Source organism: Coptis chinensis, chromosome 6 (genome assembly GCF_015680905.1).
Source record: "Coptis chinensis isolate HL-2020 chromosome 6, ASM1568090v1, whole genome shotgun sequence".
NCBI lineage: Eukaryota > Viridiplantae > Streptophyta > Magnoliopsida > Ranunculales > Ranunculaceae > Coptis > Coptis chinensis.
This window is the reverse complement of record NC_141461.1, coordinates 91,064,149-91,178,698: the sequence shown is the minus strand read 5'-3', so window position 1 is coordinate 91,178,698 and position 114,550 is coordinate 91,064,149. Positions and strand designations below refer to the sequence as shown.

Below are 114,550 nucleotides of genomic sequence, written 5' to 3'. Positions count from 1 at the left end.
CTAATGAGAATCATTCACCTTCCTCACCAATATTCCCCACCCTCCACCTTTTCAAAGGAACCTCGAGTTTGCTTTTCGATCCTTTAGTTTCTCCCCGTGCTTCATGATTTTTTAAATCCACCTATTAAACAAATACTTCCCAAGGATAAACCACTAGACACCTTCATTTTTAAACTTGAGACGGTCCCCTAACTACACCATGAATGAGTTTTGTGCTAAACCCACATCCTCATTTTTTCATGCTTTCCCTTTTAAAACTTATCCCAATCCACCATATCTTCCACAACCATTCACTTTTCCACACTTATTCACTGGGACACCCTCACCGTTCAAAGATGAAACATAAGGTGCATGCTCGGTTATGTTATAGGTCTATTCGACTTCTTTCATTCCACTAGGTCGCTGCGTCGAGGGAAATCTTGGTGCTTGATTGTGTTTGGATATGTTTTTCGTGGATATTTATTTATGGAACGATCCACAACTATTTTAGGTTGTTGATATATGATAAACTGCATATTCATACATATATTTAGATAAAGTCTCGAGTATCTGACTATAAACGACTCAATTTTTGTGTTTGGTGCATTTCCTTTCATTTCCATATATTGGTGAGTGCACCATTCAGGTAACCGGGCCCTCCCTATGGAGTGTGTGGCTGTAAGTACCGGATCCTAAGTCCACGGTTCACATAATTCACGTTTTCCACTCTTGCATGTTTTCTCGGTTTTTGAGTCATGTTTCTCTATGGTGTGAATTATGTCTTTACTGCTTATTGTTTTCCTTTATATTAAACCTAATTCATAAAAAGTAAAAAAGTTTAAAGCTATAAAAATAGTAATCTAGCAAGTCTCGGGAATCTGACTTTAAAAGACCCCCGTTTTAAAACAAATTTTTACAAACCTGTTTTCAAAAATTTGTTTGGGGGTGGGGTGTTTGGTTTTTCCATTCTTGATCACTTAAATTCCTATTCTTACCCCACCTCGCTCCCTTGAAGAGTAGCTAGATTTCTCCTTCTTTGTTGTTTTGATGTTGTTTTTATATATTTAGTAGATAGGATGTTACGTTGTTAACATTCCGTAGTTAATTTTGACTTTTGTAGTGAAATGTTGTTTGAATGACAATATTAATATAATGTCGTTATTTTTCATTGTGCGTGATTAGTTAATGTTGATCCCACCTTCCCAAACTGTTTTGGGGGTGGTGTTATCTATTCCAAAGATGATTTTATATAAACTTCATTCATTCTACACTCACAACCCACACTACACCTAACTTCCATCACTCACCTTTCACTCCCACGTTTGCCTCATTTTTCAATTTTCAAGAACTCCGAAGCATTCACACAAGGCTTCTACAAGAGCGACTTTCGGCCTCAGATATTTTGTTCTGAATTTTGCTCAAAGCGCCCAGCATACGGGGAGCGACTCGGCTCCAACACTGGAATTCAAAATACAAAGAGCGACTTCGGCTAGTTAGCGCTGGCCTACCGACTCCGTGGACCGTAAAAATTCCGGTTTTCAGCGAGTTGTGCCCGGTTGTTTTTTTGGTAATGTTCCAGGCGTAGTTTTGAGATGACATCTCCTACATTGATACGGAACAATCTTTCGAAGATTTGTTTCAAAGCACTACTTATGGTGCTTGGTTTCATGAGGTGATCACACACGTAGTTTGGGACCGCTTATGGTTCTTGCAAGCATTTGTTCTTGGACTTGCCATGCCCGCTAAAATACAACACCCATAATGCTATTGGGTAGATAATATGCATGTCCGGGGAGTGGAGGAAAGTTTTAGTTTCGTTAGTGTCCGCTTATGTCCCAAGCAATTTAATTTGTTAACCCCATAATGGGTGGAACTCTTATAGAGTTGCGTCAATTTTTATTTCCTATATTAGACGTTCTAACCTTGTTTTACAGATGTTTCGAATTTCACGCTGGCTTCAATGGTATTTTTCCTACCCTCTCTATTTAAATGCTTTGAGGACAAAGCATGCTTTTGTTGGGGGGCATAGAAACACGTGTAATTAAGACATCCGCTAGGATATAAATATATAATATGCATTTGTTTTCTAGTGAAAATTTTCAAAAATTTAAAAATATAAATAAATAAGTTATGCTATACACTTAGGAATATTGGTATTGTTTATTTCTCCATGCTTTTAACAATCTAGAAGTCTCACATAGCTGTTGCATCGTAATAATTGTTAGAAACGAGGTTAATACGTGAGGTAATAATCTTTGCATCTATCTATAAATATATTACATGAGTATCTATGATTGTTAGCAGAAGTTTTCAAATCTAGGCTAGAGTACTTATTCTACAAATCCTGTGAGAATATAGCCTAAAGCCTTATATGAGCGAAACATTTGAGAAATGACACAAGGGAGAAGTAAAATCCGGATAGAGAAATCACACGTCCACTTGCTTGATCACTAAACCATATCCTAAGTGAGAATTTAGGCTTCTTTTCTTTCGATCGATATGAGAAATTCAAACCTATGAATTATTTTCCGCTTAGTCGCCACTCGAGCCTTTTCTTTAGCCTTCCATACACCACAATTCCTTTTACCCTTGCAAAAACAAAACAAAACAAAAAAAAAAAAAAAAAGAGAATAAATCAACCTACCCAATTTAGAATAAGTCCGAGAATAGAATGAGTGAAGAAAGAAGAAGAGAAAAACCTGTGTAAACAAAAATTAGCAGGTTAGCCTTCAAAAAAAAAGAAGTTTCCATCCAAAGAAAAGAAAAAAAAAAAATAAAAATAAAAAAAAAAAAAATAATAAAAACTCCAAAAAATAGAATAAAAGGGAGTCAAAAGCCAAAGAAAAGAAAAAAAAAAAAATATGGCTAAGGATGGAAACAAATTGTAGAAGAAAAAGTAAATAACAAGGTTTTCTCTAGTTACATAATATGAAGACTCTATTATCTCGGACTTGTCATTTAGAATATCCATTTCCTTCCTTCTTAAACCATCTCCTAATCCCCGTAACACCTAATAAAAAGACCTCTAGCTCAATTAGGAATAAGGTTAGTGTGATAGTAAGTGGCGGATGTGTTTGATCGACCCGGCTTCCTTGTTGTCATTGAGATTGTAAGGTAAAGTGTGCCCACTGTATTAATCGGAGTAGCTTAAACTTGAGTGGAAAAATCGAGTGTTGTTTCTTGACTATTATTGTGAGAACCTACTAGGACGCTTATTCCGAAGTTCTCGAGAAACAAACCCGCTAAACATTTGATAGTACTACTCATTGTATATATATTTATTGTAGATGATTGATTATTATGCATATATTAACTTAGGGTTTTGATCGGGTTATTCTTGTGTAATTGCTAGAGAGATGTATAGATAGTTGAGCATGAATAAGGAAACAATAGTTTTATTTTCTTAGTCGTTGAAGTATAGATGAAGTTTGAAGTTTGTGAGTACCTTCATCGAAAACTCTCACGAGGCTATAACTCGTCCACTAGGGAATTCCTAGTGGTTTAAAGGCCTTGTTGCATATGGTCAATGCAATCGCACTCAATAAACGCGAGAGTAGTTAGAACTCCATTTTTGGTCACTTATTCTAATTTCTCATCTTTGCTTGAGGACAAGCAAAATCTTTGTTTGGGGTGGTTTGATAAGAGCCCAAAACTGTAGTTTTAACCCCTTAATAATCATCTTTATTAGACCAATTATGTGAATAATAAGTAAGAGTTAATCTTGATTAAGTGTTTTATGCATTTCGGGCTTCAAAGTCCATTATGTGCGTAAATGTGCCGTTAGCGAGATAAAGGAGCAAAAGTCAGTGAGAACTTCCGAATGCCATATCTTTGGACTCGGACCCCGGATTGAGGCCTACCTTATGTCAAAACGACCGGCTCGAAAGAGCTTCGCAATGGTCCAAGCCTTGACCCAATCAGAGGAGCAGAAGTGGACGAAAAAGTCTGTGGAAGCCAACTGCAGGTGAAGAGGCTTTTTGGATCGAAGAATTGGGTTTTGGGCACGATTCTTCGGCAAAACATGGCTCCAAGCCCATGCACGATTTTGGATCTGAATGTATAAAACAAAAGCTTAATTCTTTGTTAATGGTAGATAGTTAGGTTAGAAAATAAATTAGATTAGTTAGCCTCCATTAAACCTTAGTTCTAGATCTAGTTTTCATTAGATTAATTAAGTTTAATATCATTTCAATTCTTGTTTTAGATTAAACTCTCAAATTATTGTTCTTGATTGATTAGATAATAAAAATAATATTTTGTCAATTTCGATTTATAGATCTAAATTCCATTATTGTTTGTTATCATTTCATAGTTATTAATTAGATTTCGATTATTGTTTAGTGAAATCGCATAAAGTTAGAATCTTTTATAATATGTTGTATTCAATTTCAATGGGAAATGATGGTTTGATGAATCAAGGCTAAAACCTCCATTAGAGGGGTTGATGAAGCCTTGATGAAAACTTAGTTGTTAGTATAGAATTGGTTGTAGAATCTATTCCACTCTAGAAGGTCGTGTTTCGCCATGAGAATGGGTGGACGACCTCACACGCTTAGAATTAAGTCTTTAGTAGAAATGCCATGAACACTAGGGATTAGAACTCGAATTTCTTGCCGTAAGAACGTGAGAATCGAGATACAAGAATCTATACTATGATATTAAGTTGGATTCGAGGTGGATTCAATTCCCCTCTAATCCTTTATCTAGATTCAAAAACAATTATATTCCCATAGCATTCGTAGTTTAAATTCAACACATTGTTTTCATATCGCGTCTTGTTAGTATAATTCCCTCATAAAGCTCTCATCGACTTAAGAGAGTTGACTAGTTAGACTAGAAAACAATCCATGCTAGGGAACTAGGGTGGAGCGAACTTCAGACTCCATTTAGTGCAATTCGCATTGAGAGTAGAAGCTTTGATAAAAAGACACGTAAAAGTTTAGTTTAGTTTACTTACGTTGTGAATTCATCGTTCATTTCGTAGGTAAACTACTCATTTTCATTTTATCATAACGCCCGTATTTTTAAAATACGTTTTTATTTATTTATTTATTAATTAAATAATTTATTTTTAAAAAATTGGTTGGATTGGACTCGGGACATGTGGGTCTGGTTTTTGGGACCGAGTCTGTGTTGAGCTTGGGTTTCGGACCCAAGTATATAAACACATTTTTCTAGAGAATAGGGTTTTAAAAAGATAATAAAATATTAAAAATTGAGGCAGAGAGAGAGAAGCTAGTTTGTTGGAGAGGTGGAGCGTGACAATTCGGACTAGGAAGATTCGTGGAGCTTCGGATTAAGGTGAGTAGAATATTCTTTATTGAAAATTTGGTATCGTGTTTTTGTTTCTGGTTAGCTTATCATGTTATGGTAGGCGTTAAAAACATGTGATCACATTTTAGTATCCGTAGAAGGATCTCACGCGTCCTACAATTATCACAAGTATGAAATAAGGATAGGGAAAAACCCATTGCCTTCCTGAGCCAAACAATAAGGGAAATGTGGATCTATGGAGCTTTGAAAGTACCAATTAATTAAGCCTACTACAAAGATTATTAAGCTGATAGTTGAAGCAGTGAATGAGCCTTATAATCTGATATACCTATGAATTGTCAGAAAATTCTTGGGTAACTGTTAAAGTGCTGTCTAGATCAGATGTTTATGATCAAACATAGAAGTCGTTTAGACTGCCATTTAGTTGGGGAGATTCACTAGTGGGAATCGTTGATGGTACTGTGTGGCAAATGGAAAGGCAGTTGACATCTTCAATTCTTTGTTAAGAGAGAGATTTGTCATTTTGTAATAGAAAGTTACGGTATGAATCACTTGGTTTGTTAATCCAATCCTTGAATAGTTAAACTCTACATATAAGCACATAGTATGTTTTGGGATCTCTACATATAATTTACAGGTTGATGTTGTATTATTGTTGTTTGGGTGAGGTTGTTAACACTTGAAGGTGCGTTAATGGGGCGCGAGGTTGATACTGTGATACTGAGGGTTTGGTTGTTAATTTGTAATTTTTGGTTGTTTGAACTTTTGTGGGTTGGGGTTTGATGAATGGTGGTAGTGGGGTGATGGTGGACTGGAGATTTGGTGTGGGGCGGAGCTTTGAAGGTCGGTCATGGCTGTTAATGGCGGTTGAGATCGGTTAGGGAGTGTTTTCGAAAGTTAACCAACTCGATTGTTGTAGGTATTAAAGAGGTGGGGTTGTTCTTTAGGAGTCCAACCGCTTGGCTGAAATGGGTGGCGATTGGGAATTGTGTGGTGGCCGGTTTTGGTGGCTGGAGGAAGAAGAAATTTGGAGAAGACGACCTGGTGTAGCCGAATTGGGCTTGGGCCTTAGCTGTTTAGGTTGGGCCCGAGTGTGGGTTAAGTTATTTGGGCCAAAAAAAAAAACTAATTAGTTTCTTTGGGCCGGTTTTGATATTAGTTTTTGGGCCGAACCCATTTATGTTTTGGACCAGTTTAATTAAGTTTTGTTTGGGCCTTCTCCCATTTGTTTTTGGGCCGGTTTCAGTTTAATTTTCGGGCCGAATCCAATTATGTTTTGGGCCAGGTCAGTATAAGTTTTTGGGCCCGTTTATAATATTGCTTGGGGCCAGTCCATAGGACTTAAAATAGATCTAATTGGGTCTTTAAATGTTCGACTTTCGGGTTTTTAAGGTTTGGGCATGGAATCCATTAGAAACCATTACAGTCCACGAAGCCACGCATTATCGACCTTAGCTTTACTTAACGTGTTACATGATGACTCTGAACCCGTCGAGCATGGAAACGATGGTTTGACTTTCGACCACGACGGTCGACTTTGACCATTGACCATTGACCGATTGACTTTGATATTGACTTTGACTTTGACCATGATGGGTTGAATTTGACTTTGACCGATTGATGTGGAATGTTGACTTTTACAGTTTTTTCTCATATTTAAGAATATGGACAAATATAATAATAAAATATTGTCGAAGATTATATAACATTGTTTATGTCTTTATCTAATTAAGATTTCGATTAGTAGTGTGTAAAAACATATATATATTGGGCTTTGATTGTGATCGTTGACCGTTTAATTGTCTTTGATTTTATGTTGTAAATTGTATAAATTTGGTGGTCATTATCTAATTAAGATTTGACGTGGATATTGTAATATTATATAATATGTTGGGATATATATATAATGCAATATGTTTGGGAGAAATAAAAATGTAAAACACTCTATTAGTATATATGTGAGATATTTACTATGAGGTAGTAGTATTGGTGAATATTTGCCACCGGGAGTGTGGCAGTAGTGCAATAATATATTGATGGCGTGAAAGAACGAAAGTGGTTATGAGATATAATTGAGATATTTTTAAATATTGTGGCTTAGTCTAATAATGTATTTGACATATTAGCGTGATATAATGAAATATTTATGAGTCATAAATGAATGACATCCGAATAAATTACGTAACGAAAATCCTAAGAACACTACCACAACTTCGTGTGATTGGCCCTTCCGGCGTTTCGGTTAATCTGAATGGCGCCGAGCGATGTGATATGATTGACCCCTTCCGGGCGCTTTGATTGAAAATTTGAATGGCCTTCTGGTAAAAGTAATGTGATTGGCCCTCCCCTGGCGATTAGGTGAATCTGAATGGCCCTTCCACAGAAAGTGAATAGTGGCTTGATTATTCGTTTAAAAATAGAACGATAACGTAGCGATATTTTTTATGCCGAATAGTGGCATTACTTACATAATGGCTTCCGTGTGAGGATTTAAGCGGTGTCGCGGCATCCCGCTTTCAGTAGTTACGCACTGAGTGGTACATTATGTAAGGGGAGGCATGTGGATGTACATGTTAAGTTTGGGTGGCGATTGTGGTAGCAGGGAAACTAGGTAAAGACATAGATATCTGACGTGATTTTAGGGACACAAAAGAAAGTCTAAAACTAATATAATTATGGTAATATGTTAATAAATGATATATCTCAGATAGATGATTGTATATGTTTCATCGGGGTTAGTAGTTTAGTTAGAACCTCTACTACTCGTGGAGGAACTAAATGCCTTTTATTATGCTTAAGGACATTGTATTAGTCGTTGAAAGTTAAAAGCCGGTGGAGGAACTAACTGCCGTATGGATTTTGTATATAGATGTATAATTATATGTTATATTTTTAGACTACTTCACACCAAAGATTGTTTATAATGCCGACTCGATTGCATGTTTGTTTATCGGGTGTGTTCATTAAATGAACATAGTTGATAAGTCTTGGACAGTTTAGTGTTGAAGAAGGTTAAGTTCTTTGCTTTTGGGTTGTCGTTAGCATTCAGATCTCCCGGATGTGTTTTGTTTTTCCTTGAGGTGATATAGATTTCATCCCCTAGACGTTGTATTTGTATTTTCATTTGTAATTTTAAATAAAGAGTTATTGAAAAGAGATTTGTAACCTAATCTTATTTGATGAATTTTTGTAATGAAGAGGACATTTGTTTAAATAAAATTTTTATTGGTTTTAATTATCCACATATTTAATTTGTTTATGGGTTTTGGAAGTTGAGAGGCCACACCCGGAGATCGAAGAGTCGGGGAACAAATAATGTTTTTTCCGACTCATCGAAATCGGGTGTGGTGATGTATATTATCCGTTTTTGCTCTCAATCTCGTGGCTTGTTTATCAGATATATTTCTGCCGTTAGAATCCTCTTCTAGGCTCTTACCATATTATCATGTGTTGTGTCTTTGTTATTATTGGAAAAAAATGGTGTGCTGTGAAATGGTTAATATTTGAGACTTAGATGCTTATATCTATTCTAGGACTGAACTGTCACAGATGCTTTTTTTCTTCACTGCTTTGATGCATCATTCACATAAGAAATAGTTGATTTAATGGCATTAGCCATAACACTGCAAATTTGCAGCTCCTATAGTCCTATCCCTGGCCAGATACTGCTCAATTGGAGTTTAGTTTTGCATATCTTGATGTCCAGCAGAAAAGGGGTATCTGAGAATGCAATGGAGGCAGCTTCGAAGGCTATATGCAATAGAGATAATATGGAATTGTGGAGTCCTACTACCAGAGGTTAGTGCTTGACCAAGATGAGCGGTGGAAGGAAGGAGAAACGGGGATTGACTTGGTGTCTGGGGCCCTTTGTCCGCAAGTATATGATAATGATGAGTGATAGAAGTTTATAGTGTACGAATAATCGGTATGTCCGCAAACACGCTTTGTTATAAAGCTTATTGTAAGTTATCGAACTTGCCTAGTTTTTCGGAATGAATGACGAGGGCTTTGTAGAACTTCACATGGTACAGTTTAGAATCGCTTGAGGACATTTTGTCGAAATCGATGCTTTCTTGTTTAATTGCCTACAACTACAGGGGATCAAGTCCATTTTGGATACGTGGCCATGTTTGAAATGATTGAACAGCCGGTTTCACATCGGGCAATGTTTTGGGGGGTTGTCATGGGCCTAGGAAATATCTCCCTTTTCTTAGTTCAACAACTTATGTTATAATTGGAATTTGGTCACAGAGAGTCAGAGAGGTTATAAGAATTTAGGGTCGGGTCGGTTATAGTGTCAGTAAACCGACCAATGATCGGTTTTGAATTGCATCGGATAAAATAGAATCTGGTCGGGTCGGATGTGGGTCGGTTGAGTCTATAGAGTCGGGTCGGGTCGGGTCGGTTATAATATTGCATAAACCGATAGGGTCGGTTCGGTGGTCGGTTTTAGCCCAAACCCGACCCGAACCGACCCGTGCACACCCCTATAGTGGATACTAGGGGTGGGAATTTGGCCCTAACGACCGACTAACCCTACCGACCGACCAAATTCTAAGCCCTATAAAGCCCTCACAACTAAAGCCCCCCACAGAGTTTAGGGGTCGGGCCTACCCTAACTTACTATGTGGGCTGGGGCTAAGATTCTAAAAACATAGGCGACCCTAATTCAATTCATCATTAGTCTTAACCCTAACCCTAATCTTCTAACCAAGCCCTAACCAAGCCCTAACCAAGCCCTAACCGCCCCCTGTTTCACACTTTCACTATAAATACACATACCATAATTGTCCAACTCTTTGTTAAATATTTTCAATTAAAATAACATCTTCCTTTAATTTATCACTTACACCCAAGGGTACTTCCAATAACTTGTCTTATATAACAAAAACTTGTCAACTTAGCGTACCATGAAGAACAACGAGCACTAGCCTAATAAAAATAAGACTTTATTCCTTTGATCATCAAGTCAAAGTCCATAACTTATTATTCTCAATTTCTTTTCTCACTTATTTCTTATAAATTATATTTTTATTCACATCCAAGTCAAGTCTAAAACTAAAAGTTTTCCTTTCACACCATTAAAGCAAAATACGAGCTTTTACATTTGTAACATAGAAACCAAAACAACCTTTGTCGGAAAAATGACATTTGTAATCTCAAACCTTTCTCCATCACTGTTCAAAAGCCAATATTTTCATTTCCATATACAAAGCTTGAATCACTTTTAAATTAGAAGAAGGTAATATTATATTTGTTTGAATCTATTATAGAAATAATTTATGATATTACAAATAGTTTAACAACTTCAATGACCCTTTAACCAAAACTATTATGTTTCTTCTTTATATCTATTACTTCTTCCTTTAAAATGATAATATAATTATTTGTCTATGTATTTCAATGTTAAATGTAATTTTAGTGAGGTTTGAGTACAAGGAAGAACAAATTTCAACTCTCGATGTATTCTTGAGTTCATTAGATTGTGGATGTGCATTTTAAATTTTGACTTATGCGATTATTACTAGATTGGTTGGACTTTTGAGTTTGTAGATTATTGTACATTTTGTAATATAAATGAGTTTTAAACCGATGTAGTAAAAAAAGAAAATATATAGGTCTGCCCTAAAAGCCCTACTAAAGCCCGAATTCTAAAGCCCTTTAAAGAGGGCTAGTGGTCGTGGTCGGGCTCGAGATTTAGACTTGTGACCGCCCCGAATTCGCCCTATATCGATTTTAGGGTAGGGCCTAACCCCGACCCTAATATTTGAAGGGCTTTAAATGTTTAGGGCGGGCTAGTCTCGACCCGGCCCATTGCCCACCCCTAGTGGATACAGGCTAGTCTAGAACAAATATTTGTGATGGTTTTGGGAAAAAAATAAATGGCCCCCACTCCGTTACAATTTTGGAAAAAAAAACAGTGACAAAAGACTTTTTGTCACTGTTTTTAACAGTGATATAAAGCCTTTTTTCTTGTAGTGACAAAACAATACGCCCACCCAAAACACCCACACTACACCAAAAAATAAGCCTTCTCCAAAAAACACCAACCTAAAACACCCACACCACACCAAGAAAGAAGCCTTCCCCAAAAACACCAACCCAAAACACCCACACCACACCAAGAAAGAAGTCTTCTTCAAAAACAACCACCCAAAACACCCACACCACACCAAGAAAGAAGGCTTCTCCAAAAACACCAAAAATAACCACACCAAGAAATAAGGCTTCTCCAAAAACAACCACACCACGAAATGTGAAAGATTGGGTAGACTTTGGAAAGACGAGTGGTCCTAAGTATTACTGGTAATTCCTGAAGAAATGCACAAATACATTGCTAGAGTCAATGACCTCATTGGCGGCAATCATAGGGTTATAGAGCTTTGTGCATTGCATTAGGAAGAAGTCGAAGATTGGCCGCCAGATGAAAGGACTTGTACCAAGAGCTTATTGACCACCTCCCCTTTATTGTACTTTGTACACTCAAAATGAGGTTGTTTATGTGAAGAAAACAATCCCACATGAAGAAGGTTACGCACCCTTAAATAAATGGATGAGCATGCCCTTTGTTGGATACCTATTTGCTTCAAGATTTAATGTTGTCCTCCTGCATTTAGGAAGTCGTCGGTGCTTCCTTATCATGTCGCTGAGAAACCAAGCAAATCCTGAGATAGTGAAAAAGTGTTGGGTAGCATTACATGTTGGTGGAAATCATTTTGTCAATGTTGAACTTGTTGAAGATTGTCCGGTTCCTCCAGTAATGCGCCAATGGGTTATAGCTTGATATGATATTGCTGAAAGTTGGAATTTGGCATTCACAGCGCAATTTATGGCATTGAACATTCCCAATCTAATATGGGAAGACGAGCCTGTTGAAGACCTAACAATACATGATATCGACTAAGTTGTTTGTATGTTGTCGATATGATATTTTGATGTAATTTGTAAATTCATTTTGACATGTTATTTTGATGTAATTTGGAACAAGTGTAATTTTATATTATTTTTATGTTATTTAGAAATAATGTTTGGGATTTTATTTGATTTGATTTGGAAATCGAGTGATCGATTAAGTTGATTCAGACGGCAATCGAGTGATTTGGAAATAATGTTCATATGTTGTCAATATGATATTTCGATATAATTTGGAATAAGTGTAATTTGATTTGATTTGATTTTACTTGATTTTACCCCAAACGACATGGTGAAGTCGTTTGACCTTTGAACCAAACGATCTGAACTGGTTGTTTGACATTTGAACCAAACGGTCTGAGTTGGTCGTTTGAGACAGAGTTCCCTATTTTTTCATGAAACGATTTGAGCTAGTTGTTTGGCATTGAGTTTATGACTATTTAGTACCACGTACTTTCATTTTTTTTCCTAAATGGTACTTGTACTTTTTTTCTCGTCTATTAGCACCACGAACTCTCAATTTATTTCAATTTAGTACCTCGGTCTCTTTTCCGTCCAATTTCACTAACGGCATTAGCGAGCTCACGTGAATAGTGTGTGTGTGTTTTTTTTTTGTAATAATCTTTAATCAATTTAAAATTTTACGTGAACAGTGTGTGTGTGTGTGTGTTTGTAATAATCTTTAATCAATCTTAAAAATTTATGTGAATAGTTTTTTTTTGTAATAATCTTTAATCAATCTTAAAATTTTACGTGAATAGTGTTTTTATCTTTTGTAATAATCTTTAATCAATCTTAAGATCGATGCTAGGTTTGTTGGTTGGTTTTGATGGAGTTGGGTTTGCTTCGATGCTATGTTTGTTGGTTGGGTTTGATTTATGGTAGTGCTCTTGTTTGTTGTGGTTTAGAATTGGTGTCGTCTGTTTTTGGTTGTTCGAGTATAGGGTGTCGTCATCATGCTCTCTCAGAAGAAGCATGTGCAGTGCCCTTTTCGTGAGTTTGACAAGTGCAAAGATGGGGCCAAATGGCCAATGGTGGTGGCGGCTTTGCGGTTTCGTATATCAAAACTCATATTAAGAAGCAGCACTTGAGTGGTCAGGGAGATATAGATAGCCTGCGGGATAAGATTAAGGAGGACATAAGTTTATATTTATCCCTTCTTAACTTTTTGAAAACGGTGAACAAATGGATATGTGGCCACTGTCTCAGCATACATGCATTAGCCATACCATGTCGTCATTCAGGAGGCATCACAAAACCATCGGAAATGACTGATAATGGAGAGTTGGGATGCCTTATTGTCGGTATACCAGAACCACCGCCTATCCCTATGACTATGCAATCTGCACTCTCATCACAAGGAGACGCTTAGTGCTATCCCCGGGCTTCGGGTGTTGTTCCCCCTCTTGATGAGACGTTACTTGATAGGGCATTCCCAGATACCCTTTCAAGACTGCGGAAAAGTATACCACGTGCATGTCGTTTGGCCTTTTCTGGTGCATTGAAATCTGCTCTCTAGGATATTACGGCTGATCCTAGTTCAGTTTTGTCATGGGTTCGTCTTCTCCTTCTCCCGTGCTGCACTCTACAGGTTTTTCAACCATAGAATCGTCAGGAATGTCGATATGGTACTAGGAAAAACCTTCAATAGAAATAGATTCTCCATGCTTTGATGATAGGGAACGAGCCTGGTGGACTGTTTCGCCTCTTAGAGTCTGCAGTAGAGCCTCCTTAAATACAGCCACCCCAGCAATCTGTTTCTACTCAGAATGTGCGTCGATGCTTACAGAAGGTTGCTGATGGGCATTTTACAGCAGCGGTAAAAGTGTTGTCATCATCGGGGGTTGCCCCTAACTCAGCGGAGACTATTCAAGTATTAGAGGAGAAACACCCAATGCGACAACCACCTGTGAGACCAACTGTTCCCTTTGCTGAGCCCCCTTTATTGGTAGAGAGAGACACCCATTTGTCATGCATTAGGTCGTTTCCGAAAGGCACTTCTTGTGGCCGTGATGGTCTCCGAGCTCAACACTTGTTGGATGCTATGAGTGGTGCTACAGCAACTATATCGTCTGATTTGCTAGATGCATTGACCCCTGTGGTGAATCTTTGGTTCGCGTGGACGACGTCCCACGCAGTATTAAAGCTGAATTCATAGCGAGTGCTCCGCTTACTCCATTTCTTAAGCCGGATAATAGTATTCATCCTATAGCTGTGGGCATGGTTTGGCGTCATCTGGTCTCCAAGATTGCACTGAGAGGAGTTTCCCGAGATGTGGTTGGGTACTTACAGGATTTACAGTATGGGGTGGGTGTTTCTCGTGGAGCAGAGGCGATTTTTGCACTCTGTCAACCGTGATGGTGTATGCTAACAAATGACAATAGCTCTCTTTTCTATCTTTGTTGGTAGATTTTCATAATGCTTTTAACATGGTTGATCGGACCATCATGTTGAAAGAGGTTCGTATCCAATGCCCAGCTATTGCCCCTTGGGTCGAGTACTTGTATTGTCAACCTGTGAGGTTATACGTGGGGGATGGCTACATATGCTCTACTACTGGGGTCCAATACAGCGACCCTTTGGGTCCCCTTCTATTTTCACTGGTGTTGCATCCTCTGATTCTACGGATCCAATCTACTTGTCAGTTATTGCTACAGGCGTGGTACGTAGATGATGGGACTTTGATCGGGGATATAGAACAGGTGGCGACAGCTTTGGGTATGATTCAGGAAGAAGGACCTTCTTATGGGTTGGTTCTTAATGTGGCTAAAACGGAGATATTTTGGCTATCACTGGATCCACGTCGCTCTACTCCCGGTCTCTTTCCTTCAAATTTGTCCCATCCTCAGCAGGGGGTCAGGTTGCTTGGAGGTGCAGTTAGCACTGATGCATCTTTTGTCATGGGTCTTGCGCGCAAGCGTATTAACAAGGCTATGACTCTGATGGACCGTTTCGCTGTATTGGAAGATCCACAGTGTGAGTTAGCGCTCTTACGAGCTTGTGTTGGGCTCTCTAAGTTGGTCTTTGCGATTCGTACTTGTCCACCATCCTTTTTCAAAGAGGCAGCTGAAACTTTTGATCGGCATCTCCGCAGTGTTCTCTAGGGTATTGTGGTTTCTGATGGTTCTGCCTTCGGTGATTTACAGTGGCGTTTATCGACACTCCCATTACGTCTGGGTGGTTTAGGTATTTATTGTGCCACTGATGTCTTTACATTTGCTTTTGTGGCATCCCGTTTTCAGACTTCTGAGCTTCAGGACCACATTCTTAGGAGTTGTGGTACAGTGTCTTTAGATGAGATTCTTAATGTTGCTAGTAGTGCATTGAGTCTCCGCCTACCCAATTTTGACTTTAATTCTCTAGCTGCGAATGCTACCGTCCCCTCAAAACCACAAAAAGTTTTGGCGGAAGGGTTCTACGGTAAGATTGTTGCTGGTCTCGAGAGGGAGTTTGATTTATCTGTTCGCCAAAAGGCAGTCATGGGATGCTTGCAGTCGGAACACGCAAAAAGATTTTCTACTTGCTATTCCGATGGAGGGACTTGGACAGCGTATGTCGCCGGTGGAGTATCGTTCTATTCTTCGATAACGTCTCATTATTCCTTTGTACTCTGACGGTGGTTTATGCCCTGTTTGCAAAATGAGTAGATTGGATGCTTCGGGGACCATGCAGCACATTGTCGACATTTTCCAGGTTTAAAATACCGACATGATCATGTCAGAGACATTTTATGTGATGCATTTTGGAGGGCTGGGGTACAAGTGAAGAAAGAAGCTCCTGTTAACTTTCTCACTGATCCAAATGAGGGAAGATCGACTCTTCGACCGCGTAATGTCTTGATTCTGATTGGTCTCGTGGAAAACATGCATGTGTTGATGTAACTGGAGTCTCTCCGTTGGTAGGGTTGGGGAATGGTGACTTTGAGGTGGGAGAAGCAGCTAAGAGAGCAGCGACATGAAAGATGGAGAAGCATGAGGAAGCTTGCATGGCTAACCAGCATTGTTTCATTCCGTTTAGTTTTGACACTTTCATTTTTTGGAACAACAAATCATTGAGCTTCTCAAGAGACTTGAGAAAGTTATGAACAATAAAGTTATGACAAACCGGTTCTAACGAAGTTTGTTTTAGAAGGATAGGATTTGTTGTCAGAAAGGATTTGCGCAGCCTTGTTGCACGCTTTGTCCTAATTTTTTGTAAAATTCGTTATCGAAGATCAATAAAATTTCCAAAAAAAAAAAAAAAAAAAAAAAAAAAAACTATTCACGTGAGCTCGTTAACGCCGTTAGCGAAATTGGACGGAAAAGAGACTGAGGTACTAAATTGAAACAAATTGAGAGTTCGTGGCACTAATAGGCGAGAAAAAAGGTACAGGTACCATTTAGGAAAAAAAATGAAAGTACGTGGTACTAAATAGTCATAAACTCTTTGACCTTTGAACCAAACGATCTGAACTGGTCATTTGACCTTTGAACCAAACGGTCTGAGCTGGTCATTTGAGATAGAGTTCTCTGTTTTTTCATGAAACAATCTGAGCTGTTTGTTTGGGAATTCAAATGAACGATATAGCTGGGTCGTTTGAGCATTCAAGGGGACGACATGGCTGGGTCGTTTGGACAAAAAAAAAAATTAGAACTTCATTTTGTTTTTACAACACTTTCATATCCAAAAAACAAACAAATTCCACTTTCAAAACATCAAATTCATATACACTTTCAAATTCATTTCAAAACATCAAATTCCACTTCAAACCATCAAATTCATATACATCGAATACATCAAATTCGTTTCCATATCAAATTCAAATCGAATACATCAAATTCCACTTCAAAATACATCAAATTCAAAAATACATAAATTACATCAAAATCGAAAGCCACATTCAAAAATCAATTATGATAATTGTACCGCCCACCACTGTACTTGCACCTAGTCAAGTTGTACGCCTCCTCGATCGAACGAGGACCTTGCTTCTTCGGGAATATTATTCCCAGCCAATTGCAGACCTCTTTCTAGCATGCGACTAGTTTCATCGATGATGTCGTTCTGTCGAAAAAAGGAAAATCAAGATAAGTTACCAATCGAATGCAAAAAATCACAATTAGATAAACTCAATTAAAAATCACAATACTCACAATCGGTGTACAGTTCGGAAGTGTCTCTAGGGAGAAATGAATAGGACGACGCTCAGGGTTTACCAATCGAATGTGAGAATTCCTCGCATGCCAAATCATGTAGTTTGGATGACACTCCAATGGATAAGACGAGATAGGGCTTATTATGTTAGAATTCCTGCAAACTCGAGGCCTTCTCCACCACCTTCCCAGCAACGTTATATATAGGCTTATCATGAACCTTGTTAGCAAAATGCTTCAAGAGGAATTCTAGCCTTACTTTTGAAATGAACTTGCTAGCTTCCATCTCTGCCTTAATCAAAGAAATGGGGAGACCCAGAGCACGGTGTAGGAGATTTACCGATTGTTGTAAGTTCAACACACTTCAACGCTCCGCGATCCTCTTGAAACAACCAAGCACGCATTAGACTCAATGAACAGAAACAAAATATTTTGTAAAAGAAAATCAAAGTACTAAAAAAAATCAAAATATTACCCTCTTCTCCCAAACATCGCGAGCGACATGCACCGCATAGTGATACAACAGATGTGACTCATACGGGCCACCTCCATACTCACCTCTTTTGAACTCCAAATCATCATTGGATTTTCTCACAAAATCCAATACTATAGGTGCTTCTTCCACTGGTGGTACGACTTCTACCACATTTTCTTCCACATCATCATCTTGCTTCTCCTCCTCCTCCTCCTCCTCCTCCTCATCCCCATTGTCATCCTCTTCATCACCCTCCTCATCACTCTCCTCTTCCCCCTCCTCACCCTCCTCTTTCACTATACTCTTCCCACAATCCATATTTACATCTAAACATACATTTTTATCGCTATCTACACTATCTTCACTCAGAACTTCAGGAATTTTGAGGAACATCTTTTTCTTTGTGGTCCCCTCTATGCACTGATGTCATGGTGCCCTCTCCCCTTCTTCTCTTTCTTTCAGGCGCGTCACCACTAGAGGAACCGTCGCCAAACAACTTCTGCACACCCTTGAATGTAGTTTTCGCTACATTCTTTGATCGAGGACCCATTGCTACAAAAAAAATAAAACAAGTATTATTAACTATAATAAGTTTAATCAAATCTAAATCATATTTTGATTTTTAACACTACTACTGCATTTCCAAAACTTCCAAACTTCCAAAAATTCCAACAAGAATTACTTCGCAAAGAAACAAATGGCATAATTGGTATACCACTAAGATTATTAAAAGAAAAATCAAACGCCATTAAATTCAAACAATTTCCAATAGATAATGCAATCGAACCAGATAAATTGCTATGTTCAATACAAATGAACCTAATCTTAAAACAATACTTCAACAATGCACCAGGTATAATTCCATAAAACTCATTTCTCGACAAATCAAGTAACCGAAGATTCTAAAACTAACCAACAAACTCTGGTATTAAACCAGACATTGCATTACTACTCAAATTAAGTTTCCATATATTCACCATTTCAGCGTATTCGACAAGGTACATTGCCCGTAAATCGGCGAAAGTATACAGGATACAATTCTTTCTACATTTCCAGTTAAATTACAATGCTTTCTACATTTTGAGCTAAATTACAATTCTTTCGACATTACAAGTGCCACAAAATACAAACACTCTAAAACGGATAATTGAAACACACAAACACTCAACTCTATTTCTAACTCTAAATATTGTATTAACTCATACAACTCATACAAAGAATATTCAAGAATATTATTAAAAAAAAAAACATTCAAACGACCTCACTGGGCCGTTTGGGCCATTTCCAAAACGACCTCCCTGAGTCGTTTGGGGCATCTTCAAAACAACTTTACTGGGTCGTTTCAATATTTTTCAAACAATACTTCGTTTTGGAGTTCAAACAACTTGCATTGTATAATAATCAACAATAGAAACCACAAATTATTCAACAATAACAACCATACTTATTATTCAACAATAGAAACCTCAAATTGAGAAACTAGAGTTGAATTAAAAAAAAAATTAAACAAAATGCACTCACAAAAATTGATATTCAAAACTGAAGAAATCCTTATTTGCACCAACGAAACTATCATAACCTTGTCTGCACTCCACAATAACCCAATTGAATCAACAAAGTCAAAATCTCCAAACTCCAACTCTAACTCCAACTCTCAAACTCAACTCCACAATGTCACCCAAACTCAATGTCTACAATGAGTGTTAACAATGGCGATTAGAATGCACAAAATCAAGTTTTGGTTTTGGTTTGTTTTTTTGGCTTTGGGTTTTCTGCAGTTAGACTCGCGAGAGAGATGACCGGTTAGGAAAGGTTGAGTAACCGGTATGCGTTGAGGGTGTAATGGGCTTGCTTGGGACTTTGCTGTTTGGGCTTGGACTGGAGGCTACCCAATCCAATTCATGTGGCACCCAAAACAGGACTCTTCCATAATCCTGATAAAAAATAAAGGGTCTTGTTAAATACACGCTCCGGTTCCTAAGAGAACACTCTCCGACCCGGGAACCGGTTTTAGTTAAGAGTAACCTAGCCGGTTCACTAAAAAATTAGAGGGGCACGCTCCTGAAACCGGGTGACTTTGTGTACATGTTTTTAGTACTATTTTGAGACTTTATCTTCTCTCCTCCTCCAGCCACCCCCGCCGCCTCCTCTCCTTTCTTTACAATGACTATACAAAATTCAGTTCCGACTGCATTGATGAGTTCGACAGCGGATAATAGTCATAAGAAGAAGGAAGATAAAGAAGGGTTGAATCGAAAAACAAGACGGTGTTGGTCACCATAACTGCACAAGAGATTTTTACAAGCTTTGCAACAACTTGGTGGATCTCATGGTATGTAAAAACAGATGTGTAATTATTATTATTTTAAGAAAATATTAACATTGATTTTTTTTTTACAGCTGCTACACCAAAGCAAATCAAAGAATTAATGAAGGTGGATGGTCTTACTAATGATGAAGTGAAAAGCCATTTACAGGTATGAAGTTGCACTTGTATGTTGTATCTAACCATCAATTTTAATTTTCTGAATAATTGCCTATTATACAGTGCCTAATTTTGTATTGTTGTACGCCTCGTCTCGGGCTTACATTAAATCCAAATTAATTAATAAAATGCTAAAATTACTAGATTTAATTATGGCTAGAAATAATATTCCTCTATATTCTAAGTTCCAAAAAGACATACAATGTCTTTGGATTTAAAATGGGTAGCTCGGTGCTATTTTTTCGGACAGGACATAATCTGTACAATTTTTTTTTTCATGGATGAAATCGCATAGACGCGTAATCGATGACGATTATCGTGAATGAAGTGTTTGTGGTTTTTGAGTGTTTTGATGAGGATTGTGAGTTTGAAGAGATCGAGTTGGAAATTGAATGAGAAAGTGCTGGACTTGCATGAAGATCAATACTTGAATTTGACATAGTAGGAACTCTGGCAATAGGGTTTCTGACAGGTGGAGGAGTAGAAGTTGATTTGAACAGTGGTGTAATGAGAGGTAATGAATCAGAATTTGGCGCTATTGCTATACCTACTACTGTTGTAACTTGGATTACTGTTTTAGTACTACTTGCTTTTGTTGGTAAGCCTAGAATAGCACTTGTTCTTGAAGGAAGGAAAATTACTAAAGATTATTTGTGGTGGTAGTGCTTATCCTAGACATTGGGATTATGCTAAGTTTAGATCTGTTGCTGATAAATGTGGTGCTCTTTTGCTTTGTGATATGGCTCATATTAGTGGCTTTGTTGCTGCCCAGGTATCAATTGTTTTTTTTATCTCTTTTTCAGTTTACGCTTTTCGATTCGATTTGGTTGGATAGAATAGTTTATATGATATATTAAGTTGTTTGGCTTAAAATGACGGATTGAGGGTGAAGAGGTATGGGATTTTGTGATCTCAGAATGGAAGAGTATGCAAGTCTATTTGCAACTATTGGTTCATTTATCCTGCGGATCGATTTAGTTATATGATTTATTTTAAATATTATATTAGAGAATGTTTATTCTAGTCAATTTAAAGCCATGCCTCATTTCTATATCCCATTAGCCAAAGGAACTTTTTGCATTTTCACTTGTGTTTTAGACTGACAATGACGCAGCAAACTACCTGGTGCTGTTTTTTTGTATGGCAATTTACTTGTACCTATATTTGTTTTTTTTTTCCGTAATCACCGTGAGAATCTCTTTTATAGCAACTCAAGGTGAAGCTTTTACCATTTGATCCATTTCTCGTTATGTTTTTAATAGTTTTAATGGTTAGAACTCAAATATGAGAATATATGTGTGCAGAGAGAAGATTTTCAGAAGTTGTTAGCAGATCTTGTGGAGAAGGAAAAAGATAGACTTTTTTGAAGCAGTGTGGATCGTGCTCGAAGTCTAGAAGTCATTTTACATCCCAAAATAGCTGTTCCATTAAAACATCTGTTGCTAGTTTTGTTTTAAATCTGCTTTGGCAGAACTGCAGAAGTCTGTTTTGTTTATATACTCTTTGTTTGCTTAATGTGTAGAGTGTAGACACAGTATGTTTTATGATCAGACCATTCTTTTGACTTTTATTTAGTCTATGTGAGATGAGTATTTCGTCTAAAGCTAGTGGCGTACGTGGTCTGTGCTCTTAGAACAGTTGTAACATCATTGAACTTAGATGATCCCACAAATCAAACTAGTTTGTTGATGTTGATTAAAACTCATCTTTGCTCCTGAAATTACCAATCAATGTCTATCAGTAATTCAGTAGTGGTCAATAAGCCTTCTAGAAACTTTGACATGAAAAATGAAAAATGTTGATATTTAGTTGATGAAAAATGTTGGTATCTAGTTGCTGAAAATTGTAATAGTAAAGCGGTAACCAGTTATCGAAATTAAAACTCAATTTCGGTATCCAGTTGCTAATTTGATAAATTGTATCTAGTTGTTGAAAATTGCTCCACATTTTGGTGTTCAGTTGTTGAAAATTATATTTGTAAAGCGGTAACTAGTTACCGAAATTAAAACTCAATTTCGGTATCCAGTTGCTAATTTGATAAATAGTATCTAGTTGCAGAAAATTGCTCAAAATTTTGGTGTTCAGTTGCTGAACATTGTATTTAGAAAGCGGTAACCAATTACTAAAACTCAATTTTGGTATCCCTAATTTGAGAAAATTGCTCAAAATTTTGGTGTTTAATTGCTGAAAATTGTAATAGTAAAACGGTAACCAGTTACCGAAATTAAAACTCAATTTCGGTATCCAGTTGCTAATTTGATAAATAGTATATAGTTGTTGAAAATTGCTTAAAATTTTGGAGTTCAGTTACTGAAAATTATATTTTCCAATTGCTAATTTGATAAATAGTATCTAGTTGCTCAAAATTACTCAAAATTTTGGTGTTCAGTTGCTGAAAATTGTATTTAGAAAGCGGTAACCAGTTACTAAAACCCCATTTCCGTATCCTAATTTGATAAATGGTATCTAGTTGCTAAAAATGGCTCAAAATTTTGGTGTTCAGTTGCTAAAAATTGTATTTGTAAAGCAGTAACCAGTTACCAAAATTAAAACTCAATTTCGGTATCCAGTTATGAATTTGATAAATGGTATTTAGTTGCTGAAAATTGCTCAAACTTTTGGTGTTAAGTTACTGAAAATTATATTTGTAAAGTAGTAACCAATTACTGAAATTAACATAAGATTGAAAAGATTACAACATTCTATAATTCATCTTTTTTCCCCTTCTCTTTCACAATAACTTTTGTCCCAAACCCATGACATATGTTGTCAACTTCCACTTTCAATTCCAATGTAAGCTTTCAATGTGCTTAAATTAGACTTAAATGGCTAAAATTTGGGTATGAATTTTAGTTTGAATTTAAGAGGGAAGCCAAAAAGTTGAAAATGAGTTTTAAGTTTGATTTTGAGAAGGAAATTCAAATCAACCTAAAAAGAGAATAAATTGATTTCAAAATTTCATAAAAACAATTGTGCAAAATATTGAAATAGTATTGAATTATTGAATAATTGGTCGAAATATCAAAATTGTTTTGAAATATTGAAATAATTGGTCGAAATGAAAACTCAATTTCGGATGTCAAGATATTGAAATAATTGAAATATTGAAATATCGAGATGTCTAACCCTAAACCCTAAACCCTAAATTGGGAATATCGAGGAATCTCAAATTTTGATATCAATACAAATTAAAAAAATAATAATAAAATAAGTGTTAGATTAGATAATGAATATTAACTTCCAAATGTACTAGATGTTAGATACTAGATTCAAAATATAGTTAGAACTGTATTGATTTTTTTTATTATTATTATTATTATTTTTTTCGAAATATAGTTCTATTATTGTTAGAACTGTATTGGCTAAACCATAAACATATGTACAATTGCTACGTACCAATTATGAAATCATAAATAATAACCAAAATGTTTTATTATGGAATGGAAAATGTGTTTAAATTATATCATTTAATCAAACTTTTATTTGTTGGTAAAAATTTAGATGTTAAATCGATTCAAATAAAGTCTAGTTAGAACTAGGGGTGGCAGTTTTGTACACGACCCGCTAACCCGACACGAAATTAACGGGTTTGGGTTGGAAAAAAAAGGCTTTTAGGTTATTTAAGGGTTGATCTGCTGAACTCGTCAAATAAATGGGTTGGGTTAGGGTCACATATATTAACCCGAGTAACCCGTTGGTAGACCCGATTAGTTCTCGGGTCTAATGGGTCGGGTCATCGGGTCATCAACCCGTGATATGTATAACTTGTTTTAAGATAAGTGAATTATTTTTTACCACTATAAAAACTATTATAAATATAAATATATATATATATATATATATATATATATATATATATATATATATTTGTCATTTATTATTATTATTTTGTTATTATAGTTTTATATTATTAGTTTATGATTTTATATAATATTTTATACAATAATAAATAAATAAATATAATAAATATTAATTTTTTAAATCGGATCGGATATTTTCGGATGTGGATATGGCAGTATCTGAATCCGTATCCGTATCTGAACCCAGTTCGGACATAAAAATTATCTGAATCCGAATCCGAATCCGAATCCGAATCCGAATCCGAATCCGAATCCGAATCCGAATCTGATATCCAAAATTTTCGGATAATATCTGATTTTTCGAATACGAATTCGAATATTTGGATATCCACTTGCACCTCATTTCAAAGTGTAGTTAGAACTAGAAGTGCAAACGGATAGGGACATATCCGAATCCGAAAATTTATACCGATATCCGAATCCAAATCCAAATCCGATAGATATTAAAAAATTTATCCGAATCCGATTTTGGATATCCAAATCAGATATCGGATAATATCCGATCCGAAAATTAATATTAATTAAAATTTTATTTGCTTTGAATAATTCATTTTACCACTATAAAAACTATTATAAATATATATATTTGCCATTTATTATTATTATTTTGTTATTATAGTTTTATATTATTAGTTTATGATTTTATATAATATTCTATACAATAATAAATAAATAAATTATATATATATAATAACTATTAATTTTTTAAATCGGATTGGATATTTTCGGATGCGGATATGGCAGTATCCGAATCCGTATCCGAAACCAGTTCGGACATAAAAAATTATCCGAATCCGAATCCGATATCCGAAATTTTCAGATAATATCCAATTTTTCGAATACGAATTCAAATCGGATTCGAATATTTGGATATCCACTTGCACCGCTTAGAACTGTACTAATTCAAACCCTAAACCCTAGACATAAGTATAGTTGCTACCAATTCCGAAATAAAAAATTATGACCTAAACGTTTTATTATAAATTGGAGAATGAGTTTAAATTATATTATATAATCCAATTTTAATTTGTTTGTAAAAATTTAGATGTTAGATTCAAAGTCTAGTTAGAACTAAAAAATTCGAAAATATGTACAATTGCTAGAGACATGTACAATTGCTAACAATTCGAAAATAAAAAATTATAACCTAAATGTTTTCTACTTGTTTGAACTAAGTTATCACCTAAAACAACTACAAATAAGTTAAAATATGCTAATTATTAATCAAATTATTATCAAATAGATGATGAAACATTTAAATATTGGAACTTGACAACACAACAACAAGTTACCGAATGGTTTAAAAAGTTTCGGTGTCTATTTGTTGTATCTTTACTTGGTAAATGGTAACCCGATACTGTAATTTATGGTTATATTTCAGCAACCCATTACCGTGGTTTATGATATTTTACGGCAATGTGTTACCGTTCCTCAAAATAGCACATACATTAAGATTACACAAAATTTATTTTGAAATCTAAGATTCAAACTATCGTAATTCATTTAGTTTCAATTCCATTAGGCAATTTCAATTACATTAATCTCCAATTTTTATTTTTATTTTATTTTATTTTTTATTTTTTAAATTTTTTATGTTCAATTGATTCTTCTAACATCATATAATTATTGGCGATAAAACGTTTATTTGAGAGTTGGGTAATGATACATACTCCATTTGAGAGTTAAAATATAGAGGTATTGAGAGTTGAGAAGTAGAGGAAAATTGAGTTGAGTTGAGTTGAGTCAAGGAAAATTGAGTTGGATGTAGATAATTGGAGAAGGAGAGTGTATTTTGATAGTCGAGTGAGCGGATCGAACGATTTTGGCAGAAGGGGGGGCTATGCGAGACAAAAACCAACTTGGTTGGTTTCTGTCTGTCTGTCCTCATCTTCTCTCTCATTTTTTTTTTCGCCCAAATACCTTTCTCCTTCACCCATCTCTCTCTCTCTCTCCCCCCGCATCACCCAACTCTCTCTCTCCGCCGCAGCTCCACTTACTTCCCACAGCCACGCAGTATACTAGTGTATAGAGTTGTATAGTGCAAATTAGTTAGTTAAGAGCAATAGGAGATTACCACTATTTTTCATGGAGAGTGCCCTCTTAGAAAACATGGGTTTTGAGTTGGGACACAAATGTAATAACAAATTCTGGGTTGGAGAGTGCCTCTCTTAGAAATAGAGAGTGTATTTAAGATTATCCCTGAGTTATTGGGCCGCCTGTTAGGGTCCGTTCGATCCTAGTCACTAGTCAACCAAATCGATTACAGGCTACAATCGAATTTATCCTCAATCTTTCAGCCATGTTCACTCAAACAAGTTAAATACTACTACCATTTATGGGGTCCAATCGGTCCATAGCTAGTAAAATCGAATTCGATCTTTCTACCATGTTCAATTAAACAAATATACATGTGAAATACTGTAACCATTTGGGGTGATAATGCGATATTTGTATTTTGCATAATTGTAGTACAAACCACAAGACATTATTTCAGTTAACTGCCTACTTGCCTTGTGTGCTGCTGTTGCTCGTCATTGCATGGCTCAATGTGCTGTGCTTGCAGTATCTCTCTCCATTCATATACTTACTGTTACTGGTTAGAGCATCTTTAATAGCAACGCTAAAAAAAAACCAAAGTTTTGAACCAAACCAAATACCAAACCAAAAAAACACCAGCCATCTTTAGGATCAACATCAAATTCTCGACATCAAACTGGACGGTTTTGGCAAAACCGCGCCATGTAGCCCACGCGGTTTTCTCAAAACCGCGCCACTGAAGCCCATCTTAAAAGCCCAAGCCCACACGGTTTTCCCAAAATCGCGATTAATGTGTCCGCAGATATCAACTTTCTTCTTTATTTTCTTTCCCAATCTCTCACGCGGTTTCCGCGCCCCATTTACCAACCCAAGCCCATGCGGTGTTGGCAAAACCGCGCGGCTTTTTCTAAACCGCGTGAGAGATTTGATACAGCACCAAAACTAACACCAAATATTGGCCGATTTAGTACTAACTTTAGTTTTTTTTTTGGTGTTTTCATCAACATGTCACTTTCCTGAAGTTGAAAAAACACCAAATTCTTGGAAATTTGGTGTTTGATGCTAGGTTGTCCTAAAGGTGTTCTCAGGAGAGTGACATGTTGATGAAAACACAAAAAAAAAAAACCAAAGCTAGCACCAAATTGGGCAATATTTGGTGCTAGCTTTGATGTTGTATCAAATCTCTCACGCGGTTTTGTCAACACCGCGTGGGCTTGGGCTGGTAAATGGACTTCTATGGCGCGGTTTTGCCAAAACCGCGTGAGAGATTGGGAAAGAAAATAAATAAGAAAGTTGATGTGCGATTGCGCGGTTTTGGGAAAACCGCGTGGGCTTGGGTTTTTAAGATGGGCTTCAGTGGCGCGGTTTTGAGAAAACCGCGTGGGCTATATGGCGCGGTTTTGCCAAAACCGCCTAGTTTGATGTCGAGAATTTGATATGCTCCTAAGGTGGTTGGTGTTTGGTTTGGTTCAAAACTTTGGTTTTTTTTTTTTTTTGGTGTTGCTCGTAAAGATGCTCTTAGTGCACCTAATTGTCAAACAGTGACATATTTTACTTGAACATCTACACCAATATAGAGGACTTGAGTAGTTGAGTCCACCACATGTCGATACCTGTTATATTAACAGTCTCCTTCTCTACATTACGAGTTTTTATATGCACAACAAACTTATCATAGGACTTAAATGTTGATAAGTTTAATGTAAAACAGACAAAATTAACATTCACCAAGTTTTCTTTGCAAAGCATCAATCTTCTTTACAGTGCAATAGATAGATAATTTGCCTTTTAAGCTATATATATTACACCATATTCTCTTCCTATACACCTCGATAATTAGAAAACCATAAAAAACTCTCTGCGAAATTCCTCGGATATATTTTCAGAATACAATCCAAAGTTCACTAAATTGATCGTTCATCAAAGAATGGCCTAATTTAGTAATCTGGACTTCAGCACTTCGTTCAATATACATGCTTACTGTTTGCTATCAGGAAGGTCTGAAAGGCACCCATGGAATGGTAGTGACACATCCACGATTCCTTGGACCTCCTCTTGCCAGGCCAATTACGGACAAATAGCACCTTACTTCGTCATGTGGGGAAGCTCGCCGTCCACCGCCACCACCACCTATTGTTGCATTCTGACTGTTATCCATCCATTCTGTATGAGGAAAAGAAATAAAACATATGACAGAAAATCGAGTACTAAAAAATAATTAAAACAATCTATAGCTGGTCTGAAACGGATTAGCTTTTACTTTGCAATCTCTAACATGCGATCTAGATACTAGTTTTGTTTGGTCTACTCCATATTTTCTTCTGGAAACCATCTCTTAGCGCAGTAGGCTCTCAAACAAAGAGCTTTGAGGGCTCCTCCTAGCAGTAATTTGGACCACTGTACTAATTTTAATATCTCTTAATGAAATGTCTATTATTGAAATAAATGAAAGCAAAGAAAAAAAAAATGGCCACAAAAATTATGAAATAATAAAGTTAAGAAATAACCTGATTTTGATTGGTTCTGTGGTATCTCCCAATCTTTCTTCTGCAACCTATTTTAGAGATATATTATGTAGGTCAGAAAATGGAGAAATACTATATCTAATATTTTTGTGTGTGTCTGGGTGCGTTCTAAAATCCCAAGCAGCAAAATAGGAATTAATAGAAGGAGAACAAACCTGTAAATATTCTGCAAGACGAGCGCTATCTGGGTCCAACTGCAGAGCTGCACAAATGAGATAGCTAGTCAGCAACCGTTTGCCTTAATCATTATGTCTAAGAAGAGAATGTAGTAGAATTGCATACATTAAATAAGAAATAGTCTACAAATGCAAGTACGCAAAACTCAACACAATGCAGTGACCACAACATTAGTTCAATCCCTTGACTTCGTCGAACTTAATCGAATGTATGATTTTTTTTTCTGGGTGAAAGAAGTAAACCCAACCAGTAGCCCAAGTTACTAAACAAATGTAAGTAGTCTTAAACTGACTTTGAGCTAGTAGTACCATGAAATTTGTGTGAATAGCATGTCATGCCATTACAAACCTTTCGTAAGTCCTTTGTCAATAGCATCACGATATTTCCCTTGTGCAAAATAGCCGAAACCAAGATATGAGTATGGCCTGCTACAATTTGGATCAATTTCAATGGATTTCTTAGTCTCTAATAGCTTCCACATATTTTTAGATCTTGTAAAACGTGATTGCTCTGATAAAAATGCATTGTAGTAAATCACATTACTGTTACAGTTCATAAAAGTATAAGAGATGCACTATACAAGGTAATCAAAGAGAAAGCATGTGATATTCCAAGCGCAAAGCCCAACAACTTGAGTAGGATATCCAACCAACCAAGTTGGAAATTAAAGACTGCCACTTTTAGAGGCTAGTAATGCTTAAGTTGGACGGGTAAGTTCGACAGGGCATGTGCTACTCGACTCGGATGAGCTAGTGAGATAAGCGAGCTTTTGTAATTTGGGAAGAAGTAGTTTGAGTGAGGTCTAGTAGTCCTTATTGCTTTCACCGTAGAACATTGTAATCTCTTTATCATTTTATATTAATAAAAGAAAGTGAATTTTACTGACAATAGTAAGTAACTTTTCTTTTCCAAAAAAGGTTAGAAATGGTTATATTAACAGAGGATACAAAAGAAAAACAATTGTATCAGCAGAACTTAAGAGTTAAAACTGTAGAATTGCAAACAATCACTTTCTATTCTTTTTTATCAATAACTGTAAACAAGAGCCAGAAGCCTAGAAACTCCAAAAGAAGTCGTACAAAAGTTTCCTAGATAATAGTTCAGCGAAAATTGATTAAGGCTCAATATGGCTATTGCTATGGAAGTTATGTTCCTTGCAACATTGGCTCCAAACATGCAACGCCAAGCTCTGGTCTTGCATCATAGCATATCAGCAATCTAAACTAACACTAACCTGTTACAGTAGCAGACGGAATTACTGTCACAAAGTTTAATAGCATAGATATACAGTTTGATTGCATCAGAAAACAACTTTGATTGCATGGCGGTGTTACCTACGGAAAGAAAGAGAACAAATTTTTAGGATATATAACCAAAAGATGGATACAACCACTAAGCAAGCAAATTGTAAATAATTCAATTACCATAAGAAGATCCAAAGAGCACTAAAAAAAGAGGAATTAAGAAAATCCATAAACAGTGAATCTGTTACTCTTTTTTGTGTTCTGTTTTTGCTGCTATATAAATACATTAGGAATTATTGATCAACCATATAAGTTTCAGAAAATCTAATAAAAAGTTGTTTTCCGATAAGACATGCAGAACCTAAAGAAAGTTTATAAAGCATTGTAATTCAGATTTCAGAGCACGGCGTACATAGATTTATTTTTCTATTCGGTATTTCGGTAAAAGTAGAACTTTATCAAAAAGCAATCAATCAAGAGAACATAGGGTGAGCTATCCTCTAATGCAAGAAACAACAAAATAAATAAATAACTCTACATATCCCAACCGCACAGTTAGAACATTATGGCATCCCATCTACAAACAAGATATTCAAAGGGCTTGTAGTAGCAGTCCTTATATATCGTATTAACAATCTAAATATGGTGGAAAGAAAGAAAAGAAAAAAAATCTCTATTAGATGGGAATTCTTCCTACACGTATGAATTCCATTGGACCCAAAAATGATACATTGGAAGAATCTTTTGGGTCTTCCAATATCAATAGGTTGATTATTTAAGCTCACACGCCCTTTATCTTCTCATTCACCTTCGACAGAAAGAACAAAGGGCCTTTAATCCTCAAAAACAACCTCCTCCAAATACCCTTATACTCCTGCATAACGTCTACTATTACTTTCCAACCACAAACCCCTCAAGATTTTGAAAGGAAATTTTCTCCATAGACGTAACCCTTCCAAGAATGAACATTCATATTCCAAGAGACTAAGAATGTCTTCACCGAGCTTAGGTAAATCCACTGAACACCAGACAGAAATAAAGTATACCAGACTCACCACAAGAAACGACATGATAGTGAGGGTATGATCCAGTGACTTGCCACCATAAACACAATGAACAGACATTAACCGACTGATAGTAAAGCATTGACGCACCAAAAAAAAACATGGTGTCTGAGTCATTGAGCTTCATATCCACAATTTATTTTACTTGTTATGAAACTTCAACTCCAAATAATTCAAAACTTTTAGATGACTAATGGAAAAGTGTTGAAAAAGACCAAGTTGAAAATAAAGATGGAAAGACAAGAAATATACTTTTCAAGATTTGGAGCAACAAGTTTCTTGTCGTCCCAATACAAAAGCCAAGGGAAAGTAGATTTATTCTAAAATGGGAAAAATGATGTAGGACATAGGGAGATGTAATTCAGAAAAGAAAATTTATAGTTATAATCAGAATGACTTTTGTATTTATTGTTGCTACATTATAATTAGGATTTGCTATGAAGTCCAATCAAGTTTTTGTTATGCTCCTTAGGATACAGGTAGCTTTAAATTTGGAGTTTCATGAGAGTTTAGAGAATCGTTTCTATGTCAGCATGCCTTCATGTGCAATGAAATACCCACTGATAATAAAATATAATGTACAAGGAATGACAACAGTATCAAGAATTTAAGGCATTAAAATTTAGAATGTCATGAATCGGAGATGAATTGTGTTGTTTTTTAATCCACAACTTGAACCTTGGCCTTGGGGGTTATGAAGGTTTTCTTAAATTGCTTCTGCTATGTTAAGTATATCACACAGGGTAAATACAAGGTCCAAACAGACACATTACAAAAAAGCATACAACAAACAAGTTGATGTAAAATACCTTGTAATCTAAATTTCTCAGCCAGGTTCGGTGACTTGATTGGTTGACATCCTGATCTTTCAAATTCTTGATAAGGTCAAATCTATGTCAACCAAGGCATCTCAAAGAAATGGACAAAATTGAGAACGAACATATACAAATAACTCTCTCTCTCTCTCCGCAGTTCCGCTCACTCCCCACTGCCCATTGCAGTATTCTAGTAGTAAGTCAGGTGACAGCATATGACAACAAAATAAGTCCCAATTCCCAACAGTATTACTGGATCAAAATCAATCAATTTTTTTGTTTTTCCTCCTTGGACTTGCAATGTACTTTCATGAGTAGCATACACAATACAGATATGAGTAGTGTACCTTAATAAGAGCAGCATATCTAGAGTTGAATGAGGTAGGTGGTTTTTTAGGCTGGTCATCACCAAGCTGAGAATTTTATCGAGTACAATCCCTGCTGCAATACTCATAAGAGAACAAACCCCTAGTGCAACCGTAGGATTGAGTAGAATATTCGATGATGAAGGTGGTGGCTTATTTTGAGTCTCCTACACTCCACAAAGGTGACCGAAAAACGTGCTTCTTCAAAAAACCTCTCAATCATATGTTTTATTGCTCTTTCCAACATATTATCCAACCATCTACCAATCATTGCGAGAATGTAATGACGTTGACAGAAACAAGCAAGGGTGTTTTGGGTTTTGTGGAGTGAAACTGTGAAAGCTAAAAAGGAAAAATTCTGTTCCGGCTGACGTCAGGAGTTGCAAAGAAAGAATATTGACTTTTTTTTAAGGTTGACCATATAGGGACGTTGACCAATTAGCCTATAAAACAAAACGAAGAGAAGACGAGCGCCGTCGAAAGTATGGCGAGGTATAAACACCAATGGTTGGTGAATGAAATTGCATATGCATTTAATTATATATTTGAAGATGCACGTTTTGATATAACCGTTAGTGGAAATCAACCTTCTCCAGCACCAGCAGAAGCAATAAGTCAGAAACAATGTTCGTCACAGAATAATAATAATATTATAATAAATTCGGCAGTTGGAGGTGGGATTGTAGCTCTGTTATTTATTGTATCTAAATTCTTACGTAGAGGTGGTGGTGGGTCTGGTTCTCGAGACCGACAGGACATATCTAAGCCAATAATTAAGTCTAGGCCTGCTGATGTTATAAAGGTTAGAAAGTTGTTGTTTTTTTCTTCTAGATTTCATTGTTTCTATTATATCCTCTCCTTTGAGCTTGCTTGCCTGAACAATAACAGGATTTGGAAAGATCTGGATGTCAAACAATCAGTTCCTTGAACCTGGCTGAGACCTTTAATTCTCAAGGTATCTTCATCAAAAAATTTATTGTGTAATTTGTTTGGGACTTTGTAGTTTAAACTTTAAACTGCATGATATTGTCCACACAGAAGCAATCTGTATAAAAGCCCTGGTAAGCTTTTCGTCCTGAATTAGAAAATATAAATTATAATAAAATAATCTTTTCACCCTATGATATGATGCACGGATACTCCTAAAATACCATTGCACCCGTATACCGATACGGGTACTGGAATCCCTGAAATAAACCTAATCCGATAGTTCTACTCCATTGAAATGTAAATTGTTCTTGAGGCTTCAAGCTGTATTGACTTTGTCATGTGTTATAATAGTTTTTCACATGTTCCTTACTAACTTTACTCAAATAACTACTAACATAATTTTCAGAATACACATATTTTAAAATTTTCATATTAATTAGCCGTACCCATAGGCCGTACCCATATCCTAATATTTCACAAAAAACGTATCATACCCCGTATCGGTACCTGTACCCCGTATCCATACATCATAGTTTTCACCAATTCGGCCTGCTTTGATTTGTAATGCTTTAGAACCTCTTTGTAAGTGCTAAGTCTATGTGCATATCTTTTTATGTATGGGTGTAATTATTACCCATATAGTATACCAAAACAGAAATTATTTTATAAGCTCTAGTTATACACCAAATTAAAGATCAATTGCTTCCTAAGAGATTGATCGTGAAGGAAGATGGGAGAACTTGGAAATGGGACAAAAGGTGTTTTCAGTGGAATCTATATATGGGGTGCTTGACGGAAAAAATAAAAATAAATAAATAAAAATGCAGCACAAGAGGAACTAGTGTGTGGAGCATGAAATCGTAATATGGGCGACTTCTATCCCGTTCCGAGTGGCATTCTTTACTTGGATGGCATATCTAAGGCACATCCAAACGATAGATGAGTAGAAGACTAGAAGCACTAAATGAAAGAAGCAGGGCTACTCATAGTGTTTGCTCACTTTGTAAAGAGGTGGAGGAGGATCTTAATTACCTTCTAGTTCTTTGTCCAGTGGCTAAGCAAGTATTATATTTGCTTTTCCCATTTTCAAAAAAACCTTGGATTTCTCCGGATGAGATTATGGAGGCTCTTGGTGGAAATATCTTCATGGAAGCTCTTCCTCCAAGAGCCAAGTGGTTAGCAGATCATTTTTCAAAGGCTATGGTGGGGGCTTTGGTTAGAACGTAATTGAAGAGTGTTTGAGAACAAGGAGAATGAAAAGCATAAGATTGGTGGATGTCGAAGTGATATTGTATGATTGATCAATGAATGTTTCCATTTTGGGAGTTAAGATTTCAGGGGTTTATTTGTATTTGGGATGCTTTTATTTATTTGTATCTAGCCATGATGTTGGATGGTATTTAGCTGTTCTTAGAACCTTCATAAGATTGGCTATCTTGTTTGCAACAGTTCTGCTGGAAATGGAATATAAATTTTAACGTTAAAAAATAGGAAATAATAGAAAATTATTTGGATTTAATTAGTTTTTAAAAGACTACTAGTCTTTCTAATTTATTTGTATAGCAAAAACTGAATTAGTTGTTTTTATTGTATATAGTAAACGTCCATCTCTCTACTTTTCATAGGAGAATATCTCCTTATGTACTATGTCATTCTCCTTTGTAGAATAACTCATCCTCGAGTTTTGCTGGTGAATGACAAGATATTTGATAAACATATTTTCATTGTCTTTCCATATTTATATTCAAACTTCCTCTTCCAATGCTTCTCATTTCCCTTAAAAAATGTTTGAACTTTGAACAAAACTAAAGACGAAATTTCGTTACAAGAAAAGGCAATCGTGGGAGCCAAACCGTGAGAGACAACTTCCTTTTGGGTGAACACACAAAAGAGTTGTGGAAAAGTGAAGTGGTTTATGGAACTTAACATCCTTGGATTCCATTCCGATGGTAATAGGTGAGTTACTGGACAACAGCCAACTTGAGAGAGAAGATATTTTGGCCAACTTGGTCATCACCGGCTATTAGCTCTTTTTTAATGGTGCAAGTGTGGGAAGCTGGTAGAGTCGAAATAATTTGTGATGGGATTAGGGGAGACTAAGTGGAGGGAGGGGTGGAGATGGGATCTTCCATAGGAAGTGTACGTTGATACTTAATGTGGATGTGAGTGTTCGAAGAAGATTGGGTGGTTTGGAGATTGTTGATTACTACTTGAGCACCTGAGTGGCATGTTTGGTGTTGGTGGATGCAATTTGTGTTGGAGGCCAAGCATAAGCATTGGCGATGTTTGCTGTGAGTCAAAAGACTGCATCTCCGCTTTTCACCTTTTTCTCCTCATCTCCAAGATGTTGGGAGATGATGTCGGGGATGAATTCCAATCTATTTCCATTGAAACTAGGGTCAATACGCTGCTCTGACACCATATTGACCGAATGGAAGCAAACAACACCCATTAAGTCATGCAACAGGCATGCAACAGGAGTAAGTCCAGTGCTTTCACGTTGATATGGTGCACTTAAGGTGCAAAGGCTGCTATCGCCCTGCGATGCATGCAATAAAAATGGTGTGCCCCTAGTTTGTATGGTGCAAATCTTTTACATAAAAGTTATTAATTTTCAAAAAAAAGTATCATAATTCCTAAATGAAGAATCTAAAATTCATACATATTTTTTATTGTGTGGAAGAAACTAAATAGTTAGTTAATTTAGTTGGCATAAAACTGTATTAACTACTTAACTCAGATATCAAAAACTGTACCAAAACAAAATATAACCAAGAAAATCACTAAGTTAACAGTTTAAGCAACAACATAATTTATTAAGTTACTAGTAAAGATACTGTACTGAATAGCCATGCATAAGCATTAAAGTTGTCGCTGTATCCATTTGTTTGTTTGTTTATGTTAAAAGCTTGTTCTCATTCTTTTTCTAGGTAACACCGCCATGCAATCAAAGTTGTACTCGGATGCAATCGAGCTGTATACCTACGCTATTGCACTTTGTGAAAGTAATTCGGTGTACTACTGTAGCAGGTACGTATTAATTTGGAGTATTAAATATTTAAATGTTATACGCTTGGGATACTTCTTGTAGGTCATGTAGCTTCTTGTTACATGCTAGGTTACATGGACACGCCATATTTTGAAAAATATCCGTGTCGGATACGTATCCACGTGTCCGTGTCGGACACATATTGCATGTAATTTACCTCGAATTTTGATATTTTGCCGTGTCCGACAATTCGTATCCGTGTCCGATACGGCGTGTCAATGTAACCTAGGTTACATGGCATATTTCTTGTATTAGTATTACTTTGATCTACTAATGAATTTATATAAACCGATAAAAAAGATGATGATTTATATGCTATGAACTTATTATGCAAATCCAAAGCTTAGGATTGCATGTATGCAGCTGATGGTGAAACATGCTTAATATGTAGAGTAAGTGAGGAACAGCATATTGAGAATTTCGCATTACTAAGCTCTTAAAGTTCAGTCTTTAATATGCAACTTGTTTGTAAGGATAACCCTTCTACTTAAGATGTTTTGCTTTGCAGCTTGTGATAGCACACTGTTTTCTCTTGTTTAGCTTTTCTCTTCTTTTCTCTTTAATCATAAAGCTATTGTGACTTATTGTGATACATGTTTGTCAGGGGAGTCGCTTATACAGAGATCTACAGATATGCTCGGGCTATTAGAGACTATAAAAAATCCATTGAAATTGATCCAAACTATAGCAAGGCATACCGCTGTCTTGGTTTTGCATATTATTCAGAAGGGAATTATCGCAATGCTATTGATGAAGGATATGTGAAAGGTTTGTATGACTGTGTGCTATTTACGAAAAAATTATGGTAACACTAGCTCAGACTCACACATTAGAAAGTTTAATTCGGAAAACGTTCAAAAAGGTCGTACTTTTCAATGATACGGAATCATTCGTTAATTCGGCAAGGAATCATTAATTCTCGAATAATTAATCCCCGCATTGATTCCATAGTTAGCAATTCGGTGAATAATTTGCGAATTATTCGCGAATTTATCGTATTTTCACTATAAGTCTGCTGTCAAATTTTCTCGTATTTTTTTATTTTTAGCTTCGTATTATACTCGAATTACTTACGAACTGAACTTTTTTCGTTTCCGTTTTTTTAATCCGAATTGAAAAAATGAATTCTTATCGAAGCTCGAATTTTATTCGAATATTTTCCATATCGAACTTTTGCCGCATTACGAATTGCTAACTATGGCTTACTTTGTTTCAGTGAGTTGGGCAAATATTTGGGTTTACCATTTTCATTGAACATATGAGCAGAATCACACATTAGATTAAGTCCAACAAAATTAACGGTTGAACTAAAGGTGTGGTCATTGTATTGCATTGAGTATTGCCTACTTGCGTTTGTGGAAAATTCTTGTCATTTGTGTATGCTGATGCATTATATTATTTTGTTGCAGATAATTATGATTAGAAATGCACTTGGTTGTTGACTAAAATCCCATTTTTGCAGCTCTGCAGTTGGAACCAGATAACGCGTCTCTTAAAGAAAAAATTCGGGTTTGTTCTTCGAATCCATCTATTCGTCTAGCTTAACGGTTGAGATTTTGTAATGTTTTGCTTATACATATATTGAACCTAACCTATAAGTTTTCCATATTGGTGACCTGTATATATTTTTGAAATAGGTTACAGAGCAAAAACTGAGAGACGCTCAACTATGCCAGGTTGTTTCTTAACTTGTTATGTTTCATATTTTATGGATTTGGGATTACATTTTTAAAGAAATATATTTGATCTTAAAATTGGTGATTGCACATTAAGACAAAATAAAGCACTTGACAACAATTATATATTGTGGATATGATCTTTATAGTGGTAAGATCATAGCCACAAAGTATTAGACTGTAGTTCAACTTATAAAAGGGTGTTGTATAAATTGTTGTATAAAAAGTGTTGTATATGGTCCCTCCCCTATATATACATATATATATTAGACGGAGACCTTCAAACATTTCCATAAGTTTTGTAAAATGTGAAGTCCTATTGAACATCCCAGATATACTGATGTGTATCTTAATGTGCACTCCCATGGGCGTGTTAAATTTGTTCTAATACAAACTTATCATCTCTTTTCTCCTTAGGGATCTAGATGTAACAAAACTTTGCTACCCTGCTCTCTCTCTTAAGATTTAGTTTGGCTAGTATACGTCACTTCAACTGGCGATGGTGAAGTGGAAGTGGAAGTACTAAATTCTGTTCACCGAGGAAATTTCCTCATTCCCTTCTGGTTGTTGGCGAATGAGTTAATTTTTTTGTTGTTCAAGTCAAAGTTAGTTGGTGGAAAATCTTCGGTCAGTCTGACAGTTGCCTGTCTTAGAGGAGAAAAGAGATACAGTGTATGGTATCAAATAGCAAATTGACAATGAAAAGTTCCTGGCCGTTGCTCAGGACGTTAGTAGGCTCGGTCAATTGAAGATATTTGTACTTTGAGCTTTGTTTAAAGTGGTTCAAACACATTCCTTTAACCACGGGTACTTCTACTAACCAACAATCAGATCTTCGCCACTAAATCTTGATTGCTTAGCAGGTGCCAACTAGCAAAGTCGGTAAGACTTTTGGGTGATGATACCAGAGGTCTGGGGCTCGACCCCGCCAGCATCAAAGAGTTACTGATCTCATTTAAAACAGTCTTGCCAATAAAAAAAAAAAATCTTGATTGCTTAGCATTTTAAACCGTGGCTCTCATATCAAATGCCACTGGTTATGAAGCATAGGCGTATCACAGGCAAGGCTTCTAGTGTTCCTAATAGGACTCTGCCCAGCCATGGCAGCTTAGTGAATCACTGATTGACCAATGCAAGAGTTACTTGGGTGTTCTTAGCCGTCGTGTTATTTTGTCATGATGAAAGGTTGATATAAAGGCACTAATTCAATCAGAAGTCAAATAAAGCATTTTTTTATTTTTTATTTTTTTTGGAAGCAGTTAGGGGTTAGGCAGACCCCAACCTGTATTAGAAAACCAGCTAACTGTAAAGCTAACTGTAGTGGATGTTCATGTTATTTTCCAATACGTGTAGCTATGGATATCCTTCGGCTGGCCTCGTTGTTCATGGTAGATGCTTTTTGGGCATTTCTAGAGTATTTTGGAGAATATAATCTGTTATCTTTTTTTTTTGGTAACTATATAATTTGTTTTCTTCCTTAAGTTCAAACTATACAGGAGCAGCTATATGCCTGTGTGTTGTTTTATTATTCTTCTGTATGTTATTTGATTCTTCTTATATTTACGACCTTCGATTGTTCTCGCTCATGCAGAATAGGAGGATAACATTGAACGGTAATGATATAGCAAACATCCTCAATAACATGTTTGGCCAGCATCATCAACATTGAAGCAAAATTCAGCACCGTCCGTAAGAACTGTTTGGTGAACATCAGATGTTATCCACAGTACCGGAAACTTTGGAAGTATTTTCTGTTTTGTAGCCGTATGGCAACCATTATTATAAGTAAACTCAATTATGTTTTCAAAATTAGTTTTAATATAATTACTTGTACAGCTCGCCTACTACGAATCTGAATCATCTGTGTGGCTGCTAAAGCAAGCTGCTTCGTAACGTTGACACGGAATGAGTTCTGCGTCAAACAAAAGCACACGTTTACGCAATTTATACATCTCCTTTCGTTGGCTTGTTTCTTCACTTTTACTACAAACCTATGTTTCCATTATTTTTTCAAACTCAATTTTATTCACTAATACTAATTTTTCAATGTTGAAATAAATATAATGTGAAATGCAAGACGGAGGGGAGTTTGTTACATGGTTTGTGTCCTTTTTCATATTCTAAGATTTCCAACTTCAGAAATCAGCAAAAACATAGTAATGTATGTTCGTAAGGTCATTAGATACGAAATCTACAATTTAAATATGCATGGTATCTCTTATCTCTTTCCGGTAAAAACTAAGAAAACGTTCAAACTCCACAATCAGAAATAGCAAATCCCAGCTTTTCCTATATATGCACAAGGAAACCAACCTAGCATTTTTTTTTCCCTGACAAGAAAGATGCATTGCATATTAGTGTTGGGTCATTTAAATGATAAATCACATAATCAGTGACTTAACCATGACCAACAAAAAAAAAAAAAAAAAGGTGACTTAACCATGACATGTTGTTGAATCGAAGGCATCATGCAAGACTTTAGTAGTCGCCCCTTTCAAATGATATACATTGGTCAAAGCATACATTGTCTTAACCCTTTTAACTTCATAGTAAAAATAGAATTCTTTCGCAGTTTTTCTATTTTTTTCCCCTTTTTACTGCTATATACCACTGTTACTTTGTATACCAAACTGGTTAAAATTTCTTGGCCAGCACCAGACATGCCTCCACTACTCTATTCAACAGATCTGCAAAAGAAATTAAGGAAACCGTAAAAAAGTGAATAAGTAATCATATTATGCATTTTAACATTAAAAAAGGCAAGATACTAAAGTTGTATAATAATCTGAATACTCGCATTCTTGATTCAAATTCCAGTCACAGCACAAATTTGCAAGCTCCCGTGTGTGTTGTCATTTTTTATAAAGTGAAATACATTTGACTTTACATTACCACTAAGTCCAAAATATCAAATGGGAGTCTACAAGACATGTGCTAAGAATTATGCATTTAAGAAGTTATTGAATGACTAAAATAGTTATTCACAATTTTAGCATACTAATCCAGAAATATAACAGGTACTGCATCAGAGTAAGTTGGAAATACAAACGAGAGGAGAAACATCTCCAAACAATTCATAAGCACCTGCCAACTGCACACTGATGCAGTACCAAGTTGAAGAGTTGCTAAGGGTAGTGACATACCATCATTGGGGATTTAACATCAACTTTTTCGAGTCCCATTAATTGCTCTGCAACCTGAGCGGAACAGTTGGTAAATGACGCGTTGACGTCCACGGGCAGTTGTTCCTCACAAATGCTTTCTAAGCTTTGGCCTTGTCTAGATAACTGTTCCGAAAAATATCTCTTCTGCAAGCTACTATGGATAAAAAATAATTCATCAGAGAAGAATATGTTAAAGCAGGATCCTCATAGCACAACTTCTTGACTCGGGAACAATTATACATCTCAAGCAGTAATGATTTTGTTGTTTTTTTATTTATAATTATTAACTTAAATCTGTTAAGTAGATAAATCAATGCAGTTCATTAGGAATTTTTCAACACTTTCTCACCTGTTGAGCAATTCCTTCAAAAAAATTTCAGACTCACAACCATTTGTTGATACGTCTTCTTCCTTCTCCAAGAAATCCTTCAAGCTAGCCTGAAAAACAAAGATTAAAAATAAAGCTATAATGCACATTAATGCCTTCAAGCTGACGCCACCATAATATTATCACAATATCAGGGGTATGACAAACAATTTGCAACCACTTTATTGAAGATATCCCACTTACAACGGAAAGAAGAAAACAACAGGCATTCGTGTTATGAATGCATAGACGCCAATGCAGAACTAAAACAAGCATTTATAATCATAACATACTCATCCATATATTATATATATCATTCATACCGCATTAATACAAGTTTAAAAAATGAAACAGGAGAGAACACTAGAACAGTAGTTACCATGATTTTGGACTGCAGATCACCTTTTTTTGGTCTCATCAATTCCTCTGCCACAACTGCATTTGCACAAAATAGAGTAGCTTCAGTTAAAACAAAATAGAGTAGGACATTTGAACATTTCTAACCTGTGCAGTCTTTCTACCTTGTTCAACCTCTGCTAAACAGTTGGTTAGCAGTGCCCTGAAGTTTATAGGCAGCTCTGTCTCAGACTTTCTTTCAAAGTTTTGACCTAGTCCAACTGATGATTCCTGGGAGGGTCCATTCAGCATGCCACTGAAATGCAAAATTGATATCTTATAGTAGATTAAGTGGAAACAGGATCCACAAGGCTCATCTTGTTGGCTCTGGAATAATAATATATCTAAGGCAGTGAAGCAGTAATGGTCTACTAGTTTGCTCTTTCCGGATACTAACCTAAATCTGTAAGATAAAGATACGACGGCAGTTCCTTAAGAATTTTTTAGCACTCTCTCACCTGTGACGCAGTTCATTCAATGAGACACACTCTTGTTCTGATAAGATTTCAGCTCCACAACCATTTGTTGCCGCCGCTTTCCCTGTGGTGCCGTTCAAGCTATCCTGAGAAAATTAAAGACAGAGAAATCAAATTAAAGTAGAAAACAAGGGAGGAAGTTTCTAACGAGAACTGAGGACCTGATTTTCATAAGTAAAATTTAACATTTCCATTTGCAATTATTAGAAGACTCAAAAGGTGCACCTTCAAAGCACCAAGAAAAGTCACCACATCAGAAGATGCTGCGAATTGCTGGGCAAGTCTCTGTATCTGTAAACCGTCAGAAACGCCACTAGTCAAAACATCACACTTACAGAAGATACAATGGTTGATTCCAAAAAAAGAGAGCAAACAGGGTTAGTATTGCAATGAGAAGTCATGATCAATCTAACCTCGGCAGCTCTAACAGTCGATGATTGTCCAGAGCTTGAATCAGATCCATCACCACTCCCTAGAAACAATTACCACAATTTTTCAGCAAAAATTAAATAAACAAATAAAGAAACCCTAAAAAATTAAAAATACCTGTATTAAAATTGAATGAGCGAAAATTAACAGTCAAATCACGGTAATTCAGAGATAGATCTGGAGGATTATTAGAACCAGATCCAGAATTAGGTTTTTCATCTTTATCCTCGATATGAGATTTAGATTTAGCTTTGGCTTGTTGCTCTTTAACCCAATTGAAAGCCAGACACAAAAGACCTAACCCAATAGCAAAACCAAAACCATTTCCACATGAATTGATAAAATTTCTCTTAGAAAATTTCTGTGATTTGGTTTGTTGTTGTTGTTGCTGTGGTGGTGGGTTGTTTCCGACAATTTTTGGACTCATTGAAACGGAAATTTGATTTTTAGTTAACAACTCAGCTGCGAAGCTTAATCCATCGTCTCTATTGAGGAACGGGAATAGGTGTTGAAGGAAACCAAAGAACCACATTTTTTTGCGCCACACGAGAAAAGAGGGAAAACAAAATGAAAAAATGTGCGGGAGTGTGAGTTTTGTGAGTTTTCAATTTTTTTTTATACTAGCTAGAAGCACGTGGTTCCACCTGATCTCTCTCTCTTCTTATACGCTCTCTCGGTCTCTCCTACCTTTTTTTCACTCTCTTTAGGGCCCACATATGATTAGAAATTAATCTAAAAAAACTATAATATTATGGTTTTATCCCTATAAAATGACAAAAAAATACCCCTACGTCCACACACGGTTACTGTTCACTCAACCCCATATTTTTCTATACCCAAATTCTATAGTATGCAATTGTCTGTACCTGCCCCATTAAATCTGGGCCCTCCATCAGGCAAGAGGTGAGGGTGTATTGCATGGCAGATTCTCTAATCAAGGGTGTCTAGAACCAGCGCACCCATAAAAGGGTGTACTCTAGAACTGTTATTTTTCTATATATATTAAAGATTTAGGCATGGCTCATTAGAAATTAGAATTTGCACCCTTGACTCTGACTCGTTGATTGTGAGTTGACTTTAGGTTCATTCCTTAGGCTGTTTACTTAAAATTCAACATTCCAACTTTTGTATGGTAATATTGCCTCAGAAATTGAAATTGTCGCATTAAGCCAAATTAGAACCATTTGATCTCTACTATAAGTTGTTGAATTCGCTTCATATTTCGCAAGATGAGAAATAGAACCATCAATAAAACCCGATAAATCATAATTATATCCAGACCATGTGACTTTCTTGGTTTAGTTTGACATGAGCATAGTTTGAGATATTTGTTATGTGAATGAAAAAGATTTGAGGGTGTGGAATTCATTGAAGAAGATGGAAAATTCAATGCTTTGTTTGTGTTTGATTCAAAGTTTGTGAGGTATTCATTTTGTGAAATTAAAATCAATGATTAGATCAAAAAGTTTAGTTGAGATAGTTTTCAATGAAATAAAATGAAGAAATTTTAGATTTCAACACTACAATGAATTTCAACAATTGAATTAATAAATGTGAATCGATAACAACGAAATGATGAACTGTGAAATAAGTACAGTAAACTAATGATGTATAGATGAATGAAGATTTGATGAAAAATGAGGAATTAACTTAACTTATAATTAATGTGACAGGTAGTTCCTCCACTCAGGCGCTTTAGCTTTCAATTCAATAATAGTAAGACATTTAGTTTCCTTTCCTTTCGGAAAGGAATAATAAACATCAATGAGTTGTGGTAGTTCTAATCTAATCAGACTAAGTATACACTTTTCATCTGTATACATTTTGACCTTATCCACTTAACAAAGGTTCAAGTCACTAGCAATACTACGATATTTCAAGCAAATCTCAACATATAATAATCAAGCTTAAGAGCATGCATTCTAAACAAATCTCATTATTCATGAATATGAGTTTAAGCCACAATTTAAAATAATAATCCAAAGGGCAATACTCATCAATCGGTTAAACGTACATATATGTAATCAAAGAATAAATCACGATTAACCACACTGTACTGAAACAGTCCTAACTTTCTTTATATAAGTTGGATTGACACAAATCCAAATGGGTTAGAAACAACACTTCAAGCTCTACAACGTTTGTTCACACCCAAAAATCTGAATCCAGCTCAGAAATTCACTAAAATAGATTGTAACCCGTGGGTTGTTAGGAAAAATCCTGATTGACCTTCCTGCACTAAAACTCCTGTAACTTCCTTTTGTATAACTTGGATTAGTACAAAGTAAATTGGGTTTGAAACATCATTAAATTATCTACAACTAACGTTCAGACCATGAAAGCAGGTTCTTAATAGAAAATTCACAGAACGCCACCAAACACAGAACTTGGTCAAAAAATTCCCGACGGACCTCTCTGTACTAAAACAGACATAACTTACTCTGCAGATATCAAAACGAGGTGAATCCAACTGTATTGGAAACCAGACTCGCAGATCTAAAAGTTTTATTCATACCCCAAAACCCAATTCTCAAGCATGATGTTACAACAATATTCCCCACACCTTCCCTTCACTTCTTCACTTCTCCCCTCTCTTTATGTAATACTTCTACTGTTTGTATTTCATTTTTTGAGTTAAACATCATTTTCAAATAAGAAAATAATATATTTTTCTCTAATTTTTCTGTTTGGAATTGGATCTACACTGTGGTAAATTTGGTGTTTTATTTTCCAATTATGTATAACGATTACATAGTTGATTTTAATATATTATTTGGTAATTTGAATTTTCGTACAATGAAACATGGTACTTTTCTAACGGTTTATTTCTCCATTTAAGACCACAAATTTTGTTTTCGCCTAAGGCCTCGCTTTGCCTATAGCCGGCCCTGATCATTAGATTACACTTTGTAGAAGAATGCTTTGTTCTTCATGCTTGAGATTAAGCTTTCCTTTTGATTGAGTCTAACATTTTCTTACCCTACCAAAAACATAATAAGATCTACCTAAAAGAGTCCTCGTTTGATTATATCCCAATATAATAAAAACAGGCCTCCACGTACCTCGTTTACCATTAAGGCAGGACATCCGCCCTGCATATATGAGTTGATCTATTTCCCCATGACAAACACACAAGTTTATTTCAAGAGCGAGCATACCATCTTGATATACTCATATACTACATAATGGTCAAAATCATGTATATGTTAGTTTTTGGCACGAATATATGAATAGGGTATTGGCATGAATAATTACTATTTGGTAATCGAAAGGTTTCATCAAGGATTAGACTTCTTTTGATGGAGAAGGTGAATTCTATCATATATTCATATTGTGCAATGGAAAGGTACTTATAGAGTTTTACATCTCAAGAGATAAACACTACTGGAGTAAATCGCTCAAAATACATATACAGATAACTAAGTAGTTACGTGACTTAAGCAAAGAGTCTCTTGATATGGTCTTAGATTCAGGGAAACAGAAACACAGTTAGCCATTGCATATCGTATTAGTAGATTTATTTTGATAAAAAAAACAGGATTCAAGTACTGCCAAATGCCAATACACCGAATGCCCTCATCTGGCAAAATACTTCTTATCACAACACTTTATCATATACTATACGCAATGTATATGAGTATACTAGTTTTTGAGCCCGTTCAACGAATGGGGATCGTTTTCATGAAATATCTTGTACTAAAAAGTTTTAACTATAGAATATTGTAGTGAGTTAAATTTTGATGAAAACACTAAAAGTGTTGGTCTCTATCATTTAGGGGGGAACTAATGTATTGAAGTAGCATATCTATACTTGTAGAAGCAATTCACACGGCATACATTATGAATTACAAACTTAATAACAGTCTCATCTTAGGAATCTCTTAAGGGCGTTCAGGCTTGTTGGTTAGGTGATCCCAGCCTTTTTTAATGAACACGGACCATTTTCATAAACTATTATGTGCCAAAAAGTTTTAACTATAGAATATTGTAGTGTTTCAAATTTTGATGTCAACACTAATACTACAACATAGTATTAATAAAAGAAAAATGGCTCAGATAAACAAACATAATTAATTTGATTTATGACCAAACCAGTAATAAATGCAAATTATGGAAAAATAGAGAGTGGTTAGAGAGTGATGATGTGTACTCGTGTATGTCAAAATGAGTAACCTTGCCTTATGAATTCTTGTGTCAATGACAATTAGCATAATACTTATCATAGAACATTCTCAATTATGTATTTATGAGTCCCTCATGTTTGTGCTTTATACAAAATTAGAAATCATGTGCGTCCAGTAATAGGACTCCTCCAAGTTTATTTGGTTACATGTAAAAATATCACATGAAAAGTCAATAAATTTGGTTGAACAACCGGTTGTATTGTGGATGAGATATAAAGTTTTCATGTTTATATCCTAAATATCAACATCGACTGTTGTCATGCAATTGAATTAAATATAAAGTTTTAACTTTAGAATATTATAATGATTTTTTTGTTTTTTGTTTTATAAAAACACAAATTCTACAACCCTGCATGGGCTATAATATTAATTAAAGGAAAAATAGCTCAACAAACATAATTTATTTGATGTATGACTGAACCACAAATCCTATAATTTAGAAGTAGAATCCATTTTACCTGTTCAACATGTTTCTGGCTTGATAACTGAAGGTCACGTTGGGAAGAACGAAGGTGACATCTCAATATTTTAATGATTTCATTTTTTATCAAAACAATTTTTTTTTCTTTTTAAATATTCAATAATGTGTCCCAGATTTTATTTCCTTGTAGAACAACCGATTTGTAGAAAGGGTGTTGACGCATAATAATATATAATTATAAAAGAAAAATATAGTTCAACAAACATAATTAATTTGATTTATGACCAAAGCATTGACAAATCCTAAAATTTAAAAGTATAATCTATTTTAATTGTATGCACAAATTGAAATTGGAAAAGTCATTGAACTCCAAATTTAACTGTTGACTCTTTTTAATTGATTATATTTTGACAAACAACCATTTTTGTTTTCCTATTTTTCTTTTAATTGTGAGAGGCAAAACATCCTATGATTTGGGCTGTTATATTTCTGGGCTTGTTGTTAAGCCAAAAGCCCATGTTTTGTTATAATAAACACGTGGCAAGGTTTTTACCATTTGTTTGATTCATTCGACATAAACTTGACAGGTGTGAAGATATTTCTCGTGGTAAGATTATAATCAATTTTATTTTCTCCAACATTGACTTGAGCTTGTGCTGTGTTATTTTGTTTTTACAGATTAATTTGAGGTAATTTTTTATTTATTTATTTACTTTTTTTTTAAAATTACTAATTCCCAACTATCCAATTTTTATAATGGTACTTAGTTGATGTTAATTAATTAATTTAGTTAGCAACTATTTGATGTAATTTTTGTTTAGACTTTCATTTGGCTCCTCTATTTGATTTTATTGTACATTGATAAAATATTTGAAACTTTGTCTCTTTGGATTCATGTGTTTAACTTAACGTTTTTGTTGGAACTGAACAATTTCTTAATTAACTCATTTTGATAGTCGGCAATCATACTAACAATTGTGATCATTTTGTAATACATTACTGATACTAACTTGGTATCTGTGTGATCAGTTAGCTAGCACTCTAAGATTCCACGAACAATGAGAACGCTAGGCATTATATTCTTTTAGATCTCTTATCCCTTTCAAATTTTTGTTTTGATTCTCGACTGTTTTTTATTAATTAGGTATGTATGCATGACTGTATGTCTGTATGTATAACTGTATTTGGGTGACGGGTTTTGTTAATACACATGAACTAACCATAGTTAGACAGTTGTCTGGGATTTCTAGCCTCCACAAAATGGAAAAATTATTTTTGTTTTTTTACCGGTGGAGAAGAACTACCCTTGTTGAGTTCATTGTTGAGTTATCTTTGTTTAGTTTTTGTGTAGTGGTGAGTTTATGTTGGGATAAAGAAGACATAAGGAGAAAGCATGCGTGCGTCTTCTATTGCTTCCTATTTGAGTACTACATTTTCATAAAGTACCTTTTGCAATTTCTTATATATTATACCAAAAAGTATATTGGGGTGATGTGTTATCTGAATACACATGAACTATCCATAGTTAGACAGTTTGCTTGGATCTCTGGTAGTAATTTCTTTTTTGAGTGTATCCTCACCAACTCTCATTACTAATTATTATTATGGCAAGACCTTGCTAGGATGAGTTTTCAAATTTAAGTATATGATCCGTCAAATAAGGAAGTCATTGTTTAATGCACTATTTTATTTTTTTTAAGGTTATCTTGAAATTTTATCAAAATGGAAGTGTAAGTTGAGTTATTTTTGTATTAGTATCCATTTATTTATATGTTTAAATGATCATTTTTTTTATGATTACTAATTTCTTTGTCTATTTTTTTTTTTATGTTTTGTAGAGATTGTTCATGTAAATTTCGTAATTATTTTGGTTATCCAAAAGACAAATGGTTAGCAGAAACATTTGTTCAATATAATTATGACTGCATTACTGTTTTCAGTTTTTTTGAATATCTGATTAAAAAAATCAAACAGAAGAGGTGTTGTATACACCGTGGTGTATGTAATGTTTATGCAAATAGTGAAACTTAAAAGTCGGTTCTCAGGATGAGAAACCTATTAATAAAGACCTCTAACTTATTTAGGAATAAGTTAGGGGCCATTTGTTTTTGCCTCTTATAAGACCTTGAGGTCTTATAACCTCTTATAAGATGTGGCCCAGTGATTTTTGACATTTTTTTGATTTGTTTTTTGCCTCTTATAAGAGGCATTCTACTAGAAATGTCTTATAAGAGGCTCCAATTCTATAAGTACCAAAATTGGATCTACTTCAATTCTATAAGTCTTATAACTTGAAAAATGACTCAAACACCCCCGTCCATACCCCTAACCTCATTTATCTCTTATTTCCTTTTCATTATCTTCTTCTCCAAATAACTCTATTGCCCTAGCCACCACCGGCTACCACCACCACCACCACTACCACCACCACCATCACCGCCACCACTACCACCACCATCATCACCACCACCACTAAACTATTAAAACCACCACTACCACTGCCGCCACTACCACCACCATCATCACCACCACCACTACCACCACCATTATCACCTCCACCACTACTATCACCGTACTATTAAGACTATCACCACCACCACCACCGTGCTATTAAAACCACCACTACCACCATCATTACCACCGTGCTATTAAGACCAATATCATCACCTCCACTACCACTATCATCACCACCACTATCACCGTACTATTAAGACTACCACCACCACCACCACCGTGCTATTAAGATATCCACCACTTCTACTACTACTACTACTACTACCACTACCACCACCGTGTTATTAAGACCAATATCATCACTTCCACTACCACCACCACCGTGCTATTAAGACCACTACCACCACTGCCAATTAAAGTAGTTTTCTAAAATCGATATTCTAATTATCAAAATTGATTTGAAATCAAAAATCAAACTATATCTTTGTTTCAAATTAATCTATTCATGTTAAATGTGATGTAAAGTAGGGTTATATTTGTCAAATAACCATCTATAAGATGTTATGTATTTGTTTTTTCTATTTTTACAAGTGCTTATAAGAGGAACTTAAAATGAAAAACAAACCACTTTATAAGACCATCTTATAAGACCCTCTTATAACACATGGTCTTATAAGACCCTCTTATAACTTAACTCAAAAAAACAAATAGCCCCTTAGTGTGATAGTAAGTGGTAGATATGTTTGATCGACCTCGACTTTCTTGGATTGTCATTGAGATTGTGAGAAAATGTGTTCCCACTATACACTGGAGTTAGCAAAATTGAGTGAAAAAATCAGAGTGTTATATGTCTTAACACATTCCTTGTGAGAACCTACTTAGGCACGCTACCCAAAAGTTTCAAAAACGGACCTGCCATTGCATTTCATAGCAGAGTTCATTGTATAGTTGTTTATATTAAGATGATTTGATTATTATGCATGTATTAATTTAGGAGTTAGATTGATGATCCTTGTTTAATTGCTAGTGAGATGTATAGATTTTGAGATAAAATTAGAAGACAATTACTTTTTTGTCTTAGTCATTGTAGTATAAATGAAGTTTGTGAGTATCTTCTCTTGAAAACTCTCACAAAGCTATAACTCATCCAGTAGGGAATTCATAGTGGTTTAAGGCCTTATTGCATATGGTAAATACAATCGCACTCTGCAAAACGAGATTAGTTAGGACCATATTTTTGGCCACTTATCTGTTTTTATTTCTCATTTTTGCTTGAGGACAAGCAAAATTCTGTTTGGGGGGTGGTGTGATATGATAAACACCCACAAGTGTAGTTTAAACTCCTTAATAGTATTACATTTAGGCCAATTATGTTTATAATAAATAAGAGTTAGTATTGTTTACGTGTTTTTGTATATTTCAGGTTTTGAAGCTGATTATGTGTTTAAAGATGTCATTTTAGAGTGGAAAATGAGTCAAGATGATAGCTAGAAAAGTTCTATGTTTAAAGCCCAAGAATAAAAAAGAAGCAGCCTTTTCAAGCCCAGTCAAATTTAATTCGGGTAGAAAAAGAACAGAAAAGTCAACAGAATTTCAAATGGGCGTATCTTTGGACTCGGGTCTCGGAATTGGGCCTACTGTATGTAAATACGACTGGCTCGGAATAAGCTTTCCAATAGATCTGGCCTTGCCCCAATCAGAGCTGTAAAAAATAATTAAAATAGCATTTAAGTAATTTTCAGCAGTTGTGGCCTCTTTAGACTTGACCTAATGGACTTTGGGCTCACATTAGAGGCCCAAAGTCCCCCTTTTTGGCCCATGCACGAAAAAATGTAACCCTAACATTCTCCTATATAAATAGGGTTAAGGCTAAACAAAACTTGGCTACTCCCCTCTTTAGTTTAGTTGTAATTTAGGTCTCTCTCCCCCATTTATTTAGTTTGGTTAAATAAATTAGGGTTAACATTGTAGCCTCCATTAAAACCTTATCAAATAAATCTTTAGTTCATCATATTCAATTCTTGTTTTATTATTTATGTCTTTAATTCACTATTTTAGATTAATAATTCCAATGAAACAAGGCTAAACCTCCATTAGAGGGGGTGTATGAAGCAATGTGAGGATGATTGTTAGTAGTTTAGTTATTGTTTTTGCATTAGAGTTTCAAGTCTTTTGTTGTGAGTTTCTAGAGATAGAACTCATAACAAAGGGCTAGAGTTTAGAGCCACTAGCAAAGAGATTTGTGGTGGAGCTAAACTCTCATACTAGTGAAGCCTTCATCTGAGATGACTTGGTGTTCACTAGGGATCAAACAAGCGATTCGATAACTAACTAATAGTCAATCGAATCGCATGACGGATTGAATATTCTCTATACCCTTTCTCATCATTTAATCTACTGTTTTAGCATCTTATTTTTACTGTTTTTATAGCATAAGAATTACTCTCTCATTAGTGCAATAGTTAGTTTAGTCTAGATTCATGTTAAATACGTACAAGCAAGAGTGGAGAACACTACTCCCTTTATTCTATAATATTGAGAGTATTATTAGATTATTGATATGCATGATTTAGTAATGTTTAAAACACTGTTTTACATTATCAAAATTTACTTATCAACAAGCAAAATACTATTTGGGGGTAATTGATCAGTCCCCAAATGTGCGTTTTATTACCTTTACAATACTTCAATTATGCCCTTCTTATCCTTAATGAACAGACAACTTATAGCTTTTGCTACCTTTTGCAGGATGCAGGCCATTTAGGACGTATATTCCTAATACATGAATTTTAGCGCAAAAAGGATTGATATTGGCGCTGCTTGGGAAGATTCCAGCTTAGGAGCAAAAGTGCTGAAAAGTCAAAGTCAACTTTCAAGGACTCAGGACTAAAAGCTAAAGACTCAATGACTCAAAGCTAAAAGCTATAGACTAAAGGACTTAAAGCCAAAATCAAGAATTCAAGTGTATGGGCTAAAGTCAAAAGCCCACAAAGCTTAAAGGTTGTTTCTAAAAGAAAGGGCAAATATGTAATTTGTGTCTTATATAAACCAAAGTAGTAGAGAAAGAACCTTACCCTAGAGCTGATCTTTAGTCATTAGGAGTAGATAATATGTTTTAAATTAATAGTATAATTTGTTATTTACTTGTTTTCCATTTTTATGTTCTTCAAGCTTTAGTGATTAAATCAAGTTCTTATTATCTTCAATACTAGTTTTCAATCTTCTCTTTAATACAAGTTTTCATTACTTCTCTAATCTTTGATTCAATTCCAAAAACACTAGTCATACTCATTTGATAAGTTCAAATGAGTATAACTTTGTAAGCAAGATATCCATAAAAACCATTTCCATACATGTTTTGCAATCAAATCAATAGTTTATTCAAGATTTAAATCCATTCTAGATAAAGAACTAGTGTTTCCACCATACTTCAAGAACAAGAGTAAAGAAAGTTTAGAGCTAGAGTTTAGAAAGAGATTTTTCAAACCATCAAGCCATTCCTCCAAAACGAATAAAGGATTTAAGATGAACAACAAAACCCAACACACCACTATTCTACCATCTTCAAATAAGAAATTGAAAGAAATCACTATGGGTAATCCTATGACTAATTATATGAGCAGTAAATTGCCGCAACCAGTTTTTGGCAGAAAATAAAATGTATTGACTGGTAAACGTTTATAATATATTTGTTCTTTCGATGTTGGGAATAATGAATTTACAAAGAAAAGACTTCCAACCGGCAATGTTTTTATCGTCAGAGATTAACGGATTGCCTTCATGGCACGGCAGTCTTTCCTGGTCAGTTAGACATGGATTTTAGCGGACAAAGCCAACAGTCAATGTACAAAGAAAATTATATTAGCCTTAGTCTTCAATCATATCCTTGTCAAATAATATATCAAATTTCTGGGAGGACCTGTGCATTGTTAGCATAAACAAAGACTTTGATAGCTGTGAGATCTGAAACATTAAGTTGAAGTTGTTCATACATCAAGGAGATAAATTGTGGTATCATGACTTGATGAGTCAGGAGTTGAGGCTGGCCAATTGCAAACATAAGCAAAGAGCTCCAAGCCTCCAACTATGTAGACCATATCAGTTTCATGTGGATAATCTAGTCAGTTGGAAAACCTTAACCAAAAAATAAGTCAGTTGGAAAACTGCCAAAGCCAACCGAAAATGTAAAAGTGGATAGGTGCAAAAGACAATGCGACTACAACCAGGGATTCCAGCCGACAGATAGCCAAAGATTATATAAAGCTTCGTAATAACAAAAAGAAAATTCCCCGAACATGACATTGATTATTGTTCTATAACTTTCTAAATTGTAGATTGTCAATGAAACGAACAATTTAAGTGTACTGTCCAAGTTATTTAGTTATTAAAATAAGTAATTAGTAATTTAGCAATGTCTAGCTAGAAAGTGTTTAGGTCGATTATGGATTATAGAGAATCCATATAGTGTCGGTCTTTTTTATTCGACAAGTAATTTACATTTGTATATATCTTCGTCCTTCAACAGTACATGTTTTAATTCCTTCACAATTATTCCAATGCTTATTCTCTGTTAAATCCCTCATTGTCTTTCCGAGCTCCAACAGATTTGGTATCAAGAGCTATTTTTTTTTCGATCCTAGGCCAAACCAATACCATATATGAATACCGCTTCCGCACAAATTTCAATTACGCGCAAACTTTGATTCCGATTTTTGATGGCGAAAGCTATGATTTTTAGAGTCTACAGATGAGAACTCTTTTCATATCACAAGATTTGTGAGAGTTAGTTGAAGACAACAATGAAGAAGTGGCTAATGTGACGACGCTTGAAACACTAACACCCGAAAAGAATAAGGTTTACAAAAACAACAAGAAGAAAGACGCCACAACACTTCTGTTCATTCACCAAGGGGTAAGCAAATCTATTTTTCCAAGAATATTGGCTGCAAAGAAGTCAAAAGATGCATGGGATTGGAAATTCCCAAAGTAGAATTCCAGGGTTCGCAAAAGGTAATCTCTATTAAACTTCAATTGCTATGGCGAGATTTCGACAATTTATTCATGAAAGAGATCGAGTGAACAAGTTCAAGCTTTCTTTTCTAGAGTTTCTGGTATTATAAATCAAATTAGGAGTTATGGAGATACTATTGCCGATCAAAATATTGTTGAAAAAACTCTAAGAAGCTTACTGTCAAAGTTTGAACACGTAGTAGAAACTATTGAAGAATCTAAAGATTTGTCTAAGTTGTATTTCTCTGAATTAATGGGTTCTTTTGAAGCACATGAAAAAAGAATGAGCGGGTTTGTTGAACAAGCCTTGTAGTCTAAGTTGAATTTCACAGACAAGAAAGAGCACAAAAAGGCCGGAAAAGACAAGCAAAAGGGAAATTTTCAAAAAATAATAATAATAAATAATCGTGGAGGAAACCACAACTAGGGATACATAAAAGGTAATGGGTACAATTCCCAAAGGTATGATAAACCTTTTTCTTCATCTCCATATTGCAATGTTTGAAAAAAAGGTTGGGCATGCAAGTGAAGATTGCAGATATAAGTGTAAAAGGTGCAAGAAATTGAATCATATGCAGAAATATTTTTATTATCAAAATAGGAACCAAGCCAACTATTCTCAAAATAATAATTTTCAGGATCTATTAGTTATTTTATTCTTGTATGAACAACCAACATGAGTCTCATGATGTCTGGTATTTGGATAGTGGTTGTAGTAATCATATGATAGGTGATAAAAATTGCTTTGTCAGCTTGGATGAAAAAGTAACCTCCCAGGTAAGCTTCTAAATAGTGATTATCCAGAGAGAGTATGGTCAGACAGAGATGTTCATTATAGATAGTTGAAGGTATTTGGGTGCAAGGCATTTGTTCATATTCCCATGGATGAGAGGTCCAAGCATGATGACAAAACCAAATAGTGTATTTTTCTTGGTTATGGGGATGAGAAGTTTGTTTATAAACTTTATGATCCGATTAAGAAGAAGATAATCCGAAGTCGAGAAGTTTGTGTTTTTGGAAAAAGATGCAAAAGATGATGAACCATGGGAAGTCGAGATGTTGTGTTCTTGGAAAAACAAACAATTGAGGAATTTGAGAATGGTGAGAAACTATAAACTTTTGTTAATGACCTTGTTGATTTAGAACCGGAAGTTCCAGTAGTGGAACAAGCGGCAGAATGCATTGAGAATGCAGAGAACCATGGTTTGAGGCTCATGATGATGATCCTATTGTTCATGATGGGATTGAACCTATTGAGATATAAGATGCAAAAGATGTGCATGAACCACCACCTGAGCAAGAAGAAATGCATCCTCCTGAGCAACCAGATGATGAGCTGAGGAGATCTGAGAGAGAAAGACAAGCTTCAACCAGGTACCTACCACATACGTATGTATTGCTATCCGATGGCGGAGAACCTTTGTACTATTAAGAGGCTCTTGAATGAATAGAAGAAGAAAAATGGTTGAAGGCCATGCAAGATGAGATGAGCTCTTTGCATAAGAATCACACATATGACTTAGTTGAGAAATTGAAATGAAAAAAAATTCTCAAGAACATGCATGTGGGTTTTCAAAGTCAAGCATGAAGAGAGTAATCCACATCTAAGGCACAAAGCTCGCCTTGTTGTAAAGGGATTCAGTTATAGAAAATGTATTGACTTTGATAAAATTTTCTCTTCGGTGGTTAAGATGACTTCTATCAAGGTGGTATTGGGTTTGGCCGCAAGTATGAACCTAGAGGTTGAGCAACTAGATGTCAAGATAACTTTTCTTCATGGTGATCTTGAGGAAGATGTCAATATGGACCAGCCAAAGAGTTTTGAGGTCAAAGGCAAGGAGCATTTGGTATGCAAGATGAGAAAGAGTTTGTATGGTTTGAAGCAGGCACCAAGACAGTGGTACATGAAGTTTGAGTCTTTTATGGTGAAGTATGGCTACCAAAAGTCTACTTCTGATCACTATGTGTTTGTTCAAAAAATTTCAGATGAGGGTTTCATAGTGCTCTTATTGTATGTGGATGATATGTTGATAGTTGGCCAAAACATTAACAAAATATCCAAGTTGAAGAAAGACTTGAGTAAAATCCTTTGAGATGAAGGATTTAGATCAAGTAAAGCAGATACTTAGTATGCGGATCACTCGGGACAGTAAAAGTGGAAAGTTGTGGCTTTCTCAAGAAAGCTATATTGATAAGGTGTCGAAGAGATTCAACATGGATTAAATGTCGTCGGTCAGTTGTCTGCTTGGTGGCCAATTCCGCATGACCAATGCTAAGTGTCCGAAGAAAGAAATGCAAAAGATTCCTTATACATCTGCAGTAGGCAACATGATGTATATGCAACGGTGCGTACAAGACCGGATATTGCTTGTGTCGTGGGTGCTGTAAGCCATTTTCTGTCGAATCCGGGTAAAGACTATTGAGAAGGTGTTAAGTAGATATGGAGATATCTAAAGGGCACTTCCAAAGCGCGTATGTGTTTAGTTTGGAGTAAAACCTTACTTAAAGGCTACACAAATGCAAACATGGTAGGTGATGTCGACTCAATGAAGTCCACTTCCGGTTATATGTTTATATTTGCAAGGGTGACAGTTTCTTGGCAATCAAAGTTGCAAAAATGTGTTGCCCTTTCTACTACAAAAACTGAGTATATTGCAGCCACTGAGTGTTGCAAAGAGATGCTATGGATGAAGAGGTTCTTCAATAAACTAGAGCTAAAACAGAAACAGCTTGTGGTACTGTGCGATAGTCAAAGCACCATCCATTTGTGCAAGAATCCGAGTTTTCATTCTAAATCCAAACACATACATGTATGTTATCATTGGATTAAAGAAGTTCTCGAAGATAAGCGATTATGCATTATATTGAGAAGATCCATACCGAAAAAAATGGATTAGATATGATGACCAAAGTTTTGTCGAAGGGCAAGTTTGATGTTTGTTGTGCTACCACCGGATTGGTAGCACACTCCTCATATTGATTTGGTAATGTGTGGAGGTATCCCCCCTCATGATTCGGGAGGGGGAGATTGTTGGGTGGTCCCTCACCATGTGAAAATTGGGTAAAAACTGTTCGGGAGCACCATAAGGGCGCACGCCCTTGGATATGCCTTGTGTGAAGGGCGCACACCCTAATGAGGTGAGTACGCCAAGACATGAGTACTGATAGGAGGATCACTATAGGGGCGAACGCCCTCGAACATGCCTTGCGAGAGGGGCACATGCCCCCATGGCTTTGCACAGCCTGGCAAAGTTATAGTTTTTTGCAGATGAACCGAAATTTTGTTTAATTTTACACCGAAATTTCATAATACTATATAAAAGAAGTTAAGGTTTTGACCCATAACATATGATAGAGATAAACCAATTTTGAGAGCAACCAAAATTGAAAAAAAAACCCTTGGAAAGAGATAAAGCTTGTAACATGTGGAAGTAGGTATCATTGGCATATCCTATGTCTCATTTTCGATTGGAGTTTAGAGTGTCCACATACAAGCTATCTTAGCAAGGATCCATTGGTATCCTTTTCCCCAACATGAACAACTTCAACTTAATGTTTGAGATGTCTGTAACAACCCGCCTCATCCTACCACGTCGATACTGTCCCCAATTAACCACTGCGAACATCCGACAGTGTGGGGTTTTTGGACTTCGAGCAATAGCTTCTCAGGAGGTCACCCATCTTTGAACTACTCCTGCCGAAGCACGCTTAACTGCGGAGTTCCTATGAAATCCACAGCCAAACATTCTGGAAAAAGTCTCAACGTTAGGATTTGGATGATCAATTACTCATAGTCATGATCTTTAGACAGCTGTCTAAGCGAAGTGAAATCACACCATAGCGCAACCGTCACCCAAACCCGGACTAGACGACTTTCCATCATACCCCTCCTTGGGCCATACCCAGAAGTATCACAATGTCACTGCTGTTAAAGTCTTTGTTTATGCAAACAACGCACATGTCCTTCCAGAAACTAGGTATATTATTTGACAAGGATTGAAGACTAACGCTAATTTTCTTTATCCATAGAATGTTGGCTTTGTCTGCTAAAACCCATATGTCTAATTGATCAGGAAAGACTGTCGTGAAGCATGGCAATCCATTAACCTCTGACGATAAAAAACATGTCGTACATTTTGGCATGGTAGGTTGGAAGCCCTTTCTTTGTAAATTCATTATTTTCAACATCCAGCGAGCAAATGTCGTCTTTTAGATTATATAGGTGTAACTGCGGAGCCAAGGGGGCAGTGGTACACTGCTCACCCTCAACTTCTTAAAATAAAAGTTTTTTTTTTTTTTTTTTTTTGATAATACTCAAAAAAGTAACTACCATATATATGAATACGGTTTTGTTACTAAAACCTCACGTGTGACCAAAATAAAAATCTATTTCCCCTAACTAACGTGAGAAAGCTCATGATCTCTAATTTTATGTATTTTGAGAAACAACACTTTCGGCAAGTGTTTTTCTTTGTTTGAAAAAACAAAAGAGATGAAAGAGAAAAAAAGAGTAATAACACTCTCAACTCTCAAGTCTCCGTCCCAATAACTCATATGTATATTTATTGGTATGTTTTCTAAACCTTAATTCCCCAAACTCTTATTTTTTTAGTTTTTTTGTTAATGAATTTTATTAATTATAATTCAATTTTGTATGAAATGAATTCGATCTATCGAGCGGTTACTCGAGTCCATTACAATTTTAATTTGTTGCATAGATTTTTTTGATTGTCAATTGTAATGAATTTATTACTTTTGAATCTACTTAAGGCAGTGATTGGAATTTCGGGATTGAATGAAAATGAAAACAATTAAAATAAACGCTAAAGTGACGACAAAAAAAATGTACTAGCAGTGTCTAAACATGTACAGTTTAAAAAAATGGTGGGATCATAAACCATATTGGCACAACAAGCTAGCTTGAAAATCCAAATTTTGCTTACCCACTATAGATTTTTGACAAAGCGGAAACATGAGAATTATATTCCCAATCTAGAATTTGTAAACGCTTTATAAGTCTGTAACACCATTTTTTGCTATTAATATTAATTACTTTTTAGCCAAAAAAAATGTCTAAACATTGTACAATATTCTTTATTGTGCCCTAAGTGCTTATGTTTTTTCCTAATGCCTTTTGGACTATTTTCCTTACAATTCCAAAGAATTCATTGCTTTTTTTCATTTGTGGAATTTTAAAGTGGTTTCCATAAGCATATATATTTGTAAGAAACATATATTTGTAGGCACTTTTTTCCCAAGTTCTTAATTTTCCAAAGCTAAATGTCCGTGTATTTATTTATTTTCTCCTAAATCATTTCATTAAGCAATCTAGTCTTTTGTAATTCCAAAATTTACATGTCTTTTGTGATGGGATTCGAATTGTGTGTGTGTTTTTTTTTTTACTTTTAAAAAATATGCAAGGGAAAACAAAAATTCTACAAATTGGGTGTTATCTTATTTTAGTTTTTTTTTATAGTGATTAGTTGTGGCTCACCCTCACCCAATTTTCTGGCTCCACCACTGTGTACCAGCCAATACAATTTTTTTTCTGCAAAAACTGGTTGCGTCAATTCACTGACGATAAAATTATAAATAGGATATTCCATAGTAATTTCTTTTCATTTCTTATTCCCGATAAGCATAATCCATGGTTCAAGATTTTGGATCTCCGGAATTCCGACAAATCCAAAAACCGGAATTCCGACAGTTACTCCATTTTATTTCAAGTACATTCTGAAATTTCTATTTTTTCGATTCTTAATCTGAAATTTCGAATTTCTCAAAAACCGTACTATTGGGCGGAATTCTGAAAATTCCGTCGAAATCATGGCATAATCACATGCTCGTACTGAATACGTACACTTTATACTTTCTATTGTTGTCATAAACAAGGCCGAAAATATCGGTCGATTTTTCAAAAAATCACCGATATATATCGTTTTTTCAGCAATCCGACTTCGAAAAATCCGAAATATCGGTTCCAAAAATTTAATATTTTTTAAACCGATATAAAGATATATATTGGCGATATATTCTGACATATTTCGATATATTCGATATATATATCGTTTGACTTGGTTGGATAGTTTGACTTTTGACCGATTTTGTTGACTGTTGACCGATATATCCCGATATATATTGGCGATATTTCTGATATATTCTGATTTTTCGTTTTTTTTAATATTATCACCAAAATGGACAAAAACGATTTATCTCTCCGACATATTGATATATCCGATATATATCTTTTTTTGGCCCCTCCGATATATCCTAATATCCCGAAAAATTGGGCCTTGGTCATAAATAAGAGCCCAATTGCAACGAAGCGCAAACCGAGTAGTTGAAATTCTACAAGTCATAGTTGGTCTAGGAAGTCTTGTACATACATTGACGGTACGTAACATGGTTACAAACATAAAGAAAATTCGAGCCCCATTGAAGGAGAAATAGACCATTACAACCAGCTACCAATGATACAGTCATATCAATCCGAACATCAGTAACCAAATCGAACTTCTCTATATTCACAGTTTCGCCTCCTAATATGATGGAGACGTGCTCCTTTTCCGTGTGGCCAAAGTTTGAGGCTTCAAATTTAATTTCTCCTTTAGAATAGAAAGCGAACGGTGAAAATGTACATTCACAAAATTATTGTTAGATATTAATGAGAGCCAAAGCTTGCATACAGTCTTTAATCTGACGAGATCTTTTGCGGGAATTTTTGTTAATATGTCTACGATTATAATGCGATAAAGGCGTAGTTTTAACCTCAGTATGATCATACTTTTTAGGCCGATTATGTGAGTAATAAGTAAGAGTTAACACCGACACGTGTTTTTATGCATTTCGGGTTTCAAAGTCCATTGTAATGCGAGAAATGTGCCACTTTAGCGAGATAAGGAGCAAGGGTCGGTTGCTAAGGAGTTACGTGATTAAAGGCCAAGATTGAAGAAGACAAAGCCTTTCTAAAGCCCGGTCAAAATTTGAAAAGTCGGGGCGTAAACAAAGACATAAAAGTCGGCCCGAACTTAGAGGCCGTATCTTTGGACTCGGACCACCGGAATTGGGCCTACCTTATGTCAAAACGACCCGCTCGAAAGAGCTTTTCAATGGTCCAAGTCTTGACCCAATCAGAGGAGCAGAAGTGGACGAAAAGTCTGTTGAAACCAACTGCAGCTGAAGAGGCCTTTTTGGACTGAAAGAATTGGGTCTCTGGCCCAAAACATGGCTCCAAGCCCATGCACGATTTTTGGATCTGAACATATAAAAACCAAAGCTTAACTCTTTGTTAATGGTAGATAGTTAGACCTAGATTAGAAATTATATTAGTAGCCTCCATTAATTAGTTTTAGATCTTAGTTTTAGAATTTCATTCCCTGTTTTAGATTAAAACTTTAAATCATTGTTCTTTATTAATTAGATAAATAAAATAGTTATTCTTGTCAATTTCGATTTTTGTCATTTACAATTTCTTAAATCTAATTTCAATTCTTGTTATCATTCAATTCTTAGTTATTAATTAAATTTCGATTATTGTTTAGTTAAATTTCATAAAGTTAGAATCTTTGTAATATGTTGTATTCAATTTCAATGGGAAATGATGGTTTGATGAATCAAGGCTAAAACCTCCATTAAGAGGGTTGATGAAGCCTTGATGAAAACTTAGTTAGTTGTATAGTGTAGAAGCGTTGTAGAGTCTATTCCATTCTAGAAGGTCGGTGTTCGCCATGAGAATGGGTGGGCGATTTCTCACATCTTAGTTATAATTGGTAGAAATGTCGTGTTAATTAGGGATTAGAGCGAGCAATTCTTACCGTAAGAACATAAGAATTGGATTACAACGATCTATTCTAGGTGATTAAGTTGGATTCGAGGTGGATTCAATTCTCCTCTAATTCTTTATCTAGATTCAAGAACATTAGTATTTCCATATATTTAAGTAGTGACATTCAACATATTGCTTTTTCATATTGCATCGTAGTATAATTAAAGCCCGTTAAAAAAGCTCTCATGAAATTTTAAGACCGACTAATTAGATTAGAAAACAATTCCATGCTAGAGCACTAGGAGTGGAACGAATTTGTTACTCCACTCTATTTCGATAGAATTGAAAATAGAAAAATCTTTGATAAACATATAGCATCATAATTAGTTTTAGTTTTCTTACGTTTTGAGTTCATCGTTCATTTCGTAGGGAAACTATTCATTTTATCGTTTATCAATGTCCTCATCTATATATTTGTCCGTTGTGAATTTGCACGGACCAACAACAAGAACGTACCTTTGCCCTTTGGAAGAATGAATCGGTCGTAGTACCTTCTTAGCATATCCTTCTTCTGCCTTAAAAAGTGGAGTAAATAATAACTCTTTTGTAATTAGTCTTCTAACGTGGCTACTACTATTTGTGTGAAGCATGTACAGCACAAAATTGGTACATTTTTTGTCTACTCATGTACTCTACCACGCAGCAGTTTCCAATGAATGAACCCGACGGGCCCGGCTTTGGCTAAACGTATTTGATGAAGCGTTGACTACGTTTTTTCGTGACGATCAAATAAGCTAATGCTAACCTTTTAAGTAATGCAATGGTAAATTTTTGACAACACCAATTATCTCTCAGCAGCCTTCCAGACAATCCGTTAGTGATTCAAACTGTTTGTGTACACTGGTGAGGTTTAGCATTAACTTTGTCACATAACTACTCATTAGTTAACCTAAATTGAAACACAATCCAATTTAAATAAGTTATCAGAAATTTTATTTTCATAACACATCTCAATTACTAATTTAAGTCAGTATTCATTGATCAGAAGATACATAGAAAGTCAACTGTTCAATAGCGAGTGTATGTAGTTCCTATAGTTCACCCTTTTTATCAACGATAATGCAAGAAACTTGTCTATAAATACTAGCCATTTGAAGCATATAAGAGCATCTCTAGGTGGTAGTATAACCTGTCTTTTTCTTTATATTTGAAGAAAAAGTTCGGAATATCTCGGAATTCCATCTCTAGGTGGTAGCATTGGACATTGGTAATGTCGCGCTTCATTACAAATGTCACCCAAGCTTTTTTTTTACTTTGACCAGCACCACGCGCGCCACTCCTAATGTCGAGTGCTCCAACGAGAAAAAAAACGGGCAAAAAGCGGCTAGATTTCTACATCCATATATCTACACTCATCTCCTTCTTCATTTTACATACACTCAACTCAAACATTTTTATCAAACAACTCAACCATTTCACATCAATCCTTAACAAACAACACACACACATTGCCAAAAAATAGATCATGAAGTATGAGATTTTTCCCCTTCAATCTTCATCTTCATCGTCTTCTTCTTCTTCATCTCCTCCAGCGGAAGACTCGGTAGATAGTCTTGATGAAGAATTTGTTAACGTCATGCCCTTTATGAAGCACAATTTGGTTGTACTTGCACAAGCACAAGTACATGCTCCGAAGGCACCACATGGTGGTTCAAAGAAGGGTCGAAAAGTTAAACATAGAAAATATGCTCTAACTTTGGAAATCTTGAAGGACAACTACTTCGTTGATCGTCTTGTCTTTCCGAAAGAGGATTTCAAACGGCGCTTTCGTATGAAAAAATCTTTATTTCTTTACATCTTCAATGATATTCAGACTCATTTTAAGTTCTTTCAGCCTAAAGTTAACAATCACTACACCAAAAGAAGCGTTTACCAACAGTTATAACTGTTACTTATATTTTTACTAACGCTTATATTCGTTAGCTCTGGGGTGTTACAGTCACTTAAGCAAAAATTACTAACGGATATATCCGTTACTAAAATTAATTTTACTAACAAATATATCCGTTACTATAAATATTTGTAACAGATAAATGTCAATCAAATTGGTCGTTTATAACGGATATAAATGTGAGTAAAGTTTGGCGGGCTGTAGTCACTAACGGATGCATTTGTTACATTTCTAATAATTAGTGGGAAAAATGATTTGGTATGTCACGGATATATCCGTTACTAAATTGTAAACCTGGAAAAAAAATAATAATTTCTGGGATCAAATTGTTTCCACCCTGCACTTATAGTTCTAGCCCCAGATCTGATTATTCCATCTTACATAATATATCACACTCCACAACAACAAAAGAATAACAAAAAAAACCAACCAATTAAACTTTATAGAAACAAATCCACCAATCCAAATCCCAATTTACATAGAAACAAAGCCTCCAATCCACCCAAATCCCAATTTACATAAACATAAAAACTAAAGCTAAAGAAGTTTTCCTACTTCCTTCCTTGATTCATTTCAACGACATATACAAACAAACATAAACGAGCAAAGTCACGTTTCATAATCTAGCCTTTCAACATTCCTCCATATTATCTTCAAGTAAAGAGAATGATTTGTTTAAGTAGGAAATGAAGCGTGAGCACATTTAAAAGGCTCCACAGTTGCAGCAAAACAACAACCTGCACAAAGGATAGCTTTTGGCCTCAAAAAGGAGAGAGAAATCGAAAAAATGGCAACAAGTAACAACCTCTCAATAGGCAATACAATTTGGGTAAACGCCAAAGCAAAAAACTGTTTTAAGACCACTTACCTACCCTTGAGCAATCATTCTTGTAAGAGTAAGAAAACTTCTGCATCATATCTAAAGCCTCGGCATATTGTCACCATTATACTCCAACTTAACCCATGAGTACTTGCATTGTAGTTTCTGAAAAAGAACCCAACACAAAACCAACCCCTAACAATCACAACACAACCAAAATACTAGTCCCATTACAACATAATAGGCATATAGGTTCTAGTTGTATAGTTTCAATACATAATGGTATTCTTGCTAATCTCAAACATGTAGAAGGAGCTAGGTGAATAAATAGCAACAAAAGGAGGGATTAGTAATAAGATGACAGGAGAGAATATAACAAATACCTTCCCCTACTACTGATTGCATGCTCTCTAGACGGACATCACAAACATCACTTCACGGGAGGTAAAGGATTGCAACCCACACTCTGCATAAGCCGTCCAACAAAATCTTTAAATCCAGTAAAACTCGGCGCCTATCGAGGGTTTTATGCTTATAGTTCAAGGTGTATTTTGTGTGTGCCCATTCGAAAGAAACTTCGGTACAAATAAATCTGAGACCAATTTTTAAGCCACTTTTAGCGGACATATCTATATCGAAGGTAAATGTGAAAGTCGCGGAAATACCTTGCTATATTAACCACATTCAAGAGAGGAAAGGAAGGATTATTTTGGTGCAAATGTCAAGATGTCCGAACTAGAACCGGGTGAGAGCAACGGTTCAAGCCAATGGCGTCCTCATATCCTTGCAACATCAAGCGGAAGCCACCTAAGTACACAAATTTCATTAGTTATCAGAAAAGAAAAAGGGGAATAGCCGTTATGAAACGGCATACGAAGCTCTTGGATGCATTTGCTAGTCACTTCTGGTGAATATAAAAGAAATGACAGAGTTAACTAATGTGAAGATGGTCCAAAGAAGCAAGAACAAGATACTATGTACAAGAAGTTGCATGCAACAAGATACAATATCTGCATAAGCTAAGAAAATATATTAAACAAACCCCAAGAGCAAGTTGGTAGGGTATCGATTTCTAACGAACCCAAGAACTACACATTTGTCTTTGCAAACCAAAACATATTTAAGGCTATCGACCACTTAATTAAGAAACCTAAATACCCTCGAGTAATCATTCGTAAGTGTAAGGAAATTTCGTGTCATATCTAAAGCCTTGGCATATTGTCCCTATTGTACTCCAACCCATGAGCACTATCATTATATTAGCACCAAAGATTAATTCAATATTAAAATATCAAATTCAGCTCCAACAAGAGAATCCTTTTTCTACAACAAACTACCCACTTCCATTCAGGAACCCCATATTTAATATAACTAAGCTTGCAAATGATAAGATATTAAGTAGAGAACTTCCAAATACCTCTATCAAGTTTTAACTTCCAGCAAAAAGGCATGTACAACCAATATAACTTGAGTGAAAATAAACAACCAACCTCACACTAGAATTCACGAGATCTCTAATTTCTAATTTGACTTACTAAGTAATTTACTTTGAAGGTGCATTAATACACTACGAGGGAAATCCACACTAGCTCCTTTGTGACTCACCACTTACTAAGAAACTAAACACTAAGATGCAAAAGAAAGATGGGCGCATCTAAATGCATAAGAAATACACATACACAAGGTTGACTCTACAATGACATTCGCTATATGGAAACATATATGTTACCTTAATAGAATATGTGAGATATGAAACCTCCATTACTATGAGAAAGATGGCAGAAATTATGTCTTGTGACCAATCTTGTCCATTTTCTTCGACCAAACTCGTAGAGAGCAAACGAAACATTCATGGAGTAAGGATTTCAGAGACTAACAACTCCATTGACACAATAACATGCAAATAAATCAACTGGAAAGCCGATGAATTAGTACATGCCTAAACTCAACACTAAGGCTCAACAAAGTGGAGGATAGTCGGTTAGTCACCCTTGAAGTCTAAAATTTGCGACAACTAACACGGACTCAAAAAGGGAAAGGGAAATAATTTAAGGCTGTGATTGTATCTTTACCATGGAGACGTCGGGGAATCGAAAAAACATCGGTAATTTAATTAGTGTCTATATGGCAAGAAGTGATCCAACTGGGAAGAAAAGAAAATGAAGCCATATATGATGGAGGTATATAGAGTAGGAACCGTTAGAGGCATAGAATAACAAAGAGGTTCTATTCACAGGAAGATAAAGACATCTTTCAATAAAAAAAATGATAAAAATAGAACAAAATAACGGGACAAACTGTCATTCTAATAATTTTTTGAGGTTATTCATATTCCCAAATTCTATATATGTATGTCCGAAACTATGCTCAAACCAAGCCTCCACATCATAAAATTTTACTCTTAATGCAATTTTAAAAAGGAATTGCCGATTAAAACATACTTTAAATACAATAATATACACCAATATATAGATAGCAAAAATTATCAACTCAGATATTACTCTTTGAAACAAGTGTTACTCTGCATATGATCCGGTTGAGTTATCATCAATGTCACATCTAATCCCCATTTCGATTTGCTACTAATCCAGCAATGAAGGACCATAACTTGCATCGAGGATTTCACGAAACCGATTTTCTTCGGAACCTTTGTTTTTATGACACCTCACAAAAAACCTTATTTGAGAGTTCCCAAATCTCTTGGGAAACTTTTGAGATGCAACTACCAAGTTAAAATTAGAAGAAATTGGATCATGAAGTTTCAAGACTATCAAGTGTACCATGTCAATATAGACATTACCTACTATGTCCTAACTCACACCACCTAGTAACCTCCTTCAAACTTGGAGTCACTATATCAGCCATTGAGAGATGGCGAGAAGCTCCTCCTTGCAATACAGGTCTACAATGTTAGACTGTGAGCCCTGCACAACCTGAAAATGCACAAAAATGCTACTCATGTAGTTAATTTCTTGAAACAACACCTCTAGTTGTATTAAATGGATGGGTAAAGCAGTGGATCAGCTCTTTGCAGTCATGTTGACCCACTGGAAAGTAGAAAATAAAGCCACTTAATTGTTTAATAAGGGGTATATTCATTAGGATATTCATGGTGCCTTAGAGTCTTAGGTGCATATATAGTCGTGAAAATATGAGGGGAAGGGAGTTCCCCGCGGCAGCAAATCCTTGTAGCTTATTGGTTTCCACAACACATACCTACCGCGGAACAGTTCTCATGGTGGAAAGATACCACAGTGATTAAGCAGAAAAAGATGATTTCATCTACAGTTCGTTCCGGTGCCTTCCTGCTGCAAGGTTGCCAATGCTACGAAAAATTATTACCGTCACCAGGAAATATCATTCTCCCATCTATATCTAAAAGATGTGCACTTGGGTTTCAATGTTCAATACTAAATTCGAATTGGGTTTCAAGGTACTCGAGCGATTTTTTATTTAATTACACTTCGTAAAGTGAATGTTGGGTATATTGATGATGAGAACACGGGAGAAAAAACTATGGACTTCATGCCAAAATTGATTGTTTGTGGTGGTAGTAAGGTTGTGCTTAATTTAAAACTGTTTAATCCCTTAACCAAGAGGCCATTGTTTATTTGAAAGAATAACGGAGAGAAAATGTAAGGAAAGGGAAGAAGACGACTGACTTTTTTTTCTCTCTTTGGGGTGCTTCTTGGGACACATGTGGAATAACCTTTATTGTGTTGTGTTACCCTTTTACGAAATAGGTGCTAATCCCAAAAGTCGGGGATGCGAATACCAGTGCCCTGATCCACATGACATGTAAAATGATATGAACCCCTATCCCTCCCTCCCTCCCCCTCCCCCCTGTGCGCGCACATACGACCAGCACCAGCACCAACACAAATCGAAAAAACAAAAAGCATAGATAAAAATAAAAATCAATTTCAGATGCAAGTAACTACAATATTTGGAAATAACAAAAAAACTACAAAAGAAAGAAAGAAGAAGACAATACAAACATGAGGGTATTAGGGCATACCACAATATTTGGAAATAACAAAAAAACTACAAAAGAAAGAAAGAAGAAGACAATACAAACATGAGGGTATTAGGGCATACCAATACTGACGTTCATCTTCATCAAGTTTAATCCTTCTGATGTTCACTTCCGCACGCTCAAGCCCTAAAAGTTAGAGACATAGCTATTTGAAACACAAGTAGCAAAGAGAGAAAGCACCAATATTAAATGTAATTCCCACATTTGATTAAATTACCCTGTGATTCGGCTTCCATTTCTATCTCGGAATCCTGCTCCAAACAACTTGTAGGCCGGAGGAGAGGCAAAGCTCCGTGTAGCAAGTAGAGGAGCCGCTGAAGTTTGACATTTAGATTGGGTTCCTCACATCTGGACTGTACACAAATAGGACGTTGGTATTCTCCAAAAAGTACTACCAGAAATTAAAAAGTAACAGAAGCAAAAAGCAAAAGTCCACACCACCACTATATTCGCTCGCAAGCAAGCCTTGCAAATTTCAATTTCCACAGCACACAGGATTCTCAATTTGCTCTGTTTTTTCAGGGTACCTGTTATACTCCATACAGAAACCAAAATTTTTAAATAAGCTCATTATATAATTATACACAAAATTATCATTTAGCCATATATAAAATTCAGGAAAAAAAAAAGTATATGCACTTTTGAACTGTGCAAATTCCCATTTTGAAACTCTTGGTCTTCTATGTCCTAACAAATTACATTTAGGGAGTTACAACAGTAAAGAGTAGTGCAAACACAAATTTTCATCAATGCATCAAAACAACACATTACGCAGTTATGAAAATTACAAATTACTCTAGATTGAAAATAGATTTCTAGTTAATAGATGTCAGTAATTATTTAAAGATCAAATTACCAATTCTTGATGCAAGGATGGCAGTAACGTTTTGTGCAATTGGAACAAAAGACAACAGCATGTTTGTTGTTTCGCTGACATTGGTGACGCATTAGACTGCCATCGCTGAGTTTTACCCTTACCAAAAGAAGTTCCAATACTATCAGTGGCGATTCTGCAATAAAAAATTCTAGAAATCAGTTCAACTGGAAAAAACAAAACAATAAAATTCAAAATTTCAATCAATTGAAACCAAAACAAGTCATGAATTTCTGATTCTCCACTTAAAATCAATATACATCCGAATTTATCTGTGGATAAAAGCAACAACATCAGCATGACCTATTAATTCTTCTAGACCTTGATTTTATAATAGTAGGGAAAATTTCATTAGATCAGATTATGAAGAAGTTTAAAAGGAAAATTGAAAAGAATAAAAGCCTTAACTAACCTAATAATTGAGCACTTGAAAGAGATGTTCAGGACATGGATAATCCTACTCGAGTGAATCCCACCACTCTCTGCTTCCTCTGATTTCTTTGAGATCCCTCCACATGACCATTGGTTCCAACTAACACCAGATGTTTTTTCAAGTACATATATGTCTAACTCTTTCTATTCCATTCCATTCCATTCCTTTCCACAGTGGACCACTTTCTTTATTTCCTTTCCTTTCCATTAGTAAAATTTTAACAAACACACCCTCAGTTCACCTCATATCCAATGAATTTGAAATTGCTCAATTTCATCATTTCTCAGGTCAACAGCATTGGGGCAATACAAGTAGTTGTCCTTACTATCACTTCGGAATACAAACCTTCCCCACAAAATAATGAAGTTGCCCGCCTCACTTCAAGATTTTTAAAGACCTTCCCCACAAAAGGATGACATGAAGAACAGCCAATAGGGGAATCAACATTTGGGAAATGAGAGTTGCTAGTCAGTTTATCAGCACTCTTAAGCAAGTTACATGCGCCCAATTAGCCTTGAGGCTGCGTCTCAATTCAAGAATCTTGGAACCACAACCACCACTCTTTTGGAGGACAGGGAATGGAACAGCCAACAGTTGTTCTCGACCAACCACATCTGTTAATGAACCTTCTGCTGATTGAGCTCCCTCCCAGTCAGATCTTTTTCTTGAGGCCCTAGTTGCACCCTTGCCATCCGTATCTTAAGTCTTGATTATGAGCTCGTTCAACATACCGTCTCTGAGAAGAATACACTTCATTACCCCCAGGCTAGCGGCCTTCCCTTAGTTCCAGATGGGGAAGCTTCTATGGAAATTGAAAATGGATGTATTGCAATTATCGCTGTTGAAGAAGGCAATGCGATGGGAATAAGTCACGCCATAGTAATGAGGAATATTTCTAGAGAGTCAATATAGAGTAAATGGAAACATTTCTCATAACACATAATGCAGGAATCTTACTAACCTCCACAGGAAGACGATTTGGGCGCTTTGGTTTGCCAACATCAAGGCAGGACATGTACGCAGAATGAGACGGTTCAAATTTCCAACGAAGGACTAAATAGCCAGACAGTGGTCTCAAGAGTTTCCTCTAAACCATCTGCAATTTTTAATGCTAATTTCAGCAGACTAAGGATAAATGTCGAAGCAAAAGTTCTTGAAAGTCTATGCATACAATGTACTGATAGAAGTGGTTAGTAAGAAAATTAATGAGCCGACATTCTTTGCAGTACCAGTCCTACAGTTAGTTACATACTTAGGATGCTCCACAAAATGCTTAGATCAAACAGAATATGCATTGTGTATCACAAAAGACTTACAAATATAGTACCATAAACTTGTGTAGTTTGAAGAAATGTGTCTAAAACTCGTTTCATAGATCAATAGGTAATATAGATATATACTCAACTTAAACAATACAGATTAAATCAAATTCTCATTCAAATACATCTTTTTGTTCATACATTAAGTTGTTGCGTTCTCTGCGTCCAGTTTGACTGTTCAACAAATCACATTGTGAGTAATTTCTTGGAGAGAAGGTGGTGCTGATTGATGTTCTCCCTTGAACAGAGGGAGCCTTTTCAATTATGGACAATGGTATACTTCGACTTTTTGAAGAGAGTCACAAACCATCACGCCCTTCCAAATGCACTTCAGTTTCGGTAGTTCGAGAAAGTACAATGTCTTCAACCTTGGGAGTGTGACAGTATAATCAATTCCAGTACCAGTGTGGTTGCTGTTGCTGCGCCCTTCAACTGGTTCTTCTTCTTCTTCTTCTACAATTACCTCCTCCAATTGCTCACAATTATCAACCCAGATCTGCTCAAGGTTAAGAAGCTGTTGAAGCAACCTAGACGACAATAAAATTTTGATATTATGACAACTCCCGATCACCAAAGTCTTCAAACAAGGAAAAGCTCCGTGTGCTAGGACCTTCTCATATATCTTGCTTAGACTCTGACACGATTGGATATTCATGCTCTCAATCCGTTGTAGGAAGATGCCCTCTTCATCTTCTGGTACTATGAATTCGATTGAATTGCATGACTCAATCCAGAGTTTTCTTAGGTCCTGCTGCGAATCATTTGCAACTTCAAGAAATTGAATGCGTTTCGGAAGTGAGAGGGCATTGGACAAAAATAGACTTCTCTCGTGCTCGAGGTCAGGTCTTCTGTCCATTTTTCCCACCTGAATATAGTACTTTTTTAACCTTTCAAAGTTTTCAAATTCACCATAGGTAATGAAGTCTGACAACTCGTGAAATTGGATATGAAGATTTTCCAATTGTGTCAAGCTTGAAAGATTTTCCAATTGTGTCGAGCTTGAGAGATTTATATCCTCCAATATTAACTCTTGAAGTAAAGAAAACTTGGATATCAATCCCGTGGGGATCATTTCTTTCAATTTAGAATTGCCACTGAGATCAAGGCTTCTGAGGTTGACCAACATTTCCATCCCATGAGGCAGTTCTTCTATGGCCGAATTTGTGAGCTTCAACACTCTCAGTGACCGAAGCTTGGATAGAGAAGGCACTCTAACTAATTTCCTACAATAAATTAAGAGTAACCCACGAAGATTTACCAAATCAGAGACTGATTCTGGTAACGACTCAATACGAGTCCAGGATAAATCGAGAACCGTGAGACTTTTCATGTGCATAAAGAAACCACTTGTGGTATTTAGCTTACGATCCTTATGATAATAACTTTGAGAAATGATGAATGTCGAGAGTTTAGAGCATTTGGGAATAATCGAAATATCTTCTATACAACTATCCATAAAGGAAACCCTCACAAGATCTTCCGACCAATCTTCTTCGTGCGGTATTTCTGTTGATGAAATCCCAGTTCTGACCATGAATTTAGGTTTTGTTTTGGTGATGTAAAGAGCCATATCCCTAATCAAATCATGCATTTTAACACGGTCCCTCTCCTCATCTTCTAAAGAAACTTCTTCTAGCATGCAACAACGCTTTAGTGTATTCAGTATAATATGCCCACGATTCATTTCATCTTCTTTGCTCAATCCCTCGACTAACCCTTCCATAACCCAATACTCAATCAACTCACTAGTGTCGATTTCATAATCTTCAGGGTACAATGCACAATATAAGAAACACTTCTGGTGATTCTCCCTCATTTGATCGTAACTGAATTTCAAACGCTGAATCACCTTCTCCTCCATGGCATTGTTCAAACTTGTAGACTCCTTCAGATCTGATAATGCAACTCGCCACTCAATCTTATCCTTTCTACTCATAGCTCGCCCAATTGTGATGATTGCAAGGGGCAAACCACGACACTCCGCAACAACTTCTTTTGCAATCCCTTCCACGTCGGGAACAAGCTCCTCATCGACATTTACCAAGAACAGTTCCCATGCTTCGTCCTCAGAAAGCTGCTCAACTTTGACATATTTCTGACACAACATTCCTTCGCACACTTCCCTTGACCTGGTAGTCAATAATATCTTGCACCCATTGTCTTTTGTGGGTTTAGGAACTCCAAGAGCCTGTAAATCAAATGCCTCCCACATGTCGTCTAGGATAAGCACAAACTTTCCCTTTCTACGCAATGCACTTAGCAACAATGACGACCCGTGTAGCTTCATCTTGTTCGCAGAAAGATCCAATGTGACTTTTCTTTGCAATCTGATTTTGAAGTTTTGAGCATCAACATCTTTGGATACAGTAACCCACAAAACCCTTTCAAAGGCTTTGTTGTTGCAAGAGCTGGTTACTGATGTTCTTCATAATGGTGGTTTTACCCACGCCACCCATGCCATAGACACCAATTTTCTCAAACTCAACACCCACTATACATTCCCAAACCATCAAAGGATCTTATCAGCAATACTACCAATCAGTGTTGTTGTTGCCATCTCCATTCCCCCAACACGTTAAAGACTCTTCTGAGAAATGACTATCCTCATTTAAGAGATCATCCATCACTTCAACATTTGTTTTCCCAATTTCTTGAACAAAAAATAAATTTCCAACTGTTTTCCGGCTGCTGTTTGAACAACAATCAGGTGTACAAAAATTCCAATTTGTGCATCTTTTTTTCAACAGTTTTGCTTTTGACTTTGGCTTCTTTGTCCACAACATCTGCTTTTATGTATAATAGCCTCAGTGCCCTATCCCACCAATCCAATATGGTTCCAATAGGCCCTTTGTGCACAAAACATTAATACCATGCCTGAATCAATCCGTGCAAATCTAAACAATAAACGATTTGCATACAAATCAGTTTTTCATCATTGGACTTTTATCCTTGTTTACTCTGGCAATTAGTTCTCCTTTTTGGTTCTCTCAATGTCTGAATTTGGTCACTCAGACTTTTGACACCAAACTGATTAAGACCACGAGTCAGTACGCTTCCAACAACTGCTCACAAAACTACTGCTCCATCAACTTCCATACCTGTCATTCTTCAACACATTGGTTGTTAATGAAAGTGATGAGACATGATAGAATATATACTCCAGTAGGATATATGTAAAATACATAACATTAAGTAAAATAGAGAATATGTATAATCTCACTTTGCTTGGGCAGTTGGTTGTTCTCTGAACCTCTAATAACAAGAACCAAAGGAAAACGTTCAAGTACGAACTGGATATCTACACATTTAAAATCATGTAAAGGTGGAGAATTAGCAGCCAAAAAATACAAATCAGTTTTAAGAGATAGTCATCATTGGACTTTATCAGTAGAATTGGTTAGCTCAGATTTCAAATAAGTGATGGATCAAATAAGTTTGCTCCATTTCGAAAAACATGGTTATGTTGTTAAGGTGTTTTTAACAATGAATGACGAGTGCAAAAAACAAGAGTAATAATCAAACTTTGTATAATAGCAACTAGCAAGGAAGAAGAAAATTTGTAATAAACTGACCTTATATATAATATAATTGATCGAGTGATGTTAACTTTTGAGCACTAGTCCGAGATCAACCTACAGTTGGTACAAAATTCCAGTTTCACAACAGGCCACCACAAAGGTTCAAAGTTATGGAAAACTCTCTCTGCTGTTTGTATTTGACAATGGTGATAAGAAAGAGAGAATGTGGGAGCCACAAATATCATATTTTACAGTGTATTATTAATTTACTACTAGGTCTTCCTTCAGTGGTGGATCTTCAATTATTGTTTGTTACTGGTCTGTTGTTGACTTGCTTCGTACGAAACTTCATTTGAATTTTTTATCATCCGATTTTCATTACAAATGTGATCAGGGTGAATTCTTTATGAATGGTGTAAATATATACAATAATACATTCTTGTGGTTCTGTCCATCATTCAGTTCAAAATTGTACAAAGTCTGGTCAGGAATTAACATCGGTTTAATTGTAAACTAAGTAGTAAAAAAATAAATGAATGAGAGCATAACTTGCTAATTAAAATCAAAGCTTTGAAGCCTGAATAGGTAACTGACTAATCTGTACAGTATTCATGATTCTGTGTATTACAAAAACTTGTTTACATTTTATCAAAATCAAAACAACCCAAAACAATGGCATTCACTAGAAATGGATCTCACTAACGACATTTTGCCCTCAAACCACGGGTGCCTTGTAACAGAGATGTAGAAGCACCCAATTATATGCAATAAGCATTTCCTATCCAATCAGCGAAGGTCTCAGTCGCTCAGCCAGCTGAAGAATCTGATGAGCCAAATAAAAGTCTTAAATTTTCCATAAAACTGGGTAAAAAATAGGCCTCTTGAGAATTGGTACATATACGCACCATTTTTCACTGATAGCTTCAGTTTTAGTTTACCCTTCAATCCATGTTTGGGTAATGGAGAAAGGAATCACTAATAGCTTAGCAAGAAAAAGGTTAGATTTTTATGATGTTGGGCTTTTTGATTTAATGTTAAATGAGAATTGGTGTTCTTCATTTTGAAGTTTTTGGTTTTGTTAAGGAGTTTTAAGCTTTTTCTAAAGCCGCTTGGACAGATTGGAGAAGTTTTTTGATTTGCTTTCTGGGGTGGTCAAGCGGTTACAAGATCTACATGGAAATTCATCTCACTAATGTAAATCCCCTTTCGACTCTATTAGCAAGGATAACCCAAAATCACACTTTTGCTCCATTTCGAAAAATGGCAGGCTCCCTGGACTCTCCTCCTCCAAAAGATGCCTTACAGGTGTTTCTTTCCCCACTAATCTCTTTCTTAGGAGAACCTGCAAAGGGATTATTTTCAGTAACTCAAAGTTGGCAGACATCATTGCTTTAAAACAATGTCATTTGGAGATTGGAATAAATGGTTCAGGTCCTGTCCAGTATTTGGTAAAAGATAAATTGGAACTTTAAAAGATATAGACCAAACCAATTCAGTAACTGGAGAGAATTTACACTTATATGGCTACGCCCATATCATGCAATCAAAAGTATTTGACCCAGGACTACATCTTTCTTTACTTTCCTAGCTCAGCTAGTTTGCCTAGTTACTACGACTAGTACAAATGGCCTCAACTTAAGAATTTTATTCATCGGAATATTTGTTTAACTCTTAGTGTACCACATACTAACTATATCTTTTATTTTTTTGGAGTTGGCTACAGTTGGCACAAACATTCCAGTTTCACAACAACATACAACCTACAGGCTATACAACATCAAGGTTCAAACAATAACAAGATATTTTGCTTTTGTTATTCTTAGTTCAATTATTTGAGGGGAGAAAAGGAGATTCCAAGGAATTGATGAATTTTCGTTCAATGAGATCAGTAACCTGGTAGTGCTGGTCAGACCTCTGCTCGACTGCTCATGACCAAAAGGTTTTACCAACTGAACTAGCTAGTGCTTTTAACACTATCCGGTTTAAGTTATCACTTATCATGATGCACTCTTCTTTTTCCCTAGTTTAGTAGTATTACCAAGTACATGTAGCCATGTAGGCCCTAAATTTTCTAAAACTTCAGTACAGACGTTCACTCGTTCTTGTAAGATGTGCTTTTCATGGAGTGATGGAGGTCATAATATATTAATGTCATATTTTGACCTAATTATCTATAAGTTTTAGTAACCTGCAATGTTGTGGAGGTTTTTACCTCAAGTTTCTTCCCATACAGTTGGTTTTCATCATATCAACTTTCTATTTTGGTCATTTTACATCACATTATGCATTTTCTTCCCACAGAACGAGCATGTCCAGAAAATGCCAAAAAAGACCTTTCTATGAATAACCAAATGACAAGTTTGATACCCTTATGAGGTCGTAAAAGAGTGCATCGGGTCCTCTTTAAATTAGCTTTGTATAACAGAGGCAATATTCAGTCAACAAGTAATGATTTTGTAACAGAGTATAGGTTCATACCTTCGTTTTTCCAGACTGCAATGAATGTTTTAGTTGCTGCCACCAAGATCATATACTTCCGTGTATGATCTTCTGAAGAGCATAAGTAGAAAAAAAGAAATAAAGAATAGTGGAAAACATGCCTCAAAATTCAAACAAACATCAATTAAATTCAAACAAACATGTTGACCAACTTAACAAATTAATAAAATAAAAACAAATTTAAACCTTCAAACAACAATGCAACATACGTACACTAGAAATGGATCAAGTGCAGAACCGATAAGAGAAACATTTTCATTGCCCTGAAAAAACAAATCAGAGTTAATAAATTGGGATACTTGGAAAGAATGTAATGTAATGTTTTTGGCGGGAATTTTATTGGGCTTGAAAGTCTTCATAGCCCTTATTATTATTATTAGGTCCAATCAGCCCACGTGTCTGATTACGCAGCATCAAATTCTTAATTTCACAAGGAAAAATCTCAGGTATACCTGTATTCCAAAATAAATAGTCTAATTGGTTAAATTTTTATTAGGAATTCACCATGATCTAAATTGAAATATATTATTTTCTTTTAATCAGTGTGCGCGAAAACTAGTCTCTATTTAATCAGACAGATAATCGCAACTGACTAACTGTTGTAAATGCAAGAATACACTAGCACGTTTTGTCAACAATCAACACCAACATCATGTAAAATTCAAGGTTAATAAACAAAATTTGAAACGTAAACGAATATTAAGAACACAGTGAACAGTGATAAAGAAGGGTACATCATGGAAAACATGGAAACGTAAACCTAAATTTTGATTTATGCCCAAATCATGTATAAACTTTACGCAGATTACACAATGAGAAGTTACCCACCACCCCTCTCAAATGGATCAGGTTAAAACTTTTCGTATTAGTGTACATACAAGCACTGCACTAACGTCAAATGGTGTTGATGTACATAGGTGAAATATACAGAACTACTTAAACAAGATCTGGATAATCTTTTGAGAGGCGTCTACGTTAACAGGATCAGATAAGGGGAGCTTTGCTGTTAAAGATATTTCACCATCATCACGAGGTAAGAAGTCCTCGTCTTTCAACTGATAATTCCTCCGAGTCACCAACCTGGCAAAAAAGAAAATCAAAACCTCCTGTTAAGATGTTATAGTAAGTATCGTTACATTGTAGAATTAGGATCAAGGTATCAAAATATTGAAAGCAAAATATACGGCCAAGCTCCTATACTAAATGAAACATGAAAGTGCGAGAAACGGACTATAGTAATATACACTGCATGAGCACTAACCATCCTGCGCCACAAGCAGCGTTCAATGCTCAGTGATTACACCATCCTGTTGAAGGGCCAAACTTTCACCAACCAAAATTCCTATTTCTCATGCCAGGCACATGTGCACAGCCGAAGAAATCATGGACAAGGGTCAAGAAAGACATCTTATGCACCAGAAGAACAAGAGCATCTGACGCTCTGTTTATGTCAAGTACAAGAAAATAGGAGCATCCTCGACTTCCAACTGTCGAGGATGTCCACACGCTTGTAGAAGAACCAGATCCACAGCAAAACAGCAACCAGTGGTGCATCATTTGGTTCATCTATACTGAAAGAACTTCAACATCTTGTTGCAGTACAATTCATAAACCGTAACTGATGCTTGGAGTTATCCATCGAGTCTGATTTCAAAGAACTAGCAGAAATATTACCGCTGAAGTTGGGGCGAAGATGGTTGATCTGGTGAAGAATATGCAGGAGAACCTCCTTGAAACTTTTGATGTTCATATACACCCCTAACCAGGCCTCTCTCACCAAGTTGAGATACTTCATTGGTACCCGAAATGTGTATTGGGCCAAGCGTACCAAACTCGAGCTGCTCAGGAGGTGAACCGTAACCACCATTATGATCATAAGGATAGAGCATTACAACAGATGGAGCAACACCATTGGAATTCACTGCTTGCAATGGATACATTCCATATGCCACATTGGCAGGGACACTGTTCGTAATGTTTGAGGAGCCGAAAGGACCATTTTGGGACTGGTGGGAGGGAAAAGAGTCATGTCTGAATGAGTCCCACGGCCTGTCAACTCGACTCTCACTTGATGCTAGCCGGTCAGACCTGGGACTTAGTCTGTCCACTTGGCTACGATTGTAATTGCGTCCAGAAGCTCGGGGTCTCGTATTGTTGTTCCAGTTTCCTTCTCTGTCACTATGACGGTCATTATGATCATAGTTGTAATTTCCTCTCTGGTTTCTGCTATTTGAAGAATGGCGGTCTTTCAAAGAAACCTTCTGAAAAGTTCAAACAAAAATCAGATCTCTCTATTGGTTCTGTAAGGAGACAATATAGAGACGGTAAAATTATATAATGCACTTGACGGGAGAACAGAAAAGATGGCTTAAAATCATCTTCTTTCTAAACCAACGATTCATGCAATGACAGAAGCCAGAACACTGGTAAAGGAACACATTTAGAGACCCCCTCCTCTCTCTGTCACACACACACAAGTATTTTATGCCTGTCCAATTGAACTGAACTAAGATGCTAAACTGCAGCCATATTCAAAAGATGATGGGAAATGAGACTTCTTAAACTGATACATTACCAAAAATATTTAAGATACTACAATTAGGTACATACTGGATCAACGAAAGGTTGCAAGAAATATTCTCATCTTACAGTATTTGGAAGGTAAGTCCCAGTTCCGCTTCGATACCTAGGTAGTTCATCACCATAACGCTGATATACACTGGTTGGCCTATTGGAACCAGGCTGAAATGGTGCAACAGAAACGAGATGAGGGCCATAACTCATGAGCTGACTCACGATATTGCCATTGGGTGAAACAGGTCTTCCAGGACCCTCCCATGGAATATGGCCCTGTAAATACGCAGAGGGTACCATAACAGGAGAAGGATAAATTGGAGGACCATGATAGCGTGGATTTTGGCAGAATCTTCCATATTGCAAATTTTGCCAATGACTAGCAAAGTCACTGTGAAGAATGTCAGTGTTGTGGTCACATGGTTCCTCAGATGGGTCCACAGAAGCAGAATGTTTTGTAGAACAAGAACTACTGAAGATCTCCGACTGGTCAAGACTCTCTGCTGAATCAAAGTTCTGATCTGACTGGTTTTTATGGCTTTTGTCCATTGTCTCCTCCCTATCAAAATTATTTGTAGAACCGTCAGAATTTCCAGTCTCGGTGGGGAGATTAAAAACCGGAAGCATCGTCAGAAAGGGAACTGGTGACCCAGGAAGGTAAAATGCAAAAGGAACCATCCCAGAATTATCCATCCCTCTTTGGCGCGAACTAGAACCGCAAGCATAGAGGTAACAGGTATCACAGATTCTGACCTACTAACTTCTGCTGGAACATAGTTTCGCATCTGATGACTCCTAGCATGTGATGGAACCACTAGTGCAGGCCCTGCAGTTCTATCTTCCACTTCATCATTCATCGTTGAAAGGGGAATCCAGTCTCTGTTGTCATCATCTCCCTGAGAAGAACTATGATCAATTGTCGCAACCTCATGCTGCCATCCATTCTTCCCTTTCCCATGCATAGTAGATGTAACAGAGGGTGGAACTCTCCTACCCCGTCTATCCTTTCCTGACTTAGAGGTCTTCACAGTAGATGCATCCAAAGAACTTTCAGAAGATGCTTTGCTTCTTGAAGAACTCACCTGAGAAGTAGGTAGTCTCAAACTTGGACTTCTGTTTGTCAAGTAAACCTCATCTCCTCTATTGTTTTGATGAAAAGATTCTTTGACTTCTTCTCTCACTAACCCCCTATTTTCCTTGGCAAACCTTTGTTGCCCTCTCACGAAATAACTGCCAGAGTTACCCACAGGTGACAAAGGAACATAACCAAATCCAACTGAAGATGATTGGTTATCGTCATCTGATTGTAGCATCGGGAAACTTCCATTACCGGAATCAAAGCCTCTAGAGGAACCAGCATCCTGGTCATCATGCCAAAAACTAGGATCAGCTCCCTGGTTAGCGCGTCTCAAATCTGAATTGCCATTACTCAATTCAACTATTTCTTCTGTATTGGACACCAATTCAGTAGATGGGGAGTAATAAGACAATGGTGAAGAAAGACCTTGAGGAAAGTGCATATGTGATCCCCAAGGAGGCCCTACCAAAGGGATGTTTGTAGGAAGCATTCCTACCAGATTTTTTTGAGAATAACCCATGGAAGCTAAAACAGATGTTGACGTTTGAAGAGGAAGGTGAGGAGCAAAATTCATCGGCATCTGAACCTGGCTACCCAAACCACTGATCCTGGAAGAAGCCATCATGTTCACCAAATCTTGCTCCTCTAGATGCATTTCCCTTGAAGCAGCAACTGAAGCAAGCCCACCTTTCACTGAACCTGGAGCCTCTTCATCATGACAATTACTCAAGGGAATAGTCGAATTAGTGGTAGCCTCAATACCTTGACGAAATGAGTTATGCCTCATAGATGCTGGATCATCAATCGAAGATCTTGTACCATGTGTTCCTGGCACCTCTAACTCTGAGTTATTCCTCCTGCTATAATCTGCTTTAGAAGCAACCATGCTCTTCCCATCTGGCACCCTGTTACGCCTTGCTCTTAACGAAACCTCATTGGAGGTGTCCGTAAGCTCAGGACTAGAACGTGTCCTCGCAAACTGATACCTTCCCTGAATTTCGTTAATCAAGTAATCTGCTCTAGAATTTTTCGAACCCTTGTCAGGCTGTACACTTTCAATAGAACTAATACTCCTTGCAAGCTGATCCGGAACCCTCGAGCTAGTTTGGTTGTTAAAATTTTTTTTGCTTTGAGTACGGTAATCTGGCAACACGCTATTGCTCCTCGATAAGGTATCTGAAGAACGGAAACCATGTTGGGAAGAAAGACCATGAAAAGCCCGAGTACCCTCAGCCATAGATTCATGAGTAGTGGATTTCTCATTCTTTTTCTTGCTTCTTGGATAGTTCTTAATATCCCCAGATGCATCAGTATCATCGAAATTTATCGGTTGCATTAGGCACAAAGTAGCACTGGGTGCATCAGGACGACAGCCACTACCATGTCTCTCCCACGTGTTCATGAAGAATTGATTTACCTCAAGTACTAGGTTTTCTTTAGGACATTCCAGTAGCCTGGCTAACCTTTTAGCTCCGAATGCAAAGGCACTGCGTATTCTGAAAAAATTACCTGTGGAAAATAAACACAAACAGTATTAAATTGTACTAGTACCTGTGCACGTACCTCGCACGCGATTTAAAGATACATTTGAATGACCACTTACACCTTTTTAGAATTCCACGTTTCAGTTTAAATAGGTTTCGTGGGGCCCTTAAGGAATGAAAATTACTGATTATAGTGGTGGGCCATTGGACCATCTTGTTAGTTGTTACATCAGGTGGGTCCCAATTTTTTTTTTGTCAGCACATTTCCAAAGATAACCTCATAGGCAAACTGAATTTGATTTATTGTGTGGGGGACAAAATGGTAACTTCACAGGGCGAAGTTACTGACAGCTAAGATGAGCTGTTAGTTGAGCCACCTTATTTAGCCATTGAAAGTCTAATTGAATTTAAGACACAATTACTTGTTGGCGGCGGAAGTGACCTGGGTGGCTCCTTAGGAGGGGCACGCCACATTATAATAGCAAGGAAGAGATAACAATGCTAGAAACATCTATTCATCTTCTATTATTCGACACATTATTATTATCTTTTTCTGATAACATAACATAACAAGTAAAAGGGTTGATCAAGAGTTTAGAGTTGAATACCTTTACTGACACTACGCCCAAGGTTATTATTGGTACGTAAAGGATCAATAACATTGAAATGTTTAGAGGTAAAGGGTTGGCCCTGATTTTCTTGCCCGCCAGGGAAAACTGCATATACAGAACTACAAGCATCAAGGAATATCTTGCTAAGCAACAAGTCTCCATTATCCTTTCGAGGAGGTTCAGCTGTACCATACAGAAACCAGAAGTTAACTAAGTATGAAGGACAGTCCATCAGCAACATACTACAATAAAACTGCATACAGATTGTAACCTGTCATATCTGGAAGTGAAGAAATGGGTACTGGGCCCCAGAGGCTGACACAACAGTTATCCCAGTCAAAATTACTAAAGAATTCTAGAAAACGATATAGGACCTGCATATTACGAAATATATTTTCAGGTAAAACAATCAATTCAACTAAAACTCAACTATGAAAACAAGAAAATATAAAGCCAGAAATAACTTACCTCAAGTGGTCCAGTAAAGGAATTGTTAAATACATGAAATATATATAGAACCAGCGTCTCTAGGGCATAGGTCGATATAAGTCCATGATGAGCGCCCAACAAACGGCTCTCATAGTAACACCAGGCTTTAATTAATATAATGCTGCGCTTGAACAAATGATTTTGGTTTATTAAATGGTCCACCTACAGAACATGAGGATACACCTGTTAGAATGAACATATGACCGGAGCAACTGAAGAATTCTTCAAATGTGCCATATTCTATTCACCTCCTCAAGAAAACAAAGTGTACATAGACCACCGAGTTGATTAAACGATATGTCTACAACAATATTTTCTACGAGGCACTTTATTATTTTCACCTGCAAATGGATCAAAAAAAGATAAAGGTCATTTCACCAAACAGATTAAAGAGACTACCCCAGAAGAATAGTAAACAAATCAGGATCATATGCCATGAAAATCTTCACTAAAGAATAATAATTTTGACAATTATGTCTAACATAGAAACCTAATGAAACAAGCTATTCGCAATCTACGCCTAGCAACCTCCTGAGCCCAGCTTTTATGACATAATGTGCATCCTTAAAATCTTCTTCCTTCCAATAACACCTACTAAAGACTTTTCCTGTAAATCACAATGTACACCCTCCCCCTTGCATTTTTCTTTCTATGATAGACATGTCATTTTATTTTTAATAGGTAAAATTCAATTCATTCATATATCAAAGTAACAAAATTATATTTAGTCGAGTAGTCGACCTAGTAGCAGGGAGCTACTTGTCTTACTAGAGGTACCCTCATTTCTCTATTACAACCCACTTTATGACACAAGCATTCCCCATTACACTTTTAAGTCTTGATGGCCACCCACTTAAAGCTAGGATTAGCACATGCCCAATCATAAAGCTCCTCTTTGAATCCCCTCCATCACCTTTAAAATAGCATTCTCTACTTGCTCAATTACTCATGTGTTCTTCTCCTTTCATAAATTCCATGCAATAGTTCTTGGAAGATGCTCCGCCATCCACGATGCCTTACTAGAAAGCGGTACTAGTATTAGCTTACTAGCTAGCACCTCCTTTTAAGTTAGTAGGCGGCCTCTAAAGTTTATGGAATTAGAAAAAGAATAGCTCCCAAATACACTTGGAGAAAGTAAAAGTAAGAAGAAGATGATCCACACTCTCCCCTCTCACTTTACATAGTCAACAAATATTGTGAAGATCCATACCTCTTCTATTCAAGATGTCAATAATTTTAATTCTTCCCAAGAAAGCAAGTAAATAAAAGAACGCCATTCCAAATGGATTAGAGTTCATCCATAAATATTAATTATCTCTTCAAGCAAAGAACACCACAATAAATGGAATAGAGTTCATCCATAATTATGAATTATCTCTTCAACTACTAGATGGCGAAAAGCACTCCTTAACCAATTCTTATTGTTAATCGAAAGACCACACTGGGAACATCTCTTTATTGTCCCACACCCATCTCCTTCTATCCACCTACCCAAACTTCTCCTGCTCTTGATAAACGGTGGCCAAGAAAGACACAAATGCATCCACTTCCCAACCATTTAGGCCCCTCCTTAATGTCACGTTCATCTCTACTTTTTTGCTCCCATCTCTCCATGCATTCCGATACTCTTGCTTATTTGTTATATACCTAGTGGCGAATTGCTCTCTCAATGGTGTTTTCTCCACCCAAATATCCTCCCAAAGGAAATAGACACGCCGGAACCGGGTGACAAAACATCTCCTTTTAAAAAGTCATTCACTGATCTTCAGCATCATTGTATTCTCTGCTGCCATCAGTCTACATATCCTTTATTTCTTCCCTCTCATCCATCACTTTTCGTAGTTTTCACTTTATCACTGCCACATTGATACCCACGTAAGTGCCTTCTAGCTTAGTTGGTAAAACCTTTGGGTAATGATACCAAAGGTCTGGGGTTCGAACCCCACTACACACAATTGAGTTACTGATCTCTTTAAAAACAGGCTTGCCCACACATTTTTACCAATAAAAAAAAATACATTGATACCCACCAAATTCCAGAAAGCTACTTACTTGAGAATCTTCTAAGTTCTAACACAGTTTCCTTACCATTCTTGCTAGAAGATGTCGTTTCATCCTTAACTATTCTTCTCCCAACGCACTTTCCACACCCAACCACTTCCAACACCTTTCTCAATCAGTCCTCTTCCGCTGTGCGCTTCGACCTTCTCTAGTATCTCCGGAGGCTCTAACCATTCCAGTAATCACTAGAATCTTCCATCTCCCTCTCAAGTCTCCATCTCTTTGGTCCAGTCCGTAAACTCTATACAAACTGCCTTGCATAAAACTAGAATTCTACGTAATGATAATGAACGAGAATATTTTCTTCTAAAAGAAAAATCAACTGAGGAGATGTTTTGAACTACACATAATTATTTGAAAATCAAATAGTCGTGGAACAATGAGAGAGTGCTCTCTTTAAGTTTTACTTTATTTGCAATTTTGCACCATGTGAGGGCTAGTGTTGTACATGGTATTGTAAATTTGTAATCTTTAACTATATTTTCTTTAACTATATTTTCTCTTTAATGCTTCATCCTACATCTTTACTTTTGGTGCAGACAATTGATGTTTCCTTGAGAGCAAACGTACGTAGGTTGAAAAACCCAACAAGTACAATAATATGCCTTTTTTTTTTATCGGTAAAACTCAATTTTAATTATTATACATCCAAAGGTTACACATAACAAATTACATATCGATCTTAGGTAGCAAGTAGCTACTCGATCATACCGAGTATCCCAATCACATAGAAAATCGACATAACCCACTCCCCATAAGCTCGGGCACACACTAGCCCATTCGAACAACAATTCTTTGACTTCTTCCACTATCTTATGCATCTCTTTCTCCTTGTGCTCAAAGATCCTCATATTTCTTTCTTTCCATAAAGTCCACATAATAGCACTAGGAAGATGATCCGCAAGCCACTTGGACTTGTTAGACAAAGAGCCCGCAATCAAATTCTTCACTAAGGCTTCTCTAACATTTAATGGTGGATCCCAAGGCCTATTGAATGAGAAGAAGAAATCCTTCCAAACATCACTCGCAAGTGGACAATTGAGAAGAAGGTGATCAATACTTTCATCCACCCTTTTGCAAAGTGAACAAAGGGTTGGGAGGTTCATACCCCTTCGATTAAAATTATCAACCATTTTGATCCTTCCCAAGTAAGTGAGCCAACAAAAGAATGCCACTTTGAACGGGATGGACATCTTCCAAATCTTTTTATGTGAGAAATTAAGGATCCTCTCCGTAGTGTTGAGATGTTGCAAGGTAAACTCGTTGGCCAAGTTCAAGTCAAAGGATTTTACAGTAAACCCATCTTTCTCCTCCCAAATCCACTTTCTTGAGTCAACCTCTCCAAATCTACTCCCCTCATGGTAAATAGACTCTAAGAAAGGTCTCAAAGTTTTCTATCTCCCAATCATTAAGGCCTCTTCAAAGTGACACGTTCCACACCACCCCTTGATTACTTCTCTCCAAATAATCCGATATCAAGGCTTTCTTATTGCACGCCAATCTATAAATGTCATCAAATTGCTCCCTAAGTGTGGTTTTCCCCACCCATACATCATCCCAAAATGAAATGGTCTCCCCGGTTCCGGGTAGAAAAATCACACCTTTCTTAAACTTATCCCATACGCTGCAATGCTCCTCCAAAGAGTCCTCCCAAAAGGATTTCTCGGTACCTTCAACGACCATTTATTAACCACCTCTTCATACTTATCCACCACCACTCTTCGCCATAGATGTTCTTCCTCCTCACCATATCTCCAACTCCATTTTGCTAGTAAAGCTTTGTTCAAGAGCAAGATGTGTTTGCACCCCAACCCTCCTTCTTTCTTTGATAGACAAAGCCTATCTCATTTAACAATGTGCATTTTATTCTTCCCTTCCTCCCCTCCCCATATGAATCTTCTAGATAGCTTCACCAAGTGCCTAGCGACACTTTTAGGAATTGGAAACAAAGCAAGATAACAATTTGGGATAGTAGATAAAGTAGAGTTCACCAAGATACATCTTCCCCAATAGAAAACACTTTGTTTTCCATCCCGCCAATCTACTTTCCACCCTATCAATTACCTTGGCCCAAATATCCTTGGACTTGCTTCTAGCAAGCTCCCAACGGAAAGCCCAAATATAGTGTAGGAAAAACATCCACCTCACAACCCAACACACTAGCAATATCACCCAACCTTTCCACCACCCCCACTCCATAGATCCTCGACTTTGACAAGTTGATTCTAAGCCCGGAGGCCAACTCAAACCACCCAAGTAAGTATTTAAGTGCATACACATTATCCATCGTCGCACTTGTGAAAAACATGGTATCATCCGCAAATTGGAGGTGTGAGATGGATATGGACTCCATTCTACTTGAAGCTCTAAAACCATCAATGATTCCCCCTTCCACCAACATACTTGTCATTTTATTAAGTACCTCAGTAATCATGATAAAAATGAAAGGTGATAGAGGATCACCTTGTCTCAATCCTTTAGAACTCCGGAAGAATCCATGTGGAACTCCATTGATGAGGGTGGAAAAACTGCACCATAGAAATGCATACACGAATCCATCTTCTCCACCTAGCTCCAAACCCCATCTTCTCCATAACAAAATCCAAGAAATTCCACGACACATGGTCGTAAGCTTTCATGATGTCTACCTTGAGAACCATACCTCCACCACTCAATTTTTCTTTCGAATCAATTATCTCATTTGCAACCAAAGAACAATCAAGTATTTGTCTTTTTCTAACAAATTCATTTTGGAAGCTTGAAATAATGCCTCTCATAACCGCTTTCAACCTTGTAGCAAGAACTTTAGTGATGATTTTGTACAAAGATCCAAGAAAACTAATAGGTCTATAGTTTTTCAACTCCTCCGCTCCTTTCTTCAGGATTAGTGTAATAAAAATTGTATTAAGGTGCCAATCAAGGTAGTTATCTCCATGAAACTCTTCTACCACCTTCACTACATCCTCCTTTAAAAAGTGTCAACACCTCTTGAAAAATGCAATAGGAAACCCATCCGGGCCCGGTGCTTTATCCCCACCAAGCATATCCACCACATCTTTCACCTCTTGTTCAAGAATTGGAGACTCCAATCTTTCTTTGTCTTCTAGCGAAATGCTATCAAGGTTAATCCCTTCCACTCTAGGCCACCATCGATGAGGTTATTTATAAAGTTTCCCATAGAACTCCACCACATGATTTGCAATGACTTCCGTATCCTCCTCTAGCACACCCCCAATCCTAAGTTTTGAGAGATTGTTAATTCTTCCTCTAGTCCTTGCCATTTTATGAAAATACTTAGTATTTCTCTCCCCTTTCTTCACCTCCACCACCCTTGATTTTTGTCTCCAAGACACTTCCTCCATCAAAGTAAGTGTATTAAGTACATTTTTTATTTCTTTTCTTCTTGCCACCTCCTCTCTAGTTAGTGTACCCCCTTCCTCCTTATGGTCCAACTCGACCACTTCCTCCAATTTCAAACCAATTCTAATATCCACCCTACCAAAAGTCTCCTTATTCTATGTCTTGAGGTTTACTTTCAAACTATTCAACTTTTTCCAAAACACAAACCATGCATTCCCATTGAAATGGAAGGACGCCCACCAACCTTCCATCAAAAGAATGAGAGCATCATCTTTGAACCACATCATCTCAAATTTGAAAGGCCTAGGCCCTCCTACTTTCTCCTCACAATCTAATAAAATTGGACAATGATCCGAAATAGGTTTCGGTAATGCATACAAAGACTCTTTTGGAAACATCTCCTCCCACTCCGGACTCACAATAAACCTATCAATGCGACTCAATGAAGGATTACCCTCACCCCTCAAGAAGGTGAATAAACCACCACCCATAGGAATATCAACAAGATAATTCCTATTGACAAAAGAAGAAAACTCCCTCATAAACCTATCTTCTCCGCTAACCCCCTTTCTTTTCCCAAACAAATCTAGTTGCATTAAAATCACCCCCAAGACACCACATATCCCCATTCCAAGCTCTTACATCCTCCAATTCCATCCAAAAGTCATCTTTGAACCCGTAATCCACCGGCCTATAAATGTTAGAAATCATACACCAAGGTTGGTCCACTCCCCATCTACAACGAATGGTAAGAGAGAAAGCTCCTTCCAAGACCTCACTCACCTCCACCACTTCCTTATCCCATAAAGAAATCATACCTCCGGACCTTCCCGTCCTCCCCAAAAAGGCACGAAAGCAAAGCCCATATTCCCACTTCCCCATAGTTGTCTTGCTCTACATAAACTCATACTATCCCATTTAGATTCTTGTATCATAAGAAAATTTACTCTCGACTTTCTCCTCATCCTCCTAATCCATCTTATTTTCTCCTTTCCTCCTACCCCATTAACATTCCAAGAAAGAATAACCGGCTTTAACATAAAGAATAAGCTCTCCCCATGTCTTTGCCAACCTCCTCTTCCAAATACTCATAATCAACCGAGTCTTCATATCCCGAATCTGAAGAAAGGTCATTATAGGCCTCCCAAGGATCCCCCTCAATGTTTTCGGTGGCCCTTCTTTCTTCCTCCCCACTCTCCATGAGTTGAATGATCTTCTCTCTCCTCTCCTCAACCCATACACCCCATCTTTCACCAAAAGATAAAAAGTTTTCTCTTTGTTCCCTCACCCTCTCACCTTCGACGTCTTTTTCATTGAAATCATTCAACAGGAGGATTGTGGTCACCAACTTCCCTATTTTGCACCCCCTCTCCTTCATCAATAACACACTCACCAGTAACTCCCAAACATTTTGACAAAATGCGGCTAGAAACCCCTTGTTTCCTACACCCGGCATCACCACTGTGCTTGCCACCAACTAGAGCAGATATCTGTATGGCAGCCTGAACTACCGTTTCAGTTGTAGGTATTGATCCTGGGCTAAGCCCCTCATTAACGCCTTCCTGAGTTCCTGCACCAAACTCCCCCATATGGGTTTGGTTTGCTGTCAAACCAGCCTCTGAGTTCCCCTCTTTACTTACTTCTTCACATAGAGAATCCCTCCTACGTGACTCCTCTGAACTTCTCTGCCTGACCTCAACAAACCCAATTGTTGCAGGATGATTATCTCCACCATAATTGTCCAAAACATTCATTAAGTTTTTCCTTCTTCTTTCTCTCTTATACCTATATCGAAATTTTTGTGATTCCCTCAAGTCTTTACTTGCTATTCTCTGATTTTGGCACTGTAGTAACAGCAGATCCAATTTCTCCATGATAGATGTCTCTGCATACCCTTTCTCTAACCCATTTTCCTTTCGATCAGATTGCACTTTCTTACCTCCTCCTATAGACGATAACTCCGACAAGCTCACTTGGTTCCTTCTCTGGAGTCCGCTTCTAAACCCCGCTGAGTTACAGTTGAGTACATGACCCGAAGGGTGAAGCGACTTAGAGTTGGCATTAGAACGAGAAAAAGAATGAGAATAAACAGGGCCAACATGTTCCTGACTTGGGCCATTTGGATCTCTCAAGTTAATCCCCGTTACTCACAGATGAGTCTGCTAGATTTAAATTACCTTCATGGGCCACCTCCTGATCTGTTCCATCGCATTGGGCAACAATTCCAGTTTCCAGTATAGGCCCATTTGCAAATCCCAGCCCACATACATGATTTACCAAGCGGTTCGGTCCAACTTGCTTATCAGGCCCACCTTCATGTAATTAAGTATTCCCGTAATAATATACCGCAAGTAACAGTGACAACAGGTCCCCGGATTAAGTAGGGACTATGTACAAGATAAACTCCCCATCTATGTGTAGTCCACTGCACAAAATCCTCAAAGAGTCTGTGCACTGAACCCTTCAACACCTTGGTTCAAATCCAACATTGTGATTTTGTTTTCTATATTATGCATCAAAAATTATTTGTTTACCCTTCGAAAGGGGAAAAAACTAGATAATCTGCATCTATGCCAATGAAGTAAGCCTGTGCTAGGGGGACAGTCTAAGAAAATACAAAATTAGAGACATTATTCATCAAAGATAGGTGCTAAGAAAAAACATACATCTGCCTGAATGTACTGAACTTCTTTTACACGAAACTCAGCATTCTCACTCTTCTCTTCATTCTCGAGCATATCACGAACCTCTGTAGCCCATGTATCCTTCACATGTTGATTCTTGCTAAAAGCAGTTAAGTCAATGTCCCCATCAGGTAAGTAAGTTTTTAGAGGAACAGATCCAAAGGTGAACACCTGCTAAAAGTAAAGAGTAGTCACAGTCATAACAGACGGACATTAAAATGATAGACAAAATGGAGAAAGATTCCAACAAAATTCAGAATTATATACCTATCTTTACATTGGCAAATAATACTTATAGGGTAGCTTTGCATAAGCTGCATCCTTTTTCAGGGTATATTCTGAGTAATTAACATGACATTCATTTTCCCAAAAATTAAGAATGTTATACAAGGAAGTCCATCCCAATAATCCCAGCTGGAAACTAATGTGAAGCTAATTAGCAATTGCAGCCAGTGAATTTCTGAATAAGTAAAACATTATAACCAAAGTTTCTCTCGTTAAGTGTTCAACAACTCAACATCCCAAGTACTTTTGTCTTGACAATAAAACTTAATCTAATTGTAACACTAAACCCTTTATATTCGAAGTACTAGATGTGGTGTTGCGAAAGTGCAGGATCATACAAAGTCCCTGGAGGTAAAACAAAAACCTCAATATTTACTTTCACGAACTACAAAACCAAAAAGAAATATTCTTGCTTTCTACAGATAAAATATCTCGTAGCACGACAAGAGTGTATTGTACCAAAATAGCCTAAGACGCTTAGATATGGACCTCTGTGCAAGGATGTAACTTTGCATTTCCTAGATCCAAAACATGAATTTGGATACGAACAAGTATCAACTTTTAACAGTATGCTTACAAGATTTGCTATGCTAAGAAAATAAGGAAATAACTTTAATTGCAATAGGATGTAATTAAGTATGAAAGTAAAAGCACCCACGAATTTCCAACGAGTATAAAGTAACTGTATTAGTGTCCATCTCAAAATCATATTATGCGACTAACGACATCTTGGGGACAGTGAGTGTCGTAGGCTCATAGAACTTTTTGAGGTTCTTGGTTATCAAATAAGAACCACGTATTTATTCTTCATAGGGCATGTCCGGGATGTAAAGAGTATAATTTGTACAATTTACACCTGATATTCAAAAGCACTCATAAAATGGGGGGTTGTAATCCATACATGATAGTTATTAATTTGTGGAGGCGTAAAGAAAAATCACTAACAAGACCCAAAAAAAAAAAAACTCTGAAAGACCTAAGCACTCCCACAGCACTTGGACATTTAAAATATACATGATTGAAACATGGTAATATAGTTGTTTCTGTAAATTGTTATCTGCAGCTAAGAACCATGTCCTGTTAGCAAAGGACTATTTCAATCATGTAACTTTAAATATAGATGTGGGCCTTGGAGCAATGGTCAGGATACCCTACTGTGATCTGGAGGTCAGTAGTTCATGTCGATAAAACAGACTCTCCATATATTGTCGTACCCCAGACCCCTCAGAGGGGAAACCTCGTGAATAATCTTGAACTCAGAATATAATAACTATTGAAGCTTAAAACCCTAGAACATCAATTATCATATTCCACTTTCAATATATAAATCATTCTCTTTTTAGAATTTCTGTTAACTTACAGCTGGATTATCTTACTCAGTGCGTGTATCTTGTCCGACAAAGCAACTACACTTCATTACTTGCTTTAAAATGTCATGTATGAAACACCCTTCTAACTTAAGATATTATTGTGAATTGTGCTCAATCATAAAACTATGCGAGTCAAAATTAATAGCGGTCCGCCTTATAAAAAAGTGTGCAAAATAAGCTACCTCACAAGAGAAGCACTTCATGATGAGTCGCTGCACATAATCTGCCACAGCATTTCTTCGCTCTTCAGAAGGTTTGTTAGGTTGAATGCGAGCAATCAGTTCTGCAGTTCTTTCTTCAGCCTTTGACCATCTTTCTGAATCAAGTACTTGAGTCACTGATGCCGCATCATTGGCCAAAAGACCATTGGGCAGTAGGCCACTTGGCTGTGCCCATTCCTCAATGTCGCCCATGCAATACTATCCCAAAGCTAAAATTCCTCCGTATTTTTATCAAATGATAGTATTCAACAAACCAAAACAACTTCAAATGCTCAGAAAACCAAACACAATACAGCTTTTTTTTTCTTTCTAAACAAAATTTACAAACAGTTTCTCCACATTTTTTTTTTCCAACCAAAAAAATTGCACCATTCAGAAAGAAAATCTTTCACAAAGGCAATGCACAACACAACACCTAGAAATACAAATACTACAAAACAACAAAAGTAAATTCAATGTCAAACTTTTTTTTTTTTCAATCCAAAGTCAGTTCAACGTCAACGAATCGTAACGAAACCAAACAGTTACAATCAACATATGACAAAACATAACAATCACAGGATGACTAACAACAAATCTATAATCAAAAGTAATAACTAAAAAAAAAAAAAAAAAAACTTTAATACGACAACAGATTTTGATATTAGAGTTTAGAGTGATTGAATAAAGGAGATCGAAGGAATTAGGGTTTGGAAGAAAGAAATGAGGGTGTGTTTTTTTTTTTTTTTTGGGAGAATGTGAGATGGTAATAATTAAGAGAGAAAATAAAATAAAAAAAGAATGAACGAAAGAGAGAGAAAGTGAGAAAGAAAAAGACAAATATGGGAAATCAAGTTTACTGTTGTTTTTTTTTTTTTTTTCAACGGGTAGATTTTTTTTCTACTTTTTCAGGTGTTATTGGGCCAAACCAAGGCCTATTAGTTTGATTATGATTAATTGATTTGGATTGGATTTGGGCTTTAAGTTACTTGGATTGGATTTAGAACTAGGCACATTGTACTTAATTCTAGTCACACGGGATTAAGTTGTCCTCTTTTCTAAGCTACCATATGTTTTCAAATACAGAGGAAATTATGAAAATCGGACAAAATTTAATATCATGTCTGGTAGAAAAAGTCCAACTAGTCGGAATCTAAAATGGTACTTCTCATTCTACAATAGAAAGGTCACGTGTCCATGGAGTTCTATAAATGGTTTATTTCGATATATTTTTCATTTTTTTATTTATAAAAAAATATATATTTAATAAAAAAAAATTGGTATGGGGCCACAGAATTAGATTATGTGGCTACAAATATTTCTCATAAATTATGATATAGCATATCCAAAATCTTATATGATATGTACAATTTAAAATTTTATAGATTATATGCAGTTAAAAATGTTTAATTTGAAATAGTACTGACAACTTTGTGGGTTAGCCTTTTATCATTAGGTTGGTTGGGGTTCGACCTTTTATAATTTGAAATATTATCATAGGCACAGACTATATATTAGTAGTATTATATAATAAATAAGAAAATTAACATGAGTTGTAATATAAGAGTATTTGCGGGAAAAAATTAATGGTGTATCAATTTCACTATAGTTCATCCTAGGGGTATGCATTTGGACCTGAAATTGAAACCGACCCAAAACCCGACATAAAAAACCGACAAAAACCAACCCGCAACCTATAAAATCCGAACCCAAAACCTACCTACCCTATAATAGATTAGGGTTCGGTGGGAATTTGGTACCCAAAACTCGACTTGAAACCTGACAAATTAGATATGTGAGAATTGTGTTTAAACTTGTTATTTGGTCCACCCAGTTAGCTAATCATATATATAAGGATAACCACACCGTCCAAATCTCATCAAAAGTGGTCACCAATTTTTATTTTTTTTTAAATAAAGTCAAACACACCTCTTTAGAGTTAATTAAGTTTTCTCTTCTACACATCTCCACCCACTTTTCTTCACCTTCAATCTTAATTCAAAGACTTTAGACAATAGCCAATTCACTGGTTCTATTGGATACTCAAACTTTATGGATCTGAACAAGTTCTATTGTCATTATATAAGTGCGTCCTAATGAGGATGTAGGGTGTGCATAAAACCAGCCGAACCTACTGAACCAATCGGTTTCAGGTCGGTTATGCTTATTAGTAGGTTCAATTCGGTTAAGTATATGTAAAAACCGTTAGGGTTGGTTCGGTCATCGGTTTAATCCTAAATCCGACTCAAACCAACCCGCCATATATAATATATATTAGAATATACATATTTAATTATTTTATTGATTTAATTTAAAAATATGTGAAAATCGGTATGTTCGGGTTGGTTAATATTGGTTAAATCGTAACCCAATCAGTTTGGTTCGAATATCGATTCGGTTGAAAATTGATTTGGTTTGAGTCGGTTAGTATAACACAACCAATTTAGTTCGGTTCCATTAAAATATAAACCGATATAGTCGGTTCGGTTGTCAATTTAGTCCCAAACCCAACCCAAACTAACCCGTGCACACTCCTATGAAAATGCACTATTGCACTGCTTCCTGTCAGCCAGTGAAAGGGAATTTCATGTTGGAGAGGAGGTGTTACTATGTTAAGAGGGCAGTAAGGGAAGCTCCCACCTGGGAGCAGCGAATCACACTCATACTTTTGAATGAAGCGGTATTGTATTCTCAATATCAATTCGAGTTCTGATTTGGCAAGTTTTTGATGCATGCATCTGTTATTTTATTGAAGTTATTTGTTAATAAAATTTAGTGTGTTGTCCATTTTAATTGTTGAAAGAATTGAAATGATCAACTTCGAGCCACCATCTTCATTCCACCTTATTTTTCTTTTTTGTTCACAAAATATTTTTTTTTTTTTTTTTTTGGATTTTGAAAAACTGGGTTTTAATCGGGTCATCCGAAACTGAAACCGATAGAGTACCCAACCCAATCGGATATATAGAGTAGATTTCGGTAGGTGTTTTTCCCCTGTCTACCTGAACCCGATACTGATCCGAAACTGCTGTCGGTTCAATTATCGGGTAACCTGAAACCGATTAAAACCCAATTTTTCAGATACAGGTACCCGGACCCAAATCGACACCCTTTCTTTTAAAGAAAATAAAAATATTATTTATTTATTTTGTTTTGTTTTTATTTTGTTAGAAATATTTTGTTGTTATAAATTGAGCAAAGAGAGGGAGAGGAAGGAATGATCCACGTGTGCGTGTATATTTTATTTTGGATCCCCTGCAAAGTGCACACACACTTTAGACTCACTTATTCAACTTCCTCATCTTCCCACCAAAGTTTGAGAAATGACAAAATGTGAAACTGCAAATTATGAAATTGCCACAATAATTGGCACTATTTACACATCTACCACCGTGACAGACACACACTCTACTTGGGGTGTGCATAAAACCGGCCAAACCAACAAATCCAACCAAACCAAACTGAATGGGTCAATTTCATGTCAGTTATGTTTATTAGTCGGTTCGGTTCGGTTAAGTATATGTGAAAATCGATAGAGTCGGTTCGATCTAGTTTCAAACCCGACCTGAACCGACCTGCCATATATAATATATATTAGAAAATACATATTTAATTAATATAATTTTAAAATATGTGAAAACCGATCGATTCGAGTCGATTAATATCGGTTAAACCGTAATCAAGTCGGTTCGGTTTGGATATCGGTTTAGCTGGAAATTAGTTTGGTTCGATTAGTATAACACAGCCAGTTCAGTTCGATTCCAGGAAAGTATAAACCGGTAGAGTTGGTTCGGTTGTCGATTTAGTCCCAAACCCAACCCGAACTAACCCATGCACACCTCTAAATCTACTGTTTCTCGACCATATTTTTCTAATTAATTAGTAGGATAAGGTAAGATATAAACCTACTTGGGCTTGACATGTTACGTAGGGGTGGAACTTGGGTCGGGTTAACCCCAAGCCCGATGGGCTAAAACCCGACTTTTGTTGGTCCTGGGTAACAATAATTTCAGATCCGTGGTCTTGGCTTGGTCTTGTAAAATCAAAACCCAACTCAATTTCGGGTTGGGCTCGGGTTAGAATATCAAATAACTGAAAACCCGAGCCCATCTGCATATATGTATGTATATATTTCATTCATTCTATTACGTTATATTGTTTCCTTATAATTAAGGATTTATTATTGTAAAAAATAAGGTTGATGATATCAATTTTAGAGAGAATAATTGAATCAATCAGATTAGTTTCTCTTTCAAATAATCAAATCCCTTTGATTGTTAGAATATTAAATTTTGGTGTTATTTACCTATTAATTTATTTATTTAACAATGAAAAGGCGTTGAGTTATTCACTGTTTAACATTGAAACCCGAGAAACTTGACCAACCTACCTAAGTTAGGCTTGGGCTGGAAATTTAAAGACCGACTAGGACTTGGTCCCGAGCTTGGGTAAAAACATTTGAAACTCGGGTTGAACTCGGGTTAGGCCTCAACCCGACCCAACCTACCCGAGTTCCACCCATACGCGCGTGTACGGGCGATGGGCTTGTTCCCTAGTGCTCCAAGACACATCACTACATCAAGAGTTCAAGTATAGTTTCATACTACTCCAAATACATATAAATTAAACTAAAAACTAATATTGACTACTACCGGTTTACTACACATTTAAGCTTCTCTATCAAACACTATTCTATTTCTTTTATTCTCTCTTTCATTCTTTCATATTCTCTCCATTTTGAATGTAAAATATGGGTCGCATAGGCTCTCCCTCCCCTAAACGAAATGTTGAAATGTTTAATGCTTCTCTTTGTTATATTTCTCTTGCTATGCTTTCACAAAATCGTTTTGAACTAAAATTACAAAACAATATAATGAAGATATGTTTTTGGGCTTGTTAGTACCCTCCACTCTCAACCACTTGTGGCAGACCACGTGTCCAGACTACAAACAGGTCGTGCATACGTCCTAAGGTCAGGTCGTCCAAATGACCTAGGAAACATAATCGCTGCAAGCTAGTCAATAGCATCATTAATGACAGATCATTACTTCGTAATGGAAGGAGTAAAAACAATCATCAAGACAGCATAAAAGGGGATGATCTACGCCTATAAAAAGAGACGCCTTTTCCATTCTGAAAGAGAGGCTCACATTCTCTCTATCTCCAACTCAATCACTCAAGATGAAGTACGTCTGACTTGATTACAGTTCATCAGATAACTAGATACATAGGCAGCTCAGAACACCGACCTGAGTTCAATCAAACATCTTATACAAACCCTATTCTCCGAGATTGTCAAGTCGTGACTAAAATGTACCTCTACATTGGCGTCGTCTGCTGGTTCGTTTTCTTGAGAAAAAGCATTCACAACATTTTCTTAATCCCACGAAACTTGGTAAAACCACCATGGAAGAACAGTCAGCATTCTTTCATTCAACTATCAATGGCAGCAAGCGAAAAGTCAGTGTTCTAAGAGATAAGTCTACATTCAACTATCCTTCATTTATGCTAATCTTTAATCTTTGGATCAGTTCGGATAATCTGTGCACACTTCTATGTTGCAAGATATACTCCATACTTATAGATCACTTGCAGTCGATCCAATACCAACCCGAGGGCTGTAACTACCACCATGTCACACGTTCCTTTATGGCGAATCGGTGACAATACAGATCAAGGAATCAAGCTTACAGGTCGCTCCTTACCAGGTCAACTAAGGTGTTGGTTCAACCAATCTCAACCAGAAATTTCAGAGCATGTTAATCTATTGACCTATATCAATGAGGAGAAGCGCACATCAGCACAACTCATCACAGAGCTATATCAAAATCTCAGCCATATCTCATGCAAAGACCTCCGCCAGGTCGTCCATCAACATTCCATCAGCCAGGTCGTTATTAGTCATGTCATTCTCACCCAGGTCGCCCTCAGCCAGGTCGTCCTCCTCCAGGTCGCCCTCAGCCAGGTCGTCCATCAGATCAGCGCATCATCAGCTCAGGTCGGACAAAAAAAAAAAAAAGAATTTGCAAGAGAAAATAGTAGATTTTGACATCGAAAATGGCCACCACAAAGCATATCTAGGTGGTGACAGCGTGCGCGCCGCCGATATCTTTCCAAATTGGGGTCGCACTCGGGATTCTAACAACTATAACCAAAGTTATGGCCAAAATACCAAAACACATCCAAACTTACTCCAATTAGCTAAAAATCACGATTACTTGCCATTTTTGCACTAATCCGCCAACTCATGATGCTTTAGTACCATCAATGTGCAATTTGACAACTCAACATCATTTGACTCAGATCCTCCTACATCACTCAACCAGGTCATCCTCAGATCAGCTCATCCTCTGATCAGGTCGTCCTCAAGTCAGGTCATCCTCAAGTCAGGTCGTCCTCAGATTAGCTCATCCTCTTATCAGGTCATTCTCAGCTCAGGTCATCCTCAAGTCAGGTCTTCCTCAAGTTAGCTCATCCTCAGATCAACTCATCTTTAAGTCAGGTCGTCCTCAAGTCAGGTCATCCTCAGATCAGCTCATCCTCTGATCAGGTTGTCCTCAACTCAGGTCTTCCTTAGGATAGGTCGTCCTCAAGTCAACTCATCCTCAACTCAGGTCATCCTCAGTGCAGGTCATCCTCAAGTCAAGTCATCCTTAGATCAGTTCATCCTCAGATCAGCTCATCCTATGATAAGCTCATCCTCAGCTCAGGTCTTCCTCAGAACAGGTAGTCCTTAAGTCAGGTCATCCTCAAATTAGCTCATCCCTAGCTTAGGTCGTCCTCAAGTCAGGTCATCCTCAGATCAGCTCATCCTCTAATTAACTCATCCTCTGATCAGGTCTTCCTCAGGTCAGGTCGTCCTCAGATCAAGTCAAACTCAAGTCAAGTCAAAGCAGGTCTACAACCTGGAAGAAGCAACTAATATTCCAACTATCAGTTCAACTCGAACACAATCACTATCAGTTCAGCTTGTACACAGGTTGTCATCAGTTCATTGGAGCTTGAACGAACATCAATATTCCAGGTCGTCCCAGATTGACCACTCCGGAAAGCTCGCGTCGATGATGTCAATCAATCTAAAAAAGCTCGCTCGCCATGGAGTTATACCACGCACAAAAAGTTGCCATCATATCCATCATTAATTGAAATAACAAATCAAGGGGAAGCAATACTTTGTCGAATCAAGGAATCAACAATTCTAAACCGAGAAGCATCTAAGTGTTCTTGAATTAGATATAACAATTCAAAGCACGCAGTTCCCTCCTCGACAGTTCGCATATACTACAAACCAGTGAGTCGTTCGAATTGCAAAATGGAAACTCACTCCCTTGCAGTTTATTGCAAGCCAATCAAGCTGGGGGCTACCCATAGTTATCTCCGAACTGGGACAAGTTATTGCCATCTAAACATATCAACCAAGCTCCAACATTGGGGATAAACAACATTAACACCCACAAAGGGTTGCTTCTACTACGAACTGGGGGCTAGCTATAAGCACGTCAGCTCAAGGCTAACTATCAATCATAGTAATGCCCCCAAAAGGCTTACTATCAACCAACCAAATTGGCATCTACGATCATAGTAACGCCCCGAAAAGGCTTACTAATCAGCTAACTCAAATGGCATCTACGACAACAATAGCGCCCCCAAAAGGCTAGCTATCAACCAATCAGCTTGACTCCCTGCTAAAGATCAAGTTCGAACCACGCATTACGATATCAGATCGCAATCAATGACGCTTAACGGAAAACAACCATAGTGACGCCCCCAAAAGGCTAGTTATCAACCATAGTGATGCCCCAAAAAGGCTAATTATCAACAAAAACGCCCCAAAAGGCGTACAAATCAATTTAACACCAACGTCAGGGTTAAGTTTGATTCAACTGTAATTACCACTCAAACGCTAATTATCAGTCAAATCCAATCCACGATATCCCAAAAAAGGACCACAAATCAACTTAAGGCCTCTGCTAAGGTTAAACTTGATTTAACTGTAATTACCACTCAAAGGCTAATTATCAGTCAAATCCAATCCACGAACTATGATCTACGCACTACGGGCTACGATCCGTGCACTACGACGTAGGACCTACCACATCAACTCCCAACAAAGCTCTAAGCAACAAACGACATCCAGCCTACAAACACAGAAAATTCAATTCGCAACAATCTCTATTTTCAACCAAGTAAGACACGCAGTATCCTTTATTATCTTTCTTTACATCACTATTCTACAAACAGTGACATAAAGAAAAGGGGCTACGTCAGTACTCTTCACTCTCAACCACTTGTGGCAGACCAAGTGTCCAAACTACAAGCAGGTCGTGTATACGACCTAAGGCCAGGTCGTCCAAACGACCTAGGAAATGTAACCGCTGCAAGCTAGTCAACAACATCATTAATGACATATTATTACTCTGTAACAGAAGGAGTAAAAGCAAATCAAGACAGCGTAAAATGGGGATCTACACCTATAAAAGGAGGCGTCTTCTCCATTCTGAAAGGGAAGCTCACATTCTCTCCATCTCCAACTCAGTCACTCAAGATGAACTACGTCTGACTTGATTCCATATCATCAGAGAACTGGATACGTAGGCAGCTCAAAACACCGACCTGAGTTTAGTCAAATATCTTATACAAACCCTATTCTCCGAGATTGTAAGGTCGTCACTAAAATATACCTCTACAGGGCTTTATATAATAAGTAATGTAAATTTGTTTTGTTCAAGTTGCTGGTGTGTGTTGACATTGGTTCTTTATAAATAATGTAAATTTGTATAATCTATCTACTGACAAGAGAGACGTCTTGAACAACTGTTACATTTGTGATGATTGATAGATGGACCACTACTAAAAAAATTGACTTTTTATATCGGTTACAAAAATTCCTTTGTATCGGTTTAATGAAAAATCGATATAATATTCTCTGTTGTTGATCAGTTTAAGGTTAATGAAACAGAGGTGCCTTTGGGAGCATATTGAATCCCACTCCACATAATTGGGGACTAGTGAATGTGAACAGATAGTATGGCAAGAATTGAGTATATATCTCTTCTTATGTTCGATTGAGTATACCCGTTTAAAAAATAATAATAAAATGAGTTGCATAATTCGTGGTTGCTGGAGAATATTAGGAGTCAATGCAGTCCTCTGGATGTCTTTCTGGTGGGTTCTATTCTATTTTTCAATGTTCTGGTCACTTAAAATGTTAAATGTCTTTTTCGATATATCTTTTCTGTCAGGCTTCACAAGCATGGATGGAGTGCCTCATGAAAAAGCTCAAGGCTTTTGATCAGCGAGGTGATATGGCTATCGCAGCATGGGTTGAAGCAGCGTGACATGAGATGAATATTATTCGCGGACGGAGTCTCTCCCGTTCAAAGGTGATAACATTGTTCTTGAACAATTCTATACTCGTTCTTCGATTAAAGAATTTATTGTGTTACAATTGAGAGATGCTTAGTGCAATTCTTTCTATTGTTGTTAATGTAGTCATTTAATACAGAGATTTTCTTTTGACCTTAATATGTTTATTAATATGAATGATATCCAATTGTATCCTTGAGTAAAATCAATTCTTTCTGTTGTTAATGTTTATTAGTGCAATTCATAAAAACATGACATTGTTAGTGTTGAACAAGGATATCCAATTGTATCCTTGAGTAGTACATCTATGTGTCCAAGTGCAGCAATGTTGTTCAACTGCAGGTTAAATTGTTTGGATCCACAAATATTGTTCCTCGGCAGCACTCAGGGTTATTATGTATTTATTAATCCACCACCAACTTACAATTTTTGTGAGGCCAATCAAATACTTTATGTGACCAGATCTGTGTTGGCAGAATATAAACAGAACAAGAAACACCCTTAATACTAGATGCCTAGAAGTCTTGGATCCTACAGTTATAAGTATCTTCTCGGCATGCTACCCCTTCTTGTACAACGCTTTTGTTATATATATGTTTTTATTTACCAGTAAAAGTCTTAAAGTTTTCAGAATTTCTCTCAGCTATAGTAGCTTCATTGAAATATCTGAGAGTATCTATCTTTTGGATGGGGTTTCAGGTGGACATTGAGGAGGAGAAGAGAATCCTGGCTAAAGAGAAGAAGGCATCAATAGAGTATTTTAATAGTACCCTCAAAAGACATACACTTGTCTTGAAGAAAAGGGACTAGATACGGAGAAAAGCAGAGGAAGAAAAGAAAAAGGTCATTTATCAATCAGCTTTTAGCTGCAGAAGACCTTAAACTCGACACAGATCATGAAAAATCATCGAAAAGTATGTCTCCCACTCATTTGTTACCATTGTACACAAGTATTTACATGGGATTCGGCTCCGCTCCCTAAAGCTTTTAGGGTCTCTCAGTGGGCCAATTTATACTTTTTTTCCAAATAAATTGTAAAAAAAGAAAAGAAAAATGTTGTAATGTTTATTTTGTATGTGCACTTGGAATTCTATCTTTGAGGATGAATGGATATGGTGATTTTGAGGTGTAGGATGGTTATGGGAGCTTTTCTAGCAGGGGCGGATCTATGAGTTGGCTGACCCGGGCTGTAGCCCCCCCTAACTTTGCTCAAAACCCAAAAGTACAGTGGTAACTATTCACTCAAAAAAAAAAAAAAAAAGTAGTGAGAATTAGTGTTAGTAGCCCCCCCTATTGTTGAATCCTGCATCCGCCCCTGTATTGCTAGGTGATTGGTAGGTCTATGTTGATTGCGGGTGAACTGACCCAAGAATTAAAATATCAATAAAAAAAAAAAAAAAAACCTCTGCCATGATCTAGAACCGTAGCAAAAACATCATTTCCCACGGCCTAAAACCGTAGGAAAAACTAACCTTTTACCACGGACCAAAATCGTAGGCAAAACTGACCTTTTGCCACAGATTATCCAACAGTTTCTGCCATAGCAATACCGTTGGCAATAACTATCGCAAAGACCGTCGCTATTGGTAGGATTTACCTACGGTCATGACTGTGGGTAGACCATTTTCGACGCACAAAAAGCCCACGGTCCTACCATGGTCCAAAAAATGTGGAAAATGTCGACTTTTTTCCACGGTTTTGGACCGTGGGGTAAAATATGTTTTCTTGTAGTGTCTTTATACATATGTTTTTTTTTTTTTTTTTTTTTTTTTTAATTATTATTACTATTATTTAAATATGTTTTTTAGGCCACGGATAAAAAATTATATGCGGAACAAACAGAGAAAGAGATGAAAGTTGTAAAAACCCTCAAAATTAAGGAAATATTTAAAAGAGAGAAGATGAATTGAAGAATTGAGGGTACGCAGTTGTTGTTGAAAGGTAAAAAATGGTAGTTTTCTCGACATAACTTCTTTGAACAAATTCATGAATCTCATCTCAAAAACTTCATTAAATGAATCAAAAACTTCAAACTTTGAATCTAATTGTGCATCTAAATAATCAATTTTATGAGTTTGATTTTCGACTACCTATTTAGAGCACCAAACTAATCCCTTGTGTCGAAATCTTGATTGTTTGGAGCCATTGATGAAGTTTGTGGGAGCAAGAAGGTTTGCAGAAACAGTGGTGTTACAGTAATTTGGTTAATGTTTTTTTAATGGGTATATATATATATATATATATATATATCGCCTTGGCTAGAATGACATCCTTATAATGACATCTTTATTGTACATCCTATCAAAAAATGCATTTCAATAATGAATTAGTGGTTGATTTTTTGTAGATATATTCTACCCACCATGGATTATATCTTTACAAAAAATTAGCTCAATTCGATATTTCTAGCCTTGTCAAACTTAAAATTATTTCTAGACCGTTAGATAAAATTGCAAACTTAAAACACTATTTTTGATAAAGTTCCACATATTGGATTGAGCTAAAACACATCCTATCAAAAAGTGCATTTCAACAATGAATTAGTGGTTGATTTTTTGTAGATATATTCTACCCACCATGAATTATATCTCTACAAAAAATTAGCTCAATCCAATATGTAGAACTTTGTCAAAAATAGTGTTTTAAGTTTGCAATTTTATCTAACGGTCTAGAAATAATTTTAAGTTTAACAAGGCTAGAAATATCGATTGAGCTAATTTTTTGTAGAGATATAATCCATGGTGGGTAGAATATATCTACAAAAAATCAGCCACTATTCATTGTTGAAATGCATCTTTTGATAGGATGTACAATAAAATTAGGATGTCACCCTAGGCAAACCGATATATATATATATATATACACACGCCTTGGCTAGAGTGACATTCTTATTGTACATCCTTATTGTACATCCTATCAAAAAGTGCATTTCAACAATGAATTAGTGTATGATTTTTTGTAGATATAATCTACTCTTCATGGATTATATCTCTACAAAAAATTAGCTCAATCCAATATTTCTAGCCTTGTCAAACTTAAAATTATTTATAAACCGTTAGATAAAATTGCAAACTTAAACACTGGAAGATGACAAAGTTCCACATATTGGATTGAGCTAATTTTTTGTAGAGATATAATCCATGAAGAGTAGATTATATCTACAAAAAATCATACACTAATTCATTGTTGAAATGTACTTTTTGATAGGATGTACAATAAAAATGTCACAGTTAGGATGTCACCCTAGCCAAACCGTATATATATATATATATATATATATATATATATATATATATATATATATATATATATATATATATATATATATATATATATATTTCAAGTGTTATCGGGCTGCCCAAACCAATTATTGGGATATTAGTTGGGTTATAAATGGATTTGGGCCAAACCCATGATTGGGCCGTAAGTTGGATTGCAAAAGGTTTATAGGTTACTTGGATTGGATTTAGATAGTATATATATATATATATATATATATATTTCAAGTGTTATCGGGCTGCCCAAACCAATTATTGGGATATTAGTTGGGTTATAAATGGATTTGGGCCAAACCCATGATTGGGCCGTAAGTTGGATTGCAAAAGGTTTATAGGTTACTTGGATTGGATTTAGATAGTTAGATCTACCAAATCCAAGTTTAATCTACATTGTTCTTACGAAAGGGCATTCTAAATGTATGGTCGCATCGCTCGATCTGGAGGTAAGATGGTAGAATGAAGCTAAAACCAAGAACAATTTTCCAATGCAAGGATAATATTATTGGATGTCAATTCATATAATGTAACTTCTAAAGTAGCAATAGTTATTACATCCATTAAATTGTTACATTGTTGTGAAGACTGGCAGGGTCGGCTCTGAGGACAGTCCACACAGGCGGCCGGCTGGGGCCCCAAACTTTGGCCCAAAATTAAGGCCCACATGGCTGGAAGCAGTTATGGTCAATTATTTTTTTTTTCCGCCCAAAAAGACTTTAGCAAACAAACATCTTGCTATTTTTTTTTCAGCTCAACATTTGGCCCAAACATAAATCATTAATCACATATTACATAAAGCCCAAAAGGGCAATCGATACTTAAAAAAAAAAACATCGAACTGTACAAAGGCTTCAGGCTTGTTCTCCACGACTGGTGACTCCACTTCTCCTCTCAATCTCTCTGTCTTTGCAATTCTCCAAGGTTTCTCCAGTTCTCCAACTTGCACTCCACTCCTATATCTTTTAACAATATACTTGCAACTCCCAAGTAAGTAGTAGTCTTTTGTTTACTACTTTAATTAATTGATACATATTAATTCCTTAAAACTTTAATCATACTTATTTGCAAAGTAAGTATTTTTTAAAGTATTCTATGGTTCTATACTTCTATTTAATTCCATTTTCTTTTAGTTTGAGATGACTAGACATTAATAGCTATTGTTATGTATGTATTTTGTGTGTAAGCTGGGGTTGTGGTGATTTTTTAATTAATCATATCATTGTTTGACCGTTTGTGAATTTTAATTGTCACTTGTCAGTCTGTCATCATGCCTCTGAATCCTCCGGTTAGAAAGTATCTTTTTGGCTCTGAGAAAAGGAAAAAGAAGCAAAGATTAGACGATGCCGCTCAATCCCAAAGAGGAGATATACTAAAATTTTTTTGGTAACAAAGGACAAGTAGAAAGTTCAAGTGAAACAATGGTTGACGTCGAACAAAGGAATGACGATAATAATGGAGAGCATGAATTGAACGAAAATGTTAAAGCTTTGGTGAATGAAGATGTTGAACCTTTAGTGAATGAAAATGTTGAACCTTTGGTGAATGATAATGATGAGTCTTTAGTGAATGACGATCTCAATCAAGATACAAATGAGAATACATAACATGTACCTGTCCACTACTTTGATCCAACAAATTGGGATAATATTGATCAAAATCTTAGAGATTTATTTGTCGAAAAGGGTCTTATAAGAATTACTGATGTTGATTTTCCCAACAATCACCTTGGCAGACATTTCTCTTCGAAGCATTACACTCGAACAATGCCAAATGGATTTTAAAAAGATAGAACTTGGCTCGTATATTCTGTTTCTTTGGACAGGGTCTTTTGTTTTTGTTGTAAGTTTTTTTATTATTTAAAAAAAAAAAAAAAAAAAAAAAAAAAAAAAAAAAAAAACTAGGGGTTAAGGAGACCCCAACCTTTTATAGAATTTAAAACTTAGTCCGCAAGTACATTTTTCCTACTCTATCCTCTCCGATCATATTACATAGTTCTTGATCTAGCGGAGGGCTAAAATACACTATTTGTTCTGCATTACAGTTACACTTCTTTGACAAGTAGTCTGCTACTTTGTTTCCTTCTCTATAGACATGCTTATATTTCACTTGTTCAAACTCATTCATAACTTCTCGGATATGTGCTGCCACGTTTCCACAGTACCAAGGCGGTTCCTCCTTCATATTTAGTATTTGCACCACTCTCAATGAGTCTGATTGTACTTCAAGTTTCTTGAGTCCTATCATTTCAGCACCTTCCAGCCCTCTAACAGTTCCTGATGGAGGACGGACACTTTCCTTGAGCTTCCATTGAATGCAAGGACCACATCCCCATTTTCATCTCTTATTGCCCCTCCATGACCTGCACTACCTGTCTATAATGAACCATCTTTGTTCAAGGTGTGTAGTTGCTCCTCTGCTCTCTCCCATCTCACCCACTGTTGTGTTCTATGTATAAACTCTACTCCAATGCCTAGGTTTTGTAGCAACACTCGCAATACCCTGTCCTCTTTTACCGATTCCAGTATTTTCCCAAGGTTCGTCTTTATATCATCAAGCACCTTTGCACCCTACTATTTCAGCACCTCTCTTTCATCCTCATTTTATCCTCCAGTTGTGTTTGTTCCATATGGCTTGCACAGATGCACAAACCATGGCTCTAATCACTTCATTTACCATGGAGTTATCTCGACATAATCTCATGAGGTAGTACCATTCCACATGTGAGTTTCTCACCAGCTGTTCCCCATCGCCTTCTTTATGCAAGTCCACACATATCTCGAGTATGGGCAGTCAAAGAATAGGTGACTGGAGCTTTCTTCATGCACATTACAAAAACAACATTTAGAACTTCCTATCATTCTCTTTGCCACTAACCTGTTTTAAGTAGGAAGGGCACCAGAAAATAGTTGCCAAGTTATGAAGGAATGGCTTGGGACCGAGAGAGCTTCCCCCACACAATTCTTGCCCATTTGACTTTGCTTTGCACATTTTTCAAACCTGCATAGGCTGAAGAAATCGAGAAAGAACATGTTAGCGTTTGAGTCTAGATGACCCTATCCTCCTTAAGATGAGAGTTTATTTCAGTCGCCAAGATCTAGTCCTTAACCTCACATACAGGTAAATCTAAAATAATTCTTGACCAACCTCCATTTACTATCATAGAGTTCACCAAAGCTTCATCCGGGATGACATGTGCAAGTAGAGTTCTTGCTTGTGCATTTAATACGAGGGGGCCTGAGCACCATGGATCATGCCAAAAACTAGTCCCCGATCCATTTACAATCATATATCTTACAAACTTCCATGTATCTTCTCTGTGACACAGAATTCCTCTGCAAACCCAAGAGCAATCACTGGGGGCCTTCATAGTCCAGAAATGTCGCCCTTTAATCTAATGCTCCCAGGTCCATCTAACCCAAAGACACTCATACTTCTGAGCTATCTTAAAGACTAGTCCACAGTAAGCAGCCCTGTTCCATGTTCTCGGGTCTATCAAGCCTAGGCCGCCACATTCCTTATCCAACCTGAGAGTGTCATGGCTGGAGTCATGCATCTTTTTTCCCATGTTTGGGCCAGCCCAAATGAATCTATTGCAAAGTTTTGCAACCTTATCCAACACTCCTTTTGGTAAGACAAAAGTCTTTGACCAATAGTTCTGAAAAGCTTGTAGAACTGATTGCACAAGTTGAACTCTTCCCGCCCGATTAAGAGTTTATTCTTCCAGTTCAAAATTTTTGTTGTGATATTTTCTATGAGGGGAAGGCATTGTCTTGTACCCATACGAGCAGATGTGAAAGGTAGGCCCAGGTACGAGATAGGAGGAGTCACAAGGTTGATATTCATCGCAGTTGCCAATTCCAAACCTTCATCATACGTCATACTCCCAGTTAGAAAAGTAGTTTTGGCATTACTGAGGTGAAAGCCTGTCATCTGAGAGAACGAATGCAAGATACCTTTGACAGCCAAAATTGATTCCATGTTACATATGCAAAACAACAGAACATCGTTGGCAAAACAAATATGAGAAACAGACAACTTTTTGCATTTTAAGTGCACATGAATAGCTTTTGTTACGAGGCCTTTTTGTAGCATAGCACTCAGAATCTCCATTACCAATATAAAAGGTAGGGAGAGACAGGGTCTCCTTGCCTTTAACCCTCTCTTGCCTTCAAAAAAACCTTCAGCGTCCCATTTACAAGAACAGAGTAATATGGGGTAGAAAAGCACATATGTAACCACTCTATGAACAAGTTTGGGAACTTGAACTTGTATAGAATGACTTGTAGAGCTTGCCAAGAAACAGAGTCATATGTTTTTTTTATATCGAACTTGATATCACATCTCTTCTGCCCTTTCTTCCTTGTGTAGCCTCTCAAGAGCTCATGAGCTAGCAATAGGTTGTCCTGGATAGACCTTCCCAAAACAAAAGCGGATTGGGAAGATGAAATCATGGCAGGGATACAATGCTTCATCATGTTTGTTAGTACTTTTGACACACACTTATATATAATATTACAACATGCAATTGGTCTAAAAGCATCAACACTAACAAAAGCACAAGACTTTGGAATGAGATTAAGCAAGGTGGAATTTATACCTCTCGGCATCTGCTTTTGAGTGAAACAAACTTTATGGCTCTTATAAAATTTGCACCTACCACATCCCAACTAATTTTATAGAAGAAGGCATTAAAGCCATCCGAACCCGGGGTCTTGTTATCCTCCATAGCAAATATAACATCTTTTATCTCCAAGTCTGAAATGGGAGCCGCAAGAAGAGCTTAGCATCCTGGCTCACTTTAGCTAAAGTCAAACCATCAAGCCACTGAGGATCATAATAAGCATCTGATGTGACTCCCAAAAGGTCACTATAATACTGCACAAAAACATCCACAACAGGTGCATGTCCCTCCTTTCTAACACGTTGTATGTCTTGAATGCACCATATGTAACTTCTTGCTTTCTTTTCTTTTAGAGCATTGAAGAAATAAGAACTGCATTATTTGTCCCCAAAACATAACCAATTGATGTTGGTTTTATGGAACAGTTCCGCTTCTTCCAGTTTAATTAGGTAGCATAGATGGGCCCTTGTATTGAACTCCTGTAGGCTGAGCATAAAGTCCAGGGGATATAGTTGCATTCTCTCTTGAATACGTCTTAGCTCACTCCGTGTTTCTACAACCAGTCTTTGATTATTATGGCAAGCAACCCTTGCCCACACCTTTAACACCACCTTTAGTTCCCTTAATTTCTTTGAGAGCATATAGGCTGGGTTTCCTTGGTCCCTAATTTCCCAACTTAGCTTTAACATTGGTAAGAAATCAGTATGTTTCCTCCATAAATTACAAAATCGAAATGGAAGCTTGCTTCTGATAGTATTTCTGAAAGACAAGACCACTAGACTATGATCCGAGAGTCCTTGAGGAAGAAACTCCACTTGTGTGGCCATCGGAAGAGAGGACCATGGCGCATTTACAAGACATCTATCAAGCTTGGACCACTTCCTCTCACTTACTCCTCCACTATTCCATGTATAAACACAACCTGTTGCTGTGTGATCATACAACCCTACAACAGTTTAGACATCTAGCAAGCGGCGTAGTCTCCCTAGGATGAACTGCAGAGTCTCCGATGCGTTCGTGGGAAAACAATACATTGTTTAGGTCCCCCATCACGCACCACGGTCCATTTATACTAAAACTCATTATTTTTATTTCTTCCCACAAAACAAGTTTATCCTACCATCTGTTACTTGCATAAACAACATTTAAGAAGAATTGGAACCCAAACTGTTCCATTGTTACCTTGCAATGGATAAACTGAGCACTTTCCACCTCCTTAGTTATACTCAAAATACTGGATCCCAAATGAGCCACACTCGTCCATGCTCATCTCTTGAATAATTGTTCAAAACATCCCATCCTGGGCATACAATTGTATGTTGTTAAAGCAACACACGAACACTTCTCAATTGGACAGTGAAGGGTATTATGATTGGCATAACCTAAGTAGAAGGCTTTCAGAGAATCAATAATCTCCAGAGCATCTTCTTTATTGGAATAGTTGGTATGAACTAAATAAGAGATTTGATAAGAATGAAATAATTGACAAAAAAAATGCAAGAAGAAATCAGCAAAGAGAGGAAACATTGGCGACAAGTGTTACTACGAATACATGCTTTAGTGAAAGCACTTGCTAAAGGTAATTTGACTTTTCATAGGAAGAATGAGAAGATTTATGATGAGAATAATGGGATTTTTTAAAGTTTAATCGAAATGATTGCTGAATTTGATATAATACTGAAAGAGCATATTCGAAGTAAAGAAATCCATTATCATTATCTTAGCCACAAGATTCAAAATGAGTTGATAGAGTTGTTAGCAAGTGAGGTGAAGAAAACCATTGTCTAGAAAATCAAAGAAGCCAGATACTTTTTAGTAATACTTGATTGTACACTAGATATTAGTCATGAAGAGCAAATGTCACTTGTGATTCGATTTGTAGATGTTACATCAAGTTGCCCAAAGGTTGAAGAGTTATTTTTAGGATTTTTGAAGGTGGATGACACATCAGGACTGGGCCTCTTCGATACACTCAAAAATGTTTTGAACACTCTTGACCATGATATTGGTGATATAAGAGGGCAGGGTTATGACAATAGATCTAATATGAAAGAAAAACACAAATTAAAGGAGTTCAAAGTAGACAACTTGAAATAAACCCTAGAGCCTTATACACCCCATGTGGTTGTCATAGTCTGAATCTTGCTCTTTGTGATATGGGTAACTCTTGTTCAAGAGCTATATCTTTTTTTGGAGTGGTTCAACGAATCTATTCATTATTTTCATCTTCCACAAAGAGGTGGAAAGTGTTTAAAGATCATGTGAAAGATGTAAAGCCCAAGTCAGGTCTCTCGCTAAAGTCGTTGTCAGTAATACGCTGGGAGAGTCGCGTAGATAGTATTCATGCAGTTAGACATCAAACTCCGAAAATAAGAGATGTGTTGGTTTACCTAGCTGAAAACAGTGATGATCCTAAAACAAAGAGTGAAGCTGAGTCACTAGCGATATATGAAATTGAGAGTTTTGCTTGCCATGGTAATTTGGCATTATTTACTTTTTGCTGTTAACTCTGTTAGCAAAAAATTTCAAACTGAAGACATGCAGATTGATGTGGCCATAAATGAAATGAAAAGACGTATTTATATTTTTGAGATATATATAGAGAAACCAGATTCGAAGAAGCAATGACAGAAGCTAAGGATATTGCAACTATGATGGAAATTCAACCAGTTTTTCGTGAAAGACGGATCATTCATAGAAAAAAATAGTTCGACGATAATGTTAGTGAAGAAGTGACACAATCAGCTAAAGAATCATTTCGAAGTTAACTACTTCTTATTCATAGTAGACCAAGCTCTTTCTTCATTCAAGAGTAGATTTGAGTAGTTTTAAGTGTACGAGATATTTATTGGGTTCTTGTTTGATTTAGAGAAGTTAAAGGTTGGAAATATAAATAGCTTAAAGACTTCTTGCATTAATCTTAAAGAGTTTTTGAAACATGACGGTGTTTATGATATTGACATGATAGATTTATTTT

General features: G+C 36.5%; 5 protein-coding genes across 11 annotated transcripts; 1 reads left to right on the top strand and 4 right to left on the bottom strand.

Annotated features, from left to right (window-relative positions):
* Window positions 1-27,877: 27,877 nt before the first annotated feature.
* On the bottom strand, window positions 27,878-32,657 carry LOC147495356 (uncharacterized). Of its 4 annotated transcripts, none has more exons than XM_086563984.1 (7): window positions 32,327-32,657; window positions 31,974-32,055; window positions 30,091-30,190; window positions 29,205-29,284; window positions 28,835-28,881; window positions 28,662-28,708; window positions 27,878-28,317 (listed from the first exon to the last, which is right to left on the bottom strand). In XM_086563984.1, the coding sequence occupies exons 1-7, from the start codon at window positions 32,431-32,433 to the stop codon at window positions 28,145-28,147; spliced, it is 636 nt and encodes a 211-aa protein (XP_086420110.1). In that variant the 5' UTR covers window positions 32,434-32,657; the 3' UTR covers window positions 27,878-28,144. The 4 variants fall into 4 exon arrangements, with proteins under 4 accessions (XP_086420110.1, XP_086420111.1, XP_086420112.1 ...); XM_086563985.1 differs by having other exon boundaries at window positions 29,205-29,281; XM_086563986.1 differs by having other exon boundaries at window positions 28,169-28,317; window positions 29,205-29,366.
* A 144-nt stretch (window positions 32,658-32,801) lies between these two features.
* Window positions 32,802-39,834, top strand: LOC147495355 (heat shock protein STI1-like). The gene is made up of 7 exons (XM_086563983.1): window positions 32,802-33,146; window positions 33,233-33,299; window positions 36,205-36,304; window positions 36,928-37,091; window positions 37,786-37,832; window positions 37,961-37,999; window positions 39,591-39,834. The coding sequence occupies exons 1-7, from the start codon at window positions 32,829-32,831 to the stop codon at window positions 39,666-39,668; spliced, it is 813 nt and encodes a 270-aa protein (XP_086420109.1). The 5' UTR covers window positions 32,802-32,828; the 3' UTR covers window positions 39,669-39,834.
* Window positions 39,835-40,438: 604 nt separating this feature from the next.
* Window positions 40,439-43,466, bottom strand: LOC147495354 (uncharacterized). 2 transcript variants are annotated; one of them, XM_086563981.1, is made up of 9 exons: window positions 42,949-43,466; window positions 42,816-42,874; window positions 42,628-42,693; window positions 42,385-42,488; window positions 42,052-42,182; window positions 41,910-41,965; window positions 41,513-41,601; window positions 41,143-41,317; window positions 40,439-40,686 (listed from the first exon to the last, which is right to left on the bottom strand). In XM_086563981.1, the coding sequence occupies exons 1-9, from the start codon at window positions 43,361-43,363 to the stop codon at window positions 40,678-40,680; spliced, it is 1,104 nt and encodes a 367-aa protein (XP_086420107.1). In that variant the 5' UTR covers window positions 43,364-43,466; the 3' UTR covers window positions 40,439-40,677. The 2 variants fall into 2 exon arrangements, with proteins under 2 accessions (XP_086420107.1, XP_086420108.1); XM_086563982.1 differs by having other exon boundaries at window positions 41,143-41,314.
* A 21,402-nt stretch (window positions 43,467-64,868) lies between these two features.
* LOC147495353 (disease resistance protein At4g27190-like) lies at window positions 64,869-74,378 on the bottom strand. Of its 3 annotated transcripts, XM_086563990.1 has the most exons (9): window positions 71,741-72,362; window positions 70,759-71,617; window positions 70,329-70,618; window positions 69,911-69,999; window positions 69,690-69,825; window positions 69,535-69,598; window positions 68,237-68,369; window positions 65,485-65,657; window positions 64,869-65,353 (listed from the first exon to the last, which is right to left on the bottom strand). In XM_086563990.1, the coding sequence occupies exons 3-7, from the start codon at window positions 70,387-70,389 to the stop codon at window positions 68,339-68,341; spliced, it is 381 nt and encodes a 126-aa protein (XP_086420116.1). In that variant the 5' UTR covers window positions 70,390-70,618; window positions 70,759-71,617; window positions 71,741-72,362; the 3' UTR covers window positions 64,869-65,353; window positions 65,485-65,657; window positions 68,237-68,338. The 3 variants fall into 3 exon arrangements, with proteins under 3 accessions (XP_086420116.1, XP_086420117.1, XP_086420115.1); XM_086563991.1 differs by lacking the exons at window positions 64,869-65,353; window positions 65,485-65,657 and having other exon boundaries at window positions 68,033-68,369; XM_086563989.1 differs by lacking the exons at window positions 64,869-65,353; window positions 65,485-65,657; window positions 68,237-68,369; ... (2 more) ...; window positions 69,911-69,999; window positions 70,329-70,618 and having other exon boundaries at window positions 71,032-71,617; window positions 71,741-71,875; window positions 72,240-74,378.
* A 4,486-nt stretch (window positions 74,379-78,864) lies between these two features.
* On the bottom strand, window positions 78,865-95,094 carry LOC147495352 (uncharacterized). Its single transcript, XM_086563980.1, is given in 10 exon segments — window positions 78,865-79,195; window positions 79,377-80,376; window positions 80,765-81,408; window positions 81,411-83,276; window positions 83,860-84,045; window positions 84,134-84,236; window positions 84,331-84,513; window positions 84,600-84,692; window positions 92,439-92,627; window positions 94,294-95,094. Coding segments are annotated over 9 exon segments (4,086 nt in total). The 5' UTR covers window positions 94,525-95,094; the 3' UTR covers window positions 78,865-79,195; window positions 79,377-79,785.
* Between the last annotated feature and the right edge of the window lie 19,456 nt (window positions 95,095-114,550).

Excerpts from the sequence above, each read along its gene's own strand:
- LOC147495355 (XM_086563983.1), top strand. The coding sequence starts at position 32,829 with ATGGCGAGGTATAAACACCAATGGTTGGTGAATGAAATTGCATATGCA. Across the intron at positions 36,305-36,927 it reads TCGGTGTACTACTGTAGCAG|GGGAGTCGCTTATACAGAGA; the intron begins GTACGTATTAAT and ends CATGTTTGTCAG. Across the intron at positions 37,092-37,785 it reads TGATGAAGGATATGTGAAAG|CTCTGCAGTTGGAACCAGAT; the intron begins GTTTGTATGACT and ends CCATTTTTGCAG.
- LOC147495356 (XM_086563984.1), bottom strand. The coding sequence starts at position 32,433 with ATGAGTATTGCAGCAGGGATTGTACTCGATAAAATTCTCAGCTTGGTG. Across the intron at positions 32,056-32,326 it reads GATATGCTGCTCTTATTAAG|ATTTGACCTTATCAAGAATT; the intron begins GTACACTACTCA and ends TGGTTGACATAG. Across the intron at positions 28,318-28,661 it reads ACAGAACCAATCAAAATCAG|AATGGATGGATAACAGTCAG; the intron begins GTTATTTCTTAA and ends TTCCTCATACAG.
- LOC147495353 (XM_086563989.1), bottom strand. The coding sequence starts at position 74,310 with ATGTGGGAGGCATTTGATTTACAGGCTCTTGGAGTTCCTAAACCCACA.
- LOC147495354 (XM_086563981.1), bottom strand. The coding sequence starts at position 43,363 with ATGTGGTTCTTTGGTTTCCTTCAACACCTATTCCCGTTCCTCAATAGA. Across the intron at positions 42,489-42,627 it reads CTTTTCTTGGTGCTTTGAAG|GATAGCTTGAACGGCACCAC; the intron begins GTGCACCTTTTG and ends TAATTTTCTCAG. Across the intron at positions 41,966-42,051 it reads TTTAGCAGAGGTTGAACAAG|TTGTGGCAGAGGAATTGATG; the intron begins GTAGAAAGACTG and ends GTGCAAATGCAG.